This window comes from Filicampus tigris, chromosome 1 (assembly GCF_054856515.1).
Source record: "Filicampus tigris isolate MCC_2025a chromosome 1, RoL_Ftig_1.0, whole genome shotgun sequence".
NCBI classification, from domain to species: Eukaryota; Metazoa; Chordata; class Actinopteri; order Syngnathiformes; family Syngnathidae; genus Filicampus; species Filicampus tigris.
In genome coordinates, this window is record NC_141217.1 from 9,865,149 (window position 1) to 10,009,327 (window position 144,179).

The window sequence follows — 144,179 nt, forward strand, 5'->3', positions numbered from 1 at the left end:
GGACGTAAGAACGGAACCACTTTAAATGGAAGGGTACCCAGGTCGCGGACGGAGGACGGACAAGCAAAAAAGGGTCAAGTGCCCAGCTCTGGGAATTGCGTTGCTCTCTAAAACATTTCATGAGTTACGGTGATTTGAAAAAATGTGTCATCTCCTGTCTGTGACGACAGGGTCCTGGAAAGTGCTAAAAGGAGACGCATTTAGTCGTGGTGAGGCTGTGAGTCTTTCGTTTGAAATATCGCCCAGCGATTCAAGTTTTAATTTTTATCCTAAAATAGTCTTACTGTACCTTAACTAGAATCCCATGGTGCATTTTAGCCAAAGGTACAATCCTTGTGGATGAATGCACTTTTTAACCCTTGTTCTCGTTGTGCAAAGCAAGAGTTAGTCTCAATACTTCTGCTCTTCTACTTTTGCTGCTTCTTCGTTGTTGGTGGCATCGGCTTCTTCTTCATCTTAAAAGAAGAGAGAAGACGACTTCTTCTTCTTTGTCGTCTTCTCTCTTCTTTTAAGACGAAGAAGAAGAAGAAGCCATCACCAGAAGTAATCGTGGCAGGTTTTGATTTCGACAACAACATGGACCTTTGGATAAAATGCAACACGGGGTTCTAGTTCAGGTAAGCTGTTTTAAGACAAACTTGAACAAACGCTTTAACATTTTATTTGCCGATATTTTGTCGTCCTTGTTTGTCGGTGGCTGAGTGTTTTCCGCTCACAACTTCTGAACACAGCTGTTTACTATCCGCTTATCCGGCTAGACTCTGACTAACTAAACGAATAACGTTATGAGTTTTCGAACAGAACCTTATTCAAAAATGCCATTCATTTATTAGCATGGACGAGATTTGTGAGATACAACAGGGATGTTTCTCGCATGTTGCTATGAATAAGAGGTGTCTTTAGCCCCTTTGAGACTGCAAGAACTGATTCAGGAACTTCCGTATCTATGCTGGTAGTTTGTGTCAGCTCAACATCATTACCTGCAGTTATGCTGAGAAAGTGACTGACAGCGGGGTGGCATGTGGCCCTGACAAAACTTGGTACATTCCACACCACGGTGTGTAGCATCCACAAAAGAACACGATCAGAGTGGCGTTTGCTTGTGCTTCATCATTCCAAGGTATGTCACTGAACTCACAGCTCTTTGCAAGGACCCGATCTCACTAGCTCATTAATTGGAGTCATAACCAGATTCAGGTTCTTGTTTCAGTGCCCTCTGAGTCTGAGGCCATTGCCCTCTATCGTGACCTTCACAGGAAGTCCTCAATTTACGAACGAGTTCTGTTCCTACATTGGCGATGTAACCCAAATCTCCATGTATGTCGTATTTCACCGTTAAAGTCGAAATTCACGTCAAAATACTTAGTATAGAAAAATGAAAATACATAAAAATAAAAACATAAGACGCTGTACTTATCATTACTGCTGGGAGGTGGATAGAGAAAAAGGAGAGGAGGGCAAAAAATGCAAAGATTCTGCCTGTGTGCAAACAGGCATGATCGAGACATTCTGCACATGTGCAACCGCAAGGAATACTGGTCTTTGTAGTACAGGAAGTGCTTGTATGCGGAAGTGTGGTATTTGGAGCATAACCCACAATACACAAGCAGAGGTAAACAAGCTCAGAGACGCAGCACAAAAGCACAATTTTGGAGCGAGGAGGAAACCGTCTGCTTCATTCCTGTGGTGAATGTACATGAATATCAAGTGTTTTATTGACAGTTGAAAGTAACAAGCGGAAATGATGTCCTTTGAGTCATGACGCCATGCGTCGCAGTTCACAGTGGGTTATTCAAATGCCGGAGCAACTCTGTCCGCTCATTCGTGTAAACGGTCGGGTTATTCAGAATTTTTCAGAAATCATTGTTTTTACCTTAAACTAAATATTGACTACATGTAAACGTAGTATGGAAAACGTATGGTGCTAGGGACAAAATATTTTATTATACGTATAAAAAACATAGTATGTAAGCAGGACCAAACCTGCCAAAATAAAACAAATAATAAAAGTGGAAATAAAAACAAATATTAAAAAATACAATTGAAATCAATGAAATAATGTATAACTACATTGATATTTAAGTGTATTTATACATGTATTTTTGTATTTTTTTCCACATTTATTTTGCTATTTATTTTTACTTGTAAATCTTTTTTATTCTAATATTTATTTTTATTTTATTTTTGACTTTGGCAGAAGGAAATATTATTGAAATGAGAGGGCAATCCAAAGTGTGTCTTGGGTTGAGCCATTCGCCTATTGGTTGATCAATATGTCAGTGCAGCAAGCACCATCACCTACCCAATAGACGAATAGATCTACCCAAGCCACACTCAGGACCGCCCCCTCATTTGAATAACATCCCATTCTGCATTTCAGGCTGATATGAAGAAATGTTATTCTAATTAGGAGGCGGTACAAATTGTGTTGAACTATTCTCCTATTGGTTGATCAACATGCATATTTTGAACCGTCTTTCCAGCTTGCGCGGTAGGGAGCGGAGACGCGAACGCTCTGCTGCCTGTTCACGCTAGATTATGTGATCGAATCCACATTTACCGTCATTGAGATTCGTGCGGTGTTAACCGTCAAGACACGAGACTTCTACCAACCATTTCAACCAATAGGCGAATAGTTTAACCCAAGAGACACAATTAAGTCCGCCCCTTCGTTTGAATAATATTTCCGTCTGCATTTCATGACCAAAAACCGCCAAAATCAAAAATAAATTAATAAAAGTTTTGTGAAAAAATACCTTTAAAAAAATATATGGAAATAAAAACATCAAAAATATATAATACAAAATAAAAGTAAAAATACATATAATAATAAAAAAAAAAGATTTAAAATTAAAAAATAATTTGCAAAATAGCAGGGTCCTGATTTTTAAGAGTGATTAAAATTAAGTAAAAATTCAAATGTAAGAATGTCTGACTTTTAAAACAGTCAGTGAGGTTGAAAAGGTGAGTTTAGCTTCCGGGCAGTGTGTACATTTTTCACAGCGGCTAGAAAATAGCATCAAAAGCCTCACTCCTGAGATTGTCCCAGGACAGGAATTGATCCCAAAACCCCATGTCCAAAGTCAGGGTTGCAACCCATTGATCCACATAGACAGCTGCAATTGCTAATAAGTCAGTCTTTCAAAGGAGTGTTTAAGGTTTCAAAGAACCAAGCGGTCACCATTTTTGACAGCGGCCCCAAAATTCAGTTGAATAATGAATCTGTCAGGATGTGTGACCTATGCTTTTAATTCCTCACAATTTTAAATGTTGCAGTTTACTTATGGGTTGTTCCTGCTTGTATCGAGTGTGTGTGCGATATTGGTCTATGTGTGCATTTTATTTAAACCATTACTGCGGATGGTATGATAAACATTTACGTCTTGGCCATGTTGTTTGCTTGGTGTGAAAATAATGATTTTGATTGACATTGCCTGTAACAATTATATATATATTTTTACTTAAAACAGATTCTCTTAGAATTTGCATTCAGATAAATTGTACATTTTAAAGTGTATGGGACATGATCTTTAAAAATGTTGTATTAAACAATAAAATGTCCACGTCACAATGAACGGTTTCTCGAATTGATACATATTATCATGGATTTAGCATTATGCTTTGAAAATCTTCCCTGCAGGTCCATCGGGAGCGTGGAATCATTAAGAAGGTGGATATGACATCATCGAGCCACATCTCTGACTTGCTGATGTGATTTTTCTTCTGATTCATTTAGTTTCTCCTTTAATTAAACAATAAAAATGGAGCGACCGACTCCGAGAGCTTGCCATCACCATCTTCAGAGTTTGAAGACAACCCCGTTGGGCCACTGACGTCACGTACGCACCAGGTCAAACAGCCAGCGAGCGGACCCAGCTCATGAAAATATTGAGTTTTCTTCATCTTTTTTATGTCTTTTCATTACATTTTTTACCAAAGTAATCATTGGAATCTTATTATTTGTACTTTGTACTCCTTAAAAAGGATTTTAGGGTAAAACATTTTTCATGCCCCATACTCAATAAATATGGAGTTAATAGAAAAAAAAACTTGGCAGAGTATCAAGAGGAATACTGCATCCGTGTAAAAATAGCAGAAAAATCACATATATCAAAATTTTCACCATTGGCCACCCGGTGGCTACGTCCCTGTGCATCTTTTTACTCCCAAGTCTTTTCATACCCTTATTTGTGTTCACTGTCTTCTTAGTTTCCTTTGTTTCTTGTGTGCCTGCCTCCTCATGTCTCGTTCAATCAGTTCTCTCTTTCCACCACTTGTGGCTTGTCCAGTCATGCCTCATTATTTGTAATCTGTGTGAATTTAGTTCGACTTTTTGTTCAGTCATGGTCTTTTCTCAGGCCAGACAATTTCAAAAAGAGCACAATGGAGCCAAGAAAGTACCATGCCGCTGCTGGAAGGTGGCAGTGCTGGGCTCCATTGGTGCGTAGAAGAAGCGCTAGCGCTCATCCCATAGAGCAGGAGTGTCAAAGTTCTAGTTCTAGTGATAGTTCCCTGCAGAAGGCCATTTTGACTGTGAATCAATACAAATGTTTAATCTCCTCATGGATAACTAGTTTTGAAATCAGAGGTCAAGGATGCTACTTTTTTTAACTATTGTTCCAGGTACAGTGATCCCTCGCTACTTCGCGCTTCAACTTTCAGTGCATTGCGGATTTTTCAGAAGCATTCATAAATTAAAAATGAAACAACACAGCCATATCGGGAGCTATATTGCAGAAGGACGCATCGTTTCAAAGATATGAGTTGACTCGGAGGCTTTGTACGTAGCCGCAGGCACTCATAAAAGTCGACATAAAAGGTGACTGGTTCCCAGCGCGAGATCGACCAACGAGAGTGGATTTAATTTTTCCACACTGTACTGTACGTGAGCTGACTGGGTGTGCATCATCTCAACCTCTCGCTTAGTCTCGTCCACTATTCAAATGTGCCGTTGATTTAGTCAGAGTCAATCCGGATACTTTCTCCTCCATATTTGTAATGATGTGTTTGCTCTAATAAAGTTTGGTAAAAATCGGATAGTACAGTACAACAGCTGCGTTTATAATTCGTGAGCGCAGCACACTCCCCGCCGGCCAGCGGCACGGACAACTTAAGACATCGCCAAATAAAGTGTGAAAGTGTTTGTTACTTTTGTCTTAGGTTGCCTTAAAACAGCTTACCTTAACTACAATCCCGCATTGCATTTTATACAAAGGACTTTATTGATGTTGTTGTGCAAAGATAAAGTTAATGCATGATCCCCCCGGTGGCCATGCTTCTTCTTCGTTTTTTAAATTAAGTAGGAGGAGAAGAAGAAAAGCATGCGAAGAAGAATGAGGGAAGAAGAAGAAGAAGCGGCCGCTTTTACTGTCACTTTTCACGACGGCGACAAGCGTTTTAAAGTGCAGGATTGGATGAATTACACTATGGCATTCTAGTTAAGGTAAGACAATTTCATGATAAAAATGACAACTTTAACGTAGTTTTTAGCGAACGTTCCGTCGGGCTCGTCAGTTGCCACAGTCGGTCGAAGCTAAATTCTGATCACAGACTGCAAGCTTGGTATTTATATTCTTCATTTTGCATTTTTATAGTTATATTGATTGTCTAACGCGGCACGGTGGTCGACTGGTTAGCACGTCCGCCTCACAATTCAGAGGTCGTGGGTTTGACCCTGGCTCCGGCCTCCCTGTGTGGAGTTTGCATGTTCTCCCCGTGCCTGCGTGGGTTTCCTCCGGGTACTCCGGTTTCCTCCCACATTCCCAAAACATGCATGGTAAGTTGATTGGACTCTCTAAATTGCCCCTAGGTGTGATTGTGAGTGCGGATGTTTGTCTCTGTGTGCCCTGCGATTGGCTGGCAACCAATTCAGGGTGTCCCCCGCCTACTGCCCGAAGACAGCTGGGATGCACGCCCCGCGACCCTTGTGAGGATAAGCGGTATCAATAATGGATGGATGGATGATTGTTTAACAAGTATTTAGAAGTGTGGGACCCATGTTGGGGTTCGCAACAGCGTAACAGAGGCGCAAATCCCCCAAAATAAAACTGTACAATAAAGGTCAAATAAAATAATAATCATAATCATAAGTCCGACTCTACCTTGCGGGTTCACTTATCGCGGCGGGTTCTGTCCCCCCATTAACCGCGATGAATGAAGGATCACTGTACTATAAAAAGGGGCTTTGTAACAAAATTTGTTTGCAATATCTTTGCTGTAATTACTATATGACATTTAGGTAAAAAATTTCGCAAGATTCATGGAATTTGACACACAAGATTGGCCACAAATGGGGGGCCAGATCTGGTCCCCGAGTCCAGAGGAGTCAGTGCCTCACTGCTCATGAGCCTCACCGCATATCACTGAAACAAACCAATCGCGGAGCTGGTCCTTTGGTGAGAAAAAAGAATATTTTTTTGTGATTGTTGTTTTGTTTGTTATTTTGTGAACTAGGCATTTCCCTTCCATGTAGTAGCTGCAAATATTCCACATTGACATTTGTGAGCGGAACTGGGTCCAGGATTTGAATGCTCACTGTAAATTGGGATTATTTGTCTTTGAACTCTGTGTTCTACTATGTGCAATCCCAGTTTGACTTGTGCTTCTAACAAGGCAACGATTTTCAACCATAGAGACTGACAAGTGTAGTTTACAACATCCACAACATGTAGGTGGTGTTTGCACCCTTTATTTAAGCACATATAAATATTTAAACAGCAAAAGTGTCGCTGATGATGATACAAATGTACTAGCACCTAAATATTCATTACCTATAAATATTTTAGCTCATGTTCCAAGAGAGAAAGGAGTCCACGCACACGAGAGAGAGAGAGAGAGAGAGAGAGAGAGAGAGAGAGAGAGAGAGAGAGAGAGAGAGAGAGAGAGAGAGAGAGAGAGAGAGAGAGAGAGAGAGAGAGAGAGAGAGAGAGAGAGACATGAAATAGGCTTTCTTAGGGATTTCATTGTTTAATAAATTATCTTAAATAATGCAAGAATAATACATTCATGTGAACATTACAAAAGGTAAATGGCATGCTGTGAAATGACACAAACTATTTTGGAAAGACCAGGGAAAAAAAGTCCAGGTCACCAGTTGATTTACAATAGTTAAACTTAACCAGTGATCTGAATTTAATCATTGTTCAAACAGGGACTGACTCAACGTGAAGTTTTTCCTTTCACCTTCCTCTTTGTAGTAATGCACACTACTACTTTTGTCTGCACTTAAAGTGGAAGTCAACCCAAACCCATTTTTTTCAAGAATATGTTCCATGCAGGCTAATGAAATACGACATTCTGATTAATGTTGAGTTTGTGGAATATAAGTTAAGCAGCAAAATACACAAACTTCTCTGTGGGGGCGGCCATTTTGTCACTTCTGTCAACTGAAGATGACATCCAAGTTGCTCAGGGCTCAGATAACCACCAATCACGGCTCAACTGTTTTCTGAAGCTGAGCCATGATTGGTCGCTATCTGAACCCTGAGCAACTTCGATGTCATCTTCAGCCGACAGAAGTGACAAAATGGCCGCCCCCGAGGTAGCTAAAAACAAGTGTATTTTTCATATTCCACAAACGCAATATTAATCAGAATGCCGTATTTCAACTACCGGGCCTGCATTAAAAATATTCTGGAAAAAAATCTGCTTGGGTTGACTTTCTCTTTAAACAAAGTTTAAAAACAGACACTACTGCCACTGCTTCATTAAAAACAGTAACAACAACAGAAAATGCTGACAGACAGTGGCACTTGAAATATAAAAACATTGAAAATGTCATAGTCATTGATCGTGGACACACAAATCTTCTCTGTCATAATTCCATGGTGCAGTTTGTCAGACAGCCTTAATGGTCTACCAGCTTCTTCCTTTGTTTTATAAGCAGATCAGATTCCACATTGTAAAAGCACTTTTGCAAAAACTATAAAGAAGTGATGCATAATTAACTATTTTTGTCGATAAAAAAAAAAAAAAAAATGAAAGTCAAGAGTCACGACCCAGGCTTTTAAAATGTTCTTGAATTCACTGGGATAAATGTCTCCAGAGTGTCCTTTGGTCGAATTAATGCTCCTGGGTGAACTGGTGGCGGAAGCGCTCTCTGTTGTAAAATCTAAGCAACTTAAAAGCAGTTCTAAAAGCCTGGTGTTTTAAACGGGCTGTATTCAAATGCGAGTCGGCCAGAGGCGGTGACGGAGCACATCTAAGAGAGGGGCATGAGGTCAGTACCGGGGAGGCACATTCTGTTGTTGAGTAATTGTTTAGTATTTGTTGTCATAAAATACCGCCTTTAAAAGCCTTCCACAGGTCAGACAGATTATTTTCTTCCGTCAGATGTCCGACACTGTGGGAGGAAGCATGATGTGGCTCTGAATGATTCCACCATATGATGTCGCCTCCCCAATGTGGATTTTTCATATTGCGGCCAGCTAATTCTGCCCCTTCCACCGGCAGCTGCTGTGGGGTCGATGGCATCATCAGACTGGGTGGGTTGGTCAGAGTCAACCCCACCTGCAGATGCAGTGTTGACTGATATGACTGCAGCAGTCTGTCAAGAGGGGCTATTCAGCTTCACATGTTGACCACATGGAACAACCACGCATTTTGTTGCTTTCAAATAGTCTTGGCCCAGTATGCAGGGCTCTCTCATCACACCAATCACCCAAGCCGAAGTCGCTGATAAGCCTGCTAGGGCAAACACAGATCTCCCTTTGCCACTCATCTGGGGGTTTTCACTGGTCACTGTCCTCTGTCTCAAGGTTAGTCATGGTTCTCACTGAAAAAAACATTCAGCCTCACTTTCATAACAGGTTGACGTCACTCATTTTGTTTTTAGGAATCATGCATATCTGTCTCTGGTGACACACAAAGCCCAAAGACATCATTTTTAATCACCATTTTTATTTGTTACACTAGCTGGCCATGATGGGAAAACTCTTTAGCAAGTATGGTGTTTTTAATAAACAGAGCAGTGTTAGCGATAGACATCCTCATAGCAGGGCTAACCAGCAGGAGAAATGGGAGTGAAGAGATCTTAAATCACAGCACAGTTCTCCACCACTTTGCTGACGTAAGCTTTGCTATCCAGGAAGATGATAACTGCACTGTTCATGCGCTGGCAGACTTCACGCTGCCCCACCACCTTTCCAACCGCTAACCGTCATTCATCAGCCGGGCACTGCACCGCTGGCACCTGTTTGATGGCATGGCACCGTGTCTGTCCGCCTTTCAAACACCACCCCCCGTGGTGGCATCTGCCAGTGTCATGGAGCCAAACAAACAAAACAAACACCACCAAAATAAAAAACACCACCAAAAACCACTAACCCAAAAAGTACTCCAAACTAAACACAAAATGATATTACAAAGTGAAAAAGTAAGAACACATTCACTTGAAATGCTGAAAAATCAGCAACACCACACTCTCAGCACTGAGCAAGAGAGGGTGGTATCAGGTTGTTTTACAGATTATTGATGAGGGTGCTAACCCAAGAACACCTGTCTGTCATACATTCAATGGCTACATTTTGTTTTGAAAAAAAATCCCCATGTATCCGCTTGTACCACATTTTAAGATGGCCGCCTGATCTATTCTTTCATATTCCCAGATATAGATTACATTTCTTTTAAGCAACATAAAAAATCTTTTCAGCATCTTCACACAAAGAGTGAAATATAAGAAAATAAATCCCATTGTGAAGGCCTCCTCTTGAGTCCAGCAAGTGCTGTCAGGCTATAAATAAGATGTTTGCCCCCTGAGTGAGATAACCAAGCATTTTTGTTGTGTAATGTTTATCTCCAGTTGGGAGTATTCAAAGCATATGCAATATGTGAGTGATCTATAAAGTCTAATGGAACAAGCCATGACGTTGTTCTCCAATGTTCTTTTCCTGTGCGCACACACGGATACACGCGAGAGAAGTTCAGATCTGCGCTGCCGGCATTTGTTTTTACACATTGTGCACATGTGTTCAATAAAAAGAATCTATAGCTAGTGAGTGGGCTTTAGATATGTGCAGGAGCAAGGTGCAGACCTCTATTGATTTTCAATAGCCTCTTCCTAATGAATGTTTTCTCTCTGCTCTAGTCGATGATGCAATGATCTCTTGCACTTTGAAGCTACGTACAAGCATATTAGACTGTGTCGAAAAAGGCCATGTTGTAATTGTGGCCATCATGTATGGATGAATGATCAGTATCTGGTGAAAGGTGAGCACATCTGTTTCACAATGTCCAGCTCAACTTTCAAATGCATGAATTATTCAGTCGACTTCATTAACATTAAGGATTTCTTTGGAATCAACCCGCTGACTTATGATCAGTATGCATCATCCATTATCTAGTCTGCCTGTCCTGCGCAGGGGATATGCGGCCCATTCCAGCTAACATTGGTGGCCGCCGGTGGGGGAAAATTGCATTGATTGCCTGTGCAATGAGGTTGACAAGTGGTGAGGCAGTGACTCCACTGGAGTCGGATATAAAAATATGAAACCAAAATAGAAGATTACCCTGCATTTCAATTTTGACCTTAATTGAAACATTTTGTTTTCAAAGCTTGAAAGCTTCACTCAATTCCACACTGGTCAAAAATGTGATAGCAAGAAGAAAAAACATTAATCTAAGATGAAAGACCTTGTTTTTGCTGATCTCTCTTTTTTCCTTTTTTTTCCTTCGCTTTATTTTGAACATCTAAGAAAATAATAAATACAAATAAAATAAGAAAAAAACAAAAAAAGGAGTGTCATCTAAGTGCATAAAAAAGACAGACATACATTACATGTTCGAAAAGGAGTAGGAAGAAGTTTATGTATACTTTTATATTCCTACCCCTTTTATCTCCATTTCATCAACAAGATATTACAATACTTTTCAATTTTTCACTAATTCTATAACAAGAAATAGTATTATATAGAATAGAAACTACAGGCAATACACTTCCATATTCACTACTCATTACTATATTAATAAATGCTATTAAGTGTAGTTCACTATTCGATTATACTGGATTCTGTTAATACGGATTGGTACACCTATTATTAGAAATATGGGCAAATGGGTAAATGGGTAAATTTACATAATGACACAAGAACAAGAGTAATAATAGCAATAATGATAATATAACCAGACAGTAATGACCATGATATAATATATATATATATATATATATATATATATATATATATATATATATATATATATATATATATATATATATATATATATGGCACATGACGGCACATGCCTGGTTCTTATAGATCAAAAGAACATCCAGATGGAAATAATCTCAGTAATAATGTAATATACATTTGTTTTTTAAAAATAAATATCCATCCATTACCTATACCAGCAGCAAACAAGGTCAAATCTGATTGGTTGCTTCATGTTCCTCATCAGTGCTCTACAGGGTGCTATTCCGCCCCCCGCCCCAACACACGCGCATCATTTTAAAACTTGGAGATTATTGTTCCTTATCAAAAGGAGAAACTCTATGAATGTTAATTATATGGAAGACGCAAGATAGTTACGGTAGCTTAGGTTAAATTCAAACAAAGTTTGTATAGCGCATCAGCTGCCATTTTCAACCGATTTTCCTTGAAGCGCTCAAGGACTGCTGCTTGGAGAAAGAAGAACACATCAACTTGTTGGTCAAGTGTCACCTGCGATGGTTTTGTAGTTTTCTACCACCATGCGGCAAAGGTACAGATTTACTGTACGTCCCCCCAAAAATAACAATGGTACAGGTATGCACGCCAAAGCCTCAACAGCACATTAAACGACACCATTTTAAATGAAGAGAGCCTTGAGCAACATGAATGCAGCTCCTCTGATGCTTCCCAAATGAGCATGTTTATTAAAGTCATTTAACATTTCAATTCCAATTCTTCCCTGAAGCACCAATAATCCAACGAGCTGCCTGTAATGCTGTTAAATGGTGATGATGTAACTCTTTATTCCTTCAGCATCCTCTTGAGTCAAATTAATGATTGGGAGCTGCAGGCTTTGACCGCATTTATCAGTCAGCATGTGTTCCCAGTCAGTCCCCATTTAGCATCCATCACCTCGCTGTTATCTTGTCATCGTTTTGCACAGCGCGGTGCAGCTTTTGCATGATGCACTTGATGGTCCTAGTGTTGTCTACATGCCGCAATAAGTCATTAAAAGCTTGCGCAGCAACATCTCTGTTATGTCTCTCCTCAGATATACCGCAGATGGTCTGTATTCTCTCAAGGGCTCCTATTTCAGATTGAACATCCAACGCCAGAAACGAACCCATGCAGCTCACACGTGTTGTTCATTCTACCGCACATGTTGGTTTTACCCCAAAAAGAACTGAAAGGGCACCTGACTTGACTGACAGATGGTAAAATTCATGGAAGTTAGGAAGTGATGCACAAAATGATATTAATTTGATGTGTCGATGGACTTTGCCAAACAACAGCAAAACTTTGTGATGAGAGGCAAAGATATGAAATCTCCAAATTGCAGAGATGGATTTCAGTGCAAAGTTGAATACACGGAAGCAGGACGTCTTGATGAGCTTGCCTCTTGAATGCTTTCAGAGTGTTCCAGGAAGCACATTTGGTTTGCATTCAAGCCAGCCGACACTTACTGTTTTAATGGTGGGGCAAGAGTTTGCACCATAATTGATCATTTGATGGTAATCAAAATAAATGACTATTTCAAATGCATAAGATGTACTGTATGTAGGCTGACTCACTCATACAAAAGCTCATCTTCTTGCATCCGGCTGACTCTCACCATTCGATTGCAACAACTGTAACTTTAATCACCAACAGTGAATAACAGTCAGCAGCGTTAACATCTCCTTTGATAACGTATGCAGAAATGTATAATTCCTCCTCCGCATTTCATCACATTTAAAAGAATGTCGAGGACAACTGCTTCAAAAATATGACATACATTTGAACTTTTACTCGTAGTCAAAAGTATAAAGAATCTGTGATCATCCTCAGAATGTAAATAAACAAAGCAGTTGCTTTTTCCCTTGAAACAGAATGTGAGTGTCGAGTCCGTCAACCTTTTTGCTTATTCTCTGGTGTGCTGGGCCATTTTGAGATGTCACTAGGGGGCATTGTTATACAACAGGAGGCCAGACGTGAAAATATATACACTTAGCTATTACCATATCCCATGTGTTTTTTCCCCCACCAAATTGCTTGATGGCATATATTTTTCACATTTCTGTCTTTGCTCACTTCACTGTTGGCAAATGGTCAAAAGGTCAATGCAAACAAGCACTCGGATGGCACATACTGCCATCAGTGCATTGCTTTTGCTGCTTGAATGTAAAGCTGTCAATTTGGGGCGGGGGGGATTATTTTGTCATGTAGTACAGAATTACCTCTGACTTAACTAAAACGTGCTACAGAATGGACACATGTCAGTTATTAGCGGTAAAGTGCTTTGAGCCACAGCCAAACACGACAAGATTACAGGTCAGCGGAGCGCAACCTTTCTAATGAGTGACAATTTGTGGAGTGCCGACACTGTCCTCCAAAGGAGAAAAAGGTCAAGGTTCAAGCGGTAGCGTTCAAGGCAGGTTCAAGTGGAAATGTGAACGTGAAATTCTTTTTGGCAGCCTTGACATGAAGGCTGATGCTTGCAGGAACAACTTGACATCAGGTTGCTTTTTAGGGTTAGTCAATGTTGAAAGGGTCAAGTGTGTGTGCATGAGTTCAAATTCTTATTTATCTGCCATTTTTACATTGGGTCATGTTTCGCTAATATTTATAAGCTGAAACATGACTGTAAAAACATCCTATTCTATCATCTTGACTTCGTAAGGGTCATGGGTGAGCTGGAGCATTTGAGCCTGACTTTGGGTGAGAGGTGAGGTAGACCTCAGACTGGTTACCATCCCAACAACTATTTACACTCACACTCATGCCTATGGACGATTTATAGGCTTCAGTTGACATAACATGTACATATTGGAATGTTGAATGCAGCTCAAATGACCACGCATTCTCCACATAAGAGGGCCTGATCCAAGATTCAAACCCTGGACCTCTCAACTAATTATTGTATGAGGCCGATACCCACTACTCCACATGCTACTCCATCAATATATTGCACTAGTGCATAAATATTCGTGGTCTGAGAAAGGTTAAATATGCCTACCATTTCAGCCATCAATACCGCTTCTCCTCACAAGGGTCGCGGGCGTGCTGGAGCTTATCCCAACTGTCCTCGGGCAGTCGGCGGGGGACACCCCGAATTGGTTGCCAGCCAATCGCAGGGCACACAGAGACAAACAAACATCCGCACTCACAATCACATCTAGGGGCAATTTAGAGTGTCCAATCAACCTACCATGCATGTTCTTGGAATGTAGGAGGAAACCGGAGTACCCGGAGAAAACCCACGCAGGCACAGGGAGAACATGCAAACTCCACACAGGGAGTCCGAATCGAACCCACGACCTCTGAACTGTGCGGCGGACGTGCTAACCGGTCGACCACCATGCCGCCGAGTTTTAATACAGTTAGCAATAATTGTAACTGTTATTGTATATATCTTGATCCTCTGATTGATAAATACATTTTCAAATAGGCAGCGTTAGCGGTTAGCACGTCTGCCTAACATGCCTCTGCCTTCCTGTGAGGATAGGCTCCAGCAACCACAATGACGACAACAAATGAGGTCTGTTGCTGTCTTTGTGTTCATCTCTGAGAGCCACTTAATCGCTCTCAACTTGCACTTCGCATTCCTGCATATGAACAAGCACTTTAGGTGACAGCAGAATTCTTCATTTAAACACCACACAAGCAGACAAACGCACACACACACCCCCGTCCCCCCCCCCACACACACACACGCATGCTGAGGGGCTGGCTTAGTAAGGGTTTATCAATTCTATATTCTCCTCTGCAATATACCTAAGATTTTTTGCATATATTGTTTAACTTATCTACATTTGTGAATTTGGAAAGTGTTTTTCTGGGAATTCATACACATGTATACTGTCAAAATGTTGATTGGCTTCATTGGGTCTATTCAATGTTTGCCAAAATATTAGTCATTGTCATGATGACACAAGACACACTTCTTAATAAAGAATCGTGATTCGTGACCATGTAAAAATATTCTAAAAAATATAAGTAAAATAAAATACAAATACATTTCAGTCATGGTTGTTTCAACTTAATTTATCAGTTATCGAAAAACTTCAATTAAAAAGGAAGCCAACCCCAAAACGTTCTTAACAATAATATGTGCTATGCACCTCCACTAGTCTACCCACGGCATTCTGATGAATATTGAATTAGTGGAAAATATGAGTTACGAAGCAAAATTCACCCGTTTTTAGCCATCTGAGGGGGAGGCCATATTGTCACTTGCTCTGGACTGAAAATTATGTCACAACTGCTCAGGTAACGACCAATCACAGCTCACCAGTTTTCTGAAGCTGCGCCACGATTGATTGTTACCTGAGCCCTGAGCAACTGTGATGTCATTTTTGGTGTCAGCAAGTCAAGACAAAATGAGATGGACGAAAACGGTTGGTTTTTACTATTTAACTCACATTCCACAAACACAATATCGATCAGAATGCCATGTTTAGTTTGACTAGTGGGTCTGCAAATAATCTATTATTGTAAAGAATTTTTTGGGGTTGACTTTCCCTTTAATAGAAACCAATAGAGCCAAAAGATCAATCTACTGTACGTTCCAATATTGTTATTGACATTTCTTCACAAATTCAAGGCAATGCAAGGCATTTAAAGTTTCTTCTTCAAATACAATACATGTGGTCGGGGAGTTATGGAGTAATTGTGGAAAACCATCATGGAGTGATGAAATTGCTTCAACCTAAACTCCTTGAAAGTGCAATAACTTGCAATGTCATACACTTGCAGGAGTTCATTAACATTCTTGTGCATGTGCATGCAAATGACATAAAGAGCAGAAAGAGATGACAGAGGCTAAGCCCGCTTACCCAGAAAAGACAATTACATGCATGGATTAACAATACTCATCAATCAACCAGATGTGGAAGGAAGTCAAAGACAACACTACGGGTTGCCGTATGAATGAGGACAGACACTGACACTGTACACGCACAAACACGTGGAGTGAAATATTTCCCTTAAGCCTTTGGGTGCATGCCTCGCATAGTATATAAATGTCGTCACACACACACAACACACGCGGTCCTCTGGCTTGCGTGTCCTTTGACCTCTTTCACTTCCAAAATAGAGGAACAACCTCGTTGAGACTTGAGGTACAGTTGCATTGGGTGAGGGACTCGCTCAAAGAAGTCGTTGGCCGCCTGCGGAAAGGAAAATTGGACCAAAAAACGTAATCCTGCCAGGAATGTGATGATAAGACAGCTGAATCGGACCGTGGCTCAAATTGTGGACACTCCTGAGGAAATCTAAAGCGGTAGGAATCTGTCATCATTGCTGCTTCCTGAACAGGAAACTCTATGCTGAAACATTTTGCTTGCTCGTGGCAGATGAAGTCATTCAATTGTGCATTTTACTGTGGCATAACGTAGAGAAACCATGGAGTCAATCCTAACTACCGGTAATCATCCGGCTAATCCTGGCTGCTTAGTGGACACACCATGCAATGTGACTTGGCAAAATACAGTATATCACACAAATCAGAGGAAAAAAAACTTACTTGGAGTTGCAGTCAACATCATGCATTGTCGCCCTGCTTCATGCTGCTTTTGCAAATATTGTGAGTCTTCAGCTCAGTGAGCATCTTTTTCTGTGGGTTTACTCAGCAATGGCAATGAGAAGTGTCATGAAAACCGTACAACAGGAAATCAATATTGTGAGGAAAGGGTCTGTCTGGTCAATAATGACCAATACAATATGAATGAATGAATATGATTGAATATACTGGCGGATATACCACGGCATGAACGTTTCAAGTACAGGGAGTCCTCATTTTACGAACAAGTTCTGTTCCTACACTGGCAATGTAACACAAATTTCCGCGTATGTCGGATTTCACCTGTTAAAGTCGAAATTTATATCAAAATACTTTGTATAAAAACACAAAAATACATACAAATAAAAAGCATAAGGTGCTGTACTTAGCATTACTGTTGAGAAGTGGATGGAGAAAGAGGAGAGGAGGGCAAAAAAGGCAAAGAATCTGCCGGCGCGCACAGACACGATTGAGACACTGCGCATGCTCAACCGCAAGGAATGCTGGTCTTTGTAGTACAGGAAGTGCTTGTATGCGGAAGTGTGTTGTTTGGCGCGAAACCCATCGCAAATACACAAGCAGAGGTAAACTAGCTCAGAGACGCAGCACAAAAGCACACTTTTGGAGCAAGGAGGAAACCGGCTGATTCTTTCATGTGGTGAGTGACATGAATATCAAGTGTTTTATTGACAGTTGAAAGTAACAAGCGGTAATGACCATCGTCCATTTCAGTCATGACGCCGTGTGTCGCCGTACACAGTGGGTTTTACAAATGCCGGAGCAACTCTGTCCAGCCAATCATGTAAACGGGATATTCAGAATGTTTCCGAAATCTGAATTCTGACTTTAACCCGAATATTGACTGCATGTAAACGTAGTCACAATGGTGCTGGGGACAAAATGGAGGAGGAGGCACGGGCGTCGTAAAGTCGAAACGTCGTAGTTCGCGTACGTCGTAATTCGAGGATTGCCTGTATAGGAATTCCTAAACGCTCCCTTTTGCATTGTTTGTGCTGGGAACAATTCATTCTTCCTGTGTATCAACAGAGTTTTTTCTGCTTTTTTTTTTTTTTTTACTTTTTCTACTACAAACACAAAAATCTTTCATACTTAACAAAAATAGCAATAGTGTCTGAAATTACATAATTTCTTCCATTATTTTACTCCTGCTGTGCAAAAAAAAACAACCCTTATTTAAAGGCAGGTCTATTTCTCCCTTATTATATTCGCCCTATTAACTGAATAATGTAACCACAAAGCCCCTTTTATGCCCTAAGGGGAATATCGCTTCATTTTGTTCACACGAGATAATTATTTTGTGTGAACAAGAGTGTATGCTGTATCTTCCACTAAGATATATGAGATAATTAAGATGGAAAACCTGTTATTTTTAAATTGGGATAGAAAGTTATTTTGTGTATAATTTCTAGTGCCGAATATCACCATTTGGGGCTTGAGGGGATTCACATTTAGCAACTCTTGGGTATTAAAAGCCAAAAGAAGCAATTTAATCAGACATTTTTATCCTTCAGTGCACAGTCGTGGCACAAGTTATTGAGGCTTAATTTTCTTGATGTGAGTTATTTAAGAATGGTGATTTACATTCTTTTTAAATTCATTCCTAATTTTTAGTATGATTTTAACCATGGGATCAGAGAATGTAGTCTTAGTGATGACAGCTTTTTCTGGCCTCTTCAGTGTTGTTTTTGAACCAACTTCAGTTGACCAATTTTAGGACACTCACTCCATTTAGTCAACAAGTGAAGTGACAGTGGATATAAAAAAGCCTGCACATCCCTGTTGAAATGCCAGGGTGTGATATAAAAAAAAAAAACAATCAAACACGGGAACAGGAAAAAAATGTTTTAAAATCTGCCCAATAACCTGTACAACTTAACTGAAAAAAAGAAAACAAAAAAGAAAACATTTTAGAGGGGAAATAAAAATACACAACTGTGATGTTAAATGTGGTTACACATATGCAAATCCTCTACTATCTGTGGATGTGGCTGGGTTCATAATGAACCAATCAATATTAAAACTCATGTTAAAAACACGAGTCAGCATGCACCTGCTACCATTAACCCCAAATAAAGTTCAGGTGCTCTAGTAGACTTTTCCTTCCACTCAAGTCATGGTTCACCCAAAGCTTCCACTGCATCAGTGGGATCTCGTTATTCAAATGGTTCAGTAATGAGCTGTGTACAAAAGAATAGGGTTGGGATTTCTTTTTTTTATTATTTATTTATTTTTTTCCTCTTCCTACTCTATTTTAGGCAAGATTGGAAACTTTTTTTTACATATTAGTCCTTATTGATATGAATCAAGCTATGCAGTTGATTATCTTCGCAATATTCCGCTTTGAAATGTGATTGCCCAAAATAAGTTAATGTTAATAATTAATAAAAAAATGTATATATAAAGTCTCATATGTATAATTCCTTCATGTGTGAACTATGAGATAGGGTGACAAGGTGGAAGGCTCATCTTACAAAGAAAACCATCCAAGCCCGGCTTCATTTTGAATAAACACGTTGGAAAATGTGGTGTGGTCTGATGAAACTAAGGTTGAACCTCTTGGTCATATATTTCCAAGTAATGTTTTGACACAAACAACTCTGCTCATCTCAGGGAATAAATTAACCATAAAAGGAAACATAACATGACAACGCTAATTTAACTGACAACAGCACCACACGACAGCAACACAATGAACCGACCAAGAGTAAGAGAAACATGGAACAAAATACAAATACAAGCCAACTGATGAGACAAAACAAACCTCAACAAAAACTTAACAAGAAGACATTAAAAAGGTGTCACAGAGAAAACATGACAAAACATGAAACAAGTCTAAATCCAATAAAAAAACAACAAAAAAAAACAGATCATGAAATCAGGGCTGTTTGTCAAGGAGGAGGGATTTCCAGACAGGTCCCAATCCCTGCCAGTGTTCACACAAAACCTTTCAGTTTCTCCTTGAGAACAATACAAAAGAAATGTCCAGTACACAAGAGCATCTGAACTTTATTTGGGGTTAATCAGATGCTTTTTAAATTGTGGCACTTGCTTGCCAACTCTCATTTAACACAAACTGGAATGTGATTGGTTACTTCTGAACACCGCCACATCCCCAATAATAAGAGGGTGTGCACACACGGGTTTATTTTAGGTGAGCTTTTAGTGTTTTCTGAAAGTCACCCTTAAATAAAAACATTATCAGTCGTAACATTATTCGTGGAAGCCCATTCCCGTCAGTGTAAAAAAACCAACCTCTTTTGGGGGGGGGGGTTACTGGAAGAAGCCCATTCCTGCCAGTTAAAATAAAAGATCTGTTTAAAAAAAAAAATCTTTTTTTTTTTTTTTTTTTTTTTTTTTTGGGAAGTAGCCCGTTTCTGCCAGTGATTTGATTTTTTTTTTTTTACTTGCATCCAGCAAATCACACTTTTGGCTACTTTTTCAGTCATGCTTACAGACAATCAATCCCTCAGTATGAGACGAGTATATCCAGCATGTGTTGCCACATGTCAGGCATGCTGTCTCCACCTATTTATAAGAAGAGGAGGAGGAGATAATTGCTTTTGTAATTGCATAATCGGTTATTCCAAGAGTCTGACTTTACACATTCTTTACTGGACTGGTTTAAAAAAACAAAACAAAACAAAACTAAACTAAAAGAGAAATTTGCTTTCTTGCAGTGTTATACAACAACACTGCATGTGTTGTGACTGATGTTTACGTGATGTATCAGTTGCTCTGCAGTTGCTATGGTCCTTTTATGCTTTGTCCTTTATGATGTCATACAGGCCTTACGTCTTACAGTTTAAAACTTTTGAGTTAGACAGTGACACATTGTCAGTACGTCCAACCTTCTTGGAGTGAGGATGCAAACTCTCTTTCAGTCATGATCTCTGTTGTTACTTTGTATTTTTCTTGTTAAAGACTTTTTACTCTTCAACTTCCGTGTCATATCTGCGAATGGTTCCAAATCCCGATCCTCACATGAGAGGATGTAGTCTATTGTTTTTTTGTGTGGCTTTGAATGTGTTTGTACAGTGACAAAATAGAATATATTTTTCCGCATCTAAGCATTGTTATCTGCACAAGTGCCATAAAAGCCTTTCCAGGCAGGGGATGACATTCTCAGCCTTTTAATCAGTGATGAGCTGGGAAGCTCCTTGGTTGCCAATTCCATATAGTAAACAACATTATTCAAGCTGCCTCTGCATGAACAAATACGAAGCACAAAGGAAATGGTAGCCCTCAGCTCTTTTGATCACATCTACGGTGGATATAAGAATTTGACACAAATACACTATTTTTTTTTATATAAAAAAATGAGGTAAAGAAAAATATTTTTTTGTAGTCACATCTTACCGCACAAACCGTGATACGCAGAGAGCTTCTACAGCATCAGTGGGATGTTTAGTAAATATGACAACAACCTCTCGTCTTTTTCAAGATGGATCTCTTATCTCTGCAACGCCTGTGGGAAATCTGCGTGTTGCAGTCCGATGAAACCAAAGGTTAACTCTTTTGGCCATAATTCCAAAAGGTACATTTGGCAGACACGGAACATAGCTCATCGCCAATGAACACATTATTTACAATGAAGCATGGTGGTGGCCGCAACATACTTAGGGGCTCTTTTTTCTACTTGGTCCTTAGTCAACAAGCGAATTATGAACAGTTCCAAATACCAGTCAGTGTTAGCACAAAACCTTCAGGCAGCTGCAAGAAAAGAAAAAGAAAAAGTCAGGGAAAGCCTTCTCAAGCTGCTGAAATGGTTTGGGTTTATTCGGAGGCACTTTAAATGGTGGCCGATGTGTGCTAACTCCCATTTAACGTACGTTTGAATGTGATTGGTTTAGTCTGAACATAACCAAATCCTGTCTGTAAGAGTATGTGCTCACTTGTGCAACGACATTATCTCATTATCTCAGTTGTTTTGACATATTTGCTCTTCAATTAGGTTGTTCAGGTTATAGGTCACATTATTGGGGGGATAATCGATTATTTATTAGGGGTGTAACGGTACGCTAAATCACATTTCGGTTCGGTTCGGTTTCTTGGAAACTTCTGTATATTTTCGGTACAACAAACAGATTTTTTTTTTTTAAAATATGTTTATTTTGGAAAAAATGACAAGTAAATGTTACATTTTTTTTAGAAAAAAAAAATAAAAGCTAACCATTCGGGTGACATTCTAAGAAATTACACCAGAATAAAAAATACACTAACAATAAAGATCCCTTAATTTTGTAAATTATTAAGACACTGAAATCTTTAAACACTCAGCAGCAACAGCGTATGACACATTTAAGTATTCAAGTTAAAGACAAGTTGTCATTACAGTACATATACACTTTGTGATGAAAAAAATATATACAATAACAGTTACAATTATTGCTAACTGTATTAAAACTCGGCGGCATGGTGGTCGACTATTAAGCACGTCCGCCTCACAGTTCAGAGGTTGTGGGTTCGATCCCGGCTCCGGCCTCCCTGTGTGGAGTTTGCATGTTCTCCCCGTGCCTGTGTGGGTTTTCTCTGGGTACTCCGGCTTCCTCCCACATTCCAAAAACATGCATGGTAAGTTGATTGGACTCTCTAAATTGCCCCTAGGTGTGATTGTGAGTGCGGATGTTTGTCTCTGTGTGCCCTGCGATTGGCTGGCAACCAATTCGGGATGTCCCCCGCCTACTCCCCGAAGACAGCTGGGATAGGCTCCAGCACGCCCGCGACCCTTGTGAGGATAAGCGGTATCGATAATGGATGGATGGATGTATCAAAACTCTTTTTATAATGAAATACAGTAACTTTAAAAGTCATGTCATGTCATCTTCCAAACCACTTATCCTATACAGGGTCGCGGGTAATTGCTGGAGCCTATCCCAGCCGTCAATGGGCGAAGGCAGACTACACCCCGAACTGGTCGCCAGCCAGTCGCAGGGCACACATAGACACTGTCACTGAGCGGGAATCGATCCCACGCTGCCCGCACACAACTCAGGCGTGTGTACCACTACACTATCAGTGGACCAACTTTAAAAGTCTTTATGAAATTATTTACACTTTTTAGGCATTAAAATCTTTGAATGTTCAACAGCATATTGTAATGAATTGGGTTATCTGTGCTGTGGTCGGATTTGTGTTTTGCTGAGTTTTTTTGTGTTTTGCTGAGATTTTAACAAGACGGCCAGAATGTTCCCAAACAGGAGACCGCAGTGTACGGGGGATCTTTGAGCGCTGGCTTGTTTGCGTATTCGTTTGCTCCTCTTTAGTGCCGCCGCCCTCCTCTCCCGCGTCCAACAGTCAATGGCAACCGTGCATAAACTCACGCTAATAAGTGGACCGAACCGAACATGCCATACCGAAACGTATTGATACACCCACGTGTACCGTTACACCCCTATTATTTATATTGGGCTAATTTTTTTATCATATTACAAAAACCTAGTATTTCAACCAAGGGGTGCACAGGGGGAGTCTGTAGAATCTTTATACCCACAGTAACCGTTTTTCTTTCACTAAGTGGATTTCAGATGATTACATGTTTGTCCTTTGAAGGGATTTGTTTGACTATGGTATTTGTCTTTGTTTCCCAAAAATGCATAAAGGTCTTGAACTGGATTAAAATGCTAAATTGCTCAAGGCTGCCTCATAAGCGCTGGAACGACGATGTGAATTTCAATAAGCATGAATCTGTCTGATATTTGGACCAAGAAAATGTCTGTGAAAGAGAAGGGTGCTCTTTTTAGAAAATGTCTGTGAAAGAGAAGGGTGCTCTTTTTAAAAAGTGTGTGACTAATACTCAAACTCCTCCATTTGGAAGAAGAAAACAACATATTGATTGAGTTTGCATGACTAGAGCGGTGCAATAATCAAATTTTACATATCAATGATTTTTGCTGAAATAATTTGTGTGCAATAGCAGTTTAAACTGTTTGAGCAGTTAATCTGAGAATTCTGCATATATTAATATTTTTAGTGCTTCATCTAAGGAGGAGAGCAGCTGTCAGAAACACTGTCGGAGTTCACTTTTGTATGTTTAAATGATTTTTTTGATTCTGTCACGATACATGCGTCTCTTTCAATGAGCTTTTATAAGTAGAAATGTTGCAATTTAAATCAGAGGTTTTCAGATGGTCTTGTTTGGAGACCAAATTGTCCAATGGCCTTGAAGTTGTAACCCATTTTAATAGAAGTCAAACTAAGCAAATGTACTTTTCACCAATAGTCTTCAAACATACAGATAGATATCATTGCCGTGGAAAGTGCATGTCAGAGCATTTCACTGTAATTAGCAAAATTGCACCAAATAAATTGTACATAATTAGATAGTTCTGCATTCAAACACAAACTGAAGAAGAACGTGATGCTTCCATGTGTGCAAGTGAATGAAATATCAAAAATGCTCAATTTAAAAAAGGCCCACACTTCACTCAATATCACACACTTGGGTCTCTGTCCTTTTTTATCTTTGTCAAAAAAAATAAAATAAAATCCCCAAATGAATACTTTAGATTCTCATTCGTAATTGATTTAATGAAAACTACTAGTTCAACCTACCCAGAATCCACTTTTGCTTTGTGGCCCACCAATAGAGAATCTCAGCTTTCAAGGCTATTTGATGTAGAGGACCAGGTGGCCATGCCATCTTTTTCCCAGGATCTTGTCTACTGTGATTGCGCACCAACACCCTTCTTTTACAGCATTAAAGGACACACACGAATCACAAGCCCGCTTCCAGTTGACTAGTTTGATGATGTCAGACAAGTGAAAGAGTGTAAAAACGTTTGTGCGTGTGCTTGTGTGTGTATTTGGTGGGGCAATTCATTGGGCTCCTCCGAGGACAGACCGTACACAGTTGGAATGCTTGTGAAATATTTGCAGGAGTCACTGACAGGAGAATTCACCACAGTTAACACAGCGGTTTAAAATAGAGGGGTCACTGTCGCAAGATGATTGGGTCATCACTCTGTCTGTCTCGCAGACTGAAAAAAAGCTTTCTAGATGTAAATCAAACTGTTCTCCCGCAGAGGGATGGGGATTTCTTTTACCAGCGCTCAGTAAATGTCTTGAGCGTTGTTCTTGTTGCCACAGCATCTGTCTTTGTGCCCCTCGGCCTTGCTGGCTTCTGCCGACCAAGGGCAAAGGTGATAACTGGTGTAGCCGACAACTGTTTGGTGAAGTCAAAGCCTCACACGGGGGGCAGAAATAACTTTGCACCCGTTCTGAATTCGAGCAACTGAAGCAAGGGCTGTCATGTGTCTTTTTAGAGAGGTGAGGTCGTGGGGTAGTCATAATTAAAAGAATTAAAAAAAATCCCATCCGTGTGGTCACAGATGTCTTAAAAATGTTGCCTGCATCCCCTAACTTGTACACTCCCTCTCAAAGTGACAACATTATGTGTGGGTGTAAATGGATACAGTGATGTGACAGCCAATACAGTGACTGATATATTACATGCAGACACCGACTGTGTTTTAGGACACTTGTGCATTGCCAGTCACAAGGATGTATACATTTTCTCACAGGAGACAAGGGACGATGATGTTTCCAAAGTACTCCATTCTAAAAAGCATTGAGGCATCCTCATGACTTTAGTGGAGTACACACATACCTACGGAATTTAAGATCTGAAACGAGATTTTCAAAAAGTCCCCACACAAGACGAGAAAAAAAAAGCCATGTGAGTTCTAACTGCTCTTTATAGTGTGTGGTGCAGTCAAGATGGCCAACACAGCGCACCTCACACAAAACGATCTACAATGACAATTGCACTTCTTTCAAAATCCACGTCGTAATACCAAGACTGACCTGTGAGACGCAGCAAACCAGAAAGTAGCAGAAGACACAAAATAAGAATATTGTTGAATATTAGTTTGTTTATTATCTGCATTGCATTTACAAACTCTTGTCATTTTTATTGTGGTGGATGTCCTAGGGGACGTGTTGTACAAAAACTATTTGGCTATTTGGTTGCATTTTACACGACAACCACAGAGTTGACTACGCTTAAAGATTTGCAGGCGGAGGTCCTCGATCTACGACGCACTCGACCTACGATCTTTCGACTTTACAACACCCATACCCCTTCCATCATTTTGTCCCCAAAACTGATGTTACGCACCTGCCTCTTCCACCATGTAGCCCCCAGCACCATAATAGTGCATAGTGCTTGTCTGTGCTTATGCGCCGGGAGCATCTGGGCATGCGTCCGGGGAAGCTGCATCCTCAGATGAAGCAGCTCCGAAGGTTTTCCCGGGTCATCTAGCTAAGATAGTCCGGAAGGGTGGCTATCTTGCGGAGCAAGTTTTCAATGTGCACCAAACCTGATTGTTTTGCTAGCGCCTGCCTAATTAGACTTTCATATCGAAGGTCGAGAAGATGGCCCCGGGCCATACAGGTGGGAAGGAGAGGCTTACTTTGCTGCTTGGGGGTAACACTGCTGGGGACTTCAAGCTGAAACCTTTGCTTGTCTATCTTTCTTAAATCCCCAGGGCACTCAAGGGGATATGAAAAAGCATCCGACCAGTCATTTGGAAGGCGAATAGGAAAGCATGGGTGACGCAAGCTCTTTTTGAGGATTGGTGTACAAACCATTTTGTCCCCACAGTGGAGCGGTACTGTGTGGCCAAAGGCATCCCCTTCAAGGTCTTACTTTTGCTCGACAATGCTCCTGGCCATCCTCCTACTTTGGGTGATTTCCACCCCAATGTTAAGGTGGTTTACCTCCCACCCAACACGATATCCCTGCTGCAGCCCATCGAGCAAGGCGTATTCTCGTCTTTCAAGGCGTTCTACCTGAGAAGGAAGGACTCTGGCTCACCCGTTGGAGAGGACGGAAAATCAAGAGGACTTCAACCATAAGCACTTCTGGAGGGGGTATAACATCCGTGATGCCATTAAGAACATCGCCGATGCGCCGAAGTAGGTGAAACAGAGGCAATAGAGCAACATGAACGGCGTGTGGAATAACACATGTCCCCAATTTGTGAGCAACCTCCCCGGCTTTGAGGAGACTGAGTCTGTGTTCGATACAGTTGTTGAAATCAGTCGACAGTTGCATCTTGAGTTGTACATGGACGATATCACGGAACTTCTGGATTCTCAAGGAGAAGAGCGATCATCGGAGGACCTGATTGAATTGGAGAAGAAGATGATGAAAGAAGACAAATCCACAGAATCCCCAGGAGAAAGGTGTTTCACTTCTAAAACAAGCTATGGCACGATTCGAGGTAGAGGATCCCAATATGGAACGATTTTCAAAAGTTTCAAAGGGAGTGATGGACAGTGTACAATGCTATTGTGAGATCTGGGAGGAAAATAGGAAGATTTCCTACCAGATGGACATCTAGATAAAGACCTTCACCAAGATGGAGAGGCCAGTAGAAACTGCTTCCTCAGCAACAGCTCTCACATGCTCCCCTCTTTCTTCTCCATCCACCTCTCAGCAATAATGGTAAGTACAGCATCTTATTTTTTTATTTTTATGTATTTTTTTATACGGTTGTTTTTTTTTCTTCTATGTATTTTTGTGTTTTTATACAAAGTTCTTTGATGTAAATTTCGACTTTAATGGTGAAACCCAACTTACACCGAAATTCAGGTTACACGCAGGCGTAGGAACGGAACTCGTTCATAAATTGAGGACTTCCTGTACTGAAGAAGCTTAACATTATGATAGTCTGATCAAGGAGGAAAATTTAATTTTTCAATTTTAACACACCCCACACCACAGGATTATCTCTTAGGATAATCTTGCACAAACATTGGGCCTCTGATGACTTGGGAGTGGAAGGTCTTTGGTCCATAACCATATAAGTTAGCATTTGTAATGTTGAGTACATTACAGTATGCAAACCTCAACTAAAACGTCACTGTTCTGCGTTGATTTTATTTTTGTATTGTGTTTGTGATATAATTTCATGTCAAAAGTTACTCATTTATGGAAACATTAGATTGAGCATGGTATGCTGGCACTTGAGATGGCTTCACACACATTCATCTGGACACTGCTTTTTGAACAGTAGCCTCACTGTGAAGACTGCTTTTTTTTTTTTTTTTTTTAGTACAAAGTGCAAACGCTCACTTTGAGACAGAAATGCAGAACATATTGACAGCAAGTCCCGGACAAGGAAGTAAACATTCACTCTGTATACGGTCACCCCCTGCAGATTTCTCTGTGGATCACTGCACTGTTTTGTTTTGCTCCTGGAACCTGTGGAATAAGGAGCTCCACAGGTGGCCTTTTTGAAAATCAGGCCATGTCAGTGGAAAAGAACTTGTCTGACGGCGCCATTTAGGCCTCATCATAAGAAATCTTTTCATTGCTGATAAGAGAAAAGAATTTGGCTGTGACATTCTGGCTGCTGTGTGCATACTCATTCCCTCTGTTAAGGCGTGGATGGTCGACCGCAAGTACCCAGCAGAACTCATGAAGCGTAAACCTGACACACACATCTTACATTTTTCAAGTTGTGTCACAAGCGTGGGTGCAAGGTCTGTTGCCAAGACTTGCTTACTTGTTCTCGTAAGAACACATACTTCAAAGCCACTCTTTCCTTAAGAAGGTGGAAAATATCTCAAGATTGAGTCACAAGTTGATTGTCAGATAGTGTACCACAATGAGGTTCCCAAACAGCAGCTTATCGGCCAGATTTAACATACAGGATGTTGGTAATGCCTGGATATATAAGGTCATCCAGAAAATATATCTTTTTTCCAACCCAAGACATGTAGTTGTTTTTGTCTTTTTTCCTCCACTCATCTTTGCATGTTTGTGGGCACCGCATTGACTGTCCATTCTTTCCTGCTGCTGGAATTTGATTCATATGCTAATGAAATAGATTCCCATGGATTTCCCTCTCCTGCGCAATGAATATTTTCCACAGAACTAGCCAGACACCCCACCCACACCATCCATCTCTCCTGTGGTCTGTGTTGATGTCTCCTATGATGCTGCTTTCTTTTGTTGCTCAAGATCGTAACAACGGTCCGCTTAACTACAGACATTTTTTTCAGTGATAGTGTGCTATGTTACCTTTGTAGCAGGTGTGGATACAAATCTCAGGCCATTTAGAGATTGGGGCAAATCATAAATCATTTTGCTGGTTTGAGATCACTCCTCAAACTGAATGGATGATCAAAAAAAGTTTGTGAAGATTCATGATGAATAAATCTGACGTCACACAACAATGGCAGCACCCATTGTGAATGACACTTTTTTTTTTTTTTTACTATATGTCACTTCCCTTTTTTTAATGTCTTTCATAGGTTTTGTATTCTCCTATGCTGGTGAGCCAAAGTCAATATTCCACATTGAAGGACAGTTCATGAATCTATTCTATTCTATTCTATTCTATTCTATTCTATTCTATTCTAGTCTAGTCTAGTCTAGTCTATATTTACATATTTATTGGCTAGACACATGACACAGATATTACTTTGTAAGTCACTGACGGTGAAGTGGTCTCATTTGCCTGAATTCAAAGGAGGCAACATGGGTTCAGTTCCAACTCAGTGATGGTGTGAATGTAAGTGTAAGTTTGAATGCTTCGACTGTGTGTATACAATTTCTCTGTATTTGCCCTGTGATCGATAGCCGACCACTGCAGGGTCTGGTCTGCACTCACTCAAAATCAGCTGGAATAGGCGCTAGCAACCCATGATCCTGAACAAAATAAGCAATGTCAAATTTTGATTGATGTGTATGATGGATATTTTTTTCTGTACACACCTGTCTGATAGTTCCAAGGTTCAAATAGTGGTTTTAGACTTCTCTTGTGGATTTTGCATGTTCTAAACAAGCGTGTCTTTCAGGATACTCCGGTTTCCTGCCACATTCCAAAAACATACAGTTTATGTTAAGTACTCGGTCCCTATTTTCACAGACAGGTGCGCTCTGCGTATAAACTGCCGCATCTTAATATTCGTGCCGGGGCAAGTTCAATTTACCGTGTTTGGGAATTTGGCAGACCACGCCATCACCAACATTGTGAGGGTTTGAATTTTTTTCTTGTGAGTACGAATAAAAACTGTGAGTGCATTGTTTTGTGAATACGACTCTCGCTTCTACGACTACGAATCTTCACTACGCACAAATTGCCAGCTGAGGATACGAGTCACTTTGTGAGAGGACGAATCTGCACAACATGCAAATCAAGATGACGTCATGCAGGCCACAGGCAAGTCCCAATCGATCCAATCTAATCGATCCGCGATTTCTCCCTGCGCGCATGCGTAGAGAAGAAAACAAAGATGGCGAACGCGAGCGGAGTGGACGGCGCTTCCAGCGGCTAAGGAGACTCATCTTCACAGCAGGTAATGTCAGCAACGCATATATCCAATTTATTTATATTAATTTCATAAACTCGTTCTATCTCATTTTATAGCTTTGGACTCACAGGCTTACGGCTATAGATTGCAATCTAATGCCGCGTTTCACTGTTAGCATTAGTAAGTGGCTAACGTAGCTCTGTTTTTAACGTTTAATCATATCTGTACCCATAATTTAGTACAACGACAAAAATGTATATATTTTACGGATACTTTCAATAGTTCTTGTTAAATTGCTCGCTCCGTTTTTATTGATTAATTTAAGTAGTCTCACAGAACCCACTCAAAAAAACAAGGACATTGTAGTGTTTAATGCAAAAGAGAAAACCTTAAGCAAAATATGTCCCATAACTTGTTCTAGTTTGACATAGGGTCTCTGAGTCCGATTGTCTTTGAGCTATCTTTAACAGAAATGTAGTGACTCGAGTGAGGTTTATCTTCTAACAAATTATTTTCGTTGATGTTTTTGTGGTACAAACTTGTAGGTGGGGGTACTTATATTTGTTGGTTTTATATGAACAAGAGGAAATCATCACATCAGTCCACATTAACCAAGTATTTAATGGATTTTGAGTTACAGGCCCAAAGAAAATCCCAGTTTACAATGCTGTACTGCTAAAATCTTATTGACTGATATTATATCTATTTTGAAGGTTGAAAATATTAGTTTCAATATCACTTTTTTTTCTTTTATAGTAGTAGCAATAAGATGGCTCATGTCATGCTCCAAGAACAGTAGTTGTATTGATTCGAACAAAAAGACTAGCGTAACACCAATTCAGTTTCTTTTCAACATACAGTATATTGTCGCTGTCCTGTGAGAAACACTTATGTCCAATTTTGGAAACATTTTTAATTTTCACGTTAATGCGATGTCTGTAACGCGGAAACACCAGGCATGTAAAAATAAGAAAATTGTAAAAAAGTCTTTTTCACATGACAGTGACGATATGCAGCTAATAATATATTTTGATTACATATTCTCCAAGCTACCATAATCTCAAACAGTATACTTTGCATGATAAATATTTTTATTTAATCATATTTTCAGAAATGTGGACAGTCATGTCCAGGATGATCTCTTTGGTGACGGCCGCAACTCTGACCCTGCATGCTGACTTCAAGTGTAACTGCAAGTCACTGGTGACGGCTGGGATCCAGACGGAGTGGCGTGAAAAAACAGCAGAGGTGGGGATGGAGACAAACACTGATGACTAGATCGACGATGAACACATGCCCTCAGATGGACCGCCTGACTTGGGGGACTCTGTGAATGAGGAGGTGGAGACCGAAACAGCGCCACAAGAAAATGACAACAAAGAAATTAAAATACTTGACAAAATCATGAGTACTAAATTAATATTATAATAGACATCATAGTATTGATTCAACAGGTTTATTATTTGTTGGCAGAACATTTATTATTCAATACCATTGGACGCTATGAACAGGCAGTACTTTTGTGTGTGAAATTGTATTTATGCACATCAGTTAAAATCTCTAAAATTTCTGACACCACACGAAGAATTTACACATTGTTTGATAAATCTTCTAGGGATGTTACCATTCACCTAAAATCAATTTAAACTGCTTAAAATATGCATCGATGTAAAAATTAAAATAATCGATTCTCAACGGCATGTTAACTATAGCCTCTCTCATGTTTCTGCTCTAAACAAACTGCATACGCACATTGCGTAAATTACTTGACACTAGAGCTCCCAAGATTAGTTTACTAACATGAGGACGTCAGAGATCAAAATTGTCAACGCATCGTTTAGATAATTCCACTGATTTTTCTCTTGAAAATGCCTTGTCTCCCGCTGGAGAAAAAATGATTGGTGCCTAAGAAGAGTGAAATATGTTTACAAGTATGGTATTTATTTTAGTATTTATAGGTATTTTCATAGTATTAGTGCAACTCAGCATAGTGTATAGGTTTTTGGTTCCATTTTAAAATGCACTAAACATTCAACTAAAAACAGATATGGCCACAATATCACCTTTAATTTCAAATACCGGTACTCCACTAAAAACAAGTCAGGAATGCTGATACAACCTGCACAGTTTAATACAAGGTGAATGTACTATCATCTTGTCATTCTCCTTTTCTGCAATACCTTAAAGAATTCTAGCTGAAAGATACAGATAGACAGTCATATAAGACCAGCTGCTTGCTGGTGTGATTATGCCGCAATTTACATATGATCTGGTCTACTAATCGCAACTACTGTTGGCGAATAGTCGACTTGCAAAATAATCGTTTGTGACAGCCCTACTTGACACTTGAATCTGGGCTGGAGTAATCGTTATATGCATAACATTTACAGTAGATCTATTAAAATAATTTCAAGAGAAAACATAATGGGGTATGCTGAACAGATAGGTATGCTGATGATACTGCAGTGGACTTCGGGGGTGGTTTACAAAGTGCTGCAGCTGGGCTGATTTGCTCAGAATGAAGAAACTACAAAAAAAAGAGAGATAGTTAATAGGATGCAGATGGTTTTATTTCATGCAACCACTTGTCAAAATAAAATTGAGTAAATTCAACGGGTTTTTTTCAGTGTACTGATAAACTATAATGTGATGCGTATAAAACACACAGTGACATTTCATATATTTTCCTAGGAATACACTATAATCACAAGTTTGCTCCAAGGGGCGGATTGATAATTTGCTCTTATACATACTAGATGTTATATATAGTGACTCAACTGTTACACAACTAGGTACCAATAAAGGGTGCTGGTGGGTTGGATATGCCAGAGTTACCGAGGAGACGTAGAGTGAACTCCCAGTCAGCCCTGTGTAATGTTAAGTCACCTGCATTAAAGCCCACTCCGATGAAGCTGACGTGCGTGCATATATTTCTTAATATCTGAAGATATTACAGTACCAACTCATAAAAAACATACACAACACACACTACCTCATAAGCGTCTACAAGCACAGTATACTGTACTTATGAATATGTAATATTTGTACCAAAAAACATGCAACGACAACAACACTCAATAAAATCTTTAAAGATGATAAACCTCACTTGTGTCACTACATTTCAGTTTAAACTAGCTCGAAGTATAGCAAAATAGCCCTATGTGATATGTCTACAGTACACTATACAAGACATATTTTGTGCAATAGTTTTTCTTTTGCATTAAACATTACAATGTCCTTGTTTTTTGTTTTGTGAAACTACTTAATTAATCAATAAAAACGTAGCGACAAAATAATTTGTGCTTTATTGCTCACTGTCTTTGTTGTCTTATTATGCTATATACTATACTATATGCTTATACTATTTTGTTAATGTAAAGTACTTTGTTACTGTTACTTTAGCTGTTATGAAATACGCTATATAAATTAAGTTGTATTGTATAAAGTTGTATTGTATGTGTTTACTGTGGCTCTTTGTGGGAACACAGTCAAAATGATGGCTCTTTGCCTTTGAGTGGTTTGCCACCCCTGCTTTAGATCATTCTATTCATGCCAAATCAGGTGGCCTGTCATTTTTTATTTTTGAATGAAAACTACAGTATGCGTCACTGATGGTGTAGTGGTACACACGCCTGTTGTGTGTTGTGTGCGGGCAGCCGTGGGATCGGTTCCTGCTCAGCGATGTTGTCTGTGTGTGTATCCTGCGACTGGCTGGCGACCAGTTCGGGGTGTCGTCTGCCTTTTACCCATTGTCAGCTGGGATAGGCTCCAGCACCTCCCCGCAACACTGTACATTGTACAGGATAAGCGGTTTGGAAGAACCCTTCTAAATAAATTCAAGTAGAGTTAGCTACATATTTTAACACGTTGCATATTTTATTGTGTTTTGCTGTTTTGTAATTTGCTGTAATACAATATTACTGTATCCTGATTGCAAACGTTATGTAACACATTACACACATATTTAGTTAGTTTCACCATAAGAGCTGTGTAATTCTAAATTATGACATATTTTTATTTATTTGTTATTTATTTATTTTGGTATCGGCAGGTCGGGCAGTCGAGAACAAATTCTTGCTATGATAACATATAAGCAGACTGCAGAGTAAAGCAAAACTAAATACAAATACACTATAGACAGTGTGATATAGTTGCACAATACACTACATGACCTCAAAGCAAATGATGAAGTTTAGAGAAGATAGCAAAAGTTCATAACAGGCTAAAAGCAGGTGCAGTGGTCATGTACAGTATCCCTCACTTTTTTTTTTAAATGATATTAAGGATGAATGAGATGGGCTTTATAACAGTAATCATTGCAGCGCTTTCTTGTCATTTGGGCCAGAAAATTGAAAAGAGATACCAAAGGTAGTGCAGACTAAATCAAATAATTCAAGCTAATAGTTTTTTATTAGCACTGATTTAAATGATTTGTTAGTTAGAAAGTCCTCCTTCTATGGACTTCAATTTATACTGGTCCCCGTCATAATTCTTGCTGTTGCATACGTAAGTGTGGCATAATTGACTGACTTCATATGTCTCTTCTCCAATAAAATTCAGTCAGACAACAGGAAGGTTCAAATCATGTAGTAACAGTGATGCAGTAAAATAAATTACAGCAAAACGACTTAAAATTAAATTTAAAAAAAAAAGCTCATGTAACCGATTATCCCTGAATTTGCCAGCAGCCACCACAGGTTTGATCACAGGCTTTAATTTATTAAGCATTTGTGATGAAACCAACATTTATTTCACTGATGTTGCAGTCACCCAGAAAGGTGCCAAGTGATGTATCGTTCACATGCAGAGCAATCTAGATCACCGCAATGGCCTTGACATTGGGAGCATTTTGTTCACTTGGTCATACATCAGATCCCAGCAAATAGAGAGGAAACATCCAAACACTTTTTAATGGACCAATTCTGTTGGGCGCACGGACTGAAACAATCACATTCATTCGTGGAGCTCCAAAAATGCAAATGAAACGAGGCCTTAACACTTGCACAGGCGTACCTTTGTCAGCACTCCATGTTGGACAGGCTGTAAGTCAGACTGAGCGATGCAAGGTGCAGTGCCTATGGAAACTGTCTCATGTGTAATTTAGACCTACCTGCTTCATGAGCACCACTGGACCGGGGCCAGAACATTAATTAACAGATTAGGTGCAAACCAGGTTAAAACAAGCTGAGCTCATCATCTTACTGAAACCGGTAATAAAGTGTCTCAGCAGGATTTACCGTCATAATGCTGTTTTTCAATTTCACCATATAATTTTAATGAATCACATCATTTTATCTGTGAATCATCTGATAAACAAAAAAATATGTGACTTATATGTTCCATCAAACATCACAACATTAAAATATGTTTATGCTGTTAAGTCTGCCACCCGAACTGCAATGTTACTAATCTCGATATCTTGGAGTTGATGTCATGTGATGTGCAGTCGTCACGAAGGCACCTCAGTTGAACTCATTGGCTTTATGTGAAACTATGTACTGTATTTCTGAAAGGTTGACTGTGAAAAGAGCGGAAAATCATGAGAAAAGAGAAGAATATCTCCTGGGAGTTATTGTAAAGTAAGACAGCTCACATTAAAGTGGGAAGTCAACTCAAACATGTTTTTTTTCAGGCCCACTAGTTGAAACAAAGCATTCTGATAAATATTGCCTTTGTGAAATAAGAGTTAATCCACCCATTGTTGGCCATTTCTAGGGGTGGCCATTTTGTCACTTTTGTCAACTGAAAATGACATCACAGTGTCTCAGGTAACATCCAATCACAGCTCACCTGTTTTCTGTAGATGAACCATGATTGGTCGTTATCTGAGGGCTGAGCATCTGTGATGTCATTTTCAGTCAACAGAAGTGACAAAATGGCCGCCCCCTGAGATTACTTAAAGCAGGTGGATTTTGCTGCCGAACTCATATTCCACAAATGCAATATTAATCAAAATGCCGTGTTTCAACTAGAGAGCCTGCATAGAACATATTCTTGAAAAAAATATGTTTGGGTTGACTTGCCCTAAGTAAAAGTAATAGTTACTTTTCTTTAGCAAAAACGTGTGCCAGTGACACAATAGTCAAAGGTGATCACCACCATTAGTCTTGTAAATAGCTGAGCAGAAGTGCAGCTTCAGTTAAGTAAGTACATTATATTTATAAAACACTTCTCATAGAGAGTACTTACAAAGTGGTCCAACTGGTTAGTTAAATAAATAAACAAATAAATAAAGAAAGAAAAGAAAATACAGACTCGCAATCAATGTAGAGTTGCTAGTAAATAAATAAATCAAAATCAAAACAAGCAATTCTTACTGAGATGACTGCTTGAAGAAATGTGTTTTTGACTGCTTTTTAAAAATATATAGTAATATCAAAGAGCGGCACTGTGGTCTACTAGTTAGCATGTCCGCCTCACAGTTCAGAGGTTGTGGGTTCGATCCCGGCTCCGGTCTCGCTGTGTGGAGTTTGCATGTTCTCCCCGTGCCTGCGTGGGTTTTCTCCGGGTACTCCGGTTTCTTCCCACATTCCAAAAACATGCATGGTAGGTTGATTGGACACTCTAAATTGCCCCTAGGTGTGATGATGAGTGCGGATGTTTGTTTGTCTCTGTGTGCCCTGCGATTGGCTGGCAACCGATTCAGGGTGTGCACCGCCTACTGCCCGAAGACAGCTGGGATAGGCTCCAGCACGCCCGCGACCCTTGTGAGGAGAAGCAATATCGATAATGGATGGATAGTAATATTAAAAGAGGCAATTTTTACCTCAAATGGAAGTACTCCACTGTTTGGGAGCAAAGGACTGCAAGGCTACACCACCTTTAGTTTTTAATCTTGTGTGAGGGACAGTAAGTAGAGCAGACCGCAGTGACCAAAAAAAGGCGATAAAAAGACACCATATCCACCAAACATAAACCTGACCCAAAGGTTTCTCAAGGTATGGGGCACAGTGACCCTAAACAGGTGGAAATTTAAAGGGGGAATTCACTCTCCGAACAAACTCTTGCTCCACCCCTCACTAATATTTGAAAATGGAGACTGCAGGACCACTGGGCTTGCAAGAGGAAAGAGGTTTGGGTATGATTGTCAGGCTGTGGTTGACAGTAGCAGAGAAAACCTAAATCATTTCTATTCTTCAACAAGCTATGCTAAATAAACTGACCAAATGCTATGCTAATAAATCACTTACCTGGAAATTGTAAAAAGATGTTTGCAAGTGCTACTATTCCAGCTCCAACTCGCTACGGACTGAGCCGCTTATATATCCCACAGTGGCAGAGTGTCTAGGTTTCGAGAAGTGACGTCGGGATTCCCTGCTTGTCCAATCAGAGGACATAAAGCCGAATTTGAATGCAGTGCAGTGTTTAACCTGAAGATGGCTCTACACAGACGTTTTTTGCTCCAAACTCAAGATTTCAACAAACAAGCACTAAAATGTCAAAATAATGACCAGGACATATAAACAGCATTATTAGACACCAGTTTATACAGTTTATCAGAAAAAAAAAAAAAAAAGTTGTTTGTGGGTGAGTCCGTCTTAAAGGAGGCAAACTGTCGAGGGCAACAATTAAAATTTCAATGTTTGATGCATTCAAACTGAAGCAAGTTGTGAGCTTTTCAGCCCTTAATTACAGTCACATCTGTAATATCAGAGCTACACATTGTTGACCACCATTAATGATTTTACTTTGTTAGGTTTCTACTACTTTGTTTTTTTTTTTTTTTTTGTTCTACTGACATTGGCTTGATTGGAGTCTCACTGGGTATTGAGCAGCCTTTCGTGATCAAAAAAACATATTTAAAACTTCTGTGACTGGTGCAGTACATTTGAGTCAATCTGTTTGTGCTATTTGACGAAGAGCACTGAGTGAAGATGGAGACTGCTACGCTAGCTTCTCACACTCGCCACTTATTACCCACCGACTAGCTAACTGTCACATGCCTGCCACCTCTGGTCAAGAGAGTGTTAGGTTTTAACATTTTATACTAGATTCATGGCTTATAGTTGTTTGACAGTATAAGTAATGATTAACATCTGCTTATATTTGTGTGACAAATAATGTTCAAATATTATAATATATATAATATAAACAATGCCTGTATAGTTATTAATTGTATTATGATGGTGACAGTTTCAAATTTGATAAACAATTATTTCAAATACAATTCCCTTTAAATGGGAAAGTTGACCAAAGAGAAGTTTGACCATTTCACGGAACGGATTGCCGTCATACTCGAGTCAGAGGTGCTACAGTATTTTGGCATCAGGTCTCGTCAAACCTGGAGTCGTTTGAAAATGGAAGCGTGAACACTCTCCTGATGTGACTCATAGCCCTTGTTTTCCCAACATGTTCCAACAGCCGCTTCGATATTCAGCTCATCATGGCAATGCAGGCTTGTGATGTTTTTTTTTTTTATTCCAGATTCTCACAACTGAGGTTTTCGGACGTTTGGGTTTTGGTTTGGAAGATTTCTGAAAAGAAAAAAAAAAAGTTTTGTAATTGACAGGGACTTCCCACTGTTTGTGTGTCTCAGGCTTGGGGCATGACATTCATGTTTTGTTTTCTGTATTTACTTTGCAGGGTGAGTGTTCAGAGTGTGCATATGCTACAAGACCGGGCAGGTGAAGTGAACCTTCATTACTTTCTGTAATCTGAGAACTTTGGAGATGAATGCTAATCCACAGGATCGACGAGCAGCTGCTCTTTCTACACAACACAAAGTCACATTTATCACAAGTCGTCGCTTTGTGCATACAAGCAGTTGTGGTAGACCCTGTAGTTAAGTCAGGTTGTTTCTTTAGTTTACTGAGGGATCGTTAACTGGTTTTTTCATTGCAGGCTGGACGTTTGTTTGTGCCGTACAAAACATTACTTAAACTTTAAAGTGTACCTCTGGTGGCCCATTTCTAGGTATTGATGAGGAAATGGAGAAATATAGTAAAGTTTGATAAATATCTGATGTTCCTATTTTTGTGTCTAGTCTTTTATTTGCTAAAATAATCCCCCTGTTTAATTTTAGGAACGGATGTGACATAAAGGTGTAGACCAGGTCGTCCCTTGCACCCACCAGTTACTATTGAGTCATATGCCAGATCGCTTGCCTATGGATGTAAATCTGTCTTTTCTTAATTTTTTTCCTTGCCGGGCGACTCTAATAAACCGTTGTAGAAAAAAATTTCCCTGCCGGGCAGGCCATGAGCGAGCGTGCCAGCGCCACCTTTCTCATCCAACAGCGAGACGTCCCAGGATCCACCTGGCCAGTTAGATAGCCATAAACATGGCAGCCAGACTTGGATATTTATTTATTTATTTAAACAGAAGTCTGTAACCTGACCCGCATCACAGACAGACTTCCGTCTTCGCATGCCGCGGCTGATTTTTTATTATATGCTGCAGCACTGGCCTCGTCTGACACAGAGCAAGCAAAACAGGCATCGTCCATGATGGCGTGACAAACCTTTCGTCAGTATTGACTCTGAAAAATTGTGAGAATAACTCAGATTTGTCAGAATCTGACAAAGAAAACGTTGCGTTGAATTGGGGAGCTGGCCGGGTCAAGACGGCTGTCAACGCCGCTGCGTCACGCCTCCGCTTCTTGCAGTTAAGTATGGCTGCGCGCATGAGCCGTCATGGCATGAGCTATTGGGTGGCCAACCACTCAAAGGCACACAGCATACACATCTGCATACATAAACTGCTCCGTCGCATCCCCTCACTCCCTAACTCTCCTTTACATGTTTTGACGAACTTCCATTTATTGTATATCTTTGTAGCCCGTGAAATGTTCTCAGCAAGTTGATACGAGTACTTCATAAATTTTGCGAACAACAACTGCATGTCTACTTTTCTGCCTAACCTTTAAGTGAACAACCTGTGTTTGAGAAGTTCATTCCCCTTTTGAAATTCCTGGTTGATGTTTGGATGGAGGGAACTAAAGGGCCACTGAAGATTTGAATCCTGGAAACGTTGTAATGAAGCCCAAGCAGAATGGCTTGCCATTATGTATTTGGTAGGCCAACACTACTCAACTTTTTTCTCCTCCAAGTCAATTTCTCTTGGTATCTTGATTGTCAAATATAATCCACGTTCAAACAAGCCCTCAGACACACTGGACTTGCTCACTTTATGTAAAACAGGGTCAGCAACTTAGTTTGGTGGCGGACAAATTTTTTCCCTAACAATCCTATCGGGGCCAAAATTACATTTTCATCAGATAAACCTGCTGCAACAATATCAAAAGCTCACTGTTTGTTTTTTTCACTGCGTTTTCACAATGAATTGTGAATGAATTGGGTTGACGGCGCGCTGCGCCCAGCTAAGCTCATTTTTGAGAAGAGCTTCAGGAGCCGCATGAAACTGGCCAAAAAGCCGCATGCAGCTCGTGAGCCAGTTTGGCCAGACCTGTATGCTTTAATACAAGCAATGTAACCAAAAACTCATTTGGATGCAGTTTTTCTTGCTAAACCATTTATATTTTCCCCTCTGGTACAGGTACACTTTAAGGCTTTGTCGCGCAACATTTAAGGTGTAATATTCTGCGCAACATCTTCTCATGAGTCATTAGTTTGAAATTACAGAAAAACAAGCACAAGCAGACAACTGCAGATTGACATGACTCGCAGTGTACTTGTGGGAGCAGCCACTCATAGTTGTTGTTACAACAGATTGTCGGAACGATAATGTAGAAAAACAAACAAGCTTTACCTTTTCAAGTAACACACACAAATCATTTCCATGAATTCCTGTATGGCCTTCGTCCTTTGCTATTATTATCGTTGTCGTTCTTCAGGTCACAAACTACTCTAAATTACAGTGCCTCTGCTGGTTGCAGCCAAGAAGTGCACTCCATTTTCCCTCTTATTTCCTCAAGACACAATTGAACAACCATCAATACCACACAATCATCAGAATTGTAAACAGTAATTTAATTAACAGGTATTTTTTTTATGATGTTGACAATAATGCTGATGAATTGATTTCTGTATGTCATTATTATTATTATCAATTTCAGTGATGCAATGCTTGTTCCATCTGTGACGGAGACCAGGCCAGCCAGTGAATAGCTTAAGTCTGCATATAATTTAAGAGCACATTAAAGTGCTTTAAAGTGGTGTCTTTCAATTTCAATGAGACCTCAACATTTTACAATTTGAACAGGAATGAGGAATTAACCTTTTTTATATCCAATTTTGAGTTGGCTCACTGGCTGTATTATTTTAGCACATTATCCCCCTAAAACCAACACTTTTCTGTTCAGTAGTATAAGTAAATTACTATAATTTGACATAATTGATAATCACTAAATAATCATGTGCTTTCATATTTTTTTACAGTTTATTTCCCAAAAAACATTTGAAAATGTCACTATAGATCAGTAGAGGCAGGGTTCCTGGGCTTCGACAAGAATCCATGCCACACACATTCAGTAGACAGTCTCCAAGTTCATATAGAGTGTTAAAACAAATTGACACCTCTGTTACAGTATCTAACATTCCACTGAGGCCTATCTTGAACATACTTTAAATAGAAACACATCGAGTAGCAGCACTTCGATGATACATCTTCTGCCAGCTGAACATTGAGTCAGGAAGCCATTGTTGTTCTTGCTGAAAATGTAAACACAGCGAAGCACGGAGTCATTATGTTATATTATCTAGTGAGAGGTGCCTTCCCTTTAATGGTTCTTTTTTTCACATTCAACTACTCCACCAAGCCAACTAAATACCACTTAAGACCTTTAATATGATCCGATGAACTACATCATTAGCAGCTTAGTTAACACTTTGGAGCACTAGTACACCAAGTTGAATATTCTGGATCAGTGACCACCAACAATACGTGCCGTTGACAAGAAGGTGTGAGGAGGTTGCTGGTATTTGAAGGGAGGAAGCTGAGTGTGACTGCTTGTCTCCACACTGTCTCTCCTCTGTGAAGAGTGGAGAGGCTCCTGAAAGCCACCCTGTGACGCTTCTCACTCAGACAACGACCACTTTCTGCTATTTTTTGGGCCACCCAAACCATGGGGGATATGTACGTTTTGGGAGGGTGTACAAAAGAGTTGCATAAATTCACATGAATAGCAGTCTACATAAGATAAAAACTTTGTACAGTGAAGAGAGCGCTGCAACAGTTCTGTGCAATCCGGAATAAAAGGGTGTCATTTGCGTGCCAGCCCAGCATCCTGTTTATGGCAACTCATTCCAACTACCGTGTGGAAAAGGAGGAACTACAGTTACCTACATGGTAATCTCCACCAAATGTGTGCATTAACAACATGGGCAATGCTGCTATGCATTTGGAGATTTTATTTTGGTGTGACCCAGTAAACATGTTGTGGAAACTAGCGTGGTGTACTCTACTGAATAAAAATGTGCTTTTCATGACACTGGAAGTACAGGTTTTGATGTGTGACAGTGGGAGTTGTTTGTGTGAATTCCAAGCGTGATTACAGGCTTGTCGAGGTGCAGAAAGGAGCCGCACAGGACTGCACTGACAAGAATAACTAATGGACACATTCACTCAACTCTCAGATAAGGTGGCCTCCATATTAGATACACCTACAGTATATTATAAAATTGGCTAGCCATTTTCTTCAAAGGATTAATGTGGTACCTTGAGGTTCAATCCAAAATGGTCCTGAAAAACATGCCCTGCTGTTTTTGGAGTTGTCATGACCTAATAAAATCACACGGTCCTTTCTTGGACTTCTTTTGAGCTAGCATCAAAGGAGTAACTTAGTTTGTGTTTTGGGTGTTTCCTTTGACTTTTTTTTTCTTGCTGTTTGAAACATTTTGCCTGACAAAAGGACAGTGGTAACTTGTAAGGAATGACAAAGAATAGTCATCAGCACAAATTTACTTTTTTTCCAGTGTTAGTGACTGTTTCAGTGTGATGATAGTCAAGAATCATAGCGAGACGTTGTGTTGGTGACTGAGCAAGGGTGTGTGATTTGTATTTTCTGTGACTTGTGCTGTGCATTTGAGTCAAATCTATTTTGTGATGTTTGACAAGAATGAGCTTTGCGAGGTAAACGGCAACATTAGCTTGCGCTCGCCAGGCGCTCGATACCTGACATATGCTGGTCACTTGTGATTGAGACATAGAGTATTTTATGTGTTATGTTGCATATTAGATTTCTGTTTGATTTCATTATGCTTGTATGACAGCGATGTTGTTTTTATTGTTTTTAACTGACTTGTTAACATTGGCTCATACTATGCTACTAATAAAAAGTTTTACTGGACACGTTGCCTGTAGTTACAGTTAACCCGTAAAAGTGTTATGGTGGGCACAGTTTGGACCTCACGGGCAATTTGTTTTGACGAACATCACAAAACAGTGTGGTCAGATTTCAAGGTACTGCTGTTCTTAACAATTTGATCGCTATGACATCAAATTCTTAAATGTCAAAGTCTGTACAGGATTTTTAGTTTATTGCTATAAATCTAGTGCAATTTCCTAAATCGTGTTACTGTAGAACACAGGTGTCAAACTCAAGGCCTGGAAAGAGATCTTGCTCACCACATCTTTTTATGAGGCCCGTGAAAGCAAATCAAGCACGTGAACTTCCATTGTGTTTGCTAAAACCTATACGAAAATGTCACATTTTCATACGTAATAGATAATAACGTTGAAATATTAAAAGCATATTCTTAGATTATTTTAGATCTTTAAAAAAAATTCTTTACTCTTTTCTATCACGTCAGTTTTCTGAGGTATTTTCATTTTTTTTGTTTTGAAGTTTGACCAATAAAAGCTTGCTCAATGCAGATTTTGACCATGCATTGTAATTTATAGCTATGACATTTCAGAATAAAATTCCACCTGTGGCCAAACCTAACCCTTAATTCATAATACTAAATTACATATGTTATTATCGTTATCATATTATTAATATCATTACCATTATCATGAAAACCTGATGTGCGAGAGCAGTGTTTTTCAAAGTGTGCCACGAGATATTGTTAGGTGTGCCTTGGGAAATTATCTAATTTGTGTGCCTGTGCGGTCTAGCGCCTGACGGCGCAATCATGTCTTTACTAAATTGTAGTACTCTTTCATACCAGCAGGTAGCAGCAGCAGCAGCAGGTAGCCAATTGTCTTTGTTTAGAGACAAGCGAATTAGTGATGCATATTTATCCAAACGGCCCATGTTTCACACTAAGTATCAACATGAAACATTATAAAATACTTTTTCTTTGTGTTTATTGAATTCCTATTCAAGACGTTATATTGACATTCTTCAATGTTAAAATAATGCTTATATAAACAATGTCACACTTATATTGTTAAAATAAGCTTTTTTTTTTTTTTACAATTTCAGCTGGTGGTGTGCCGTGGGATTTCTCTCAATGAAATGTCTCTTGACTCAAAAAAGTTTGAAAAACACTGTGCTAGTGAAACAACAAGGGCAGATTCTGAATCAGTGCAAAACAAACAATCTAGAAAAGTTTACTTACATCGCTGATTAAAAAAATGTAGTAAATATTTGTTGACCAGTGTTATTCATCTTTTTTTGTTTTACACACTACACTTTTCTCGGTTCAATTGTTGACTCAGGTTTCTTCATTAGACTCATTCAAGATTCAATTTTATTTCTCATGTGGACGGTAAAAACACAAAAAATCTGCCCATTCGACGCGGCTAAAACAAATGAACCTTTTTCCCTCTTTGCCTCGCAGCAGCCAATCAGCATCAGGGAGTACTACATCCCACACAGCTTCCTGTACACTCTTGTGGGTCTTGTGTGAAGAGCGCAAAATGAAGGAAAAGATTATCATTTTGAATTGTGGACATCCTTAGCTATATGACACGGCCAGCTACCACAAAAAGAAAAGAGAGCAGGCTTGTAGAACCGTGAGCAAGGAGCTTGTTATAGCTGGTATGTTTTGACTTTCTTTCTTGAGTTTTTTACAGCTGTTGAACTTTACGAAGACGGCAATATTGTTTGCATTAGCTTTAGCACAGCGTCGGCCACTTGATTGCGATGTCGAAACCTTTTTTTTTGTTTTGCCAGTCGTCGTCTACTACCAAGCAAAACCCCCCCCTCTCCGATGTGCGTGAATGAAGCGGCTGCGGCATTCAGGTTTCAAAATTCCCACAATCAAACACCAGCAATCCTTCTTTTCCTTCCTCTCCTTCTTCTTTGTCTTCTGCCCTCCGTGCAGATCCAACGTTAGCAGTGCACAGCATTCCCGCCGGGCTGTTCCCTATGCAAGTAAATACATGCAGTTGGGTAACAATTGCAAGCGTTTGAAGCGTTCAGAGCCAATTTTTGTCGTTTTCCCATTTCGCAGAGTAGGTTGAGATGAACCTTGGCCGCCTTGCGACCACGTCACACGCATGAGGGATGATTAGTGGTCCGGACTAAAATCCACCTCCACCCTTCTTTAAAACGTCCCAAAAATGGGCATCTATCCGGGATTGAGGGACAGCCCGTTTCGCCTCGGGACGGAATGCCCATTTCTGGAAGCTGATTTGTAGTCTTGTTCTTCTGGCTGTGACACGCTTGTAGCATCCGCCAGAAGGAAGAAAAGTGTGAAAGACTTTGGATTGTCCACAGGTGTGAAAACGAGTGTGAATGGTAATTCGTCTATGTGTGCTCTGTGATTGATTGGTTGGCAACCAGTCCAGGGCGGACCCCGTCTTTTGCCCAAAAGCCGGAATAGGCTCCAGCTCACCCAAGAACCCAATGATGACAAGTGCTGTAGAATATGGATAGTTTTTACAGTCATATTTTGACTTCTAGTAAAAATGTTATTGTAGCAGGACCCAATGCAAAAACGGAATATAAATAAGGCTGCTGGGTTCCGCTCAACTTTCATCTGCTACTCTGCTGAACACAAGTGTCGTCGATCAGCCATTGAAGGTTGACAGTCTTTTCCCCCTATGGCTGGAGAGAAGATTGTTGTTTGCGAACATTTCAGAGGCTTTGAACTTTATCTCTCTCGGTTCAAATGAAACGTTGGCGTGTGTCTGGAAGCTTCTCTCATGTCTGGCTGTATTGAGCTGACATTAGACCTGGATTTCATGAGTGCCTTCTATGTGCACGCTCACTCATGTGCCACTTGGCAGTCATTTCTTTGCACTAACACTCACACACCATTGATTGTTTTGACTTGCGCAATAATCCTTGGTTTAATGATTTAGACTGACGTCAAGGACTGCATCGGTGTGCTGGAAGGTGTGTAACAACTACATACTTGCATGCTTTGCTTCAAGACACTAGAAATAATAGACTTGTAAGAATCAGACGATTGCTGAACAGGAAGTGCATCATCCTTGTCAGTTAGTCACCACATGAGACATCAGTCGGGTAAAAAGTCAAAGCTCACAAATGATTTTGTACTTACAAATTTAAGTAGTGTTTCAATATTAACTGTCATGCAATTGGAAAATAAGTTAAAGATCCTGTAAAGGAAACAGAAATGTCTTGTAATGTCAGTTATCAACACTGCCAAATTTCAATGATTACAACATTTGTCAAATAAAATGAGGCTTAAAAAAAATCAAGCCATTGTCTCTTAAGCGTGTGTCTCTGTGTGTGTCCACTGAATGTATTGAAACCACGCCCCTCTCAACTGTTAACTGTCAATCAGATACCACTCCTGTAGATTGATATGCAGAAATACACTATGAAATTGTTGGTAGCTTACACATTTTGAAGTCACATTAGAAGTTACTGTGGACTATTTTCACAAAATAAACACAGAAGTCCACTTAACATCATTGGTGGGGACCACACAGAGTCTTAGTCATAGAAGTGTAAAAAGAAGTCAACACCTGTAAAAAAAATTAAAAAAATAAAAACAAAAACAAAACCGAAACACTCATCCTTAACTCTTATTACAAGAGGGGCTGGACAAAAAAAAGTGTTGGAACGACACAGTAAGTTTGCAGTAAGTGTTGCAAAGTGGCCTCTGAAAAAGCAAAACATGCGGAGAGGATAACTTTTGATTCTTTTTCAACTGAGGTCTTGTGAGTACGTCTCGCGTGCCATTATCCGTGATGGCGGCCATTGTTTTAATTGGGTAATTGAGTTTCACCAAAGTAAACTCGGTAATTTGAAGCAGAAAATATTTTTACACGTCCAATACAGGAGCAGTATGGGTGGGGAGGAGGTGGGGGGTGTAATTTGCCTATCCAAAGAATATAATGCTCAGTTTTAATTGACAGTCTTTCTCTCATGCATCTAAAGTATATAGATCATTGTAATATTGGAAAGTCATTAGGATGCACTGCAGGTTTGTCAGTGTAAAATGTCAATGTTGAATGTAAATATTGGGTCCCAACCGACATAGACTGTGTCAACATCTTATATACAGGCATCATACTTTCATTCATATGGAGTTACTACACATTGACAGCCTACACAGAGACTCATCTAAAGACAAGAAGTATGAAAAGAAAAGTTGCCAAAAAGCAATATTAACTCAAAATCCCATATTCTTATTATGGTCAGGGATTAGGATACTAATCTTTGTAGTTTACATTGGATGTATTGGGATTTCTATCACTGACACCGATGACTTTTCCATATAGGATCAACATGTCTTGTTTGCCACCAGCTTGTGTTTCTTGTATATGTTTGGGCAGGTAGCAGCTGTTATGTTACAGATGCAGACTGATCTGTTGAGCATGTTCACACACATCAATGGTGCACGCCAGGCTGCGAGTGGTCATGCAGGTCCGATGGGCTCCACTCTGAGTTGTTTTCCGTGTGCTTACAGCAGTTATGCACACCTCCGTCAGCAACAGGTCCTGTGATGACAACTGTCTGCTTTGAAACACCCTCTCCAATCATTGCTAGTTATTTTTCAGACAAAATAATGCAAAACAATTCTGAGTCATCGTTTGTTGTGCTAGGTGTGAAACAACATTTCAGACATAGTGATATTTCCTTTGGCTCTACGCAATAGACTGAAGCCCCGCCTATTTGCACTTTGCTCTTATGAATTCAGTTACCTATTGACTCATTTAATTTTTAAGAGAAATGTAGTAAAAGGAGTTTTAAATTATATTAAACCTTTAGGATTATAGTTTGTGGTATATTTGCAGTTTAAACTAAAGCAATTAGAAAAATAGTTTATGGGGCTGTTACGACTACAGGCCATTTGTGTTTATTTTTATTCCTATTTCCCTTGTCTCCTCCCCTCTCACCTTGATCAGCTGGTGCTCATCAGCTGACGTGCTATAAAAGGCTGGGGCTAACATTGCACATTGGCCAGTGGGTCCTCGGATGATGCAGCAACCTTTTGTTCACTTTTGTTGCATTTTGTCTTAGTTCGTTTAACCTTCGTTGTTCACTGTAATTGTAAGTACATTTACATTCTTTTTCTTAATCAACCTTGTCATCACAACAACATGAAACAACATCTTTTCAGTTAGTTGGACAACTCCTAGACCTAGACCTAGATACTGCGCTCTGTGGACTTGTGTTCTGGATGTCATCTATTTCATACATAAATATGGCAAGGGCCTGCATCGAACCCTTTGGATTATTGTAAAAAACAATTCATTGATTTCATCCATTAGCCAATCCCTTTATCCTCACAAGGGTCGCGGACGTGCTGGAGCCTATCCCTGCTGTCATCGGGCAGGAGGTGGGGTAGACCCAGAACTTGTTGCAAGTCAATCGCAAGGCACACAGAGACAAACAAACATTCACACTCACAATCACACCTAGGGGCCATTTAGTGTGTCTAATTAACCTACCATGCATGCTTTTGAAATGTGGGAGCAAACCGGAGTACCCAGAGAAAACCGAAGCAGTCACGGAGAGAACATGTAAACTCCACACAGGAAGGCCGGGCCGGATTCAAACCCATGACCTCTGCACTGCAAGGCGGATGTGCCAACCATTCGATCACCGTCCCGCCTATTATCATCATTATTTTTATTATTATTTTTTTTATCACTCTGGCCGTGGCGGAGCTACTGGTACACGTACATGAATTATTAGGGTGGAAGGTGGTCTCCCAGTGCGCACATGGCAGCGCAGATCTGTGATCGCACTGACCAACATTACATCATCCACCTGAGGTCTGCTTGCTGTTCCTTATAAACATAATGTACTTTATGCAATTCGACCTTCTGCATGGATTCCAGAAAATCCTTTTTTTCTCCTTCCATGTCAAGAACTGTTCCTCTCAAAAAGAATGAGAGGAGCCAGCATGATTGGTGGCAAATAAGTTGGCTGTGTTCACGCTCACAACAGCGCAATATGTCCGTTTTAAACTGCAGCAAGCTATGTGCATCTCAGAAAATATCTCTGCTCAGGTTTAGACCGCAACCTGCTCTAGACTTGCATTGGGCATGAAAATACAGCCCATCGTTTTTAAGGGGTTTTGTCAAAAAATGTTGACATGATTACACAAAAGCAGATTTTTATAGGAGCACACATCATAGTTCTGATTTCAGGATATTAGTTTCACTATGGTGTGTGCTGTTACTGCCAGCTTGCATTAGGTTCCAGTGTGGCAGTGAACTACCGGATGTTACTGACGGCGCATGCTATGTATCGTGTAATTCCGCCACTTTTAGGACTCGAGTTGAATAGCATGCCATGATTATTCGGTCTGGCGTGTTCACGACTGAGTGCTTTTCTAGTATTGAAGCTATGGTTCCAATTTAGGGAGAATGACTTGGTACTTTAAGGCCAAAAAAGAAGATTAGAAAGACAAACTACAGAAAGCAAGAAAGGAAAACAAAATCCCTTCTTTTTCAAGCATGTGCTCCCATTCCTCCAGTTACTGTACGAGTAGCCTGGAGCAAGAAAAGGCAAAGACAGTTCCCTCTACAAAAGCCCTAATCTTCAAAAAGAAGATGACTCCCTGTTCCTTTCAATGGAGCCTCAGACACATTGCATTTGAAATCATAAGCACAGTGTAAATGGGCGTGCATAGTTTGTGGAAGGCGTGATGGAGGGATCAAAGTAAAAAAAAAAAAAAAAGCAGTGAGAGACATGCTTGTACTTCCTCTTTCATGCTCCCGACAAGCCCCCGCAGTGTAGGCTTTGCCCCAGTCATTGTCACCGGCTTAGAGAGCCTCTTTTGCCAAGCAGAGGCTTTGGCGACATATGTCACTTGAGCGACTCTCGTGTCACCCCTTTAGGGCGCTTGAGTGCAGGGGCGTGATCAAGGGGGCAGGCCTGAGGTGGAGCAGGACGGACATGTCAGATGTGTCGGTTCAGAGCGACGAGTTGCAACGCTTCCCTGATGGTGCTGTCTCTGGAATTCTAGCTGTTCCCCATGCACTTGAGGATGTAGAATGACTCAAGAATTAGTAAGTACTTCTTAAAAGTCTGTTAGCATACAGCATTTTATTGGACATGATGTCTTATTTCGATTTCAAACAACTGTTAACCAAAGGAAACTTTGTGAGTCACAGGAGGTGGATTTAACAAGTGGCTCATATTTAAGTTGTAGGTTTTTTTTGAGTCAAATTGTGTGTTTACAAGGATTAGTTGCGTTGCATAGCAGCCACAACTACTTCATGCACTGACTTAGCACAATCCCTAAGACTTTAAGGACATGATCTGCCATGTGTTCAGGTGCTTGATGTCACTGAAAGAAATGCTTGCGGTTTCAGTTTACAATGAGATTGAAGTTTATTTGTGTAATCATTAAAGTTGCAGGTTGACAGATCCCAACATTAATAAGAAGTAATTCAGGTTGTTTAGTTGTGAAATTTGTAGATTTGTGCACGTGGATGTCATGTGGCGCGTTCCGGTTGATGCTTTGTTGTTGGCATTGACACACATTAAGGCTGAACCTCTTATGTGCCTGCCTACAACTGAGGGCCTTCCTGTAACCACACTGTTGGCTCTCCTGCCACTAAAGCATGTCTTTCACTATTGTATTGTGATTCACCCGAGAGCTGCGTGTGGGTATGCATGTGAACCTGCACTTTACCATAATGCAAGACTAAGACCAAAATCTGCTTACCATGTTATTACAGTGAGAAAATGTGTGTTTACTACACTGGAACAAACATCTAGCCAGCTTTGTTTATCATTTAATCCAACGGAAGATAATCACAAAAGGTCTGTTTAGTATAATGCTTTCTCAATTTGTTTAATTGATTCTACATTCAAGTAGCTTAATCTTGAATCAAGTCAACACCAATTACCACATTACCCTGCATCGCTAAGAAGGGGCAACACATGCCCACTCACATCTTCACAAGTCGCACTCAGCCATTGTCGGACATCCCAGCCTTCATTCTTCTGATAGTGGGATTAGCTGCAGGGCGAAGCCATTTGGCATTGCCAAAGATGCCGCCACAGACTCAGTGCTGTGAGAACTAAGCCGTGAAACGCAGGTGGGCTTAAGCCAATTTATAGTCTGATACTTGGATCTAGCCATCGTAGCAGACAGCAGCTCAGCCTTTGTGCCAGTTGGGTTTACTGTAGGCATGCCATGCCACCAGACGGGCTGCCAGGGTGGAAAAAAAGGTCATCTGCAGACAAGTGTTTTGCTGCACTGTTCAACAACATTACGACAATAAGGTACATGTGATGCTAACTGGCTCGCGTTCACTGGATTTGTTTTGCATTCATTAAGGTCATGCCTACAAGATCTGAATAGATGAGTGGAGAAAAATGTTCTGAATTAGTCCTAAAATATCAATGAAATGTGGTCCACAATTCAGTACGCAATAAAGAACCCATTCAATTTTGGTGAACATTCATGGGGGAAATATTACCACGTCCAGCAGGTGGAGCCGCATTGGAAAATATTTATTGTGTGTGGCATCACACCCACACTTTGTGTTGCACAGTACCGCCACACTATTGCACAGTATGCTCTGATTTTTTTTCACTCAAACGACACATGCCAGGGTGGCCTTGGCTTAGGACTGTGCTCTATTGATTGGAATTTGGAAAAAATATATTTTGACTGGCTAAAATGGCCTTATTCATCACCTGTTGCTTTGATATTCACTTGATAGTCTTCAAATGTATTTTTGTTTGGACTTAGATTTTTCTTTTTAGTGCTGTTCCTGTGGACAGATATTGGTTGACCCTGAAGTCAGAAAAGCATGCACTTTCATATAATTTGTTTTCAAGTCACTCAGTGAAATTGCATATTTGTCTATCGCTGATTTGTGCTTTTGTTCATTTTGTTCTGTTTTCTGAAACTGAGTACAGTGTTACTTTAATAGACTCCTTGTAGCTAATCCATTTTAAATTTCTCAAAACACACATTAATAAAGCACATCATTATTTCCCTGAGGGAAAGATTATTTGAAAAAAGTCAACTGTCTAAAGAAACCAGAATAGATTTTTTAATAGGATTTCGCAGTAAAAAGCCCTGAGAAGTAGTGTGACTTCATTAAAATTTTTATGGCATTTAAGTCTTATCGATGTTTTTCTTTTGTTTTCCCTGGCAGCCAGCCATTTTGCATAAATTGCTATTTATAGGTCTGATTTTAAACACTGCCACCGTGTTCATTTGCGGAGAAGCAACTCTTTATCTGGGAGGGTCGCTCAGTTCTGCATTTGATTAGAGCAGACACTTGCAATGCCATTATCATACTTTTTTTTATTCTAAATGAACTGGACTTACCATGACCATGTTTTTAAATGCCGCTCTGCAGGTCTGCTGTGCCTTAGAAAGTCCAAGGATTGCCGATTGATCTTCCTTAACACATATTCGGCAACTCCTCTGTGTCCACTGACCAGCGGAGGGTGATGAGGCTGGCAGGGAGCCTCCAGCTTGTCCTGCTGCTGGCTCTGAGCACCGAGGCCACAAGCCTCAATATCCCTCCTGAAGGTAGGCGAGTCACGAGAGATCAGCTCGCCATCAGTATCGGAAATACATTATATACATCCTTGGTGGGCTGTCAGGGCTAGCAAGGCCTTCGCTGCTGGACTGAACAGCATCAGAGGCACTGACCTACATCTACAACCTAAATTATAAAATGTATTCTATGAAAATGTAACCATTTATAACGAGCAGTCTAGTCACTTCATTTTGTAACATTTATTTTGGCTGCATTGATTTCAATATGTGGATGTTAGAATTCTTTTTCTTTTTTTTTTGTCTAATCAGATTTCAACCTATATGTGCTGACAAGCCAAACTAATCTGACCGGGGCCTTCAAAATCAGTAGTGCTCAGCGGTATAATTTAAATCGGCGTCTAGTAGAAATAAGAGTGGTTTTATTTTGTTTTTTGTTTTTTAAAAGGGCCAGATTTCAAATTCGCCTCACACCACCAACTTGTAGCTGGCCAATAATAGTGTCAGCATTCTTCTGTCCTCTGGCAGTCAGGTCAAAACTTGTTATAGCCAAGTTCAACTAGATAAACACATCTGTCGCGATCTGCACACATTAATTTATTACATTTCAAAATATATATTTTTGCCAGATTGCGAATCAAAACTAATATTGGTTTTGGTTCATATTACCTGTCTTTACGTTGCGTGCCTCTGTCCTCTATTAACAGTGGAGCAGCCTCCTACTATTGTATTTCACACCACAGGGCCCATAATTGCCCTTCCTTATGACAACACTGTGACTATCAGGTGTGAAGCTAGGGGAAACCCTCCCCCAGAGTAAGTGACAATATTTTTATGCTAATATTAATAAACTGTGAACAGCTGTATCATTTTCAAGTCACCATCCTGCCTTTTGTTCTGTGCGAGCAGATACAGATGGACGAAAGATGACCTCGACTTTATTCCTCCCCAGCCTGCAACAATCAGAAGTGGCCAACTTGCCACAGATGGTATTTTTGTGCTTCAAAACAAAAGCCTTGCTCGATTTCAGGGTAAATATCGATGTTATGCTTCCAACAAGCTGGGAACCGCCATGACGGATACAATTGAGCTGATAGTACCTAGTAAGTAACGTTTAATGTAAAAGGCTAAAACTGCTATTAACATCTGCAGACAAAATGGAATGCCTGTAATGATAAACTATTTGTTTCCTCTCCCTTTTGATTTAGGTATGCCAAAGTTTCCAAAGGAGACAATTGAACCAATTGTTGTTGAGGAGGGAGAACCTTTCGTCCTGCAGTGCAACCCCCCGGAAGGCGTGGCTCCAAGAAAGATTCACTGGATGTCCATTGGTAAGCTCACAATTGTGTCTGTCATTTACACTGACCAGCCCCAATAGTGTGACTTGTTACAACACAATGATGAGCTTTATTAAGTATTCTGCCTTTACAAAGATAGCTACAGTATGCTCAGTTTTGATTGACACTGCCAGGGAAGTATTCATTATTGACGATTATTGTGTTGGTAATGGTGTACAAGCTGTACATCATACTTAGAGTTTTGCCTAAGATTTTAGTTTTTCCTTAAATGCAGTGGTGGCTGGTAGATTTTCGCCGGGGGGGATGCTATAAATGATTCAAATGGTTACACGAGAGTCAAAAATATTGGGAACTGCTCTCAGCATGCTACATTACAGTTATATACCATGGAAAACTACAACCACAAAAACAAGCCTATTCAATTATTAATTTTAAATATTATTTAATTACAATTTCTTTGGCAGTTTCAGTCAAAATGGAACACTGTTGCCTATGTGCAATAAAAAAATTGATACAGCTCTTGTATAGGATATCATGCAGATTGAATGAAGAGTTCAACATATTCTTGCTAGTTTGTACATGCAAAACGCATTTGGTTTGAGGCGCCACTTTTTATGATGGTGACGCACACTGACAAAACATCATTTTACAAAGGTTGGTTAATGCAACCAACTGTTATCAAACTAGGAAAAAAGTGTTTTTGTCATAATCACGAACAATAGGCTCATATTTGGTAGCTGCTGAGAAACCTTTTAATTGGATTTGAATATGATTTTTTTTGTCTTAATATTTCAAATCAAGACAGTCTGAGAAGTTGATGCAGAGAGTGCCCCACCAGAGTTTGTTTGCATAAGTCTACACCACAGGTGCCCAAGTCCGGTCCTCGAGATGCCCTATCCAGCCTGTTTTAGATGTATCCCTATGGCAACACACCTGGTTGAAATCATCAGGGTTGTTTTTGTCAGGCTTTTGCAAACCATGCTGACGAGCTGATCATTTGAATCAGGTGTGTTGGAATAGGGATACACTAAAAACAGGCTGGATAGCGGCTCTTGAGAACCGGACTTGGGCAACCATGGTCTAAACTATATTGAAAAAAGCAGTGGGAAATCTAACCATTCGCCTTCTAGAAAATGAAAATGGAAGAAAATGTGGGGGTGATGCCTCAATTGCAGCTACAACATCATCCAGTCTTCTGGAAAGACTTTTTACAAGATACTTGAGTTTGTCTGCAGGTTGTTAGACGGGAGAACAGAGGCCTACTGCTCACCGATTGTGTTGTGGTGTTGTGGACACCCCAGTTGGACTTTACTGTAAAACTAAACACACAGCAAAAATAATTACTCACACTGTATATTTACGTACTAGACATGCTAGGTCAATATAAAATCCCATTGACATGCTAATGGGAAACTAGCATCAACCTAAGGGGGTAATAGTCCTTCAAATAATGAATATTCACACACAAACGCTGTAGGAGCACACACACATGCACACACACCCATGCACACCCACGCACACACACAACATAATGCTCAGTTTGTAAAAAACGAGTTATACTAATAGAGCTCAATCGTAACTTTCTTCTTCTACTCTTCTTATGTCATTGTGTATATCCCATGCATGCACAGCACCACACTGCCCCTAAGAGGCCAACGCGTGCACAGCAGGAACTTCTGGTATTTATTTTTGTTTGTTATTGCTATTCTCCGGGTACTCGGGCTTCCTCCCACATTCCAAACACATGCATGGTATGTTGATTGGACACTCTAAATTGCCCCTAGGTGTGATTGTGAGTGTGAATGTTTGTCTCTGTGTGCCTTGCAATTGGCTGGCAACCAATTTGGGGTGTTCCCCGCCTACTGCCCAAAGACAGCTGGGATAGGCTCCAGCACGCCCGCGACCCTTGTGAGGATAAGCGGTTATAGACAATGGATGGATGGAAGAATATAATTTAATCTGATTGTTCTTGCAACTAATATTTAAAATTAAAAAAAAATAGAACAGCAAAATAAGATAAAAATAAGTACAATAAGTGATCTGGGAGGTTTTATTCAGGGCATAAGTGCAAAAGTGCAAGGCATCAAAGGTGTGGATGTAGTAGAATGAAAATGCAAGAGGCTAGAATTACACATGATCAAGAATAAAATGCTCAATGTGCACAGAAGAATAGGCATGGGCAATGATCAAGGGTGCACATATTTTTTTTCATGCAGTACTCACATGAGTACCAAGATATTGTCTTTGGTACTCACTAGTGGTCCAATGGATCACATAAGTCACGGTTCGGATCGGTCACGGATTTTGAGTCACGGATCGGATCGTTTTTTTGTATGAGCAAAAAAAAATAAATTACACATAAATTAAAAAAAATCAACTCCTAATGTCTAATATGGCCGTTTAGGATTTCAGAACACAATTTAACGCAATTTTATAAGTGGTGCAGTGTATACGTTTCAAACTATCTTGCCAGACATTCTGAGCTGAATGTTTTAACAATTATTAAGCAAAAGTGTTGTTACAAATTAAATGAAGACAAACTTTTATTTTTATTTTCTTTTTTCATACTGAAAAAGACTTGAAGTTTAAGCATCTTGAATTTAAGGCACCTTCCTTAAAACGTGGACAGCACATTACAAAGTAATCTAGGTCCACAATATAGAAAAAGAAGTTTAAAAAAAAAACAGCAGCTGTTGAACTACCAGTTTATGATAAAAGCTGCTAACCACTAACGCCGGAGACTTGTGCCGTATCATACAATGACAGCGTAATTAACCAGCGCTTTGTTCGTTTCCTAAATTAGCAACTGAATATGATTTCGAGACAGCGTTGTGTTAGTGTTGGTACTGGTAGCAAGCGTTAGAACTGCCGATACTTCGAAAACGGAAGTCAATTAGCCGTTACGTCACCACGTTGTAGAGTAAAGTAAAGTAATGTAAAGTAAAAGTTTACTAAGGGTATTGCGTTGGCACAAATGACTCAATGTATTATTTGGTAAACTTTAGTTTGAAGTTATCCTTTGTGGAGGCGGTGTGTTGGTTGAGTATGTTTGCAAAACGCACTGTACATGCAACTTACGTGATCTTGAGGGTACATGTACTATATCCAATTTCCTCTGCTGAATGCGGACTAATTACGTTGCCTTATTGTGAACGCGCAGTTTTTTTCACCAACCATTCTGCGGATCGTGCCCATCCTGAACCGATGCTTGATCCTTACCAATCAAAGATGATTCGTTGCACTGCACCACTAGTGTGTACAGGTACGCAAATGCGCGTCATGACGTAAATGCTGGTACGCAATACACATCAGTGATTTCTGTTGCGCATGCGTACCTGCGTTCCAGTTATGTGCACCCCTGGCAATGATGATAGTTCTGAGTACAGTAGTTGAATTGTAGTAATCGAATAAATACTAGGTTTTGAAATCCAACGATTTAATTAAAAAAAAAAAAAAAATTCTATTCATCGTGATCATATCTATCAACATATATCAGGGTGTCACGGTGGCCAACTGATGAGCACGTCGGCCTCACAGTACAGATGTCGTGGGTTCGAATTTGGCCCCGGCCTTCCTGTGTGGAGTTTGGATGTTCTCCCTGTGCCTGCGTGGGTTTTCTCCTGGTACTCCGGTTTCCTCCCACATTCCAAAAACATGCATGGTAGGTTAATTGGACATTCCAAATTGCCCCTAGGTGTGATGGTGGGTGTGTATGTTTGTTTGTCTCTGTGTGCCCTGCCATTGGCTGGCAACCAGTTCAGGGTGTGGCCCGCCTACTGCCTGAAGCCAGTTGAGATAGGCTCCGGCACGCCCGTGACCCTTGTGAGGATGAGCGGATTGGATAATGGATGATTTCAATATCAATCAAAATAATTGTGATTATTATTTTATTTCATAGTCGCCCAGCCCAGCTGCATAGTTTGGCATCTTTCAAACCCTTTGTGAGGAAAAGAAATATCCTCACCTGAGTTTACCTCACATTGTGCCCGTTTTCCAACCTCTGCCAAAACAAAGTGATTTGTTGAGCAAAAGGTGACCTCTGTTTTCCCCTGGACTGAGCTAAGTGTCTGCCTCTCAAGGCGCCCTCAAACAGATGACAGAAAGTCAGAAATCAAAAGAAGTGCTAGCTGTGCTTTTCTTTTATATATGACCCAACTGCATAAGAATAGACGCTCAGTTCTCCCAAGTGCCATGGAACATAACTCTGTACTCAAAATGTTTTATGAGTTTGCTTTCTCTATTGACTTAAGCAATGACTTAAGGCTATGCTTTAAATGAGACTGTAAATGAAGCTTCAGTGACCCGAGACATAAATAATGGGTCTGAGCAAACCAGTGCACTTGCAATAGGAGTTCACTGGTTCCATTCAAGCACACTTTCCATTGAAGTCAATTATATGGGACTACATTGTACAAACCCCAAAACTCAACCCACCCGAAAAGTAGGGCAGCATTTTGTAACACCAATAAATATAGGTTGCTGTAATATTCAGATCTTTGAGATAATAGGGTCACCATACACTTTGCTTTGTACGCCTTTCCCTCATATAAGCAAATTATGATGTGTAGTTCTACACCCACTGCAACCAACAATTACCATGTTGTTTGCCTTTTAAACTATCATTGGATATTGCTAAACAGCTATCCATGCCCTGGTAGTGTCAGTAAAGGTGGGGATTTGTTTGCAGATTCATCAAATGCAAATAGAAAATGAAAGCATTGGGTTTGCAATGAAAACTATTTATCTAAATTCTGAATCCACAATTTGGATCCTGCACAGCAACAATTAATTTTCAATTTTATTTGGTGATGGTGGCATTGCATTATATTGTTTTCCCTTGCATGGATGATGTAGCGTTAACTCGCAACGGCTGTTACAAAGTGGATTTATTGACACTGGTTTTACAAAGTATGAAGTGCTCAGTAGCAAAAGTCTTCTTGTGGGTCTAGAGTACCGTTAGTACTTGTTTGTGCTTGATCAGATACACATTCCATTTCTCACCTGATACATTTTGAGGGTCTTAGTACTGATAACTGGTGAGGAAACAGGGGTATATGTCCTGTGTGGTATAGCCAGATCAGGCCAAAAGGCACTCGATTCAATTACTGTATTTTCCGGACTATACGTCGCTCCGGAGTACAAGTCGCACCAGCCATAAAATGCATAATAAAGAAGAAGAAAAAACATATATAAATCGTACTGGAGTATAAGTCGCATTTTTGGAGGAAATTAATTGTACTCTTAGTACACATCATTTCCACCGAGCTACGATGGAAACATTTAGCTAACATTCACACATGTAGCATACAAAAACATTATGGTTAGATAACTTTAAACTCACCAAAACGGTTGTAGATCGATTAAATAAGTATTTTATTTATCCCCGACCATGTCGGATGTTTCCAAGTCTCCAAACGTTTTTATGTATTCAGTCGTAATTATTTCTTTGTTCTCTTCCCCGCTCTCAGCTCCGTAGTGTGGCTGATGCAAGACCCCGGCCAGTGTCTTTAAGCAGCAGTACACTATTTTGTATAGATGTATTGATAGACAGTCAAATTGTCTTTATCATACTATTTTAATTATTTATCAAAATGTTAGATTTTAACCGTTTAAATTATTCAAGCATTTTAATACCTTTTAGGTTTTCTCTTTGTTTCTTTATGTGGGTTACAATAACATGTGAAATGATATACACTAAAGGTTATTCTGCCCGTTGTAAAGTCAATATGCAAAGCGGGTTTATATGCAGCCTTAGCACGCCCTCCCGTGGTTGTCTGGTGTATTGTTTGGTGACCTTGAAAAGGAAAGAGATACAATATAATTAATTATAATTTCACACATAAGTCGCTTCAGAGTATAAGTCGCACCCCCGGCCAAACTATGAAAAAAAACTGAGACTCATAGTCGAGAAAATACAGTAAGTCAGTGGATGCCAGTAACCTAGATCAAGACTTAATGCTGGTTTTAAGCTAGCCCATCCAAATAGGGTTGAATGTGTGTACGAGAAGGTCTAAAGCTTTCATGTGATGCATCACTTGCATACAACACAATTTAACAGTCAACATATGCAGACAAAATATGTTCCAAATTTGATTGTGAGAAAAAAACAAAAAAAGTACATTTGGCTGCATGCCATGTGTGATCTGTGGGCATATCGATGCAAGTAAGAAAAAAAACCCCATTGATTTATGTCAACTAAATCTGAGTCATAGCAAGAAAAGAAAAACATTAGTCCTGAAAATGGTGTATTTATAAATGTTGTTTGTGTTCTTTTAAAACATGCTTTTTGATGGCGAATGAGTCTTTGAAATTGTCAAAATATTTATGTTGATCATTCCACTATGTACAGCATATGTTTGTTTTTGTTTTGACCCCAGTATTTTTTCGCTAAGAGAAATGTACACTCTTTTTGCAGGTCTGCAGCACATTGAGCAGGATGAGAGGGTTTCCATGGGCACTGATGGCAGCCTGTACTTCTCTCATGCCTTACAGAAAGACAGTCGCCAGGACTACTGCTGCTTTGCTGACTTTTTCCGCATACGCACAATCGTCCAGAAGCCTGCTATGGCAGTTGAGGTCAAGCCATGTAGGTGTATTGGCGTTCAATCAAAAACTACTGTGGTGTGTGTACAAGACATCTCTGAAATTGTACTAGAAAAAAAAGCACACTGAAAAAGTGTTTGAACATAGAACACTTGGATGTGGTTTTCTGTAGGTATTTTAATTGCCTAGTTTACATGTATTTTTTTAATTCATACCAAAATGCAGGGCTTGTCATGTCTAGTTTGGGATGTAGACTGTGGGGTGTGTAGGGTTGTCAAGGTATTATTTACTTGTGATAGAAACAACTGTATATTGTACTTACAATGTTTAATTTCCATTGCAGGGACACCAGAGTATGAATCTGCTGAGAGCAGCGACGTCAGTGAGTGATCCCCCTACACCACTTGCTCTTTTATCAAACCCAGCAAAGTATAGATGTTTCACATTAATGCTTCTTTTGAAAATATGGCACAGTACAGTCGGGAGTTGTAAATAGCTTTTGCTGATATGACCATTGATATAAATTATGCATAAAAGTAAGGGGGGGATTCTATTGTGGTACCAGGCCTCCCTGTGAGAACACCCAGCCTTCTGCTGCCCTCTGGTGTCCAGACAGAGAAAGTGCTGTTGAAAGGAGCAGAACTTCAGCTTGAGTGTGTACCAGGGGGAAAGTAAGGATCAGTAATCCAACCGCATTTTATTCATTCCTGATAAACATTTAGCCTCATATATGTCTGTCTTGACTGCTTATAGCATCTAAATATATCATATTGCAGTCCCACCCCCAAGATAGAATGGATGAAGATGGGAGACAAGCTTACCACTCGGGCAAAACTTGACAACTTTGGAAAACTATTGACCATCGTTGCCATAGAGGAAAGCGATGAAGGCAAATACATGTGCTTAGCCAAGAACTCAGCTGGACAGGCTGTCCACTACTTTGATGTAATAGTAGAAGGTTAGTCAACATCAGGTGCTCATTATGCATGAAACACACTGTGGGCACTTGTGTTTTGACTCATAGTGATGACAGTGTGATTTAACACGAAGCAAACACAACGTTTCTTTCCTCGACATCTCCCAGAGCCTCCAAAGTGGCTGACTGAGCCGCCTCACAGCCGGCTGACTGTGATCGGCTCTGATGTGCACATCAAGTGCCCAGTCAGCGGGAAACCACAACCAGACATAATGTGGAGAAAGAATGGACACGTTTTTGAAGGTGGGTAATGGAAAGTCATGTTTTCATGCATCTGTTTGCACATCAATCATTGTTGTCAAACACAGAGTTCAAGATGACAAACAAGCATTACTGCTGAATGTTCCTTACAGCACAAGAAAGAAGCTTGACTGTTCCAAAAGCATGACACTATAGACTGAAAAATGTAACCCCGAACCTTAGGTGGTCATGGCAGTCACTTTCAACATAGACGAACCAATTTGGGGAAGTTCCTCTTTTATTTTTTAGCATAGTTGTACCTTCGTGCAGTCAGTTTGTTGTGGAAGAATTGACCTCAACCCCACCAAACATGTGCGATCAACTAGAAATGAGATTGAACAAAAGTTCTTCTTGATGAAGGGACAATAGTTTTCTAAGCCACGCAGCTGAAATGGAAGTGCCATGTTTTCTCTTTTTCAGAGTGTAATGGCATTGTGTTCACTTAATTTTATCCATATGCTGTATTCTGTATAAAATTGTGAGTTTTTGTGTTCACATTTTTAAGAAAAAAAAGCGTCAGTCTTGTTGAGACTGGTGGACAGTTTATCAGAACGATTTTTAACATGACTTAGTTTTTGTTTTTTCAGATGATCCCTTGAACCATAAACGAGTGCTTGATGACACACTGGTACTCCACAATGCCATGCCAGATGACAGTGGCGTTTACCAGTGCGAAGCAGCCAACAGACATGGCGTTGTTCTGGGAAACATTAACATCATGGTCATGAGTGAGTAGGCTGCGTAGTAAAAAGATGTAGATCAGAATCAGAAACATATTTCTTCTTCTTATATATATATATATATATATATACCAGGAGTGTAGACAAAATATAGACATTAAGAATATTAGACACATACAGTATACAGATAAAACAAAGTCCTTATGAAAAGAAATAAACGGGAACAACATTTTGGCAAATGTACATGAGATCCTATACAAAATAAAAACCTAATGTGTTTTGCGACTGTCAGATAGGTATTTAACACCCCTCTGACATCCCTCTATTTGGAAAGGATTGTTGTGAAGTTAGATTTATTTTTGCTACCCTTTTGCACCAAGGACTCGCTAATTTGTGTGCAATTTGAAATTGGCTCAAAAAATGTGGTATTCCCCCCCAGCCAACCACCCCCACCCCAAAATATGCCCTTCACTTTGCTTTAATAGCTTTTGTACATTTCCTTTGTTGTTGTTGCTTTATTTTCAAAGATTTCTGTGGTATAATCTATTAACATTAATTGGATGTTTCCACGTTGCATTCTTTATAAGGATGTTCTTTACTCTTTTTCAATTGTATATCATTGCAGCTTTGAAACAACAACACCCCCCCCCTTTTTTTTTTTTCACAAGAATTGATTCACACTATATGTTTCACATGTATGTGTGTCATGCCCTCTTGGAGTGGATGGTTACTTACTGTTCATGGAGGTGCCAGTAGAACATAATTGCTTCAGCTTAACAATATTGTACAGTAGTTCTGGAAAAAACAAAGACAAGCTCCCACAGGATGACTGAAGGTCATCAAATTAACATAGAAAGACTAATGAAATCATATTAATTGGTAGTTTTGTGTGCCGTTTTTAATCCAGCACAAACATGCCATTAGTAATTTTCCCATTCATCTATAGATATGGCTCCTCTGATACTGACTGAGGACAACCACGAGTACGCAGTGATACGTGGCCAGGACGTGGCCATGAACTGCAGTGCTTTCGGCTCGCCACCTCCCACCATCTCTTGGTAAGAAGCACAGAACTATTGGTGAGAAATTTCACAGAAATTACACAGAACAACCTGACACATCCTGCGGCGTGATTTATTTTCGGGGGCGGGAGGGGGGGGGGTGATTCTTAGTCATGAATAAACACATCAGTGAGTGTGACTGAGGAAAAAAAGTGTATAACTCCAGCGTGTGAGTCGACTATTCAGTACACACAGCTTCAGGTGTTCACGCCACAGAGGCTTCTGTCTGTTTAATGAGATTATCCTCTTTCCATCCTCGAAATTGGGGCTAATTAGATTCTATTAATGAGCATTAAACCTGCTTCATTTCCTTTAAAAGGGATCTTACTCCCTCCCGATACACTTTTTGGTCTTACTAGTTTGTGTCCGGGGATGATCCACTTAAAAACTTTACTGATATGTACTGAGATTATTGTGAGACTGACACATAGGCTTTGTGAAATTGAAACGTGCAGCAACAGAAACATATGTCTGACTATTCTGGTAGAGAGACACCTAATAGATATTTGTGCAGTATGTAGTCAATCTAAGTTGATCTCAAAATAACTGCCTCACAGTCACCATTCAAAAGCCATTTCATTGTCATGGGAACCACCAATTAACTGCATGACATACGATTGCAGTTGTTAGCAACTAGAGCTGTAGCGGGAGTTATGTGGGCAACTCGATGGGGTAGAAATGCATGCCAAAGTCACAAAGACACAAAATTAGATCACAAAGAATAGCAATTTTGACTTTCTGTAGCACAAAACTTTGGAGCAAGCATTCTTTCCATCCATCCTTTATCTACTATACCCCTTGTCCTCATTAGGGCGCCTAGCCCAACAGATGTTTGGGGGAGTTTGTGTAGACAAACAACCGTTCCACTCACAGCCATTCCTATGGACATTTTAGCTGCTTCACAGAACCCAACATGCATGTTTTTGGAACGTGATAGGAAGCCAGAGTGTATCTAGACCAAACACACACGAGCACGGGGAGAACGGGCTAACTACGGGGACACTTGGCTGTTACACATAGGCTGTGAAAAGCAAAGCAATGCAGTTAGTTGACGGGACAACACATTGCAGTGTGTTGTCTATACGTGCTTAATGATTGACTAGTCCAGGGTGTACCCAGCCTCTTCACCAAAGTCAGATCGGATAGGCTCCAGCTCACCCGTGGCCCTAATGAGGATAAACGCTATAGAAAATGGATGGATGGAGTTATTCCCCCCGTTGCAATTACTACAGCTCCCACTCTTCTGGGGAAACTTTCTTCAAGAAGTGTGCAGTTTCTGTAGGAATATTTGTCCTTCATCGTGATGGAAATATTTGATATTGTGAACACTTTAAAATATTGCTTTTAATTTAGTTCCACATAATGGAATTGGTTGTCAGATATGCAGCACCTACTGCATGTGAAAGAATGTTTGCTCTCTCTCAGGGCCAAAGATGAGACTCCAGAAACCATTGAGGGAGAAAGATTTGTTGCCCTTCAGAACGGGTCGTTACAAATCTCCAGTGCGGAGAAGAAAGACAGCAGCGAATACGTCTGTGTTGCCGATAACAGCGAGGGCAAGTCGTCTATCACGGCTGTGCTGGCAGTGAAAGGTATCGCACCAAAATAAGAAAATTGCTTAAGCATTAGTAGACAGGTTGGTTCTTAAAGGGCCAAGCACAAATGAACACAAATGATGACAAATGAACCTATTACCAAGAGTTGTAATGGTTGAAGTAAATTAGTAAATTAGCCCAAGGATGACCGGGATTTTGGATAGCTGTGGATAATGACTGACCCACAATAATAATGGAATGGAATTAAGAACATAAATGTGGTATGTTTTTCTTGAAGAATTGTACATTTTGCATACTAACATTTATTTTAATTTAAACAAAACATTTTAAAAAAAACATTAAAAAACAGGGTAGGTAACGATTTGGAAAGTCATTACATATGGTCACTAGTCAAATGTTTCAGAACACAGATTTTTTTTCTTTTTTCTTTAATTGAAATTCATGTTGAATGTGTGATTGTACTTTGAAATAAAAGCATATAGCAAATGAACTATTCAAGACACAAAACAAATCATCAAATCAATCTCTAAACAAAAATGTATTCTAAGTTTTTTGATTAAGGGCTGAACATACATATGGCATTCTACAATCGAAATCAAGTATTTTTTTCAGACAGCCTTCCCAATTCTGTTGAGGAAGTTCCCATAAGTGTGTGGCACGTTTAGCTCTGCTTTCACTCTTTTGTCTGATTTGTCCCAAACCAGCTCGATGGGGTTTAAGTCTGAAGACTTTACCTTTTATGTATATTATGAAGTGCATATTGTTTTTTTCAGGTTTGGGTAATCCAACCAGTCTTTTTGTTTTGTTTTGTTTTTAAACGTTGACAGTTCACCACTTTCGATTCAAATACAGCATATTAAATATGCAAAAACAACAGTCAGTGATAAAGCTGGGATAGGCTCCATCTCACCTGAAAATAGAAAATTGGATGGGTGGATGCTGGATGGATGGGTTACACATTTGCATGGCCTTATATATTTTCCTCACTGGCTTTCTGTTGCTAGACCCCACACACATTGTAAATGGACCTCAGGATATGCAGGTCATCAGTGGGACCACGGCCCAGTTGACATGTCAGACCGAGTATGATAAGAGTTTGGAGGACTCCTTTGAGGTGGTTTGGATAAAGGATGGGGAGAAAATGACATTTTCCACAGAGGAACATTCCAGGTTTGCAGATGCAATAACGTTTTTCCGTTGATTCTGGTAATGTGTATATTTACATACCACGAACCAAGCAAATCTTATTCTGTTCAGGTACTTTGTAGGTGATGGCTTGCTGCAGATCATGAATGTGAACCTGAATGATGAGGGAGAATACACATGCATGGCCAGAACGCGTCTGGATGGAGAAAATAGTACTGCACTCCTCACAGTGCTTGGTAAGATGCTCATGTTAATAATAGTGTATGTACATAGTTGATGGGCCATGGCTGGAAAGGATGTAACAGAGTGTGAAGTCAAAACATATTCCAATGTCATGTGTCTCTGCACTGAGAGCGTCAATGCCCAGCAGATTGTGCTGTTTTTGTTTCTTACTTGCATGTATTTTATATTGCATACAGACCAGTGATTCCGTTGTGAAACATGCATGTTAATGAATCCTTCATCCTTATAGAGCTGTTTTTGTTGTAATTTCCCTTGTTAGCACTTGTATTACAAAAACACTGAAATTAACCCTGTGAGCCCTGCAATATGGTGGCCTAGAAGGGACAAAAGGTGTTTATAAAAGCACCGTTATAAAACTTGATTACTATGCATTATGTCCAAGAATGGGTGTTTGCCACACAAAAATGGTCAGCAGAGTGAGTAGTGAGTAACAACATCATATGTAGTATTGACTACAGCATAAGAGAGCAGATTTTTTTTTAAGGAAGTAACCCACCTACAGTACATTGTTGGTGCCGTACAATGTTTTCGACAATGTATTGCCCGTGTGACACATTAGATCAGGGGTGGGCAATTACGGCCCTCGAGAGCCAGTATCCTGCCTGTTTTCCATCTGTCCCTGCTGCAACACACCTGATTCAAATGATCATTTAATCAGCAAGGTCTGCAGAATCTGGATAACGATCCTGATCATTTGAATCAGGTGGGTCGCACCAGGGTGACATATAAAACATGCAGGGTACCGGCCCTCGATGGCCAGAATTGCCCACCCCTAGATTAGATTAATCGTGCATTAATGTTGAAAAAGCCATTGTGACCTGGATGTTGCTGTATGTTGCAGATGTTCCTGATGCCCCGCAAAACGTAGAGATAAGTGAACTGAAGGATCAGAGACATATCCGTTTGGCTTGGGTACCTGGTAGTGATCACAACAGTTCCATAATAGGTGAGACAAACCTGATGTGAATTATGCATTCCCTTTTTTCATTAATGTTCACAGACACTTTGGGCACTAATTTTCTGCCTAGCGCAAGTCTTGCGCAAAGCGCAGTTTAACTGTGCACATGGGTTGAGTTTTCTTTATTATGTTATTTTGCCAGACTTTGTGCTGGTAGAATTGGGCATAATGGGGCATTTTCACCTATACAGTATGTGCTGTTGTAAGATGGAGGTAGACTTTTTCTGCACCGTCCCCCTCATTTGCATGAAAAAACGGAGCGGCCGAAGCACAAACCAGAGTACGCCGTGCCTGACATCATGGAAACAGAAAAACACCCAACTTGGGGATCATACCCATGCAATTAGCTTAGAAGCGTAGAGCACTAACCGCTGAGCTAAAATTCTGGGCCACCAGCTCACCGAATTGCTTTATCACCTCAATGGAAGGTACAGCTGATGACGGCAGCCATTTTCCAATGCCCCTTCAACCTGCATATTAATTTATTATTGATCTGCCGAGAAACGTGCACCTAATACATCGACCCACTAAATTATGTCAACTAGGGGACGATAGTGACAGGGGTGTTTTTAAACTATTTTTTTTTTTATGATGATGATTATAATCCATACAATTAATGATTCAGAGGGCTTGTACCATGCTGGTGTCATGTTTATGAATAAAATACATGACTTCCACCACTCACATCCACAGAGCGCCCATTTGTCTGCCTGCGTCTCGATCAAATACACCAAAATCACATTAGACCGGCTGCGCTTCAAATTAGACCTGCTTTTGCAAGTCTAAAATTAAGTCAACTATTTGTAACCAAATTTGCAGATGCGCTGGTTGGCGAGGCAGAAACGCCCAGTGAGGCGTGCCTCCCAAATTCACAAACATGCCGAACAAACCATTGTCCCTGCACGAAAATGACAATGTTTCCGCTTTTACGCCAAGCTCAGACTACTTTTTATCACCAAATTATGAGGTGCGTCGGGGGCGTGGCTGTTCCATGCACCGCCACGCCCAGATGAGAGCAACACGGCCCGAAACACCCTAGAGTAGACTTGACATGAAAATGAAGTTACCGTATGCCTGTTTTCACGGCAAACACATGTGCACCAATCTACCAAACTGGGGCCCTTTATGTCCATTTAAAAGGTTATTACAGAGTCACTGTGCTATTGTTGTTTTTATTGTGTTGTTGTTTTTATTGTGTTGTAATGTTCTTACAGAATAAGGCAGAAAAAAGTCTGAATATTTTATATGCTGTGATGAACCTACTTAACCAGTATTTTGTGCTGCTATAAGTGTTTAATCTGCGCATCTAAATGTCCAAAATACTTTTTTATTATGTGGAGAACAAAAGGGCAATATTAGAATGTATGAAATACTTTCTTTACTGGCTAGTTTAGTTGACAGTCATCGTCATCTAATCATCACATTCAATTAGTAAGTTAGTCAAATTGAATCAATACTGTCTTCACATGAACCACATATTGACCCTTCATTAAGATAATACATCAGAAACAGGATGTCCATCTATGAGTTCAGAGGTTCAAATGAGTATGTGTGTGATGATTAAACGTGCACCGCCCGGATCTCTTGTATGAATACAGAATTCATTGTGGAGTACGAGGAGAGCCAATGGGAGCCAGGCAAGTGGAAAGAGCTCCACAAAGTCCCTGGTAACCAGGCAACAGCCGAGCTGGCACTCCACGGACATCTTAACTACCAGTTCAGAGTGTACGCAGCGAATGCTGTTGGACCTGGGCCTCCTAGTGAGCCCACTGAGCGCTACAAAACCCCCCCAGCTGGTGAGACTCACTCACTCACTCTCTCTCTCACTCGAATCCATGCTTTCTGCTCTGGTGAAGTTTTCACAGTTCTTTTTAAATTGTGTGGGGCCAGCCAGAATTACACACTGTAATTCTGCAGTAGTAAGCTTAGTTACAGTATACCTTTGAATGTCTCAAAGAAGTCTGCTCCACAGATTTTTGTTGCAGCTTGAAGTTGACAGCAATGTATGTGCGTTGTTCACTGTCCAAGAATCATCATTTTTACAAATACACTTTAAAGCTCCTGATAGGAACCCAGAAAATATTAAAATCCAAGGCCACCTACCTCATCAAATGGACATCAGCTGGGAGGTAAGATTTGACTAATCTCCAACATTTCCATGTACTGGAATCCAAGCCAATGAAATGTTCCCAATGTAGCCATTGTTGCCTGTTGAACACAATGGCCCAGGCCTGGAGTACAAGGTGAGCTACAGGAAACTCGCGGTGGACGACACCTGGACAGAACACCTGGTCAAAAGACACTCCTTCGTTGTGAGGAACACGTCAACATTCATCCCATACGAGATCAAAATTCAGAGCAGAAACAGCCACGGCTGGGGACCAGAGCCTAAAATTGCTACGGGTTATTCTGGAGAAGATGGTGAGTGATTAGCGCCAGTAACTACAAATATAGCATGTCATTTATTTAGTGTGCAAATGCTGGGAGACAAGCTTTCACGCAGATAGTCCAGTGCATCATACATTTCCCTAGGAAATAAAAAGCAGCATGATTCTTTTTTTAAGGAATGCATTACATAGCTGTAACCAGTAGAGGAGCTTTCGATTTAATTCAACTAGCTTGAACAAGAGCAAGTCATTCTTAAGAAGTGTACACGCATAGTGATTTTGAACATCTTAAACATTTTTTTAAAACGTGATAGACCACACACGACAAGGTAAAATTTGGCAAGTGTGAGTTTACTGCTCTGCTATAGTATGTGGTTTAGTCGAGATGAGCAACATAGCACAACATACACACAAGATAATAATGTCATGATATCGCCACCGACGATCGAGTCTCCTCCCCTAAACCAGAAGTCTGTCGTGGTAGAAATCCTGTCCTTTGAGAGACAGCGTGGTGCCACGGATTATCCAGGCTGCCAGAAAATTCAAAGTAGACAAAAGAGAAGAACCTTGCCTTCCTGTTAAGCTGGTCATAATCACAACTGGGCATTTTACAAAAAAGTCGCGGTCCATTTATCGCTTTCTGCCTACAACCGGCGTACCATTCCACCATCCGTTTATCCGCCATTTTGTCCGGCTGGACCAAATAGTAATCGCCCATAGGCCGCTCCGATTATCATTTTAAACGGGCTTCCATTAGCGTTTACGACTAATAACTAAAAATGGGCTTCCGACTATGCTCAGTCCGAAAATATTTTTAAGTTTACCGTCTATCGTTTATCCCCTACAAAATGGGCGTCCGTCATAGGCGGACAGGCGGACTGGTCCGTCACACAGGCGCTATGCCCAGGTCTGGTAATAATATTACGGTTGCAAAGTCTTCTCTTGTATATTTTCATTGTGGTGAATTAGAGACAGGCTATACAAAAACTCAACACAACCAATTGATCGTCTTCCCTTGCCTGGCAACAGTTCTTGAGGTCGTATCCTCACTGCCAGCCATTCTCGTTCACATCACAATCTCCGTGATCGTGTCCATGCACGGACTTTTAGACGAATGTACCGACAATTGGCCCCTCGCGGCTGAAGCCAGAGGGCAGCCATCTTACGTGGCCTCTGATACTGACAACGTCTGTTTGGTTTTCGATGAAAAACAAAGTTTATATATTTCATGCTAGGATCCCTGTATGGAGTAATGAAAGCCTCTCAAAGAGTGAATTGTGACTGACGGTGTTTGGTTTACATTTTGTTTCATTTCATTGTTGACGGTACTAACAATATGGTGCAGACAAATCTTTGAGTAGCACTCAGAGATATATGTCCTCTTTATCTTATAAGAGGAAAATGTATAATCACATTCTTACAGAAGAAATGTGCATGCGGCGCTTCTCCCGGACTTATTGGAACAACCGTATCCCACTCCCTGTGGCATTTTCACCAGAGAGACAGAAATAATGTGAAAACACCACGGAGAAATCAGTGTTTTCAAGTTAGGCATGCTTAGCGAGTGACAACGCAAGATGGCCGATGGTGGCTTCACTTCTCACTACGGTGAGTAGGAGGCATTGTTAGTCCATTCATTCATTATAAGTCTGTGAGTCCATGGCTTGGCCAAACTAGGTCTTGACCAAACACAAAAATTTGTGATTGTAAATATTGAAAATATTACATTTTTACCATTATTGGCCCCGTCCTTTTATCTGGAAGATCAAGGACAGCAAAGCTCAAGTCAACACTCCACATCACAGAATGATTGCTCGGAATAAATTTTCAGAGACCTTTGACAATATGGCCTTTGTGACTTTATCAGAAGAGGGGAAAAAATGCTCAAATTAATCCCAGTTATCGGCACGTGTGTACCTCGCTTTAGGCAAGTAGTCGTGGCCTGGTGTGAATACATAATCATCTATCCATTTTCTGTACCATTTATCCTCACAAGGGTCATGCGTGAGATAGTGCTTATACCAGCTGACTTGGGGAACTGTAGATGAACAGGCGATGAACACTCTGGACTGGTCACAGGCCAGTCTAGGGTGTATGTAGGCAAACAAAACAACCCTTCACACTCACATTCACACTGAAGAGCAATTTAGAGCATATTTTTGGAGTGTGAGCAGAAATCAGAGTGCCTGGAAAAAAAGCCACAAAAGCATAGGGAGGACATGCAAAATCCATAGAAGAAAAAGTCTGGCGCCCAGACTCGAACCCCCAATCTGTGGGGTCACATTACTAACCACTAAAATGTTCTCAAATGGCCTTCCCCAGAATTAACCAGTATTATCAACATCCATCAATTCTTTTTTTCTTTGCCATTTGACCTTGGTGACATCACCCCACAGCATTCACACACAATTGCCTGGGGCACTTTAGTTTGTAGCCATATTAAATGTCTCTTATGTCTTAACTTGAGGCTCAGCTAGCTCACATTATGTATGATTTCCTTAATTCTTTGTTTTATCGTACCATGCCCCGTCTTCAGTCGTCTTTCGCCACTGTCTACGGGAAAATGTGTCAGGTTAAGTTCTTTCCTTTTTTTTTTTCCTGTTTGCCTGTGCCGCTGTGCTGTAGTGACGTTTCCCACCCTAAAAAGCAGCAGGTGGCAAATAACCTTTTGTAGAGCTGTGAGATCTGAAATGTATCGCTTCTGTCTCAAAATCTGTGCGACCTTTATTAGATCACGACACGCTCCGCAGCGTAGGCCGACGGAGGCGCGATGCTGCTGCTGCTTCTAGTGTATGCTTTGCTTCCATCCTATCCAGTAACCACGTAGATCAGAAATGATGTAGACCTTATTTTTGGTCTTCCCCCTCTTCTTAAAAGATCATTTGGGGCATTATGCTTTCAGATATATGTTCCTGCTCATTTAGTGCTACCATTAGCAGCTCAACCAAAAACACTTGCACCAGCAATTCTGTACAGTAATGTTCCTGCGCCCACAAGCTTGACCGTAGCGTGACGAGACTTTGTGATTCTCTGTAGAGTTGTGTGACCTCGCTCCACGTGTCCTTTTAGTTCCCACTGCTGCACCACGGGATGTTGCAGTAGAGGTGATCAACACGACTGTTCTGAGAGTAAGCTGGACCCCAGTTCCGCCCGCCACAGTGAGAGGTCACCTAAGGGGCTACCATGTAAGTTTTCATCAAGCACCACCCCAAAATGATTTGTGTGCAGATAAAACTGGTCAACCGCAAAAAAAATCAGAGATGCCTTTATGTGTCCCTAAATATATATTTCACGCTGCTTTCAACAATGCATTGAATTTTTTTTTTCTAGCACATCAGGTTTTTGAGATATTTTCATTTTTTAAATTTGACCTATAAAAGCCTGTGCTATGAAATTTCAGAAAAGAATCCCACCTATTGCTGAACCTAACCCTTAATTCATAAATATGACTATATTACATGTGCCCTGCGACTGGCTGGCGACCAGTTGACGGCTGGGATAGGCTCCAGCAACTCCCCGCGACCCTATATAGGATAAGCGGTTTGGACGATGACATGACATGACATGACATGACTATATTACATATTGGATTGTAGTTATTATATCATTATTATGAAAACCATGAATTGCTAGAGAAAAAGAAGAGCAGATTTGGAATCAGCGCAAAAAACCCCCAATCATCTACAAAACTTGACTTGCATCTCTGAATATATTTGTAAGAAATGAAATCAAACAGTTTTGTTTTCCATTCATATTTCATGACAAGCATCATTTGCCTGCTGATTTGGTAGCATGACCAAACAACAGATCTGTGATCAAATGTATCTCTACATTACCAGCTGTGCAAATATGGTGTGAAAAATAGAACAAATACAGAGAATACATAAACTAAATATTTAAGAGAAAAAAAAATCATATATTAATTTAAAAAGGTTCAGTTTAAATTCAGACCTATAATCCTGCCACATTCAAAGGAATTAAGACAATAAAATGCCGAACACAATACAGAATAGAGAAGATATTCTTTGTTTTTTTTTGTTTTTTACTTCTTCTCCTTCTTCTCTCATCTTTTCCCTGAGTGTCTGTACTGTGGAAAAATATAACAAAAATTGATAATAATAATGCATTTTTGAAAATGCACCTTTCAAACCACTCAAGGTCACGATGCAGGACAGTTTAAACGCTCTTAAAATACAATCAAATGAGCAACTATATACAATTAAAAATTAAATAGTTTGCAGCAGGCCACCAACTATCAGGACAACAACGGAAGCAGAATAACAGTGGAAACAACAATCTAAGTGCATAGGCCCTTTAAGAAGGAGGATTTTCTAGTTTTAAAACTGCATATCGCTGGCATTGGGCCAAAATCTGTCACAATTTGGTGAATTTCATACTTTTTCACAAAACTCTAGTATTGGTCAGTCTGCATGTTTGGGTGTTACTTTAGCAAGTGATTCACCATTCTAAAGTGTTGAAAATGGCTTGTTCTCTTTGACGATGCAATGTTAAACAAACCTGCCGTTTTTGTGGTCTTCTGAAAAGTGATGATTTTGGAGGTAAGACGATTCGGCTCGACACCAGCGATATGGAGCGCATGTTCCAAATATCAGCAGGGATGGCATTTCAAAGCAGAGGAGCAAAATGTTCAAGGCGTTGGGCCTTGATGGACAGACGGGCTGAAGGGAAATTGGGGCTGATGGAAGAGGTGGACTTGAGAGTACGAATGGGATTGTTGATTTTGAGGAGGTCAGAGAAATATGAAGGAGGTTATGTGTGAAAGGTACTCAATACTGAAGTTGACCTGTGAATTTTGTCTGTCGAGGAGCGGTATAAAAGAGGCTGGATGGCGCCTGTGTGAAAGGAGACGAGGTGTGTAGTTTAACTCCGGAGGTTCAATTTCCACGCCTGACTGCTGTTCAACAAATATCAAATACATCACACAAGACCAAAGATCACCACTCATCTAACTATCTGTTTACGCGAAGCCTCATCGGCTGTTTGAATTCTCACACAAACATGGCAATGTCCCCCGCCCTGTTCTCTCTAAAAGGCGGAGACGGATGAATGTCTTTTATGCCGTTACCCCTTTGATGCGCCAATTTTGAGGAAAGTCAATGTTTTGACACCTCACCAGATGGCAGCCTGTCTGGGCAATAAATCAACTCTTCCTGTACGGGGCAGAGAAGAAACCATACACGTCAATAAAAAATAAAATAAAATAAAGCAGACCCCACATGTGCAGGCGTGCGCAAGGAGGGACATCAGAGTGAGTTAGGCAAACACTCAGTTAGTTGGTAGTTATCCAAACACATCACATCTGTCCACGGCTTGTAATATTAATGAAGTTACTAATATTTAAGTCCCATAAAAAGAATATTCTCGAGTTCATCACATATGATGCATACAACAGATAGGTCACTATTGTGTTCATGTCACAGGACCTCTTTTTTTCCTGGTAATCCTGTTCAAAGTCCTTAATACACTGTATAGATAACTGTTTGCGTTATAGGGACTACTGCCCTCAAATAATTCCTCAAGTGGTCAGCTTTGCTTGAATTTGACATTAAATAAATCTGCATTGACAATGCTCATGAAGCTCCCAGCATGAGCATATTTTAAGTAGTTGTATCTGAAAGTGAATGGATTGTTCAACTAAAATTACAAGAATATTGGAAGCAAAACAGATCTGTGTTTAAAGGGGAAGTCAACCCAAACACATTTTTTTTTCAAGAATATGTTCTATTTCAATTTGTTCAGTTTCTTCGGCATCGGCAGCATTTCACCATTGCCTGCTTTTTTCAGGTTCACTGGCTGAGGAAGCGAAGTTTCCTGAATCCTGACAAGATATTGGATGAGCGCTACACGCTGTCATTCCACGGGAAGAGGACGCATGCCATTGTGCCCAGCCTTGACGCCTTCTCAGAGTATACGCTCACTGTCAACGTCTTCAACAAGAAAGGAAATGGGCCTAGCAGTGACCCAGTCACCTTCGACACTCCAGAAGGAGGTGGGATGAAAACTCCAACTATATACCGTATTGATTCACTTCCTAACACCTAGGTGCTCATTATGCACACACAGCGTATGCACACACAGCGTTCACACCCGTGCAAATATATATTATCATGCGGATAAAAATAGCAAGTAGTTGTTGGAGAGATAGTAGTGTAATTCTAGTTATTTTTCAGTTCCAGAACAAGTGCCAATTCTGACCACCTCCAATGCCCAGAGAGAGTCCATCCGGCTTGTATGGGGTCCACCCCTGGTGGCAAACGGTATCCTGACTGGCTATCTCCTACAGTACCACCTCAGTACGTGTACATAGGCACTTACACACACACAAACGTTCATGGTTGGCCTATACATACATATGAGGAAGGCCCTCTGGGATTTTATGCATTAACATGTGTAGCACATTCAATTTGACATATTGTGGGAGGCATTGTATACATTATTAGATGTGCAAAAAGGTTGTTTAACACGTTAAGCATGTATAAATGGTTTCATGTACATTTAATTTACGTGTTTCTTATCAATCAACCACCTCAGTTACGTTATACCAGACAATGTCCTTAAATGTCTTTCAACAGCAATGTTATACATTAGACTGGGAACAAAAACCTGCTGCACTTTGGAAATAACATTGAAGATAAACAGAATTTCTCTGAATTGTTTGTGAGTCAGGCCACATGCTTTTGCATTGCCACTTTGGCTTATTTCCTCTGAATGGTCAACTAGAAAGAGCTTTTAAGAATAGTAGACTGACAAACCATTGGGATTTATCTCATGCCAAGGATTGTGAGACATTTCCATGTGTTTATATTGATTTCTCTAGTGAATCAGTGCTCTGGGTTGAATATACATGTAAAATAATTGGAATCAAAGAAAGTCTCTGCAAGTCTTTGTATGGGTCAATCTTAAACTCTAGATGGCAGTGTTTGGTTCTGAACGAAGCCCTACCAACACCCAAAAGAGTGATGACTTCTTAGTCTTCTAACGTCTCACATCCTCTGGGAGTGCAGATTCTTCCCCCAAGACAATCATTCATGTCTAGGCTGCTTTTGCCCTGATGCCCTCCCCCATTCACAGGCTTTTCCCAGATGCATGAGAAATGTTGGTGAGTGAAGGGGCTTTGCGCTTTACACTTTCTTTGACTGAATCATGTTGTGATATGATCGCACTAGATCCCCTTCTATCTGTGCCACGTTTTAAAATATAGCTGTGTGTTGATTGTGCCAATAAAGCGCCGCAGAGTAATTCACTCTGTGCGTCTAAATTAGTCGATGACTAACCTGATGGCGCTCATCAGTACATGAAAGCTCCTAGAGCGGCAGCGAGCTGTTTTGGCTCAACATCAGCACTCACCTGCATTTCAACATTGGCATCGACGTTGCTTTCCACATTTGGCACAAACGAGCTGCACTTTGATCTATAATGCATGTTGGGTGATATGTTTGACTGCTCCTGATTGCCCCTATATTCCCACTTCCATGCACCGCCTACACTTTATGCAAATGTTTTCTTCTATCTTCTGCATTTGAGAGCTTTCTTCAAGTTTTGCTGCTTTGTTTACCCACTTTTATAACGCTGACTCTCCCCATTTTGCTTCCTCTCCTTTTCATCAACTGCCACTTGTTAAAACTCTTGCCTTGCTTCTTTTGAGTTCTATATATTCCGCCTCGTCTCCCTCTTGACATCTTAATGTATTCCTGCTCAGCTCACCTGTCACGACATGTAGGCTATCTGCGACATTTGCTTTCCGCATGAGTGAGCATGACACGTATTCATCCTTCCCCATCCCCTGGCCGCTGACCCTTATTTCAGGGCTGTTCCATTAACATACAACATGTGCTGATGACATACCAGACGTCCGCCATTTCCCACAGCTCACTTGAACTGACGTAACGTCTTTCTTGTAGTTAATGAGACCACAAAGGAAGTGCTTGATTCCCGGGAAATGAACATCACAGGGCCCGACACCACCCACTGGCAGCTGGAGGGCTTAGAAGAGGGCAGCCTCTACCTCTTCCACCTCAGTGCCTGCACTCAGGCAGGGTGTGGACCTCCACTGGCGCAGGAGAGCAGCACTGTCACTCCAGCACGTGAGTACATGACAAAGATGCATCTATAATGGCAGATTGGATGATGGGCAATATGATGTTGTAAGATCCAATGGTTAGTACTTGCATTGGAGCCAAACGGGGAATGCTAGGTTCCGTAAGATTACCTACACTTTGGAAGGGAAAACCAGGCCAGGCCCAGATCATTTGGCAAGTTTGGAGTCATTAAGGGCATCCCTTGAGAGAACTTGAGTCGACGATTCCGACTAAACTTTCACTGGCACCCCGCGCCGGCCGATATTCGAACAAAAATAGTGACTCACTGCCCCATGGAAGTGTGACAGTGTTTCAATGAATTGTATTGCATCTAGTGACACGTGAGCACGGAGTGCAACTCCGACAGCCTTGCTGGCTCTCCTTAAGATCATATAACACTGTAAATAAGGTGGGCGCTATTTGCCGTTAGCAACATTATCTTAGCACTAATCTCCGTTAGCAACATTAGCTTAGTCCGGCAATGGACAACGGCCCCAAATGTCACCCAGCGACTACAACACAAAAGTAATCATCACCATAGCACGACCCAGCTGTCGGAATATCCTGTTTTATTATGTTAATTAGCGCGGCTAGTGGGACAGAGCAGCGTACGTGTCTTACCTCGATCAGCCACGTCAAGAGCAAGAGTGAGTCGCGGCGCAACACTTGAGAGCGTTGCAATTTTCGGTGGGAGACTTGAGAGCGCTGCAGTCTCTCTTTTGAAGCTTCATAGTGACGGAATCCAAAGTTCGCGTCTGTCTCGGCGATGTAATTGTGGGAGCCCGAAATTAGCTCCCGCTCGCAAGCAGCAACGTCTGCCTTGCCAACCTCAATCCACACGTCCTTGCCACATCCTCGGCCATACGCGCTCACTCTGCTTCCTTGCATGCAACTTACAAGTTGCCCATTGTTTTTTGAGCTTCTCACTTTGGTTTGTTGACTTAGCACAACAGCGTGTTCCTCCTTCTTCACGCCCCCAAAAGCTCACCCATCCCGGATTATCTGCCAATCACATTAGCAATACTGGGTACATTCTTCAAACTATCAATCAAACCAATTCAAACCACCCACTGGCTGATGATTAAATAGAATTAGTGACTCACTATGCAAGCCAACTCACAGCCCAGTCAATCACTCAAATGTGTCCCCAAGCTCGCCGTTGGCATCGAAGCCTCACCGCGAAAAATAGACTAGCGACAGACTACAGACGAATGGTGGATTAAATAAAGGGGCTTCCAACTATGCTTAGTCCGCCTTTTCTAAAATTGTTCCCGTCAATCGTCAGCAAAATGGGCGTCCGTCAGTGACGCATTATCCGTCACACAGGCGAAACGCCGAGCTCTGCTCTTGAAATCCGCTAATCTTGCAAACCGAACCTTTGATTCATTCGGTGAACTCCAATCCTGTTGTTCCTGAGCATACCCACCCACTGCCACTGTTGAATGCTGTCTATATGACAATTTAAACAGAACTCATAGAACACTTGATTTTTTTTTTCTTGTACCATGTAATTTAACCCAAATTCAACCACAACATGTTTTCCAAATCAATTCCATTGGGGCTGCACTGTAATTTCAGCGCAGTTAGTGCACAGGCAGCACAGAGGCCATTTGGAGTTTTAGAAAACAAGCCCTCGATGCACCAGGTGGAAAATGTGACCGTAAAGGGAGATATTTGTCCTCTATTTAATAAAGGTTACTCATACCTTTGTGGCTTTTAGGTTTCCTTTGAGGATTTCTGCGTTTTCTCCCTGCCGTGAGATTCATTGTTTGTAAATGCAATTTGGTGGAGAGATCAAACTGGTTCTGTTTGGGGATTGTGATCCTCCAGGCACGTTACTCACAATGTAATATATGGCTGCCAATAGCACCAAGCAGGAGCACCATGAATGCGGAGACGTTAATGTGCTATGATTGAGAGACAGTGTGGGGGCTGAAAAGAGAACGCAGGGGATCAAATGATTTCACACTCCCAAAGGTTTCTTTTATATTTTACCTTTAGGGTACACTTATATGTCAACGATCTAGTAAAAAGAGGATTTTTTTCCCCCTCGGGTGGTTTAAAAGTTTTGCAAACGACAACTTTGTCCAAATAATCGCCTTTCATACGGTCCGGCAAACGAAAGTTTGACAAACAATTTTTTTTTTTATACCAGGCCAGTAATACAGTATGCTTTGTTAGTGTATTTAATTACAATTGGATGCATGTTATTAATGCAACTCCATGTAGTAATCAGTGGTGGCAAATCCAGGTCCAGAAGGTAAAGAGTAAAAACCCTGCCACAGTTTGGCTTTAGCCACAGGTGCTTCTTCTTCATGGTCACCTAGAGAACCCGTAAAAGGTGATGAATAACCACCATAAACAATGATTGTGCTGTTTTCTGCCATTCTTTGCTTGGTTGGGATGGATGAAAAGAACACTCAATACAAAGTTAGAAAAGAAACACCAATGTTTTTCATAAACTCCCCCCAAAAGCTCCCAAATGGTGTTGCCATGTAAACCAATGGACAAAATAATATGTTTTTTCCCCACCCCACCATTGTGCAATTAGAATTGTGCACTGTAAATTAAATGTAATGGAATTTCTACCTGTGGACACAAGAACTGAAGACAAAAAAAAAGTAAATTTTCAACATGTTCAGAATCTAGAAAAAAAAAAAAAAACACAACAAATTCAGCTAACCAGAAGAGCCCAGTTGCCGTGATTCAACTTTTACAGATTAACATGACCTTGATGATTGAAAATCTACAAGGCAGAGGGCGAAAAGCCATGTTGTAGCAAGCACATTGGTATTTTTTTATTGCTAATGTGACATTTAGTTAAAAATGACTCATCAATTATGCTACCAGAATAAAAGCATAAACAAACAAACTGCTCAATCAACTGTTTTGTAAATGTCTTTTTTCATTTAAATATCATAATAATATTGAAGAGACTCAAAATAATTAAACATTTGTATATAGTTTGCAATAAATAGACGCGCGTGTGTGCTGCTTCCATGGCAACCCCAGATCACTTAACCCTGAACAATTTCTATAAATATCCTCATTCATTTGTCCCTGATGACAAAAAGTCGCCTTTCCCCATATTACTGTAAATGTTATCATATTATGTATATTCATGTTTCTCATTTTATTTTTAAACATTAAACAAGTATTTTTTTTTAGTTAATACTCAAAGTATGTGTGTAAGTATGTGTAAGATATGCATACCACTGCCACGGAGCTTACATGACAAATAGGTTTAGCAAAAAAATGACACCACAAAACTGATTTGGAAAGTAGTCATAATAACATTTAAGATTGAAAACAACTTGATTTCTGTGTGGCCAAGATGAGATTTAAATGCAAAGTAGTTGAACGATTTCACCACAAAAAAAGGAGCAAGAATAAAACTGATTGAGGGGAGAAAAAAAAGTCCATTCCCTTCATGGGGTCTCCTGAGATAAGAGGGCAGGCAGAGATAACGCGGGTTTCAAACTCGACAAACAGCATCCCGAGCACATATTGCGACTCAAATCTCAAGTGGCTGGAAAAATAACCACAAGTATCCCACAGGGATTCAAATATTTGCTCACTTGCTCCACATTTAAGCACCCGATTTATCGGCAATGTGTTGGTTGGTAGCTCTGAAAGTAGCTAATGCTGATGAAAGGGTTTGTTTTGGGAAAAATAGCAATCAAGAGCTCTTCAGCTTGACTACAGTCAAAAATCAGCCATCAGCAGAATCAGAATCTATTTTGGTACAACAGGGAAGCAGTCACTGATACATACAGAATAGCAATAGTATTTCTCTGTATGTAGTTACAGTATTGTAACAATGAATGAAGTGAAAAAAATGAATGCCGCACGTGAGTCGGAAGCCTGTTACAACGGCCCAGCTAATGTTCTGTATGGTGTGCTTTTTCATATTTTTTTTTGTCATTTAATATTCGTGCATTTTGTTAATCAGTTTTGGATTGGTTTCAGCATTTTTTTGCCATGACATTTCTTGGCAGAGTATCGGCGCAACCCGTTACAGTAGGCCCGTCGTGCTGGACCATTTGCACTATTGCAGCCTTTTGCCTTTGGTATTTCCTTGATTGGAGAATATCGACACTACCGGACTTTCACCGCTCGTCTACAAAGCTACAACAGTGAGGAGCTTCCCTCCAGCAAGAGCCGCCCAACTTCCATTTGGCAAAGAATGCATCCCTCAGGACACAGGGAGAGGGATGAAAGTGAACCGAGAAAGGACTAAATGGGACAGGAGAATTGAACTAATCCTTATGTATATGTGGTACTTGCCAACCGACAAATGGTCGGCTGTTCGAAAACTGCAGTTGTTTGTTTACATGTAAGATCATCTTGCAGCACATGTGAGTGACGTCATGCACGTTGTGACTACAAGATTACACTTTCAGTACCCCATCCATAGACATCTATGATCCTGACGCCCTTAGACTGGTTGATGGGCAACTCCGATATTGCTCCTCTCTCGTCTGCTAACAGTTTTAAGCGTGCAGCAAGAGGGAGTAAGACTTTAGTGTGGAAGGTGGAGTCAAAGTAACTAGTGATATAATCATGACCGTTTGCCAAGGTAATTTCTATAAAACCAAGGTAATTTCTATAAAACAGATGTCAAGGATCGTTTGATGGCTAGATGGAACCACTTTTTCCTATTCAAAGCATGCAGCAACATTTCACATCTTTTTACAGTTTTCTGGAAATCTTAAAATGATTGGATGGATTGATCCAGTGTGTACTGTTTTTGAAGTTGAAGTTGTTCAAAAGTAAAAACAGACAATCCCCCAAATATACTTAAGATTGATATTCATATTTCAGGCTGAAATATGTACAGTACTGTATATAACTTAAGGGTGAGCCTTGGAGCGAGAAAAAGGTACTGTTAATTTAAAGAGGGTTCTTTTATTTTCTTCTTCTTCAAGAAAAACACGGTTAGCATTACATTAAATCAAAACTGTGCTAATTTAAGTAATCCGTTTGTGTTCACTGGGATGCACTAAAGAGGAGATCCGTATATTGCACATGTACAAACACTAAAGCTGTCTTTTTATTGAAAATATGAGTAATATTTATTGTTTTATATTTGTTGACTGCAGCTGTGGCCTCTGTTGATAGCAGTATGTATGACCGCCTCTCCAGATCGCCGATATAGACGGGGTGTAGACCCGAGTATTAGAATGCTTGTGTAGAGCTCAAATTCTTTGTTTTTTTTTTTAATCTAGAGTTGACATTCAGGTTTGCTTACAAATTCGTAGTGTGCTTCTTCCATCAGTTTTCCCAGTAGTGGTTTATGATACAGTAGAACCTTTGAGGTCGAACACAGTCTGTTCCCAGGCCACTAAGGTCTTGCATGTCTTCATGCAGGACGGCAGTTCAAGGACTGAGCGTCTGTGGGATTGTAGAGGCAAAGTTTTTCCAGAAAATGTGGTAAATTGGAGAGTTGCGCAGCCTCTGGGGTGCTTCCATCTCCGAGGTTCTACTGTAGTAGTTTCTTTAAAAGGCCTCATGCTTCAAGTCTTGCTAGCTAAGTTTGCTTCTTCTCTGACTTGCACAGGAGCGTGAATCTAACATCTGAGACTTCTTCTGTCATTTCAGACCACAACTGCTCTCTTTCCTTTCCTCGCTTGATACCAGGAAGTGCTACTCATCCTCCTTCTTTAGGTACATACAATATGTACCCGAGCTCATGCTTGCTGTGATGCCGTCTTCAAGTAGCTGAACTTTTAATGAACAATACGATTGGAGTCACTATGCTCAGTTTGAGTCAGGCGCCAGCTCTGCTTAAAAGTGGTGTCGATGTCACACGCGCCCACTAGCGCTACATCAACCCTCCGTGAGCCCGAATCCAGCTCTGCTTAATTAAGTCTGGGGGACCGTGGTTGCCTTCTTTAACTGTCATCTCGAAGGGCTTCTGCTGCAAGCTGCACTGTTCTCAAACTGCAAGGGGTATCCTATTTGCTTCTGCTAATCCTCTTTTCCTGCCTCCATTCTCTCTTTTCTGTGCCTGGTGGTGTTTTCCTCTCCCTCCCTGCTGTATTTTGCCCTCCTTCCCGTTCGCCGCCACCCCATCCCCCACCCCCCCATTTATCAGTTCCAGGCCTGTTGAACATAAGCTCTTACGTGAGCGACACCTATGCCAAAATCAGCTGGACTGCCAGGGAGGAGCAGCAGCTGGACTCGCAGCTTTACGTGGCTTATATGAACAACCGTAAGCTTCTTGCGACAGCTCCACACTGACACAAGTTTTAGTTGATCCAAATGTAGGCTATCTAAAGTAGCACTTAAACGTTTAGCCATACAGTCATTTCCTTAAAACGGTACATGTTTAAGTTAAATTATGGGATGCGGTGGAACCTCTTCATTATTTATTAGTTACTGTACCCCAAAATGTAGCCCTTTCATGACAAAACTTTGTATTTACCAACGTCTAAAATTATTGTTTAAAACCAATAAACAGTGAGACAAATCCATCAAAACAAAGTACAAATAAGAACAACTGTATTGAACATTTGCATCTGGTCAAATGACATAGGACAAAGCCCATGCATCCGATGGCCGTGCCAAGCGAGCGGACTGCTTTCAAACTTGGATCCGCCACAGCAATATGTGAGAATTCATTCTCCACTCTGACAAAGGTGTTTTCATACCACAGAGGCCCAATGCTCCACAATCAAATGGCCGAGTTGGGTCAACGGGTGCATGAGTGACGTAACCAGAAAATACACAAACGAATGGAAGTACACCGTCACATGTAGAAAATCGCTCACAATTGCCGCCTCAACCCTTCCAAAGCCTGCGTGGCATGTGTGCGTTGCTTGAGCGGTAGATGTACTTTCCACGCTGAGCTAAGGACCCCAACACTGCCCCCCTACCCCTTATGTACTCTGACTCATACACTTTTTCTTTTAAAGGATGCTTTAATTTTACATGTGTGCCTTGATTGGCAGTAATGAATTCGTTTAGCTTGGAAAAAAAGCACAAGAGCTGAAAAATATATATTTTTTACACTTTCATGGCAATAATTTAAACGCACAGGTACGACCATGATGGGTCCAACAAGACGTAACGTCTGTAATTTCTTGTTGGACAACAGACGCATTGTACAATGAGGAGGACACAAACAAAAAGAAAGGAATGATGCGTAGCAAAAAGTCCTTCTTCCAAAGTGTATTGTGTGCCGTCAAAAGGCCATCTGGCGCTGCAGCTTTCACATCAAAAGTGGAATCTCACTCGGTAGACTTATTTTATTGTATTGGCTGGAAACGATATGGCTTCATTCTTTCAGGATGAACACTGTAGATTCGGCAAAGTCGAGTGTATGTATCATTGTGCAGCCTCGTCCAAAGTTTACACACACGACAGTAATCCAGTGACGTGTTGAAAAAAACATGACGGACAGCTGTATTATTTTTAGTCGTTTTTAAAGCTATTCAATGTACATGAAAAATAATTCATCCATCCATTATCTGTACCGCGTCTCCTCACAAGGGTCGCGGGGCGTGCTGGAGCCTATCCCAGCTGTCTTTGGGCAGTAGGCGGGGGACACCCTGAACTGGTTCCCAGCCAATCGCAGGGCACACAGAGACAAACATCCGCACTCACAATCACACCTAGGGGCAATTTAGAGTATCCAATCAACTTGCCATGCATGTTTTTGGAATGTGGGAGGAAACCGGAGTGCCCGGAGAAAACCCACGCAGGCACGGGGAGAACATGCAAACTCCACACAAGGAGGCCGGAGCCGGGATCGAACCCACGACCTCTGAACTGTGAGGCGGACGTGCTAACCAGTCGACCACCGTGCCGCCATGAAAAATAATTAAGCTATCAAATTAATTTTCGACATAACTTTTTACGGCTGCAGTTGGCGTACGTATGTACAGTATGTGAAGTATCCCTTGAATTATTTGTCTTATTTTGAAATATCTCCAAAAGGAAATACAAATGATCAGTTCCAGGGTCAAACTGTCACTATCAGAAAACTTGAAGTACCATTTCAACATTAACAGAGACACAAGTGTCAAAAGAGGTTTACCACTGCTTCTAGTAAGATGTAAAAGAAGTAACACATTTGGCAAAAAAAACCCAACAAAGTCCTTAGCGACGACAAACTCAGGTCACAGACACATCGTGTAGTTGGCTGAACTGAGGTATCACATGTGTGGTTCCACTCCAGCAGCATGTTTTCATTTCCTGGCAGGATGACCGTGTAAGACCTGCTGCTTGTGCACTTGTTGTGCTTGGCTTGTGTGTAGGTGACGGTAACTGGCGAATATCCGAGGCGGTAAACACGTCCCAACGCTTCCACGTAATTGACGGGCTCAAACCGGGGACGGTGTACACGGTGCGCCTCATGGCCAAGACTTTACTGGATAACGCTAGCATTTTCGAAGACGTTATACAGACGCAAGTCACAGGTAAGAGGCGGCAAACTTGTTGTTTGACGTCAGTAGCGCTTAGTGCCTGAAGCTGTTGTCTGCACCCGCTTAGGGACCAGCGCCCACTAGTGCCCCCCCAGGAGCAATTAACAGTCAACAGAGCTTGTCGTTATATGTTTCTATTTATTTTTGTTTTTCATCGTAGAGTAGTAGTAGTATACGCTGCCGTTGATATGATTCTTTGCTGTTGTCTTCAGATGTGGCAGGTCAACAAAGGAACATATCAACCAAGGGCTGGTTGATCGGGACCATGTGTGCCGTGGTGCTCCTCACGCTCGTTGTCCTCACCGTGTGCTTTTTGCGGAGGAACCAAGGTGGCAAGTATGCAGGTACGCCGCCGCCTGGAAGACAAGACATGCTCGCCATGGAGAAAGGTCAGTTAGTCTTTCAACGGGGTTTGCTTTAGGGTCTCCTGTGTCTTTTGGGGAAGTCAACCAAAATATTGCTACCTTGGCTGACATTTGTACAGCATCATCCCCTTTGTTGGGATGTAACTTAGTGTATCTGAGCGCCTTTTCACCTTTGTTTTGGTTGACCTCCTGAAAGAGTGGGCCTCAACCCTACTCCCCCAACCTCTTTGCATCATGCATGCATGTTCCATGTTTGCATAGTATCCTATCAGGCCTGACACCAGTGAGTAAAGTGATGTATCACGACAGGCTGAAACTGTCCTGAGAATTTAGTAGGACATGCAGGACTACTTGAACAGTTTGTCAGTTGAGGAAGCTTGAGTGGAACACAAATCCAGAATCCAAACAAAAACAGGGCGAGATTGGACATTCCAAAATGACTCAGCATCAGCTGTTGCTCTATTGTTTCCAACCATTGAATTTTATGCTGCATTCACACCAACTCCGTTGGGAGCGTTTCTGGCGGTGCGTTTCAATTGGAGTCAATGTAGTTCGCGCGGGCGGGCTCGGTTGCGTGCGGGGCGGCGCGAATGATGTGTTTGGAGCGGTGGGACACGGGGCGAAGCACCAAAAGTCCGCCCGTTCGCCCCATTCGTCGCATATAAAAAAATTAACTTTTTTGCCATTTTACCTTGCGGCAGCCAATCAGCATCGGGCATACTACGTCACACACAGCCACACGGCGTCCTGTTCACTCGGCAGCTTTTTTATTTATTTATTTTTTTTACAGTTCTTGAACTTTACCAAAACAGCAATATTGTTAGCATTAGCATAGTGTGTCGGCCACTTGATTGCGATGTTGAAAAATGCTGTCATCGTCTACTACCAAGCGAAGCCCCTCCCCTCTCCGCTGTGCGCGAATGAGCGGCTGCTGCATTCAGGTTTCAATTTTCCCGCAGTCAAACACGAGCGAATGAGGCGAAACGGAACGCTTCATTTGCGATTGGTGTGTACGTAGCATTAGTGTTTACAGTAGTTCTTAGAAGTTTAACACATTTTCCATTATTTTTTTACTGTTCACTTTTTTTTTTATCACACCCTGATCTCCTTAAGCTCTAATTTATTTCAGTAAAGGCTTTTATAATAATAGAGGAACACATAAATGATAACAATAGAAAAAAAGTATCATTGTTGAAATCTGTGCACGCAGGTAATGCTTACCCGATATTTATTTGTTGTTTTGCTGTTAACAACCGCATCCTTTTTTTTGCATGCAAATGAGGTGTTCTGTTATTCCTTATGTAAAAAACAGGAACAAAATTATTTCGATGAATTATGGTAATTTTCTCAAATCTCATATCAAACTGGAATTGTGTCAAATGACAAGAAAAACACATTTCTGTCAATATTTCATTGTTTTGTTAATTTTGTTTGTTCTGTTTGTTAATGCTGCAATCTTTAAGCTGTAGTAATTACAAATCGTTCATCCTCCTTATGTATGTAAAATTAGTATTGGCAAATGTCCTAATACTCTACTATTGAGCCTAGGGGTGTGAACAATAATCATTTTTTCGTTGCATCGTTCGTTTTATTAAAACGATTCTGCATCGTTTCAGACTTATTAATAAACAATGTTTAAAGCATAAAATAAAAAATAAAAAACTAAAACGATGTGCAAGCGTTTACGTTCGTTTGTACATCAAACGTCTGTGCCGATCGACGCTTACGTGACAAGATGGCGGGACAAACAAAACTTAATTCCGGGAACCCAACAAAGATGACACTGTACCACCCAGACCTGATTGCTGCGATAGACCTGTCGGAGATGATAAACAGCCTACTCACTCAGTCAGGTGCTCTTGCAACTCTCCCACCAAACTCCGAAAGAGTAAGGGAAAAGTACCAAATCCATTGCAGAGTACATTGCATCACAACTGTGCCCGTCTAGGGAGATTCTTGCTCTCTGGTTCACTTCGCCAACAGTCATTTTTCACATAATGTTCAACACTGCCCTCTGCTGTAATGCACAATGTCACGTCCAACATAAACTACATGTGAAATAAAGGTCACCAATTGAAATATCATCCATCCATCCATCCATTATCTATACCGCTTTATCCTCACGAGGGTCGCGCGGGTGCTTTTGTTCGGGCAGTAGGCAGTGTATACCCTGAACTGGTTGCCAGCAAGTCGCAGGGCAAATTGCAATATCATTCAAAAGAAAATATACTACATCAGGTCCTACATTAGGTTAAATAAAAGCAGTTTCATTACTAAATTACACAGTAATGTCAATCAGATGATGCATATTGCACTTAAAGTCTTAAAATACAGGTTACGCTAAATGAGATTAAATAGGTTTTAATAATGTTTTTGTTACAGGAGAAGTTGCAGACATTTGTTACAACAAATGCTGCCATTGGCACTTCTTGAAATTTGTGTTGACACACGTAAACAAGGTTGCCTTGCTACTTTAATTAAAGTCAAAGAGTGAAGTATAAATCCTTGCTCTTCCTTGAGTTATGCAATTGTTTTAAAAAGCTACCAGTGTTTTAGATTAACTATAAAATGTAAGCTATTGTAGTGATTCATCGGAATCGGATCGAATCGTGGGCCTTTTAATCGTTATCGGACTGAATCGTGAGGTACCCATGGATTCTCACCCCTAATTGAGCCCATATTGTTTTCCCTCACATCAGTCATATTAGGTGTATAATACAATACTTGTGTTCAATGTGTCTTCCCCGAACCTGCAGGTATCCCAAATTATGCTGTTAGGATGGCTTTCATTAATGAGGAAGTTTTTATCAATTCTCTCCTACATACAATGCGCTACAGAGTTCCTACTAAATTTTCAGCGGAACAGGCTCTGCCAAGCTAGCTAGTGCATGTGAAAATTGTTTTGCATACCTGTGTAAAACGCTACTTCTGAATAAAACCCTTGTCAAGGCGGATAAAACCGAAACTGACTTCTCACCTGTGCTTCTGCACCTGCTGGGCCTCAGTGCTTCCTCAGAGCAGAGAGATACTCATTCTCCTCACATGTGCTTTATTTCCTCACAAACTGTCTTCTCCCTTGCTACCCACCTCAGCGTGGGTAGCTTTTGACAAGTATTGAACAATTTCACAAGCACTTTTGGACCTCACATCTTTTCCCATCCAGTTCTTTATATAAAAAGAACTTTTCTTCTCAGTTCAATTTCAAAAGCAAGAATTCATAAAAAAAAAAGTAAGGAAGGATAGAAGCTCTTCCTGCACACATTTGAGAGAATGTTTACACATGCCATTTGTCATTATCCCCCAAAGCATTTCATTCCTGTCCTTTGAAATTTACTCTGGCATGCACTCAAATGCTTTCGTGTGGATTTTTGATTATTTCAGCTTGGATGTTAAGTGGTGTTTTGCTCTTTTCTCCAGGCATTGCCTGGCAGAAAACTAACAAAATGTTTTAGAGGTGCAATGATTAGTTGATTAATCGTCAACTAATCGGATATCAGATTAATTCATAACTATTTTTTATAATTGGTTAATCGTTTAGAGACCTCGTTTGGTTTAAAATTGTACAAATCCTCGGGATTTCAGCCTCTCAATAGTAAATGCGTTCAGATTTCTGTAGTCATCCATGAAAGCAGACTGATTCTGTTTGTGTTGAATCAAAATGAAACATTTGCAAACATCTGCTTTTACTTTGGAAAACAATGATTAACATTCTTTGCCAGATTAATCGATTATTGAAATAAACGTTAGTTGCGGCCCAAACATGATTCATTGCTGTTTTGGGCTATCCTTCGGTGGACACACACAAGAACCCTGAGGATTGTATGAAGTATTATTGCAGGTGTGCACATTTTTGCTCCTGTCGGTCCAGATAAAACAAAACCATGTATAATAGCCAAAATGCCCCCATTGTTTTTGCAGTGAAAGAGAAGGAAGACATCCACCCTGATGAGGAGTCGCAAGCAATGAATGATGACACCTTCTGTGAATACAGGTGAGCTGCAGCATTTGATATTAAGGCAAAGAACCAATGATCATTGTGTGCAGAGCCGGCAAGCCCATTAGACAATAAAGGCAAATGCTCGGCACCGTGGCCACCAGTGGGGAACCACAAAATCGAGAAAACAAATCTCCAATTTAATTTTATTGAAACTTGTTATTCATTATTTAACTTTTACAATGGATGAACTAACATGGATTCAAATGTCCTCTGTAAGGGGAGGGCCGAATTTATTATCCATGTAACACCAGAGAACTTTGTGAACATGTCAACGACCAAAGCTCTCTCTTCATTGTTTAGCCGGTTACTTGACATGATTGCCATACATAAATGAACACAAAACAATTATTTGAAAATAATAATTTTTTTGTCAAAATAATTGACATTGGAGAAATATCCACGGCACACCTGATGATATCTCACGGCACACTAATGTGCCATGGCACACTGGTTGAGAATCACTGCTCGCTATGATAAAAGTTGCCGATGGAGGGGGGCAACATGTCATACCTCGCCTAGTGGGCTACATTGGGTCGGGCCGGCTCTGATTGCGTGTCATGAAGAAGCTACACGTTGAACACACTTTCATTTTCTTTCACTGTCATTTCTTTCTTCCCCATTCAAAAAGCAAAACGTCTGTTCATGAGATTTACGAGGACGAGCCTAGAAGACACTTTTCAACTTTCCGTCATGAAATTGGCTAGGTAATCACACAGTGTAAATCAGACTAGTTGGACTAGGACCCAATAGATGTGTAGTGTGCCCTTTAAGCGGATACAGAGCCTTTTTAATTGGTCTGTGTATCGACTTGTGTGTAGTTTGTGTATTGCTTGTAGCATCAGTAGTTTATTGCAGTAATTTAGAATGTGCATGTATGTGTTTTTTGTGCCTCTAATTTATTGTTGTGTTATCATTCACACTGAATATATAAATGGGCACTTCATCTAAAAGATCTGAGTTCTGATACGAGAGATGTACGGTGTTGTCTTACTGATGAGCCATGACCATGCTCTTAAACACATCTCAAATCATCGTCCTGCATTGAGATTAATTCAAATATGTGTTAATCCATTCCAGCCCCACAAAAAAACACCAACAATTTTTTTTAACCTAAAAAAATAAAAGGCTTGCACTTTATGAAAACATACAGAAAAAACATAATTCAACAAAACGTAAAGAGGTGTTTGTGCTCCTTCTAATGTGTGCGCCTTGGCCACCAGGAGACGTATCACACTGTCATGCATAATGCCAAAGTAGAATTTCAAAACTACAGTGTGTGTGACTCCGTAAGGCCCAGTAAATTAATATAAACTGTTTTTCACAGAGGGTATATGCCTGCGTGTATTGTTATATTGTGTGTTTACATGTGTTGCTGCACTGTTTGTGTTCAAATAGTCTTTGCCACAGATTTGTTTGGAACATTGTTAAAAATAATAGTAATGCATCAGATTTATATCGCACTTTTCTCGACAACCGGACACACAAAGCGCTCACAATAGATACATCGTCCATGCCCTCACACATTTACACTCTGGTGGTTCTTTACCACGTATGTAGGCATGGGGCAGGCTGAGGGAAGTGTGGCTGCCAATGTGCGCATACAACCCCTCCGACCATCGCCGAATATTCACACCCAGCCGTGCACCAGTGTGAGTGGCACTGGAGGCAAGGTGGGTGAAGTGTCTTGCCTAAGGACACAACGATGCATGACTCAGACAGAGCGGGATTCAAACTGACGACCCTCCGGTTACCGAACGACTCGCTCAACCGCTTGAGCCAACGGCCGCCCCGCGTAATCTGATTAATGATTTACTAACTTGTGTTTATGCCACACTTTGTGAAGTTGAATCTTAAAAGGCTGCACGTCAGTGTTTCTTCTTAGGTGAGAACGCTCGGTAAAGTAGATGAATAAACATTCATATAAAATGGATCATTTGCCTTCATTTTAGCATAAACCCATCCTGTAAGACCATAACATTGATGTAATAAATGTTAATATAATAAATCTGATATTGTTTATTGCAATACAGATTATTATATTACTTGTGTTTGTTAGTGAATACATGAGAAGAGGACCTTGAAAAAAATGGATATCAAATCACAATATTGAGGGGGGAAAAAAAAGCACAATTATTTTTCAAAATCATTCAGCCCTAGTTATAACTACCACAGCAAGAATGCTAGTTTTGTTAGCTCTGGTGTTTTTCGTTGTGGGTTCTATAGTCATGCCCAGCACAAGTCTGGCCCACAGCCCGGTCTAGCTATGCGCATGGGTGGAGCTTTCGTTCTTTTGGGATTTTCGTAGACACACAGTTAGAAAGGGGTGTTTGCACCGTTGTGGGGGTAAACACAGCCAATTGGTTCATTTTCGTAGTCCAGTCTAGCATGGACTGTATTTACGCCGCAGCTGACACGCCTGCTAATTTGGTGACAGAAAGTAATTGTTTATGAAAATAGAGCCCCAAACGTTTTGGCCAGCGAGTGCGTGTGCATCACGTCATTTTCCATAACTGCAGCACCATCAATTCTGCCAGTCTGTGTGGCGCGGGCATCTATGTGCAAGGAGCAAGGCCGATAGAGAGGGAAACATATGAGAAAAGGGCACCAGAATAAACGCGTCTCCTCTTTCAGCACCAGAGACAGCAGCATTGACGTGTCAACAGCCCAGTGAGGCCACTTTATGTTTCAGGGCCACGGGAAAGGGTCAGAGATGCTAACCTGCGCAGTCCACAGGTGGAAATGGATCAATGAGTCACGCAGACCTAAATCACATATTCAAGTGCACAAGACGTTTGCAGCAGCGCCCTTTTTGCTACATGGGGCTAGAGATGGGTGGGCGGGGGTGAACTTGGCTGGTGGATTGGAGGATATTGTAGTATTCAGCTTTTTATGGTAGCAAAGTTGAATTCCAGTTGGAAAGAAAATGCTGGCCTGCCTAATGGACAAATACACCCTTTAACAGACACTCAGTGTAGATTGATGAGATTTCAACTTGTTATTTTTGGATGCCAAGGGTAAATCTCTTCTTTACAAATTGGTTGAAAGAAATCGCAGTTTACACTGTTGATTCCAACCAACGTCACACAATCGTCAACGTGCATTCTAGCATTTTACAGCCGCCCAGTGGAGATCCGATCGATTTCAATGGTTTTCAAAAACCGTTACACCCCTATTGTTTGTTCAAGCCCCGCAGCTCTGCTTACCTTTGGCTTCCGCGAGATAGTGCTTTGATGCAGTTCACTTGGAAATGGCAGATTTTTCCCAAGCCCAGCGGCCAAGTCATGAGCGGAGAATTGTAACATCAGCGTAAGGCAAAATTGAGAGCAGACATATTTGCAGAACTAGGCAGCGAGCAAAAGTTTAATTTCACACAGTGACCAGGCACCCCAGAGACACAAGTGTACTGTATGTACGCAAGCAATTAAAAAGGCAATTTTCTATATTATGCCCTCTTTTAAACAGACTGTGTTTTTACATCAAAAGGAAACTTTTTAATAAATGCTGTAACTTTCTCAAGTGTCATTCGTGTGCGTTGGTGTTTTGTGTTGTCGGTGCTATGCTGACAGAAAGGAGAATCGATCGAATCTCATTTTGCTTGAGACCACTGCTTGCTGTTTTTGTGACAATGATGTGTTTGTTTGTACACACACAAAAGAACTCGCCTAAAATAGCCCTTTCTGCCTTCTTCCATTCTGAACATCGTGAGTCCCAATTGCGCGCTGGCTGCCAATTGCATTCCCGTGACGCTTGCCAGGACAATAATTCAACAGGAAGAAACGTGTTGTCTTGGGTGTCTTCGAAATGTTCATGCGCTGTAGCTCCGGGATGGCATAAGAAGGTTTCTCTCTAGCCCCAAAGCAATTTGCGGGCATGAAGGCAATGCTGGCCAATCGCTCTGACTCACTCACTGCTGTGCACACGCTGACATGGCTCAAACACACTTTGGGTTGCTTTAGAGATTGTTTTCATCCACGCGTTTCACCCAGACGGAGGTCATTGTATGACACCAACTACTGTTGAGCTGTCCCTGTGAAGCAATGGAACCACATTGGATTTGGACCCATTCCACTTCAGCCACTTCTGTCACATCCACAGAGCTCCCAGTAGTCTGCACTCTACTGACTTAATGGGCTCTTATTTTCGTAGACGGCGCATGTGAGCTTGACGTAAAAAGTGGCACATCATGAGTTTTGTTCTGGGGCAAGTCTAGTTTACCAACTTTGGGAATTTGGCAGACTGTGCTGCATGTTTTCCTTCACACGCTCGCGTAGCAGCTGACGGTTTGGTAAACTGAAAGTAAACAATACTTTAATCCGGCTCCAAGCAGCTCTAAGTTGTAGCGCAGCTGGTGTAATGTAATTTGGGGGAATTTGATGTAGATGCAGACGGAACGATACTGCGCTCCGCTGATGTGTGCTGATGTCATCGTATTTCATTCATGAATATAGCAACAGCACGCATTGAACTGGGCTACTAGTGAAAAGTCAGTCCGACTCGCCAACAGAGGGCCATTTGAATTTAGAGGCGGACCGGCCTATAGACGGGTACTATTTTTTTCCTCCCGAAAAAAAAGGCGAATGACGGACAACGGAAGGGTACCCACGCTGCAGACGGATGACGAATAAAGGACGTTCAATTTTCAGTAAAATGCCCAGTTCTGCAAATTACATTTCAAACATGAATAACAACTGGCAATTAAATGTTCCCGTAACTTTTTAATTCAATAACAGGCAAATATGTAAAAAAATATATATATATATTCACCAGTACAGGCAAGGGTTCATTTGAAACATGGCATTTAGTTGAAATTAAATGTTCACTGAACTTTTGGATTTAAAAACAGGGAAATCAGTAACAGTCTGCTTGCAAATGAGGCAGACACAATTGTTGCGGATTTCAGTGAAAAATAGTTTGATTTCAACCTTTCCTTAACCCAGTGCTTCTCAATTATTTTCTGTTACGCCCCCCTAGCAAGAAGAAAACAATTCGGGCCCCCCACCCCACCACCCACTCTCCGCCGCAACTATAAATAATAGCATTCGTCTATAAAATAGTTATAGGTACACCTCTGCATAACATCGTATCCTTGTTAACAAGAAAGAGATATAGTTCAACTTACGAGAATAACCCTATTAAGAATTTAGATTTATTGTAGTACGGCGGAAAAAAAGTATGTTCCTCAGGGTCACACGCGCCCCCCTCATCATCGCGGCGCCCCCCCCCCTCACTATTTGAGAAGGTCGTCTTTGGAGTCACCCTTGAAAACCTGACATTTTTGCCACCTACAAAATAATTAATATCTCAGCCCCTGTAGCAGACAGAAACATAATTCCAAAAGAATTTGAAAGCTTGGACATGAGGCTTTCACACAGGCCCGAGTTTATTCATCTTTACTGTTTCAATCAAAGGTGGAAGTGAAGCGCTATTTTTAATTTTTTTTTAATTGAGTGGTAATTACCATGCTGTATTGTCTCACAAAGACGTTGAAATCGTCATTGTCTACCTATATCTTAACCATACATCACGTTTGGATGGTTTCACGGCTTTAAAGTCCGCAAGCGTGTCGTCTATATCACTGCCGTGACTTATAGTAGAGCTACCGCGGTGTCTGCCATTACTCCTCGGAAAAATTCCGGATATGCTCCGACAACTCACGACAGCGTCATATGTTTATTCTGATGCATTTCATTGGCTTAGAGACCGAGACCAATTGGATTAAAAATAAAGAAAATGATGTGTACGCTTTCCGGCTTTAAAGAGAGAAACACGCAACAGCACTCCCAGCTTTAGTGGTAGAAACGCGGTTATGCGCTCCCGTCCTTAATGGGCTAAGTTGTCGGCCCTCGCTGTAAACCTTCCCTTTTTTATTCATTGTCGCCACTTTAGAAACTTTCCGGAAAGGGTAACGCAGGGTTATGGAGTGCTACTGCCCTCATGTGTGTAAATGTTAAATTGCATTTAGTGTATTCTATATGCTTGTCAACGAGGCTATGGGCCAGACGTTATTAATTTTATGACAGACTGCGGGCCGGATAAAATTTGACCGCGGGCCGCATTTGGCCCCCGGGTTGGACTTTGGACATGTCTGATTTAAAGGGAATAAGAGGAGCTTCTTCCATTGACCGCAAATCAATTGACTGTGTTCATTCCCACAATGGCATAAACATCCCTTTAAACTGCACCTGCCTATGAAAATACCAAAGAAAAGAAACATTTTGTTTGTTCGGTTGTTTTTTTTTGCTACTGTATTGTTGGAAAACGTGGACCATTTGCTGTTTTGTTCATCTTAAAGATTTTATGCTTTCATAATTGTTTATTGTGTTTACCTATCAAATGTCCACACTCATTTGCAGAGAAGTTTGGTAGGGCCTCAGTAGGAACAGAATAAATTCTGGAGACAGATTTGATAAAAGTGGAACTCCACAAACTGTATTCACTCACATGAAGTTAGCCAGCTGCAGGGTTTTCCTCAGTGTACAAATCATCATGGCAAAATCCAGAAGTGGGATGTGCCATCGATGACAGTGCTGATCCCATATTGGATCATTCTACCTTGGCGAGGTCATAGCAAAGAGAAAATAGTATTCGCCAAATGGCTATTTAAACATGTTAAGAAGGGGCTACATTGCACGTTGGTGTCTGTTTTAAGGAATTTGACATGCTATAAAGTGCCTTCAGATCAAAACACTACTCACTCAAAATGATGACATCTTACGCTTTTCTTAATGTTGACAGTTTGAATATAAATATTTGTGCAACTCCAGTGTATTGCTGGAGGGAGTGTTGGGATTTCAATGGAAAAGTGAGACTGCTCCTATCTGTTTAGAATGCCTCTCATGCTTGGTTTCATGAAGCTGTTCTGACTGCCATCCCCCCAGAGTGCCCTTAGCCTGGCTATGATGTTGTTTTCTTGGCTTTAAAGCTGGATCCGGGCCTCACTTATGCCCTTCTAGTCTCTGAAGGCAATAAGCCACCCACTGCTTTGCCACGTGTCCGGAGAGCTGACAAGTGGTAATTATGCTACAGATGATTTCTCTTAAGAGACAGCCCTCTGCTGCTTTGCCCTGCTGTGCATTGCAGGAACAGCAGGTGTCATGGCTCAGGGTCTGCTTCCAGCCACGAAGGGGATTCTATTTCTTTTACCTTCAGCTAGTTTTCTGATTTTGTTTTGAAGCAGAGCTTTCCAAAAAGGACCACATTCATGGCTATGTTGTTTGCCTGTGCAAACTTTTGTCAAATTTTTGTCAATCTTTCCAAGAAGGCATATTGGCCGTCCATGTGGTTAGGTAAAGAATAGAGGGTGACATGGGGGTGGATTCTCACTCCTGTCCCATCTCACTCCCACAAAAAAACCATAGTAAAAAAAAGTGCAGTCCCGGTGAAAACGACTCCTACTCAGAATGACTCCCACTCCTGTACCGCTCCCATTTTGGAGGTCAGCTACATCAAAAAGAAAAACAAACGCTTGTTGCCCCCTCTTCATCATGGACTCCCCCACTCCCGTGAACTTTTTACCCTGTCTGTTCCAAATCAAAGGTAAAGTTGACTCCCATCCCGCAAAAATGTTAGCCTCTAGTTAAGAAAAACAAAGAAAGGCTAAATTATTGAGACCATTCCATTCAAGAGTGATAAACCTACAATGGTCACTGAAATAACTGAAAACTGTGATTGGCTCGAGCTCACGCATGGACATTACAGAAACTAGATGGATGGATCTTCGGAAGATGAAAGTAATCTTTTTTTGTTTAAAAGCAGTTTTTGGCTAGGTCCACTGATAGTGTAGTGGTACACACGCCTGAGTTGTGTGCGGGCAGCGTGGGATCGATTCCCGCTCAGTGACAGTGTCTATGTGTGCCCTGCGACTGGCTGGCGACCAGTTCGGGGTGTAGTCTGCCTTCGCCCATTGACGGCTGGGATAGGCTCCAGCAATTCCCCGCGACCCTGTATAGGATAAGCGGTTTGGAAGATGACATGACATGACAGTTTTTGGCTTTATTTTCATCCATCCATTATCGGTACCGCTTATCCTCACAAGGGTCGCGGGCGTGCTGGAGCCAATATCAGCTGTCTTCAGGCAGTAGGCGGGGGACACCCCGACTTGGTTGCCAGCCGATCGCAGGGCACACAGAGACAAACAAACATCCACACTCACAACCACACCTAGGGGCAATTTAGAGTGTCCAATCAACTTACCATGCATGTTTTTGGAATGTGGGAGGAAACCGGAGTACCCGGAGAAAGCCGCTTTATTTTCATGTTTCATGCAAAAAAATGTACAAAGCAACAATCAGAGGGACCAATTATTTAATGACTCAAATACTCACCAAAGCTCCTGCACCGAATGGGCCACAATGGAAAGAAGCCAGAGTGAGTTTTAGTGTTTCTCATGCACAGGCAAAGTGGGCATGTTGCTCATTTCAGTAGTATGTTTGACATGGCAGAAAATGCTTACTGGTCCTTACAGTTTGCTCTGACAGCTTTTAAAAAGACATGATTTGTTAAAACACTTTAAAACTTTATAAAACCTGTAGATAAGATGCCGAAACTTCCTCCTTGGACCTGATGTTTCTGTGCTGCCCTGTAACCAAGTCGGTACAGGTCAATGGCCAGACAAAAGTAATTACTGTGGGCCTGGTGATGTGCCTCCACTCCATCACCCAGCTTCTTGTGGGGGGGGCCGCGGGAAAGCTTTGTTGCACCACCAGCTGAGGCCAACTTAGACCGAACATCCCGAAGGAGCTGCGACACAAAAGCATTCAGCCTTTTTTCTTTTTTTTTTTCCCTCCTTTTTTTTTTTTTTTTTTTATCAGCGCATTCAAAGTCACTGTGGGCGGGCAGCGGTGTCCGTGGCATTACACCGCTCTTCGATAACAGCCACTTATCTTCACTGCGCAACAGTCATCAGCCAAAGGAGGTTTGATAAGAGTTGAAATGTGGACCGCATGTGGCCTGCATGGTAAAACCGCCTAATGGAATAGAATGAAATAAGAAAGATAAGATTGCTTATTAAAAGTCCACATGAAGGAGACCTTTGAAATTTCCACATGCGCCTTTGAGCTCAAAATGTGTTGGACAAAGGCGTCACACTATTGTGGGCTACAATTGTTTCTCTAAGTACTTTATATGACTATTCTATCATAGCATTAAATGAAAATGAAAAAATATCAGACATTTGTAGAAAATCTATTTTTAAAGGAAATCAAATTTGTTGAAAATTTGCGTTTTTAAAAGATCCAGTATTATAAACCTTTTCACACTTGGATTGTGGGCTTCTTTAATATAGACCTACAAACCGGTATTTTAATTGCATTAGCACCAATTTAAAAGCACATTTTGTGAAATGTCAAGTCCGGTCCTTTTTTGTCATTCTAATTTTGTGTGACACCACCACTGCGCAGCATGCACAGATCATCTTTTTGTATTACCGTCTAAACTTTGTATTTAATTATTGTTAATGTTGAAACTCATTATCAGCCTGATTTTTGGCTCTCACGGCGGGTGCGATCTCACTGCATGAACTAAAAATTAATGCACTTTGTTTTTTAATAATAGGTTTTAAGTAGCGCTTTTCAGGATCATGGAAGCACGTTACATTTAATGTTACGTGCTGAGGACAGTTTCAATTTTTTTTTCATCTTTCCCCAGCTACTGCAGCTCGCTTAGAGGCCCCACCCCTCACCCCAAGAGAAGACACAACTCTCACTGATAAATAGCATCCACCTCTGCGCATTACTGCTTTGTGTTGTGAATACTGAATCAAAGGAGGGAGAGTGGTTTAGGGAATTAGAAAGCAGGACAGCAAGGGAGAAATATCCTGTTTTGAGGTGACCTCCTGTCTTGTCGTGAGACACCAGCAAAGTTGGCCAGTTGCCTGCTCTTAAATTGGCATCTAATCTCCTCAGTCCTGGTGTGCGCCCCTTGGGAATACCAGGAATGACAGGCTGTTTGTCTGGAATTGTATATGCCCCCACCTCTCTCCTCTACCCTCCTTTCTTATTCCTCGCCCTTTCTCAATCTCAGCCTTCAACACCAACCCTCCTCACACACACACGCACACACGTCCTGTTTTTTTACGGTGCTTGGAATGAGCTAGACTCTTGCAATTTCCATCATGGGCCCTAAAGAGATTTGAAATTGCCTTTGGTCCTGGAGTCTGGGCAATTAGCAATTAGTGAAGTGATTGTAGCAAGCCCTTGCTGCCTCCCTTGTGCCATGCAGCCACTGCATCTGCACCCTGCTCGCAACCCGCACTGATGCAGTGAAACCAGAAGAACTTGCCTTGTGAGTTTGGGCCAAGCATTTGATAGTTTGGACGTGATTTGCTTTTTCAGCGTTTTTGCTCTGTGTGACGTTGTGTGTTTGCTTATAGAGTAAAGAAGTCTCCACGGGCCAGACGTGAAGCTTGCCTTGTTGTGCTCTACGATGTCTTTGTATATGCATTGCACTACTGACCCCGGTCTGTTGTTGATGGCAGTGACAGTGATGAAAAGCCACTGAGGGGTAGCTCGTGTTCCCTGAATGGCGATGATGCGGTCGGGGACAGCGTCAGCAGAGACAGCCTGGTCGACTACGCCGACGGTGGAGGAGAATTCAGTGAGGACGGCTCCTTTATCGGGGAATATTCAGCACACAAACAAGGAGGATCTGTCACAGAGCCCAACGGATTCAGCCCTGTCACTGCCTAATGTCAAGCTTCCTTTCAGATTCTGAAAGAATTGCTGTATATTAAGCTTTCACAACATTACATATAGCACACATAATGTGAAGCAATAGAAATGTCTTTTATAACAAATGTTGCCAAGAGACTGTAAAGACAAGTGTTTTTTGTACATAGTGTAAGACAATGAACTGAATGATTGGATTGAGGATTTTATTATGATAATTAATAAAAAAAAAATTTTTAAATCATTTATTTATTTTCTTTTACCTGTCAGTCACATTCTGTTGATATAATGTGTTTACACAGTGATCTGAACCAACACGTATTCAAATACATACATTTAAGACCATCATATCCTGCCCCTGTTTTTTGGGGTGAAAACGTTTTGGGTTTTTTTTTTTTTTGTCTTCTGGCTGGAAATTAAGAAATACTGTGCAAGTGCAAGAAATATACAAGTGGTATAATTAGTTCCTCAAATCATCCATTTTCTACAACCCTCATCTTTGTTTGGGATTGCGAATGAGCTGGAGCCTATATCAGCTGATTCCATGCGAGAGATGGGGTCCACCCTGAACTGGCTGTTATCCAATCGCAGACCACATAGAGTATAGGCAAACAACCATCCACACCCGCATTCCAGTGGTCAATTTAGTCTTGAGTTAACTTAATGTATGTGGGAGAAAGTTGGAGTACCAAGAGAAAGTGTAAATGAGTAAACATAAGATTTAAATACATTAAAGTACTTATAGAAACGTTTTAAAGAAGTATGTATATCTATGACAGTATCACAACACAAATTCAGACTTGAGTCCTGTTGGGGGAAATATTGTGGTAACTAAGCAAAATATATGTTAAAACCCTGGTCACCTTAACTGTAAAAGGTTTAGGTTTGTCACTCAGTGATTTGTCAGTTCGAGCCGGAAACAACCACATGAACTCGCTGGCTCCTCTAAGATAAGGAAACCCCTTTTGACTGGGAACCCCACATAGATATTTATACATGTGTTTGCACTAAACGGTGTCTTGACATTGCCCTGATTACACAGAGTATATTTGTTGCAGTTAGCACTGCTTTTAAACTAGTTGCTTGGATAAGGCAAGGGCTTAGCACATTCTTAAGAGGTGTGGGGCAGGCCAATAACCAGAGATGGCCATTCCGTCAGACTGACGGGCGCCCGTTTTGCTGACTAATGACGGGAATGACGGACCAAGCACTGACGGAAGTGGATTTTCGTTCGTCAATGAGACCGTCACTAACCGCGTCCATCAGTGACGGACGGATACCTGTTTTACTGACCTTTTTTGGTTGGGTTGGGGGACGGACTGACAGATCGACAGACTTAAGACGGACTAAGTGACAAACTGACTCACGGGCTGATAAATGATGGACAGGTACACAGGCAGCTGACGGATGACGAATGACGGACCAGCAAAATTTAGTAAAATGGCCACTTCTGCCAATAACAAATACTAAGAGTACAAATCAATCATATATCCATTTTTAATGAACGAAAACAGGTATTTTTTGATTCTTGGTCCTACAGCAATAGAACCAAACAAATGTATTAGTCCCCCAGGCAGTTGCTAAAGTAGGTTTATTGTTGGGTATTGTCTTTTTAAGGCTTTATTATTTATCTATGGACATGATTTCATGCTAAGAGACCAATTACATGATATTTTAAAGCAAGAAACTTTGTATTGATCATCTTGAAATGATTGTTTTTGTTAATGTTGTTATTGGTTTATCTTATACTTGTACAATATAATTGTGTTTTTAAATAATCCATTATTTATGCACCAAGTGACCTAAGGGACACAAATGGGAGAAACCAAGGTGTGATCTTGCAAAGGGTCAAACATTCAAATCCAGAAATCCCTTTTTCCCCCACCACTGACCTCACTTTAGTATTGTCATGCATAATGCACATTGCTCAAATATTAATCAAGGATATACTTTACATGATTCCAATGAAATAAGTGCTAAATATTTCATTGGCTTGAAGCTCGTTTTATTTAGTTGTTCAACTTCAGGATTGAAAGAGTGTAGAGAGAGAGAGAGAGAGAGAGAGAGATAAAAAAAGGTTGAGTTGTTTTTGTTGTTGTTGTTGTTGTTGTTGTTGTGGGCCTATCACGTGGTGCATAGCAGATGCAAATTTTGTTTTAAACTGACTAGATTAAACATAACCTTATCGAAGAAGGTAGCTGTGAAATTGTTGTCAATCTTAACTGAAGCATCTCCCATGGTACCAATTATCGCAGTGCCTTTGTTCTCAGGAAATATACATTACCTTTTGATTCAGGCCTTACAACGACAGAAAAATACCCAACAAGCGAAGATTGCAGATGATTTGACTCAAAAACCTGTCTAGCATGCAAAACATTCACATTGCCTCCCTGATTAACTCGATTAATTCTGAACCGTTCCTATAAAAACGTACAAGTTCTGAAACTAAACGTATGCAACCAATCTACTTGTTAAACCACAACTGTCTAGCACAACACTTATTCTGTTTTATGTTTGTGCTCGTCACTTGTTGCTAGGCAGAGTGGATAGTGTTCAATCATTTAAAAAAAGGTACATACATATAGTCACCGAATTGGGGCTTAAAGTGTCATTCTAACTGAAACATATGAAGGAAATTACTACAAAAGAAATACAAATTTTGCGCTGTATTCCATTTTTGTCACATTCTTACATTACTCAAATCAGAATTGAATTGTAGTAAACATTTCTCAAAACAATTCCTACAAATATGAAAACATTACGACTTGTACACAAAAAAACATATTTTCTCTCAAAATCCTCATTATATTTCCGAAAGCGAAATATCTGTCATTGAACATGTCAGTGCCATCAGAACGAAGTTCCTGTGTCATTGTGTACGGATAAGGCAGTCAAATTAATTAGTCATGTTGTCAAAAAGTAGTAAGGATGTTCTGTTGTAAACTATGGCTACGTTTTGATGGGAATTATGTAGAATTGTATTGGATGTGGTTTGAGTACAAGAGACTGGACAAGATTCACTTAAACTCTTTTTCTGATTATATTGTCATTTATTGACGAACCATGACATTGTGATACAGAAAGAGACAGCAAATCATGCAAAATAAATAAATAAAACCAAAGTGAAAGTGTGAACATAGGACAATCTCCTTAAAGAAAACTGAAAGTGCAATGCTTTACAGGGCAGTCTCATTCCACCTCGTGATGATCGTGTCTGTCGGGCCATCCACATCTCATCTCATTTCATCCACATCACAATGGATATCTTTTGCAATCCCGTGTTGGAAAGAATCTTTTGGAATGTCTTATCCATCCTCTACAGCCATCTGCGCTGATGTCATCATTTGTGTGTGTGGCTAGTGATCATATGCTTTCCACCTCCACACTGAGAAAAAATCCTCAATGGGGTTAAGGAATGGGTTATAGGATGAGAGGAACTGCATTGAAAATGCAATTGGTTAAATTTAACAAAAACTTTTTTCGGTGTAGACAAGTCATCTTCAATCTGACCCCTCTCTTGTTCAGGGATGACGTTCCTGTAAAGCAGGGGTGTCAAACAAATTTTTTGTCACGGGCCACATCGTAGTTATGGTGCCCCTGGAAGGGTCCTTATGACTCTGAACCCATATAGATGTATGATTGCCTTATATGATCACATATATACAACAAATTGATGTATATCTAGTTTTGAAATTATCCAACCATCCATTATCGATACCGCTTATCCTCATAAGGGTCGATGAGCGTACTGGAGTCTATCCCAGCTGTCTTCGGGCAGCAGGCGGGGGACACCCTGAATTGGTTGCCAGCCAATTGCAAGGCACACAGAGACAAACATCCACACTCACAATCACACCTAGGGGCAATTTAGACAGTCCAATCAACTTACCATGCATGTTTTTGGAATGTGGGAGGAAACACGGAGAAAACCCACGCAGGCACGGGGAGAACATGCAAACTCCACACAGGGAGGCCGGTGCCGGGATCGAACCCACAGCTTCTGAACCGTGAGGCGGACGTGCTAACCAGTCTATAGTTTATAGTTTATTTATATAGTTTATAAATGTGTTAATGGTCTTGGGCCATCTAATTTATCCGATTTGCTTTTATCATACCAACCCTCGCGGATCCAGAGGTCCTCTGGCGCCGGCCTTTTAATTATTCCAAGGGTGAGGACCAAAACGCATGGCGAGGCTGCATTCAGTCATTTTGGTCCTCAACTTTGGAATAGCCTGCCAGAGGATGTCAGGTCCGCAGAGACTGTTGGTATTTTCAAGAGGAAGCTCAAGACACACCTTTTTAGTTTGGCTTTTAACTAATTTGAAGTAATTTATCTTTTCTTTCGACTGAGGATTATTCTTTTTTTATCTTACTGATTCTAGTTCTCAGACTATATTACTGTTTAGTTTTTTAGTTGTGTTGTTCTCTGTTGTTGTTAGCTTTTAGCTCCAGTGTTTTCTCATGGGGGGGTGGCTGCCCTTCTCGCAGGGGCCGTCATCGCAGGGGCTCCTTGGGTCCGGGTGGCCGGGGGCCTCTACACTTTGTTTGGGGCCCACCCGGTTGATCTGGGCTGGGGGTCTCTGTGGTGGTGGCACCCCTGTGGCCCTGGGCTGTCATTCCCCTCAGCGTGGATGAGCTCCCCTTGGGTATCCTTTCCTCATATGGTTTCTCTGTGCCTTGTTATGTCTTTCTAACACAGTTTATCAGGTTGTGTGCTTTGTGTGTGTGTGTGGGGGTGTGTGCGTCTGTGTGAGTGCTGATGTACTGGTGGAAATATGTCTTTGGGTTTGTTGGGAGGGAGGGCAGAAACGAGTCTTCTTTTTATGTTGTGTTTTGGATGTTTTACAGCACTTTGAGTTGCATTTTTATGTATGAAAAGTGCTATATAAATAAAATGTGATTGATTGATTGATGTGGTGAACAATTTGTCAAAACCACTGTTGGGGCTTCCAGCCATTAAAGCTTTGACCCTTGTGAAGCGAATACACACAGTTCAAGTGGGAGAAGATGTTATAAAGTGCTATCCCACAGTCTTCAGAGGACTGGGGAAACTTAGAACACCATACAACTATGACCAGGTGCCACACCATATGCTCTGTCCGCTCCACGTCGGGTTCCCTTCCCATTACGCGACAAGGTGAAGATCGAACTGGACCGGATGGAGGCTATGGGGGTGATCGAAGGTCACACAACCCACTCCATGGTGTGCAGGCCTGGTTGTGTTGCCAAAACCGAGTGACTGAGATTGTGTGTAGACATGACACATGTGAATGAGTGGGTGCAACAGGAAAGACACATGCTGCCAAACGTGGTTCACTCACTGGTGATGTTGACGGGAGCAAAAATATTCACCAAATTGGATTCCACGTGAGGGTTTTGACAGATTCCCCTGACTGAAAACAGCGCTCTCCTGACGACGGTCATCACTCCATTTGGTCGCTATTGTTTCAACAGGCTGCTGTTTGGAATATCCTCAGCCCCAGAACATTTCCAGCGAAGGATGACACAAATTCTGGAGGGCTGTGACGGTGTGCTATGTCATGCTGACGATATCTTAGTGTATGGGAAAGACCAGACTGAACAAGATACCAGACTACACCAGGTGCTGAGGAGACTGTGAGGAGGGCCTAACTTTGAATAAGGACAAATGTGAATTTGCCAAAAGCACACTAATGTTTCTTGGACAAGATCTCTCAACAGAAGGTGTTAAGCCTGACCCAGGCAAGGTCAGAGCCATACTGGAGATGCCAGAGCCCACCTGCATTGCTGATGTCAGGCGAGTAATGGGCATGGCTAACTACCTGGGCAAGTTCAGGCCTCACCTTTCCTCATATGCACAGCCCCTAACGGTCCTTCAGTCAGAGAAGACAGAATGGTGCTGGGGGACACCACAGAGAGAAGCTTTTCGGAGGCTAAAATCTGAACTGAGCTCACCCAGAGTCCTGGCTGTATACTCACCTTATGCAGAGACGTGCGTGTTGGCTGATGCTTCGTCATTTGGGATAGGTTGTGTTCATCTCCAGACAGCTATCTGATGCGGTGAAACGTTACGCTCTGATCGAGAAGGAGGCCCTCGCAGTAACCTGGGCATGTGAACGCCTACAGTCATACTTACTAGGGATGAACTTCACAATTGAGACTGATCACAAGCCGTTGGTTCCTTTGCTGAGTTCGAAAGCGCTGGATGAGCCTCCTCCTCGGGTCTTGAGATTTCGACTGAGACTGTTAAAGTTCACCTACAACATTGTACACGTGCCAGGAAAGCAACTAGTCACGGCAGACACACTGTTATGATCTCCAGTGCGTCACTTAGCCACACAGGAAGAGAAAGAGCTGGATGCAGACGTCCAAATTTTCGTGGACTCAATCAGACTGTGTCTTACAGCCACTGAAGCAAGATTGCAACAGTTTGCAGAGAAGCAGAAAGAGGAGCCAATTTGCAGTAAATTGAGATATTACTGCCAAACAGAGTGGCCTGACAGAGCTCACCTGCCAGCTGATATCGTACCCTACTGGTATGCGAGAAATGACCTTTCCATGTCCGGAGACCTGCTCCTGAAGGGACAAAGGAATGTTATTCCCAGCTCCTGAAGGGTCATCAAGGGATTGGAAAGTGCAGAGCGAAGGCTCGTCAGTCAGTCTGGTGGCCAGGGCTCTCAAATGATATTAAAAACATGGTGGAAAACTGTCCCGCGTGTATCAAGCACAGGCCCACTCAGCGGGAACCCCTGATATCTACTCCTATACCTGAGAGACCGTGGCAACGTGTTGGAACTGATCTGTTCATCTGGAAAGAGAAAACCTGCCTGGTAATGATAGATTATTTCTCTCGCTACATTGAAGTGGCACACCTCCATGTCGCATCAGCCGGAACAGTCACAGCGGCACTAAAGATCATCTTTGCTCGGCATGGAGTTCCTGCGGTGCTCATGTCGGACAACAGGCCACAGTTTGCTGCTTCCCTCTTTAAGGACTTTGCCAGAGAGTACGGCTTTACTCACATGACCAGCAGCCCGTGATACCCACATGACAATGGTGAGGCTGAGCAAGCAGTGGCCACCATCAAAGGATTATGAAAAGAGGGGGAACACACTATGCAAAAGTGTTGCTTAGTTTTCGAGCTACCCCTCTAGAGAACGGTTACTCTCCAGCCCAACTATTCGTGGGAAGACAATTAAGGACTACACTCCCACAAGTGCCCAAAACACTGAGTCCACGCTGGCCAAACATCAGTTCCAAAGCACAGAGACTCAAGGAAAACGAAGACAAGTGGAATATTACAACAGACACCACAGAACACGTAGTCAATCTGAGTTACGCCCTGGCCAAAGCGTATGGATCACTACAGAGAGCACTCACGGGACGGTGGTACAGTAGACGGATACCCCCAGATCATACCTCGTCAGAACAGAGGATGGACTGTTGAGGAGAAACCGTACACACTTGCGACGCGGGACACCTGTTGCTCTTTCTCCATCAATTTAGATTATCACAAACACATTCGCTTTTTCTCTCTTCTCAAAAGAGTATTTTTATCATAACTAATAATCTTCAACAAGAGAATGAGTATATCTTGCAGTTGAACTGAATTGCATTCAAACTCAACAAAATTACATTGAAATCATTATAACGGTTGCCTTCTAACGTCTCGCTCATACACTTGCTGCGATTAACGTGCGGCATTTTAACGGGGATTACAGTCGTGATCGTCCACATTACTAACATTGCTGGTTTCGTTTCAAGCATTGCACTTCACACACAAATGAGTTTCGCTTTTCACACAAAGAAACAACCCGCAAATGCCCAAGAGCCGAAAGAAATGAACAAAAGAATATATCGAGTTGCCGCGTCATACTTTCTCGACGCCATTACACAGGATCACCGACCGCGCTATTTAAATACACACTTCTATCTTACATGTAAGACATCACTGGGTATACATATGTTCTTACAAATATTTGTAATCAGTAGTAAAAATAAGTAAGTAACTGACCTGGAAGTATGAAAAATAACACACATAAATCAGCGACGCGGGACACCTGTTGCTCTTTCTCCATCAACTTGGATTATGAGCCACACTTCCGCAGTACATCGCGATGTGCCTGTGACGCTGCAGGTCAGTACAGCCACCCAGCGTCGACTTTGCACAACAATATATTGCAATAATCTCTGAATATGAATTACACAGAATAACATACAACAATTACAAAAACCCCAAAATGACTTTCATTGAAATTAATTTAAAAATATATATACAAAAACACTTATTTTGTGAGTATCACACATGTACATAAAGTTGTGCAATGGTTCACTTACTTCCAGTAGCATTACACTGTATGCTATATCCAGAAGACAAAAAGAGTTTTACTAATTATTTATATTTTCGTTTTGGACAAGATAGTTTCATAAATTTCATGCATATGCTAATACAGTGTAGACTCATAATTTATAGAGCCATAGCAAATGTGCATATACTGAAAAACATTTGGAGTCATATTTCCTTGGAAAAAAATTGATAATAATAAAGTCACTTCAGGGTTGAGAAACAAAGCCACAACTTTCAGGTTGGGAGACGGCCGCTGTACCACCCGAGCCATGCTGCTCCTACGATGGGTTAGTCAGTGTATTGCAGGTACCTGGTGGAATACTTGTACGTCCAAAAGGAAACTGTTCTTGGAGTCCCAAATCCGCTGCCAGGTAGTCTCACACCTCTTCCTCTTCTCTCTGGCTGTTGACACCATCCGATTCATTGTCCTCCATTGTCAGACATTGTAAGAATGTCTTTTGCTCCAGCTATATATAGGCTATACTCGCCAGTTGATTTTTCACAAGGTGCACCTTTGAGCTATTTCAGAAAAACAGCTGATGAGTAGGTGATCTAATACTTCACACATTTTCCCTGGTTTGAGAGGGTCACAATTCACCTGTCAAAAAAAGTACGGAAAGTCTAATAGAAATTTATAGCAATGTGCTTGACATATTATGATGACTTGTTCAATTATTTTGCATAAAGACTTATGCGATCAAATAATACCAAAATAGTGTGGGGTGGGAGACAATTCTACAGAGACACATTTCAATCAACATAACATAAGCAACTGAATTATATAGAAAACAGCAGAGAATTGTACATACGGTAATCATTTGCATGGAGGGAGCAAAGCTTTTGCAAATTGCTCAAAAGAACTGCTTTTTTGATGTGCACAAGTGACACAATGATGTGAAAATTAAACAAGTAGTTTTGCAAATTTCCAGTCTGATCTCAGAAATGTACTAAAATGACTGAGAAAAACTGTAAATATAGAAGATGTATTCTATCAAAAGAAAAAAAGTGGCAAAAAAAAGTCATTTTACAAATTACTCACAATTGGGGTTTGTGTGGTGAGATTTGACTACCAGTATAAGTAATTTTATTCAGCCTGCAACATCTTCCGCCTTCATGTTGATAGGTTTCCTGTGTCCATTTTCAACAAACTCACAGCTGTAAAAGTCTGTCTATAGTCTGCTGAATCAAAAATACCCAAAGCAGGCCTGGTATAGAGCAGTCTGTAAAGCACTCGCTGTCTCATGGTAAGATAAAGGTCATATACAGCGATAATCCTGGTATTGTCAGGGATGACGCCTTCATCCGTTTCAAAATTGCTTTCTCCCCAACAGATGCTAAAACCCCAGAACAACAACAAACCATTACGCCGGTCAAAGCTGCCATGAGGGTCACACGAAAGGTCCTTTTCATGTGAGGACATGCAGGTGACCTTTTCAAAAGCCCTGGTTGAGTAACAGCTCGGGCGCCAATGTTAACATCCGTTTGGCTAGGTTCACACTACAGGTCTTAATGCTCAATTCGGATTTTTTGAAAAATATCAGATTTTTAGTTTAAGCGTTCATATTACATTATAAATGTGACCTCGGTCTTGTCTGCTGTATAAACACATGTATTCATTCATGTCGCCAAAGTGACCCGCATGCGCTGAAGGAGAGACGAGTCACTCATGACATATTGTTTGTATGTGATGAGGTGAGACTTTTCTATCTCATTTCATGGAGACATCACTAACGATGACATCACGTCATAACCGTGCGTAAAAAAATGAATCGATCTGAACCGTGGCTGAATGACTACTATCACCATTAATGTGCACTTTATGCTTCATGTTTCAAGTTGGATTAAATTAAAGTAAAATATAAAGTCAATAGTGTTACTCAAAACAACTTTGACGATTCAATCCTTGCCAGCACTTTCCCTCCGCCTGCGCGGAGCATATTTTGGGCTCCGGATGACGTCAGTGTCAGATATATACTACCTGGACGTTCAGACCGTGGTCGCATTGCAAAAAATCAGATATATATCCGATCTAGGACCACATATAAAAGTGACCCAGGTTGGAGTTGAAAAAAATCGCAATTGAGCCGTTCAGACTGTCATAACAACATCAGATACAGGTCGAATATGGGCAAAAAAATTCCGATCTGGATCACATTTTCCTGCGGTGTGAACCAAGCCTTTGATTGTTGCATCGTTGCATGTGATAAGGAAGCCTGGGGGAGCCAGGGGGAACGGTTACAGGTTTACAGTTTAGAAGTAGTGGCAGTTGTAGTAGTAATAACAGTAGTTCCAGTAGTAGAAATACTACAACTGCAGAAGTAGTAGTAGTAATAGTCATACCTATTTGAGAGTCTATTTCAACAAATACTGATCTATGAAGACAGAAAGGCAGATATGGATGGATGGATGGATGGATGGATGGATGGATGGATGGATAGATGGATAGATGGATAGATGGATAGATAGATAGATAGATGAAATTAACAGAGCTGGGCATTTGACCCTTTTTTGCCGGCCCGTCCTCCGTTCGGGACCTGGGTACTCTTCTGGCCTCGTCCCTTCATCCTTATAAAAAATTATTGCCCCCGCCACCCCCCCCCCCCCGACTCTGTCCGTCCTCGTCCTTTTAAAGCACTTCTCTCCTACATTCCGTCAGGCCTGTTCTGGCCCTGGGAAGGACTGGCCAGCTCTGCAAATTAATGTATTTAGAATTTGTTTTATCATTTCAGTTTCACTATTAACTAGTTTTGAAAAAGAAAAATGTACCCAAGGTACCCTTTAAATGTTGTGTACTAGTATATTGTTTTGCATTTTGCATTACAGAGCCCAAATTGAGAAGAACGACCAAAAATTGTTTGGTCGTTAGGAGTATTTATTTATTTTTTTTTAACGCCGTTGCCCACGTCACCTACTGATAATGATTATATTAGCTGAATGAGAGGTGTTAAATGTGGAGTTTGTCTAAAAAAAACACATGTTGTTTAAAGTCTCAGTGTTAACCTGACAGTAGATCATTTGTAAAATAAGATAAGAAGGCCTTAATAGATCCCACAGTGGGGAAATTTTCAGTGTTACAGCAGCAAAGATATAGGTCACACAGGGACGGCGGCATAATGTAACCATTAATGTATAACATTAACGGCAAACATTCAGGATCAAACCTATGTAAATATACGCAGTAACATGTGTATATACACATGTATATACACACCAACATGTATCTACATAAAAAGTATGAGGAACACTCATTTTAGCCTGTACATAGTACAGAGGAAAAATACTCTAAGTAAGTGACAGTGCTGCAGTGCTGTAGTGAAATGTAAGGAACAGCATTGGATAAAAATAAAACTAGACTAACAGTAGTGGGGAATGTTGAGTATTGCACGGTATTACAGTAGTGGGGAATGTTGGGTATTGCACAATATGAGCTCAGGTGCAGGACTGCACGATTGCACTAATGTCCGCCAGTTTGTAGAGACTACACAATGTTCTTGGTAAAGAGTCTGACAGCAGCAGGCAAGAAGGAACGGCGGAATCTCTCCTTTGCACAGCGAGGGTGTAACAGTCGGTTCTGCTGGCACCAGTCCACAAAACGCTGAGTAAATTCTCTGTACTCCCGATCATCTCCGCCTGTGATGAGGCCGACAATCGCAGAGTCGTCAGAGAACTTCTGCAGGTGACAGGTAGGGGTGCTGTAGTTGAAGTCCGAGGTGTAGAGGGGGAACAGGAAGCGAGCCAAGACAGTTCCCTGTGGGGCCCCCGTGCTACAGCGAAGCACGTCAGACACACAGTCCTGTGTCTTCACATACTGTGGCCGGTTTGTGAGGTAGTCCTGGATCCATGTGGTGAGGTGGTGGGCCACCCCCGCCTGCTCCAGCTTGTCTCCCAATAGGGTGGGCTGGATGGTGTTGAAAGCACTGGAGAAATCAAAGAACATGATCCTCACAGTGCTCCCCGCCTTCTCCAGGTGGGAGAGTGAAGTGTGGAGGAGGTAGATGATGGCATCAACCACACTGATATGATCTGTGAATAAGCTCTTTCTCGCCCCGTTGTGTACTTCTTTTGGTAATTTTTTAAATTTCATTTTTGAGAACTCAACTCATCCAAGGAAGAACCACGGACCAATCAGAGGCATGAGCGAAGAGGTGTCATTTGCCATTTGCCCTGCATATAGGTCCAGCAGGCCTCATTGCTTTGCTGAAACTGTTGGATTATCGACCTCTGGGAATAAAAAAAAGCCAATCCCTCAACTGGACGTAAGACTAGTTAGTTACAGCCTCATGTCTGCATGCTTGCCACAATGCTGATCGATACTTTTCCAGTCAATATTGTGTACCTATTGCGAATTACAGCCACACAGTCTCCCCAAACCGATGGGACATTAAGCCATGCAACATGTCTCCTTGGACAGTGCACGGAAGGTGTAACATTGGCGTGCAAAACATTTAAGGTGACTTAAATGTCCTTGACACTGTTGTTCTATCTCTATGAAACGTGACAATGTGGTGCATTTCTTTTATATTTTCAAATGTTCAAGTGGACATGAGTAGGACTGTGCAAATGGATTTTGGTGTCAAGCGGTCACCGTTTTCAGACATTTTCAGACTGCCCCAATCGAGGGAGTCTGCTATCTTTCCCTTGCTTCTCTGAGGTCCAGCAGAGCCACATTGAAGAAACAGAGGTATGAAGCCAACCACTTGCTGCCTAGACCCCTTCCCACCCTCTCTGCTTAAATCACACAGCTCCAACCTCAGCCCAATCATCACTCAGGTTGTTAACGTCTCACTTCAAACTGCTCATGTTCTACCTGCTCTCAAAGCTGCTGTCATTCGCCCACTCCTGAAGTAACCCTCCCTGGACCCTGACAATCGAAAAAAAAATAGTTGACACACAGCTTCAGGACCACCTAACACAAAACAATCTGTCTGAAAAACGTCAGGCCGGTTTTCACGCAAGCCACAGCACAGAGACAGCCCAGCTCAAGGTGACCTTCTAATAACTGCTGACTCAGGATCGCCATCACACTTCCTGGACCTAACAGCAGCTTTTGACTCTGTGGATCATACCATCCTCCTTGAGCATCTCCATAACACCGTGAGACTGATAGACCTGGCACTGCAATGGTATAAGTCGTATCTTTCAAACAGGACTGAGCATGTCTCGCGTGGAGGATGTGAGTCCACACCACTGCATGTCACATGTGGTGTCTCCCATGGGTCAGACTTCGCCCCCATCTTCACGGTATAAATGCTTCCTCTCAGGCATGTCATCAGCAAACACGGACTTCTGCCCACTGTTATACGATACAACTCTACGTTAAAACTGCCCAGAACCCCTCCCTAGCACTTTCATCTCAAGTCTTGAGGAAATGAAGGCATTAATGAACAGCAACTACCTTTGGTTAAACAGCAATAAAATGGAAGCACTCCACATTAGTACCCCACACCAGGTTCGCTCCTCAGTCATATCCCAACTTACCTTCAACGGACAAGTCATTCCGCTGAGCGCCCTTCTCAGGAACAAACCTTGCAGTCCACGTCAACCCCCATTTGACCTTCAAAGACCTAAACCATTTCTGCAAAATATAATTTTACCACCTCTACAATATCTCAAGAGTCCGTCCCATTCTGTCCCTCCCAACAAAAGAACAACTGGTCCATGCCTTAATTTCCTCTAGCCTGGACTACTGTAACAGCCTTTTCATCGGGATACCTGGCAAGTCTGTCCAGAGCAAATGGGCAAAACCATGGAATAGAAAAATCACTCGGCAACGGAGTCGTGAGCTAGGCGAAAGATCCGACAGAGGGCAGTATGCCTGGTAGTCCTTAAATAGTTCACTGATTGAAAATGCAGCACAGGTGTGCCGCCAAGGACAAACCCACCACTCCAGCAGGAGAAGGAGGCAAAAACAAAACAAATCATGACAATGAGAGCCTGTAAATAAGAGCATATCTTCATTCACTGCACTGGCTCCCTGTTTCATCCTGGATCAATTACAAAGTTCTGTAACTCACCCATAAATGCATCCAAGGACCCACCTCCAAGAACTCATCACGCTACCACGTTCACCACTCACACCCTCAGATCCACTACCCCTTGCTCCTTCAAGTCCACAACCGGCTCTCCACCATGGGTGACCGAGCTTTATGTGCAGCCGCACCACGTCTCTGGAATAGCCTTCCAACACAGTTTAGGGCAACCCAGCGGCTGGACTCTTCTAAAACAGGCCTGAAAACCTTTTTAATTAGAAAGGCCCACAACCTTTAATTATTAATATGATTTGATTTGTTGCTTTTCCTATTGAGTATGTTTTGTTTGCTGTTAAGTTAAGTCTGTAGCGCTTTGAAATTATGCTGATGAAAAGTGCATTATAAATGACATATATTATTATTATTATTATATTATTATTATTATTATTATTATTATTATTATTATTATCATTATTATTACTAGGTGACAACAGAATGAGGCAAAGCAAGCCAATACTTACAATGCTTGCCTCCCTTCAATGATGTACTCAGGCTGAAGTTTGAAAAAAAAGCAGTCCCCATCCATAAATGGGCGTCATTAAGATGTGCTGAATATAATTTTTTTACATTCAAAAATAAATGCCAATGTTCAGCCCAATCAACGGCCCCTTAATTGATCGTACATTAAAAAAAACAACAATTAAAATGTTGGCGCATTTGCAGCGCTAATGCTAGCTTAGTATTGCTAGTGCTGCTATTTTATTGAAGATGGACAGTGTTCTCTGTGACTATTTATCACAACAAAACACACTAGCACAATCACATGCCATTATGAATGGTCATGTTTGAGAATTGAACTTATGCACATCAGTAAGGGGTTCGGCTTTGGTAAGGGACTGTGGCGGGAGTGATTGTGATTGGTGGAATAGGTGCCAGGAATTGTGAAATGAGGCTATAATCAAATGTTGCTCGCGGTCTTAAAACAGCAAACTCTCCATTTAAATGTGATTGAAGTAGCCATAAATAAAGGTTTTAAAAGACTTCAATTCGGCTTCCTTAAACCTCCAGATTCCATGATTATGTTTGCTCTTTTGTGTCCAATGTGCTGATTGAGATCTGACTAAATACTGGATGTGTGCTGGGTTATGGTTGTGTGGTGAAGGCTACCACAAATTGATGGACTCGCCCCAGGCGCCGTCAATCCATGCCATGCCACTTGGTGCATACACAAACACACAAACCCATTGCATTTGGTTTAAAGCAAATCAACCCATTACTCAGTCAATTTGATCAGTGCAGATATTTAGGCTAAGTGCCTTGGAAATTGCCTGGCGGGAGGAAATCGATAACACGTTTGCCCCAACACCCAGAGGCAGAAAGCACTCATCGGCTTTAAACATTCCACCTCGCACGTGCACACAAATGCAACCTTCGCAAATGTTAGTTCACAATAGGGATGTCCGGTGAAGAAGATGGCGAGTGAGCGTCACACACATGAATGTCTCATCCATAATGCACACGGTTGGGTTCACAGCAAGGGTAAGTGTGTATGACAGGTGTTTGCCGAGGTGCTCTCATATGCAGCCAGTGAAGGACCGGATGCAAAAGCCACACTATGAAGAGTTACAGCAACGTCAACACTCTGGCTTTTGAAATGGACCACCAAAAATCTAGCGATAGAACGGCCTCAAGGACACACTTTCAACACTCTGACCAGTGAAAAGAGTAGGGGGTGGCAGCAGAAAAAATATATTTTAGCACTTAATGTTATTTCCTGTTCTGCCCTTTACTGCTTTGACTACATTTGGAGATAAAAAGAAAAAGGAGGTCAGACTGAAAGCATGTGACCTTGACAGGGAATCGGAATGGTAGAATTTTATTTTACATTCTGTCACTGGCCTTGACTTGCCCATATCTTTTTCAGACGTGGGCTTTTCATAAAAGAAGACGAGAAAAAAAAAGGTAAAATGTTGGTGTTCAAGAAGGTGTTCTTCTCATTTTCAGAGCCTTTATTTGATTGAAGACAACACCGTAATGTTGAAAAAGGCCATCACTAGTTTTCTTGTTTTAATGACCCTTTTCATAGCAGTCATATTGCCATATTTTTACTATAAATAGGATGACTTGTCAAGTCATGAGGTTCAAGTCTAAGTCAAGTCACTTAGATACCAAGTCCCAAATCAAGAACAACTCATTTGCATGTTTTTGGCAAGCAAGTCGCAAGTCCTAAAAATAGCAACTCGAGTCTGACTTGAGTCAAGTCATGTGACTCAAGTCCCCATCTCTGCAAAATACACTTAAAGAGGAAGTCAGACATATTTTTTCAAGTTATATTCTATGCAGGCCCACTGGTTGAAACAAGGCATTCTGATTAATATTGCATTTGTGCAATATGAGTTAAGCAGCAAAATCCACCCGCTTTTAGCCATCTCAGGGGGCGGGCATTTTGTCACTTCTGTTGACTGAAAATGACATCACAGTGTCCAGGGCTCAGATAACGACCAATCATGGCCCATTTTCAGAAAACAGGTGAGCTGTGAGCTGAGCACTGAGACACTGTGATGTCATTTTAAATTGACAGAAGTAACACATTGGCCGCCCGCAGGGATGGCTAAAAAACAGGTGGCTTAATAACTCTTATACCACAAACGCATTATTCATCAGAATGCCCTGTTTCAACTAGTGGGCCTGCATAGAACATCCATCCAATATCGGTACCGCTTATCCTCACAAGGGTCACGGGGCGTGCTGGAGCCTATCCCAGCTGTCATCGGGCAGTAGGCAGGGCACACCCTGAATTGGTTGCCAGCCAATCGCAGGGCACACAGAGACAAACATCCGCACTCGCAATCCCACCTAGGGGCAATTTAGAGAATCCAATCAACTTACCATGAATGTGGGAGGAAACCGGAGTACCCGGAGAAAACCCACGCAGGCACGGGAGAACATGCAAAACTACACACAGGGAGGCCGGAGCTGGGATCGAACCCACAACCTCTGATCTATGAGGCGGATGTGCTAACCAGTCGACCACCGTGCCGCCCTGCAAAGAATATATTTTTGAAAAAATATATGTTTGGGTTGACTTCACCTTTGCTAATTTAACGCTGGCATAGATTAAGAGTACAAACATGAAGCGAGCGGCAGAAGAGTACTTCAAAGTCTGCGATTGAAAAGCTCACAAAAGCAAATGTCTGCCCTACATCATCTCCACAAAATGCCTTCTTAAAGGTTTAATGCCATGAGTGATGCAATGGATAAAAAAATGAGCCAACTAACCCTGTCTTAAGTGGATATTAAAATGACTCACCTCCTCGGAACATGATGGTCCAACTTCAAAGGAGCATCAAAGTGATCGACTTTAAACAAACAAGCCAACTTAAACCAGCAAACCTTATTATTTTCACTTGTTATTGTCTAAAAAGCACACACATACACACACAGATGTTAAATAGAGATGGCATTTACGTCACACAGCTTCCGCAGACCGAGGAAACGGAAGTAGTTTTTCCACACTTCTGCAGACATACATGCACTTTTCAATCATAAGTTGCGTTCGCGAGTAGCAACTCTCTCTCTCTCTCTCTCTCTCTCTCATTATATATATATAATGGGGTATATATATATATATATATATATATATATACACGTCAAAAGTGCTGCTGCTGCTGCTGCTGTTTAGCATCAGTGAAAAAAAAGGAAACTATACGCTTGACACGTCTAAACAAACATGATACGCGGCCAACTTGAACCAGCCGCCCTAGCGTTGCGTTCATTGCCTGCACGATAAGCACTTAATGTGTGGCTCAAAGCCAGCCTCACGTATCGGCACATCCAAGTTGCGAGCATTGTCGGTCACAACAGCGACTCCGTGATTTGGCCTCGGAAGTTCCCATTCAGCGACAGCTCCTTTTAGGACATCTGCTATATTCACCCGGACTCCAAAACACCGTCAAAACAAAATAGATCTCGTGCTGTGCAGGGATGAGAAATCTCGTGACGTTCTAATCACGCGAGATCTCGTAGCACGAGATCTCATCCCATATATATATATATCGGGTTGGCCCGATGGAATGTATGGATGGTGGCTCTTTAAAAGAACGAGGACGGACAGGGTCGGAGGACGATAATTTTGGTGACGGTGAGATGAGGACGGAAGGGTACCCAGGCCGCGGATGGAAGACGGACCGGCAAAGAAGAGTAAAGTGTCCAGCTCTGTATTTGTGTGTGTGTGTGTGGGTGTGTATTTTTATATATATAAAAAAAAAAAAAAATATATATATATATATATATATATATATATATATATATATATATATATATACACTGTATAGTATAGTATGCATGTTTCATGTATTCCCTATATGGGGGGAAAACAATTACACTTTTACAAATCCTAACTTTTGTAGTACACTACATAACTCACCCAATGCTCAGACGTTAGGCTTGGCGCCAAAATAATTGGAAAAACACTCTCGACCGACTATACGTCCCATGGGACCATCTCCCCTGTTTGTATCATTCCTCTGTCACCCAAACAAAGCACGCCACTCACCTTCTGCTCAAATTGAATTTGTCTCAATCAAATGCAAATGTAACGGGACGACTCTGCATACACAGAATCCTTTTAGAGGGCTATTATTTCCATGCTAAACTGCTTTACATGCAAGCCCAGACATTTTAAAATGCCAGCAAGCATTTAAGTGTGTGCATGTGTGTGTCGGGGTGTGTGTGTGTGTGTGTGTGTATGTGTCAGACCGGAGGAGGCAGGACACTCAGCCATGTCAGAAACTAATGAGACATGCATTGGTAATATAATTACAAAGTCAGGCTGCCAATGTCAGAGAACAGCTTTAGTGAAGACAGGGCGCAAGACAAAGTGGACCTAGGGATGTTCACTTGCACAATGCCAGATCGCGCTTCCATTGATAAGTCACTGAGCAACAAAAAGCATGGAACCTGATGTGAGACAGTGTTTTAAGCATACTTTTAGGTTAAAGTTTAATTGGATGAGATTTACTGCAAGCAGGATGAGATAAGAGATATCTAAGTGATGTGTGGGTGGTGAATAATTCTCACCCTGCTTCCTTTGGCCCAGAGTTGTCAAAGCAACAGCAAAGCACTCAGCAAAATCCATACTAAAAACGTTCATCTTCAGTCTATCAGTCTATGTGAAAAATTGCATTCTAAACTTGATGACAAATGGATTCCATTTGTTTGTGTTCACACCAGCGATGCTCTTCTCAAATGACAGTTTGACAGTTTGTGAACCATTTTCTAATCAAATGTCAAAGACCAACACAACACTGCATTTATTCTTCTTTTTGCGCTTACATTGTGGAGCAACTTGGGTTTGAAACATCAAGCATGAGAAGTATGAATAACACTGTTTTTATCATAAAATCATCATGGACTGCTTTAATGTGGACTCTTTCAGTTGAGTTCATAATAAATTACAGTTTTGAACAGGAATGAGGAATTTCAACCCCAAGTCACCTTTTTACAGTACACTGACTTAGTAAGGATTAAATCAAACATGGTATTCAACCACTAAAACAAATGTTTCTGTTTGGGAATGCAAGTAAATAAATTAGACATCTTAATGTTAAGAAACAATAATGTGCTTCACCATACATATTCATATTCATGGTTAACAAAATGTACTGGTACATTTTCCTGACTCTAGTGCAGGCAGTGGTAGTTTAGTTGCCACTTAGTGTGTGTCTCTCTCTGTTATTGTGTTGGTTGTGTGTGTGACACGGACAGGCACGGGGGGTGGATAGTGAGTACAGAGGAGCTCAGGCAGGTTTTCTTCAGGTGGTCAACTTCTTTTTCCTCTATATTTTCCCCAAAAAACAAAAAGTGCATTAGAGGATTAAAATGGAGCGTGGCTTCTCCAGCAGTCGCTTTAACACTGATGTTCTCTGGCGCCTTAAATAATGTTAAAGTCAATTGGATAAAACTATTTGGATAACAACTCCACAGGTGAAAATCATTAGCCCATTAACAAAGTTAAAACCCTCCAACTCTAAACCTTCATCCGAAACTAAAGAAATACTAATACTAAAACTAAAGCCTGTATCCCAAACCCAAACCATCTAAACAATAAACCAAACACTATAAAATCGAATAAAAGTCCCCCACATAGACCAGTCCCAGTGTCTGGTTCACCAGGGAGTCTTCTGGCCAGACACTGCCACAGGTGAGCTCATTACATTGTGTCACTTCAGTCACCATCCAGTGTGCCTGGGGTCTCACTTATCAAAGAGTGCGCAGGATTCAAATTAAACGTGTTCGTACGCACAAAATCCATTGTCCATAGTCAGTGCAAAAGCAGTACATGAAAACAAATGAGCCATGCTGGCCAATGCTTTGTGAAAGATGAATCATGACGACAATGTATTTCAGTGGGGAGGAAACAAGGAAGGGAATATTGTTTGGAGGCATAAGTTTGCATCGTGCAAAAAATATCAATAAATTCGACCGGCAGGACAGAAGGAAAAACAAAAAATACTTGGTCTTAAAAGGAGATGATTATTCAATTGCGATGGAGCAATGCTTCGGACTTGTTTTTTTTCCTCCCTCCCCCTTCCTTATGTCTTTCTTTTTCATCTAAGAAAATCGGGGCACCATTTGGCGGTCCATCAGGCTGGTCTCTTGTCCCTTGGACGGGTTGTAACTGATAGGTGAATTTCATTGCTATGTACCTGTGCAATGACAATAAATTCCATTCCTGACCGTCGACCAGTTCAGGGTTTAATCCACCTTTTGCTCAAAGTCAGCTGGCATAGGCTCCAGCCCCCAGCGACCCTAAACATTGTGCGCTGTACAGAAAATGGATGGATGGATGACAAAAAATGTCTATTTTAGCATTCAAAATATCATTTTTTTTAAAGGCTCTTTAGCAAAAATGATATTTTATAAAGAGCTTATTAATACTGGTGTATCCATGGTTGCAGACCTGTGCAAATAATTTGGTAACTACCTATGATGTTAATTTAGGACTATTGTGGCATAAACCCAGCATCAAGTGGTGGTCTAATACAGGGGTCTGTCAACCTGCAGCAAACAGGCTCTTTCATCCTTATGTTGTCTGATTGAAGTGTATGTTCTTTGTCTCAAAAACGTGTATCATGTCTTCTTATTACTGTAAGTACATTTTTTTTACTTCTCTCTTCAGACTTTGTGCAATTTCCGTGATCAGCATTCACCTTCTTCAGACATTTGACAGTACTTGACGTGTCAGGAGGCACCCGACATGCGCAGCGGTGCCTGCTGACACGCCTGCTGCCAGCGATACCAAAACTGCACAATTGAACAACAACTGAACAAAGTATTTTATTTGTGTGTGCTTCTTGGTTTATTTAAGTGTACTTGCAAATTGTAAGGTTATTGTGGTCTCGAAATATTAAAATAAAATTACATATCGTCGCTGTCGGCCGAATACCTTGGAAATCCATCCATCCATCCATTATCCATACCGCTTATCCTCACAAGGGTTGCGGGGAGTACTGGAGCCTATCCCAGCTGTCTTTGGGCAGTAGGCAGGGGACACTTTGAATTGGCTGCCAGCCCAGGGCACACAGAGATTTAGAGTGTCCAATCAACTTACCATGCATGTTTTTGGAATGTGGGAGGAAACCGGAATACCCGGAGAAAACCCACGCAGGCACGGGGAGAACATTCAAACTCCACACAGGAAGGCCGGGGCCGGAATCGAACCCACGACCTCTGAACTGTGAGGCGGACGTGCTAAGCAGTCGTCCACCGTGCCGCCCCCTCGGAAATTCAAATATGTTACTTAGTTTGTATTTTTATGTAATTACAGCCAATTTAAAGCAGTGAAAATATCAAATACTCAAATAAAGCACGATTTCACTGCCGCTCTTGACCGCAACTTATGTGTGTGTGTGTTTCGGAGGTGTGTACGACACAATGACGTGTCCTCCGTCTGTGGAAAGTGGAAGCCGTGTGGTGTAATGGTCGCCCCTATTTACCGCCGAGTAGTTTTTTGTTTTCCCTTTTTTTAAGGCAATAAGTGCAAATAGTAAGGTTTGCTGGATTACGTTGGCTTGTTTGTTTAATATGGATCGATGAGATACTTCGTAGCAAAAATAAGACCCCCCTGAACCCCGTGTCGTGAGGTAAGTCCGTTTCATTTTATGATGCATTTATGGACGCGGTTAGTGACGAATAGGCTAGCATCTTCATTTCAGATGTCAAAAAGTGCGGCTCCCAGTGTTTTCTTTTCCGTGGAAACTGGGTCAAAATGGCTCTGAGTGTTTTAAAGGTTGCCGACCCCTGGTCTAATAGATTGGTTAAGCACCCAATTAATCTCTAATGACTGGTGAGCAGTATCTGATTGAATATGCTTGAGTTAACTGGGATCCAAAGTTTGATGTTTTCTTGTCAGCAAATTAAAACCATTTTTCTTCGCTGCCTCCCAGTAATCGGTCGTCTGTCACACTGTCCTCGTTAACAGGGTTATTAAAGACGAATATGGAAAGGATGAGCAGGCCAAGTTATCAGACGTTCACAAAAAAATACTGCACTGTCAATTTTTATCCTTGCAAAACAACTATTTTCAGCTTGTTTGTTCCTGCATTGTGCTTTGAAGGAACACAGTACCTGAATTATTCATTGCGCCTTTATTAAAACACAGAGATTTGCATAACACACGGGGTGGTGGAAATGCATTGGGGCTTTTGATCCTCATGTAAATGTCAAATGATTTAGCATGCCACTGGACCGTCAAACAGCAAGGGAACATGGATAACTTTAAACATCTCGAAGTAAACGGATTTAGATTTTAGCGAATAATGAAGAACGTTTCTGGTTCACAAAGCTTAACTCTCGCACTTGGAAAAAAGATCCTAAGTGCACGAATAAAGCATGACAAGTAACGTCAATTTGGACGTACTTGAATACTTAAATAAGATGAATGCAGAAAATTTACGAAGCTGCTCACCTGTTTTCTGAAGATGAGCTATGATTGCTGGCTCACCTGTTTTCTGAAGATGAGCTATGATTGGTCGTTATCTGAGCCCTGAGGGTGTGTGATGTCATTTTCCATTGATAGAAGTGACAAAATGGCCGCTCCCAGAGGTGGCTAAAAACAGGTGGATTTTGTTGCTTAGCTGATATTCCACAAACACAATATTAATCAGAATACTGTGTTTCAACCAGTGGGACTGCAGAGAACATATTCTTAAAAAATATGTTTGGGTTGACTTCCGCTTTAAATTGTTGTCCCTCGCTGTCAACTTTCTCTTTTTTATACATTGAAACTGTCCGGAAAGGGTCACATTGGGTTATGGAGTTGAACAGACTACTGCTGCCCTCCTGTGTGTAAATGCAAAATTGCATTTAGAGTGTATTTCGTACACTGTCAACGGGGCCAGATGTTATTATTTCTATGACAGAGGGTGCGGGCCGGATAAAATTTGACCGCGGGCCGCATTTGGCCCCCGGGCCAGACTTTGATATACTTTATACACTCAATAAAAATATAAACGCAACACTTTTGTTTTTGCTCCCATTTTTTATTAGATGAACTCAAAGGTCTAAACCTCTCTCCACATACACAATATCATCGTCTCTTTCAAATATTGTTCACAAACCAGTCTAAATCTTTGATAGTGAACACTTCTAATTTGCTGAGATAATCCATCCCACCTCACAGGTGTGCCATATCAAGATGTCACTAAAAGGCCACTCTGAAAGCTGCAGTTCTATCACACAGCACAATGCCAAAGTAGTTGCAGGATTTGAGGGATCGGCATGCTGACAGCAGGGATGTCAACAAGAGCTATTGCTCGTGTACTGAATGTTCATTTTTCTACCATAAGCCGTCTCCAAAGGCGTTTTAAAGAATTTAGCAGTACAGTACATCCAACCAGCCTCACAACCACAGGCCACATCTGACCACACCAGCCCAGGACCTCCACATTCAGCATGTTCATCTCCAAGATTATCTGAGACCAGCCACTCGGACAGCTGCTGAAACAATCGGTTTGCATAACGAAAGAATGTCTGTACAAACTGTCAGAACCTGTTTCAGAGGAGCTCATCTGCATGCTTGTTGTCCTCATTGGTGTCTTGACCTGACTCCAGTTTGTCGTTGTCGTTTGTCGACTTGAGTGGGCAAATGCTCACATTCGATGGCATCCGGCACGTTGGAGAGGTGTTCTCTTCACGGATGAATCCCGGTTTACACTGTTCAGGGCAGATGGCAGACAGCGTGTGTGGCGTGGTTTTCTGAGTCCCCAGCGCCCCCCCCCCCCCAAATTAAACAAAACTGCAACTTTCAGAGTGGCCTTTTACTGTGGGCAGTCTAAGGCGAAGGAGAAGTGCTCACTATCACAGATTTAGACTGGTTTGTGAAACATACATTATATATATATATATATATATGCTGGAGCCTATCCCAGCTGTCTTTGGGCAGTAGGCGGGGGACACCCTGAACTGGTTGCCAGCCAATCGCAGGGCACACAGAGACAAACATCCGCACTCACAATCACACCTAGGGCCAATTTAGAGTATCCAATCAACTTACCATGCATGTTTTTTTTTGGAATGTGGGAGGAAACCGGAGTGCCCGGAGAAAACCCACGCAGGCACGGGGAGAACATTCAAACTCCACACAGGAAGGCCGGGGCCGGAATCGAACCCACGACCTCTTAACTGTGAGGCGGACGTGCTAAGCAGTCGTCCACCGTGCCGCACTATATATATATATATATATATATATATTAGGGGTGCAACAATACGTGTATCTGTATTGAATCGTTCGATACAGTGGTCACGGTTCGGTGTGCACTGGATCGAACAATACACAAGATTTTTACGAAGAGAAGCTACGCAGTCTACTCTGCCTATTTATATGCTGCGTTGGCGAGCGCAGACTTATCCACAGTACAGTACTGCTCCTCCCACATTAATTTGGCTCAAGCTGCTGAGTGGTCACATGGGGGGCTAGCTGGCGGTTGCGACATGGCTACAAGCATACCTGAAATGGAAGAAGCTCCACCAAACTTCACATCTAGCGTTTGGAAGTTCTTTGGTTTTCGTGTTAAGTATGCCCCAGATGGAAAGCGTGGAAAACTACAACGGTATGCCGCAAGTATCACACAATGCTAAACTACGTCGGTGGAAATACAACAAACATGGCAACACACGACATCACCCCGATATAAAAATAAGTGGAACCAGACAAGAAAAAGCACCTTTGCAACAAACTTGACCAGTGTCGCTTAGACAGCCATTGGCGCATGATTCCAAGAGGGCAAAAGAAATCGGGCGATGCTAATTTCATTGCCATTGATATGCGACCCTTTTATGTTGTGGAAAACAACGGTTTTCTCTGCGGACACTTGAGCCCCATTATAAGGTTCCTTCGCGAACCTATTTTACTAACTTTTATTTTCTAAGGAGCTATTTATTTATAAATTGTACTGTAATCTGTTGCTTAGAGTGCACCACTGAAGATGGGACATTTCTCCATCAGATAATTTATTTTGTATTAGTAAAGTATTCTTGTTTTTTCATGGTGCTGTTTTTGTTGAATATTTTGATAAGTATGCACAGCAGAAAATGTGTCAGGAATAGCTGCACCTGCTATTAATTTGTTTTATTTATTCATTTATTTTTTGTATTGTACACCATAATACAATGGTTTGAAAAAATAAATGAAGGGAAAAGTGTGTTTGTTTTATGTTCTGTCTATACTGAAAATACAGTCAAGGACCCTAATGATACACTACTGTATTTGAATGCTTTTGTGTTACAATGTTTGAAATGTTTAAAAAAATAATGATGTTTCAAATTATACAGTATTAAGGGAGATTATTTTTTTCAAGGTGTTTTTTAAAAAAAAAAAAAACATATATGGTCTATATGGTTCCAACTTAGATTGATTGAACCAAAGATTGATTTATTTTAAGGCTCTGTTTTTGTTTAATAAGTTGCTGATGTTGAATATATAATAGACAGGATAAGTAGTCTAACTTTTACTTTCTAAGGAGATATTTATTTGTAAAATATACTATACTTTGTTGCATAGAATGCACCACAGAAGATGGGTAATTTCTCCATCAGATAATGTATTTTGTATTAGTACAGTATTCTTATTTTTTTCATGGTGCTGTTTTTGTTTAATATGTTGCTAAGTATGCACAGCTGAAAATGAAGCAGGTATTGCTAAACCAGTTTGTACTTTTGATTTGAAGCAAATGTTGGTAATTTCAATAAATTAGAAGTTTAAAAAATATGTTTTCTTTTGTATCGAAAAAATATCGAACCGTGACACTAATGTATCGAACCGTTTACACAGCAAGGAGGAGACTACTCGCTTTCAACTCATCGTGTATATCATCCCTTTGAACCCAGAAACATTGAAGCTTCCCTCTCATCCCAAGTACAGGTCCCTGGTGAATGTTTCTCCCTTGTGTGTAACCACAAAGGCAAAGGCAAAGCACATAGGCGCCACAGAGTGACTTTCATAGAATGCTCACAGAGCCGATTGTCATGCGGGTGGTATGCTGTAGTGCAGTGAATCTTCACGCCCAGACCCTCAGCGACTGCCTTCCAGAGCTCTAACGTGAACTGTGGGCTTCTGTCAGGGGTCGGTCTGCTGGTCTGTTGAAGGGAGGTAGTAGATGCAGGGGAACAAATTCTGGCCACCTGGGGTCCACTTCAGGAAGCAAGTTTATTGAAAACTCAGAGTCTGCTACCCCTGAAAAGAGGCAAACTCTGGACTGTTCTGTTTCAAGAAGGGAGGTAACTCAAACCAGAGAAAATGGGGTAACTCTAGCCGGTTTCAGAGAGAGTGGTAACTTAAGCTTTCAGTCAGTTACCGCAGTAACAGACTCGGTGAACTTGATCGGGATCAGGTTTATCTCAGTGAACCTCGAGTTTCGCTCTGTCTCCTCCCTCTTTCTGAGCCACACACCACCTTTCATTTCCTAGTTTTGCCTAGCCGAGTTTTGTTGTAGTGTAGTTCTGCCGTCCGTCATTAAAAGAAAATCAGAGTCAGTATATGAGACGTCCATTAGGCACTGTATCCCTGAAAAAAGTTTGTGTTGAATGTAGTCAATTTTATTTTGTCAAGTGGTTGCACGAAATATTATCATCTGGATTAAGATATTTTTTTAAGTAGACTAGACATCTACTAAATAAATGTATATGGATCCAGATGATTTCATTTTGTGCAACCAGCGGTACCATTTTATGTGAAAATCCATCACCTACATACATTGAAATAAGTTTCTGTTTAATAGTTACTCAATTTTATTTTTTTTAACATGGTTGCACTTAATCATCTGAATCCAGATACATTTTTAAGTAGACTATTGAAAAATACTTCTGGCTCCAGATTATTTTATTTTGTGCAACCTGACGAAATATAATTGAGTAAATTCAACTATTTTTTCAGTGTACCCCATGAGCGACAGTTAGAATTAAAAATAATAATAACATAATAATAAAGACAAATAAGATGAAAGTACAGTCAACTTGTATTAAACTTTGCAGCTTTTACCAGCATTCCTGATTTATAAATGACGTAGTAATTGAAGGTGGTACTGTGGCCTTAATTTTTTTTTACCTGTAAATGTTTAGTGCATTTTAAAATGAAAACAAAAACTATACACTATGCTGAATTGCACCTCTATGAAACTACTTATCAGAGTTGTGCACTTGACCCTTTTTTGCCGGTCCGGCCGCAACCCACGGCCATATTCATATTCATTCATATCCCATATAAACATATTTTACTTTCTTGGGCACCCAGCCTTTTTTTGTAATGTAGAAGACAGTGATTAAACTTGGGGAAAAGCACTGTGCTAAATAAAACTAAATTAAACACTTTGGTTTTTAATTTTTTTTTTTATGTAACCTTAATACAAAATGTTTTGTTTTGCGTCTCTACTACAGTAGCCTATGTATAATTTGATCAACAAATTCAAAATGTGGTATGCACCCAGATTGGAAAAAAACTTTAAAGATTAGGACGAACATAATTTTTTTTAGCACTCTAAATTAGTATATTGTAATGACCTAGGTGGGTTATGTCTTTTATTTTTAGGTGTTGCCATTAAGGGTTGGTGGAAAATAGGTCATTTTGTGTTAACTAAGTGGTGAGATTTCCGAGTTCATAAATGCTCACCCAGTACGTTGTCACAGTGACCGTGAGGCAGCACGTCCTCTCTTGCTATTTGATGTCAACCGCGGGTATAAAAAAACTGTGTTTTGTTTTTGTAAGAATAATGTATAACGATTCATATATTATGATGCTTTTGTCGCACATTTGTATTATGCAGAATAGAGGTTTGATGATTAGCCATGTCAGCTTTGTAGGAATAGATATTTAGCTTTAGCCTTGTTCTAATCCAGGCCCAGCTTGTTTTGTGTGCCTTGCCTTCACACATGCATGATAATGGCACACACACATACACATAGACAAAACAAGTTCAGAGTGTTCCAGCTGCTTTCGCTCCCCTTACCCTTAGAGTTGGAACACCTTTGTAATCAGGGACTCCTAAGAAAATAAAAAGAGAGGAGGCGGAGGGTCTGATCAGAGAGTGTTGAGGAATTGTAGTTGTACAGTCCCCAGTGCTCTCCTTGCAAGTAAATTGACAATATCGTGTTGAGTGTCTTCTCTCCTTATTGTGTGCGTTGTTTATGAATGTCTCATTTGATGTGAACCTGACATTAAATTGGTCCTTCCGGATCCCTATAGGCCTGAAGTTTCCAGCTGGTGAGTCAACCTCTAGGTAAAGAGCGTGGCCACGGCATTAAGACCCTTTCCGGGACTGGTCCTTGGCCCCACTTCTGGATTGACGGGAAGCCGGAGGAGTGAAGACATCTATTGTTTCCTTTTTTAATTTTTTTTTAGTATCTCTTGTTCACTTTTTTTTTTTTTTTAGTACATCCTGCTCTCCTGCTTCCCTGCATTTGGGTTCACCTTTTACATTCGGGTTACCTTCCACAATCGGCCGCACACACACACAAAAAAACGGATTTAACAGTTAACAGTCTTGTTAGAAACAAAAAAAAATGTTTTTACATAGCTATGGCAATGTTCTGCCATAGTGCTTTTAGGCATTCCATGTTTTCGTTTGTCATGATACGCCTTCAGTGATACCAGGCTTTCAAATAAACAACAAATTGAAGAAAACACAGGTCTAATTTTTTTTCCATGACATTCCACAATTTCCACAATATGTGGAAATACACTAAAAGCCACATTTCAAATTGTCCTTTTTACTTCTTACTGTGTTGCTGTCACAAACAAAAGCAAGCCATTGTGTGTCCATACTTATTTGATTATGCCAATTTAGCTGTCCCGTTGTTGCAAAAAGTGAACTAGTGAGATGTTGGGTAATGGCGAGTGCAAAAAGCATCAGCCAGAGTGAAATAATCATGCTGTCAAATCTAAAAACCAAACGGGACGCAGGCGTGAAAGCCTACATATTTTCTCCTTTCAGTTCCATTCAGCACAGACTGATTACTGTGATTATATACTGGCTTTGCCCTTCGCCCCACCATGGAAATTCTTGATCCTTTCACAAGCTCTGCACATTAAGCCTCTACGTTAACGAGCACTCACATGCACATGCTGGAACAATGAGCACAGATGGGTATTATGTGTTTTGTGAGCTTTTCTGTCTAACTGTCTTCCTTTATTACTCTCTTTGTTAAAGCAGTGTGCCAAGCCCTCAAGGCACAGTTGAACTACCTCAGTATCCGTGCTGACAACAGCAGTCACAAACGACGTTTGTCATCTTAGTCGAGTATGTTTTTCTGACTCCTCTGTAAATCGCTGCTAATTGTGAAGAATCATTTGTTTTATTTAGGAAGACAAAAGAACAGCAAATACCCGCAGCACATTTAGAGGGCAGACGCCATCTGATGTCTTTGATAATTCAGCGAAGATTGATTGGCGAACACTTTTGAAACCCAGACGACACAAGCTCCTAACTAACTGTTGGGATTGTGTCTTCAATTATATTCAGTGTATTGCAGCAGTTTATGAATTGGCAAGAGCTATTCAAATGATAATACAAACATGACAGAGGTGGCAAGCTAAAACTAAATGCTTTGCATAGAAAAGGAAAGTAAAATTGAGCTTTTGTGGCAGCAAATATGATTAAAATGGTCCTCAGATGTGTTGTGTGTTGTCCTAAGGTGTCCTTTTTATGTTCCAGCCACAAGAGATTCTGTCCTTAGTTGTTTGATAAAATACAATGTTAAGTCCATTTTTACTTTAAGCTAAGTCTACGTCCAGATTGATGATGTGCTTCTCAAGTCCTGTAGGCGGTTATAATATGTGTTATAATACCACCATCATCCAATAAGTCATCGCCACACTTGGTTTTGTGTCATGTCATGTGTGGGTCCACATAATTTAGCAGTCTAGCGGGGTTTGCCTGGAATAAAGGTGCTCAGAGCTCCGGACATGATTATTCATGACACTCATTTGTATAAGCAGCCACAATAGCAGTGTAATAGCGCTAGCCGGCATGCACAGGACTAACAATGGAGATTAGCAACGGTAAAACAAGAGTTTATCCACCACCATCCGTCCAAGTTAATCCACATCTCACTTTGATGAAAAGCACATAATGAGATACATACGCAAACTGGACAGGTTGGATATTACTGATCTATCAAGCACCAGGAATGTTTTTTTTCCCACTATCGCAACAGCAGATAGGGAGAAATTTCCTGCTGGATCTGCATTACACATATCTATAATCATCATTTCCCTCTCACTTATCAGGTGAGTGCTTGCGATCATACAAAGGCTTGAAAGGTTACAAGTTTGTAGAATGCGTATTTGTTATGCCCCTTAAAGTGTGGTCAACATGCCATCTAAGCTAGCAGATTCACACAGTTCTTGCTCTATTACCAGAAGTGGGCATTTTACTTAAGTTTACTTGTCTTTCATTCATCATCCATCAGCGGCCTGAGCACTCCTCCGTCATCCGTCAGTAGATCATTTTTTCAAGCCGAACCAAACTGTAATCGTCTGTTGATCAGGAAAAATAAATAAAAGGTTCAACAGACGATTATCCGAACCGATTTATTAAAATGGCAAATGGGGTGCACTATCTACATCATACTGTGTTGGCTTTTTGCTCAAAGGGCTTTATGCACACATTCACTTACATACATTTCACATAGCCTACACTTATTTGAAGATTTTTGTTTCCTCCTAAAATAACGATGCGTTATTTTGCAATAATTATTTTATTGTAGTGGGTGAGGGTCAACTAATACCAGAAAGATGAAGCGTGTATTTCGGCTTGGTTTTAACCTCACACACACACGCACAATCACATAGCCTACACAAAACAGACAACTGAAAGTATAAAACTGAGTTTAAAGGGAAAGTCAACCCCAAAAATGTATTCAGAAGAATATGGTCTATGCAGTTCCACTAGTTTAAACACGGCATTCTGACTGATATTGTATTTGTAGAAGATAGGAAGTCCCCTAATATGACGCCCGTGCCTCCTCCACTTCTGTCGACTGAAAATTAAATCACAGTTGTTGTTTTCTGAAGCTGAGCCATGATTGGTCGTTATCTGAGCCCTGAGCATCTTTGATGTCATTTTCAGTCGACAAAAGTGACAAAATGGCCACCCCTTGAGATGGCTAAAAACAGGTGGACTTTGCTATATTCCGCAATATCAATCAGAATGCCCTGTTTTAACTAGCAGGCCTGCATAAAACATGATTTGAAAAAAATATGTTTGGGTTGACTTCCCCTTTATGGTTAAGTCTTAACTAGTTAGAAACTTGAGGCAAGTTGACTAGCTGGCCATCACTCATAATGCAATCTTGAAATTTTTACACATCACTACACAACAGTCAAGCTGATTATATCCAGTTATAATATAGCTCTTCCTCTTGAATAATATATCTCAACGGTTCAGAATTAAATCCTTCTTCCGTCGTTGCACGTTTTGACCAAATATCTTCATATATATATATATATATATATATATATATGTATATATATATATATATATATATATATATATATATAACATATTTAATGTATTTATAAACAAACCACTGAAATCACTTTACATAACTGTACACGTTTTTATAAAATCAAATCAAAACACAATTTTGCTCTGCTCAAGCGTACATCGATAACATGAATAACAAGACAAATTATTTTTGCTGTGCATATTTTGTAGTGGCAAAAGCAGTATTTTCGCTTCTGCATTAATTTGTGTTGTTTTCACATAATTTTCTTCTGTAATGTTGATCGTTTTAGTTGTCTTGTATTTGTATGCTTTCTGTCCCTCTCTAAACAAACATAGCAAGCAGTTCTCCAATTGAGAGGCAAAGTGTTCTTGCGTTTAGCTGTTTATTTGTCATAAATGTTCATTAAAAGTACCTCAACACAGTATCACTTCTGTTATTATTACCCTAACATAAGTCTATTAGCTTGAAGATGACATAAAAACGGAAATGCCATAGACAGGCTCACACATATTAGAATGTAGATTATGATCGTTTCATTTTATACAATCACATAACTGTTACTTTTGCTTAAACTGGCAGTAACACAACAAAACAAACAGAGCATTCAACAATCATCACTCTATGGAAACAAGTACAATTGCTGATGTTTAGATTTCAAATTACTTTGGTTTGCTAACCGTGTACTTCAGAACATCATCAATCCACTCCACCTCTGTTACACAATTGCCACCGCCAGGCTAAGGTGTGGGCGCCAGAGGGTGGCGCACAGCATGTGGGTTATAAGACAATGTGATCAAATTGCTGGTCCGTGTGTGTAGTTCTAGTTCAGTAGTGTAGTAGTATTTATTTGTTTGTTTTAAATTACCATGATTAACGTTTTATGCTAATAGTATGACATTATTATTATTCTTATTTTTTCGGGTTGGTTGGTTATTTATTCAATCAGCTTCAATACAAGAGACCCTAACAGTATACAGTTTTCTAAGAAAAACAGCCAATCGAAAAGGCGTAGAATGAAGCTACAGCTTATCAAGGCTTAGCCTTTTATACATGACAAAGCATATTTTAGCAAAACAAATTGACCACAACATGCCAACACAAATTGTATCATCTCACAAAGTCGAATTTGGTAATAATAATCTTTTTAACACCCTTGTCAAACCAACAAAATGTACAATTTTTATACAGTCTTACACACACGTCATTCATATATTTTGTCAATACTTTAAATTTTAATTAAAAAAAAAAAATAGAACCACACGTTTTCAAGTCATTTTCAAACAACCTCTGAATACTGTGGCACAGTAATTTATTAATTAAGTACCATGTACATTATTTGTGCAGTATAGAGTGAACTAAATCATAGAATTTCAAATAATTTAGTTGAATAAGCGATGGAATGTTGATTCTATATATTTAGCTTGATTAGTAATACTTAGTGTTTTTTCTATAGTTTGAAGATAGAACACATATTTGTTTTACATTTATTTCCCCAAAACTCAATACCATATGTCATAGACGGAAGTAATAGTGAGCTATAAATTATATATAATGCTTTATTATTCAGGACGTCCTTTGTTTTCCAAATAATAGCTCTAACTTTTTACATTTTTGATTTAATCTTATCCACAGTATATGTGGCTCCCAACAGAGCTTTGCATCACTGATCATTCCAAGAAATGTAGTATTATATACTCTTTCTATTTCAATGGAATGTACAGTGATTTTGACATGTCTTGTTTTTGTTTTTTTAGTGCCAAACGCAATAAATGTTTTTTGTTTTCCAAATTTAGCGATCACTTTTTTGAGATTAAACCAATTTCTAGTGTGTTCACTTTCACAGTTCACTTTCGGCAGTACTCAGAAGCTGTTTGAGATTTTTGCCAGCACAATACAGTGGTATCATCTGCAAATAGGATACATTTCAGTATTCTAGAGACGTTGCATATATCATATATAATATGAATAATTTAGGGCCTATTATGGACAGACCCTTGAGGTACCCCATAAGTCACCTTTAATAACTAATTTCATATCATTAGATTTGATATAATTAACATTCATAATTGTCATACAAAAGCACTGTGTGATAAACCTAAAATAAAAGTAAGACACCATTTTGAAGATTCATGACAGTCAGTAATTCAGGCGAAACAAGCAGATATTTACATACCGGTACTGTCACTTAGTGACATTTTGTACATAACGCTGAGGGAAAGTGTACAATATGTGTCTGACAGTAAGCAGCATAATCCTCTGTGATAGTTTCTCCTGAATAGCATGCATTTTACGTCTGCGCACATTGACTTTGCTTGAATTGTGTCAAGCTTCACCTGTAATGTTAACGTTGAGATCTCTACATGTCCATGGATAAGAAGTCAGGGACAAATGAACCGGAGTTGTCTGGACTCATAATGCCTAACTTCTCCAAACTTCTTAACACTCCAGTGCTTGTGGGCTGTGTCCTCTGCATCTTTCAGTCCAAATCACCTCATTTCATTTGCCTCCATTATACTTCATCACGCCTCATATCTCCCGTATGATTTCACCAAACGTAATTTGCCCTCTGTCTTCGCGCAACATGCAGAGCGACACGACGGGGGTGCCACATCCTCAATTAGTGGCCACTCATCCTCCTCTGGAATCCATCAACTTTTGACTACCTTGGCTTATTCGCACTTTACCCTTCTTCTTAACTTCACATTTTCTGCTTGAGAGACATCTTCTGACACACGCAATTACTGGAGAGCCTTTTGCTGCCCTTTACCATCATACTTATGCAGCTTTGATGGTGCCTAATTCAGCTCTCGAGAAGATGGCGTGTGAAATTCAGTTATTCCCAGATGCTATTTGATGTGCAGTACATGGGTGACTGTATTTGCACACCTAAGTCTTTTTTCTGTAGAATGAAAAAATATGAATAGATGAACATTTGTAAACATGATCTTCAGTATTGCTAAAAAGAAAAAAATGAATCCCTCCGCAATGAAAGAAATAGTAACATGCTCGTAGCACAAGCTGATAATCAATGGCATTTTTGTGAAACAATCACATTTCCTCGTGTGTGTATATATATATATATATATATATATATATATATATAAAAAAGCTCCTGATAATGCGTATTAGCTATTCTGTGCTAACACTGAAGCTCAGTTTATTACTTTCAATGACATGAATCTTGCTTCTGTGTGACTGGACTCTGGCCATCACTTGGACATGGCAGTTCTTCAACCAGTCAAGCTGCAGAGAAATCTGAAATACCTGTGTCTTGAAATTAGGAGCATCTGGCTTACAGAAACATTTTTCGAACATTATATGATTAAAATGATTTGTTTTGTAATTTCACATTTGCCAGTGGCCCAACTATTACACAGTACACAGGCAATTAAACATTTCCATAATATGTTGTCTTAAATGTTGGTTGACTTCATTTAATACTTGTTTGACTGAGTTGGTTAGCACGCCCGCCTCACAGTACACAGGTACAGGGTTCGATTCCGCGCCTTCCTGTGTGGAGTTTGCATGTTCTCCCAGTGCCTGCGTGGGTTTTCTCCAGGTACTCTGGTTTCCTCCCACATTCCAAAAACATGCATCTTAATATGCGCTCTAAATTATCCCTAGGTGTGACTCTGAGGGTGAATGGTTGTTTGTCTGTGTGTGCCCTGCGATTGGCTGGCAATGGCAATTGGGTTCAGGATGTACCCTGCCTGCTGCCTGTAGACAGCTGGGATAGGCTCCAGCACGCCCGCGACCCATGTTAGCATAAGTGGCTTGGATGGATGACTGAATGACTGTTTGAACCTGGCAGGAATTACTTTTAGTACCATTAAAATTGTTTCAAAATCTGAACAAAATGGTGGTCGACCTGGAACAGATTGTGTCAGACCTTGAAAGTTGCAGGGTATTTCCACTTCTTCCAAAAACAATTTATTAAAATGGACAAATAATGCAACATCCTCTTGCTGCTTGGGAGAATTGATAGGGCACAGTGATTTCCCTGTGAATGTTCCTCTGAACCCATTAAATGCTGTTTCCTTGGCAACTTGGGGCAGAGGGCTCGCTTTCACCACATAGCAAAGAAAAGAGAGTGTGAGGTGTCCCACTGTCCAACCGAAAGAGACACACAAACACACGCGCACACGCACACGCACACGCACTCACTGTAAGGTAGTTACAGGACTCCACAAAATGTAGTACTATATAAGGGTTACGATCAGATTCATCTATAATAACAAATTACAACACTGTTAGAAAAACAAAACATCTAATAACATTTCCAGAGATGGGCATTTCGTCCCTGGGAATGTCCGTCCGTCCGTCCACAAACTGGGCGTCCGTCGGACGAGAACTCTTTATAGAGCTCTTTTAGAGTTTTCTAAAGTTCTCTCTCTTAGGACGGACTAAGCAAAGAAAGGAAGTGGGTTTCCATCTGTCCCTGTATTCATCCCGAACCAGGTCAACTACAAGCTGACGTGTTGTGTTGAGTTCTTTTGAAAAGAAAAAACGTTGTTCTCTTCTGCGATACCACAGAACAGCCATGACTAAACCTGCACAACACTAGAGTGTTCTATTTCATGTGGTTCCCTCCTTGCAGTAATGTTCTCACAGGTATAGTCTGCCTTCTAGTGGACACCCATTTCACTGATGGGGAAAAAGGTGCAGAGCCATTTTGTTTTGTTAACTAAGTGCTCACATTGAGTACAAACCTTATCCCTTTGAATGTGAAGTATGTCTTTGTCTGGACCATCTCTAGACTGTAAAAATCCATCCAAGCCTGACGGGTCATGCAAAAATCTATGCAAACCTGATGGGTCATGCCAGCTCCGCCTACACTTAAAGCTATGACCCGAAAGTGGAAGACATTCGTTCTCCTCTTAAAATAACATTGTGTTATTTTGCAATAATTATTTTTATTGCGAAATAATGCAATAAAAAGTGAAAACGTCTTGCTTTAAAACACAAAAGTTTTGTGACAAAACACAATAGTATTGCGTTATTATGCAATCTTAAATATTCTTGTGAGTATTGCGTTATTATGCAACCTTAAATACTCTTGTGAGATCCCCTGGCTTGCTCCAGTCCCCATCATCATCATCATCATAACGTCACGACGGTGGTTGCTGGCAGCAAAAAGCTATCTTGGTTAAACAGTTGTAAACAATTCAATCTACTCACGATACTCCCGGCCGATAAGTGGATGTGCATAGGAAATTAGCCAACTAATGATCTTGAAATAATGTCATGCACGGATGCTTTTTTGGGGGAGCGGCAGGGACGGACAGACAGAATGTAAGGACAGAAGCGCTTTAAAAGGATGAGGACGGACGGGGTCCGAGGACGATTACTTTTTATGAATAATGATGGAGGGACATTGGCAGAAGGTTACCCAGGTCGCGGACGGTGGACGGACCAGCAAAAAAGTGTAAAGTGCCCATCTATGCAAATTTCCACATTCAAGAGATAAGTTTAGTTTGTGGATAAACTGTATAAACACAAACTTTCATCTGAAAGGGGGTGGAGAGTACAGACAGCATTTCTTGATGGCATAGCACACTCGAGGGCCAAAGGCAGTTTGCAAATGTATGGAAGCACATCTTTGTGTTTTATTGAGTCTAGTGGAGTTATCATACCACAGCTGCAGAGCAGCATTTCTTCACAGGTTTTGTTGCGTATAATTTTGCCACAGAGGAGTAGATTTTATAACTCTTATCAAAGACTCAATATGTAGAAGCCCCGAAGCACAAGCGCAGTGTAACATCCCATTAAATGTAATGAATTACCTGCTGCCATGCATACACAGTATTCCAGTCAAACAGGTGGGCTAGTCAGTCTTTTGGGTTGGTTTATTCCCACTATTGCAAAGATCAGTCATAAACGAGATGGATGTAGATGGTAAATCTTATTGTCACTTCTATTATCTTTTATTGAAAGGCCATGCGTTTGTCTCTCCCCGGACATGGGCAGCTGAGTAGTTTAAGTTTTTTTTGGAGGGCCTGCATGCCACTGAGTGGAGCGTAATCAGAAAACAACACAGCAGTCATAAAACTGCACTGCACTAGCTCAGAGAAATTCGGTGGCTTGCTCCCCTTTTTGCAGAGTAGAGGGAAAACCTTCCTGGGTCTTGAACACAATTAACTTTGGTCACAGGGGTGATGCACAAGACATCCATAACTGACTTGGATATCACATTAGCTGGGTTACAATAACAAATACAGAATGTTTTCTCTAAGGCAAAATTTGTAGAATAAAATAAAAGGTGGCCAACTTCCATTCACCCATCCATTATCGATACCGCTTATCCTCACAAGGGTCACGGGGCGTGCTAGAGCCTATCCCAGCTGTCTTCGGGCAGTAGGCGGGGGACACCCTGAATTGGTTGGCAGCCAATCGCAGGGCGCACAGAGACAAACATCCGCACTCATAATCACACCTAGGGGCAATTTAGAGAGTCCATTCAACTTACCATGCATGTGTTTGGAATGTGGGAGGAAACCGGAGTACCCGGAGAAAACCCACGCAGGCACGGGGAGAACATGCAAACTCCACACTGGGAGGCCGGAGCCGAGATTTAACCCACGACCTCTGAACTGTGAGGCGGACGTGCTAACCAGTCAACCCAGGTGGGCAACTTCTACGGCCATTTTCAACTGCTTATCATGTTTGGGGTCATTGGTGATCTGGTGGCAGATGGGTGAATTTGTGGGAGAGGTGGGTAACGGGACTGGTTCCCAGTGAATCACTTGGCATATATAGATGATTTCGAATTTTTTATTAACCTAACAAGCCTGCACAGAATACCACCAGTGACTGTACACTGCACTGGTTGCTAGTCAATCGTATGACACCAGTGAGTCATGTGTGTCATCTTCCAAACCGCTTATCCAATACGGGTTGCGGGGAGGTGCTGGAGCCTATCCCAGCTGACAATGGGCGAAAGGCAGAATATACCCGGAACTGGTCGCCAGCCAGTCGCAGGGCACACACACAGACACCGTCACTGAGTGGCAACTGATCCCACACTGCCCACATACAACTCAGGCGTGTGTGCCACTACGCCATCAGTGACCAGTGAGTCAAATATTGTTTAATATATAACATACATATTTGACTATTTAAAGGCACATGACATGTGGGATATGTTGTGATTACTTCCTTTATAGGCCTACCTGACTATTTCCTCAATCATGAATGGATTCAGAAAATCGGGTATTTGTGATTTAAGGTAGCTATTAACTTAATCTCAACACGGGCCAAGTGTGGTATTTTCAAATTTGATGAGGAATTATAACATTTTCAGTTTAATTCAGAAGAGCTTCAATTGAACTGACCTTATTATTGGATCCTGATTTTATTTGTACATAGCTGTATTATAACTGGATATAATCAGCTTGACTGTTGTGTAGTGATGTGTAAAAATTTCATGCAGGCCTGCTAGTTGAAACAGGGCATTCTGATTGATATTGCGTTTATGGAATATAGCAAAGTCCACCTGTTTTTAGCCATCTCAAGGGGTGGCCATTTTGTCACTTCTGTCAACTGAAAATGACATCACAGTTGCTCAGGGCTCAGGTAACAACCAACCACAGCTAACCTGTTTTCTGAAGTTGAGCCACGATTGGTCCTTATCTAAACCCTGAGCGACTATGATGACATTTTCAGTCAACAGAAGTGACAAAGTGGCCGCCCCCACCGAGATGGCTAAAAATTAGTGGATTTTTCTGCTTTAACTCATATTCCACAAACACAATAGTAATCAAAATGCCTGCATAGAACATATTCTTGGAAAAAAAAATGTTTGGGTTGATTTCCCCTCATTAGAACACCCAGTTGTTGTTTTTTTTTTTTTTTTAAACATTTATACAATAACTATTGAACCAAATATGGGTGATATTTGACAAGCAACTCTGCTGACTACGATTAGCCAACTTTCACTTGTAAATTGGCCATTACCTGCCAAAGCAGCAAGGAGTATGGCGATGTGACATGTGACAAATGTAAAGCAGAGAAGTCAAATGACAGGCTTCTGGGCATTCTAGTGGTAAATGTTTTGTGAAATACTGCAGGTGTTGTAAGTGTTTAAAGAAAATGAAAATGAAATGTGGGATCATAGTGTGACTTTCTGCTTCAGGTTTCCAAACGTCTCCCTTTTAGACTGCATGGTGAAGTGTTGCAATTTCCGCCTAAGTCAGGTTGGAGATACGAGCACCTTCCTCCTCGCAAGGGTGACAAAGCAGAATCTCTTATCGGCCTGTCGTCTTTGTGACATCTGGCTTTTTAGAAGCGGAATTATGGGGCTGCAAGCAATCCGAGAGCGCTGAGATGCATGGCTACAACAGCGGCAGCTATCACAGCAGCTGTAATTTGGCACATGCATTATTCAATAGTGCTTTAAGATCTGTGAGGCTCTGAGATTATTTATACTTTGAAAAGTGGTGGCAGGGCAATTGTACACACGTCCGTGCAGAGCCCAATTGTAATATGTCAGCATGTGAGAGCAGATGCAAGTGTGGTAAATGTTTAACACATTGTCTTAATGCCGAGCAATATAATTTCATTTTTTAATTTAAATGTTAGCTTTGTGGCATCACGGTGGTCGACTGGTTAGAACGTCCGCCTCACAGTTCAGAGATTGTGGGTTCGATCGCGGCTCCGGCCTCCCTGTGTGGAGTTTGCATGTTCTCCCCGTGCCTGTGTGGGCTTTCTCTGGGTACTCTGGTCTCCTCCCACATTCCAAAAACATGCATGGTAAGTTGATCGGACACTCTAAATTGCCCCTAGGTGTGATTGTGAGTGCGGATGTTTGTTTGTCTCTGTGTGCCCTGCGATTGGCTGGCAACCAATTCAGGGTGTCCCCCGCCTACTGCCCGAAGACTCCAGGCTCCAGCACGCCCGCGACCCTTATGAGGATAAGCGGTATGGATAATGGATAATGCATGGATGGATGGATGGATGGATGGATGGATGGATGGATGGATGGGTGGATAGATGGATGGATGGATGTTAGCTTTGTGCCCTTCTATATCACATGAATCCCCCAAAAATCTATACTGCTTTTTACCAGACTAAAAAAAAATCTGGCCTATTTTATTATTTTTTTTAAATCATTATCATTATATAATTCCTATTTATATCCCCACACTCTTACGTATACCCTCATTACTTTAACAATGCAGTCTATCCAAAATCACTGCACTGTAACTTTCTCAGCTCATGTGCACTGTGACAGTAATACAAACACAAAGGCAAACTTGTTGGTACTCATTGCATCAGCGATGTGGCACAGCTCTTTTGCAATAGCATACAAAGGGATTGCTAGCTAATGGTGAAAGCTCCCTTGTTGGGTGTCTACCTCAAAAGGACAGCAGTCACTTTTGTTCTGTTGAGCTGTACAGGGTGACTTATCAGACTATTTTTGTAATTGTGTCTGTGTGTCCAGAGTCATCTTACATTCATTATGGTAATTGTCATGGCAGGCAGCGATGACTCTCAAACACGCTGTCCACCGAGCCTGGCCCACACACTGTGGCCCCTGCTCTAACACACACTGTGTTGTCTATGTGTGTGCCTGGATCTATTTGTGCCCCAACTAAAGGCCTTCCCTACAAATATTACTCAAGTTCTGACTGGCCTTCCTTAGCTAAATCCTCCTCTTGCTGTCTACATCCTTTTTTTGCCCCTGTCTGTGTCAGAGTGCAGGGTATGACGCTCAAGCCGGGGAGCTGTAAGCATAAACATCTTTCCATCTCCACATGAAGACAAAGAGGGGGGCATTATCAGGCGGAGGGATAAACCCTGCATTCAGTTCTCAACTATAAATAACTCCTAGCACCTCCTCATTGGCATTCATGAGGTGAAATGGCAGTGTATGGAAAATGAAGTGCTGTCTGTTTGGTGTCTTATTTGCTTAATAAAACCTCACAACATTGAATCTATTACACTTCTTCCTCCGCTTTGTTCACGGTGATATTTTCTGGAGGAAGTAAGCAGAACAAAACATTATTATGTGTAAGTTTTTAAATAATAATAATAATAATAATAATAATAATAATAGGGTGGCACAGTGGTCGACTGGTTAGCACGTCCGCCTCACAGTTCAGAGGTCGTGGGTTTGATTCCGGTTCCGGCCTCCCTGTGTGGAGTTTGCATGTTCTCCTCGTGCCTACGTGGGTTTTCTCCGGGTACTCCGGTTTCCTCCCACATTCCAAACACATGCACGGTAAGTTGATTGGACTCTCTAAATTGCCCCTAGGTGTAATTGTGAGTGTGGATGTTTGTCTCTGTGTGCCCTGCGATTGGCTGGCAACCAATTCGGGGTGTCCCCCGCCTACTGCCCGAAGACAGCTGGGATAGGCTCCAGCATGCCCCGCGACCCTTGTGAGGATAAGCGGCATCGATAATGGATGCATGGATAATAATAATAATAATAATAATAATAATAATAATAATAGGCGGCACGGTGGTCGACTGGTTAGCACGTCCGCCTCATAGTTCAGAGGTCCTGGGTTCGATCCCGGCTCCGGCCTCCCT

At 41.0% G+C, this 144,179-nt stretch overlaps 1 protein-coding gene and 1 long non-coding RNA gene across 15 annotated transcripts; one reads left to right on the plus strand and one right to left on the minus strand.

Moving 5' to 3' along the window:
- The first annotated feature begins 49,947 nt into the window (after positions 1–49,947).
- Positions 49,948–101,598, plus strand: chl1a (cell adhesion molecule L1-like a). Of its 14 annotated transcripts, none has more exons than XM_086051413.1 (32): positions 49,948–50,253; positions 52,570–52,745; positions 53,420–53,528; positions 53,622–53,815; positions 53,921–54,043; positions 60,426–60,596; positions 60,897–60,935; positions 61,119–61,224; positions 61,330–61,511; positions 61,638–61,772; positions 62,357–62,497; positions 63,396–63,507; positions 64,936–65,102; positions 66,071–66,236; positions 66,324–66,448; positions 67,297–67,401; positions 69,012–69,209; positions 69,472–69,542; positions 69,612–69,834; positions 72,337–72,372; positions 72,870–72,985; positions 75,606–75,810; positions 75,992–76,114; positions 77,723–77,905; positions 83,002–83,022; positions 83,501–83,566; positions 83,997–84,113; positions 86,161–86,322; positions 86,541–86,717; positions 90,612–90,684; positions 91,319–91,394; positions 101,165–101,312. In XM_086051413.1, the coding sequence occupies exons 2-31, from the start codon at positions 52,664–52,666 to the stop codon at positions 91,392–91,394; spliced, it is 3,804 nt and encodes a 1,267-aa protein (XP_085907539.1). In that variant the 5' UTR covers positions 49,948–50,253; positions 52,570–52,663; the 3' UTR covers positions 101,165–101,312. The 14 variants fall into 14 exon arrangements, with proteins under 14 accessions (XP_085907539.1, XP_085907557.1, XP_085907484.1 ...); XM_086051431.1 differs by having other exon boundaries at positions 86,541–86,672; XM_086051358.1 differs by lacking the exon at positions 91,319–91,394 and having other exon boundaries at positions 49,949–50,253; positions 101,165–101,598.
- On the minus strand, positions 86,447–88,667 carry LOC147152707 (uncharacterized). Its single transcript, XR_015089534.1, has 2 exons — positions 88,539–88,667; positions 86,447–86,684 (listed from the first exon to the last, which is right to left on the minus strand). It is a non-coding gene; the product is annotated as an uncharacterized LOC147152707 (long non-coding RNA).
- Positions 101,599–144,179: the final 42,581 nt, after the last annotated feature.

Coding starts and splice junctions, on each gene's coding strand:
- chl1a (XM_086051358.1), top strand. CDS start 52,664: ATGAGGCTGGCAGGGAGCCTCCAGCTTGTCCTGCTGCTGGCTCTGAGC. Junction 75,811..75,991: donor CTTCGACACTCCAGAAGGAG/GTGGGATGAAAA, acceptor GTTATTTTTCAG/TTCCAGAACAAGTGCCAATT. Junction 86,718..90,611: donor CATGCTCGCCATGGAGAAAG/GTCAGTTAGTCT, acceptor TTGTTTTTGCAG/TGAAAGAGAAGGAAGACATC.